The following is a 118,827-nucleotide window of genomic DNA, read 5'->3' as shown; positions in this document are numbered from 1 at the left end:
AGATCTGCGCAAGTGCGGTAGCCAGAACAACCTTTTTGTGTGTTATTTGAGCCAAACACTACAAACTACTTATGAGATTTCAGATTGTTAGATTTTACCAGTGATTTGAATATGTTATTGAAATGGTAATTTGGCCTTTAGTTTAATTTTTTTTGTTATCCATTAAAAGAGATAGGAGTCTGGTCTTGGTATGACTGTAAATAACTGGTGGTGTTCTCAAGATGGCCACCGACTGGACAGATTTTCCTGTAAGGACTTTGACTGCGTTCATTATAATCTCAGAAATGCAATTTAGGAAAGGTAACATCCCAAATAATACTATTTCAAGAACGTTGCAGAAAGTGGATTATATAAAGGAGAGAACGCAGTGATCAACACTCATGTTTGTGCAATGTTTGTAGATATAAGAGAACTTGATGTAATTGTTTTTTCCTCTGGTTTTATATCAAGCTTATATTATTTTATAACCTATTCAGGATCACTTTCCTTGGTATGAAGTAGTGCCTTGTGCTCTGATTGGTCAGCTTCCCCACTCTGTTCTGATTGGTCAATTGCCAGAGCAGTTGGAAGCGGTAGTGGCATCCTGCTACAAGTTCTACAGATGGCCGATAAGGATTGTGTTACAAGATTGCATTTGTAAGAAATGAAAAGGGCTGGAATTCCAATGAGGTGTTTCCGGCAGCTGAGAAAAGTGGTTTCTGTGGGAGAGAGTTACTCCCTCTGGTGTGTACTTCGACCTTTGTAACTTTTCAGACCAATGTACAAAAAGCTCCACAACACACTAAAGGAAAGGGTAAAACCAGACTAGCATAATAGGTCTCCTTTAATATTTTCACACAAGACAAAAGTATCGAGTAACGAGCCCATTTAAAGTTTAGTAATTGTAACTGAGTTATTCAATTTGGGATGATAATTAAATACATTACTCGTTACCACCAAAAGTAGTGGAATTACAGAAACTCTTTACTTTGTAACTCGTTACTCCCAACACCATTGCTTGTTTTGTCAGTCAGGTGCAGACTGAATTCTGCTATTGCTGCTCCAGACAGCTAACCAGCAGGTTCACAGTTATTACAAGTTCTCTGGTGGTATCCGCTTTTTGGTTTAGATCTAGAGGTTTAAGGGGGCACTTCCATTATCACATGGGTGATATAGGTTTTGAATACATCTTTATCTTCAATAAATGGAATAATCATTTAAAGGTTGCATTTTGCATTTAGTTGTCTTGTCTTTATCTTATATTAAAATTAGTTGGTTTAAATGTGACAAATTAGCAAAGATAGAAGAAATTGGATGAAAACTTTTTCACAGCACTGTATCTCTGCGCTCTAGAAAGCCCAGTGATGTTCTTTTTTCAGTTCAGTAGTCTATCTCTGAAAAATCTATCTCCTGAGAGTTCCCTTCTGCTTCAGTCCCAATCAAGTATAGTTTCAAACAACACTGCTGTTTAATTAAGAATTTTCCGATTCATCTCATATTTCTGTTGAGTGTTGTGTCTTTCTGACCAATGATAGTCTCTTAACTCAATGTGACTGTAGAAATGTAATAAACACTTTTAATTGATTATATTTTAATTGTATGATTTTAGCCATAATAGTGTGATTCTGGCTGATGTCTTTGATACACTCTCAAACTGAACTGATGTGTTCATTAAAAAAATGACTGTGGCATGTTGTGTTTAGTGTTGTGAAATGTTTAGTCCTGAACTGGATGCACAGTGAGCATCAACACAGATTGTATTAAATGTAGCTCAAAATGTGTCAAAACTACATATTGTTATACACATAAATCCCACATAAAAATGATGAAAATTGTTGATCTTCAATGTCTCAGGAGGTGATATAATGATTCTTACTATGTTTCTTTTATGTAATTAAGTTTTTATTACAGATTTTATTCCTATAGTTCTATGAGACACTTCTGGCCCAGATAAAGATTATAATAGTTTTATTATATAATTTATATACAGATATAAATTATAATAGTTTTGTCTGTAGTTCAGTTGCAAATGAACAGTGTTATTATCTTGGCAAATCTGACTTTGTTGAGCTCTCGACCGAAACTCAAGAATAGACACGTGAGATCACTGAGGTTTTTTTTTCTTAGTAGAAATATCTGAGCAGTAGAACAGAAACAAAAGTCTCATTTGTCTTTCCATCTGTTCCCATTGCTGTCTATGAGAAACTGCAGAGATATTAAGGAGACATCTTTTTTGATGTTTCTCTGTGGGCTGATTTGAGGCTGTACAGGTTATGGATGTTGCCTCTTCATTTCACCAGCGTGTCACCATTACATCACAGTCTGAAAAAAAGAAACCAAGAAAAACAGAAATGAAAATCTTCAGCATCAATACTGACAATACTGACTAGTGGTCAGCTGTGACCAAGGGACAGTGGTCAGCTATGATTAGTGACATCTGAGAATCTCTATCTCTGAATGCCAGGTGAATAGACTTCTGCATGTTTGCACTGATTGCATGTCTCCTGCATGGAAGCATGAATGAGGAAAGGTCTCTATTGATGAGTATTGATTAGACATGCTCTGTTCGCACATCCTGCTGGAAAGGCCGCCTGCCTATTATCCTTCATGAAAAGCAAAAGCCTCTGCTGGCTGACGTTTCAGACATTTCTGGAAGTAACGTACTATACACTCAAAAGCGACCATATGTTTCCATGGTCACACAAAATTAAGGTATTTGAACTCACTCCTTTGTGTGTGCTTGCAATTGTCAGGCTGACTTTGTATCCCACACCATCCTAGCTCACCTGTAGATATCTGTAATTCTGATATGCCTGTCTGCAAAGATGATCAATGAAAGCGTTATGACAGTAGCCTGGAAAAAGCTTAATTTCATCCCTCTTATGTCTACAACACCAAGAAACCTGGATTTTACATCCTATTGTATCCTTTTTTACATGAGAAGAAATACTCATAGTTGGAAATAGATGTTATTATGCAGTCTTTTAGATTATTGTCTCATAATCTTCATTCTCCCTCTGTCTATGCAGGTTTTGCTTTAACTGCAGTGCCATTACAATAGATTTAAAAAGCCTATTTAAAATAATTGATCTGCTCTCAGACAAGGCACCACAATAGATGCAACACAATAGATTCTAGGGCAGGGGTCAGCAACATGCAGCTCCAGAGCCACATGCAGCTCTTTTACTGCCTTGTTGTGGCTTAACAGTAGGATTAGATTTTTAAGATAAAAAAAAAATAATCCTCTTTTGCGGTGAAATAAAGCTCTGGTGATCATTCTAACACAGTTTTAACAATAAATGGTCTGTTAATGTATAACTGCTAAACCCACCCTGAAGATCTCCGCATAGACTGCTGGTCACCATAGCATCGCAGACAATAGTCTTGCCTAGCTAGTAGCTAATGAAACAGCAAAGAAAGAGTCTTAAGATGAACAAAATTTGGAGATGAACTGACTTACTTGCATTTATAAGCACTCCAGCTGGTTTCCTGATATGTTTATAATCTGCAGCGCTAAAATATAACACTAAAATGTTGCGAGGCTGAAGTCAGCTTCTTGTTTGAATTTTCCTGTTCCACCTTAAATGGTGCAGCAGCTACATTTTGGCACCTCAGGTGGAGCGTGAAAATACAAACAAGAAGCTGGGGAATGAGGAGCTAACTTCAGCCTTCTAAAAATGCTGAGAGATATTTCACAAGAAAATATTCTATTTTTGAGGAAAAGTTTCCTGCTGGAGATGTGAGAAAAAGCAGCCATAGCAAAGCTTAAGCTTAAAGCAGAGCAAAGTAAGTTTGGGTTTTCATTTATATTATATTTTTAGCCTATACTAGGGCATTAGCACAAACTGAGACAAATGTACAGCCAAAATGGTAAAACATTACTTCAATAAAATGTGCATAAAATGTTGTGGCTCCCAAGATGGTTTGAAAATGGCTCTAGGGGAACAAACAAAATAAGTAAAATGGGTTATTTCCCCTCATTATGTAGATCTAAAGCTTTAACATGCTGATATCCGCTCTCCCGATCTACAGGACTAGAGGTAGTTGACAGAAATGTCTCAAATCATGTAATTGTTGCTTTATTCCTTATGGTAATAACTAGGAGCTCAAGAACATATAAACTGAATGCAGCTGAAAACAATGGAGATTTACTTGTACATAACAAAAACAGCTGAACTTAGACCACAGTTTAATTTATATGATTATTCTCATTAAAGGTCAGTTACGTCCCAACCATATTGTTATAGTTACAATTTGGTTAGGACTTCATGGCAAGATGGACACACTGTGGCAGATGTAAAGGCCCTGTTCTGGGGTTTGTCATGATACTTAGATTGTACTGTTTCAAACTGTTGTCATGACGCAAGCTCTTTTGTTTCCATTGATTAGCTGGCTTACTGATTCCTGCTACACCCCAGGCATTAAGCCTCTAACTTGAAGTGACTAATTGAAGTGCTGGCATCAACCCTACAGAACGCATCAAAAGAATGAAAAATGGATGTGATGTATCTATAAGGGCAGTTGCACTTCCACTGGCAACCTTCATTTCATGGTGCTCCTATAGAGGGGTCGACATGCATCGCTCCTAGAATCCATTTCTGAAGAGTTCTTCCAACCACAGCAACTCATTCAGAGAGTTCATGGATAGATGTGGCATCTTCTGGAGAAGAGACCAGTCTTCTACACTATTGAGCCATCTAGGTGACTAATCAGCAACTCTCAACGCGCTTGGCTCAGTCATTGCACTAGAGGAGAGGCAATGAATACAGCAGTGGGAGACTAGCGAAGCGAAGTGCAGATCTCTCAGGTGAAGTTCACATTTGTTTTCCATCTTGCTCTTCTAGACTATCAGCATGCTGAGTCCAACATACCAGCAGTGTGGGAGTTAGAGCTACGGCCCTGGACACCAGAGACATTAACCCAGCTCTGGGATACTCATGCGGTCGGTGTACCCTGAAAAAGGTACTTGGTGAGAAGATGCCCTTTAGCTCACATCAGTCACTGGGTATGGTGACTTTAACCTTGACCTTAACCAACTGCTCTAGAGCGTGCCATTCTATTGGCAATGCTGTTCTATGTAGATTATACAAGCACAGCTGTATGTGCAACTGAACATCTGTGTCATCAATGAGTACAAAGTAGCTAAACAAATTAGATTGGGGTGTCCAGATCCTTTGAACACATGGGGCCAGTTTTCTGGGAAATTAAGCCTAGTCCTGGAGATAAAGCCTAGTCCTGAGGATTAAGCATAGTCCTGGACTACAATTTTCTTTCAATGGAGAATCACACTTCGGAATGCTGTGGCCCAAAGTGTATATTACTGGAAGACTAAGGACGTTCTAAGGCTGTTTATCTGCAAGTATGTGGTTATTTTGTCCTGGCTGTTCTCTCTGTCTGTGTGGTCAGCGGCCATCTTTCAGTGCTGGACTGACACAGTGGTGAGGAGTCTGGAGTTGGACTACAAAAGGGTCCTGTGAAAAGCAAACAGTGCGCTTTGACTGCGAGATGCCATCCAATAACCTGAGGAGGAGCACAGAGTAAGAGAGGAATACTACTGTACATCTTTACTAGTTACTGTTGCAGTAGACCTTGATAACCTATTTGATCAACATCTCACTCACCAACATCTGCTAACCACCTTCAGGTATCTTTTTTTTTCCTAAAGACTTAGTTCTGATAACTTCTTTTCTTTCTTTCGTTCTTTCTTTCTTTCTTTTAAATATTTTTCTTGTTTTTCCATATATCCCATTTTTTGTATAGATTGTATTTGCAATTATTAAAGCATTACATTGTATTACATTATAAATGCATTATATTTTGCAGAGAATGTGGAACAGTTGCTGTTATACATGTTAGTTCATTTTAATTTCTATTTGAAATCTTGACTTTGTTACTTTCCAGTAATCTCAGAAATGTTCCCTCTTTATGCAGGCAGAGTTGCAGTATGTCTCGGCAACATGTTTCAGTGTTACTCTGCACCTTGATTTTGGGTTCCCTCTCCAGAACAGGTATCCTTACAATGATTTAGCCACTCATATTTCCTTAACAAAAAAGAAAACATTATTGTTCACCAAAATAATATAAAATAATGCTAATAAGTCACAGTCATTTTACATTTGATACACAGGAATGCATGTTCTTTTGCACTTTAACTATGGACCGAATACATTCACTCAAGTGATATTTTACCAAGACTATTTCTACTTTCAGTCAAATACAGAAGTTTTGAACTTGGTCTGCCTCTGAAGGCTAATCTGTTTCAGCTCTAGCATGACCTGCAATCTCAGTGAAGTCATTCAGTGCTTGCAGCTGATCCAATATTTTGACTTGGTGGAGAAAGAGACTGGTGTCTTTTTGTCTTTATCACAACCACAGTTTAGAATTTATTGGAACTGATGTTTTTTTCATGCATTCTGTTCAAATTTGCATGTATACTGCCTATGTCTGTTTGTCAATAACAGTTAATTCTTCTGTGTTCTCCCTCTTCCTCTCCCTTTCACTCTCTATCTTTCTTTCTATCTCTCAGGAGCTGAGAGTGAAGAAAGGTCTTTTGGTTTGGATGAAGGTACATGCTTTCTAAGAGTATAACTGTATTATAGTATCAGTAATAAAATCATGTAACGTGTTGTTTTTTTACATCGTCCCTGTCAGAAGAAAACCTTCTCCATTTTTAACATTTTCAATTGTTCCATGATTTGAAAATAACAGCTGCACATTACATTGTTTGGAAAATTTCATTATGAATGGATCAGTATAAATGCATCTCAACAGGAACCACTGTACAGATAGCTTTCTGTTTGTTCTATTACTGATCTTGCAGATGAAAAGGGGAATGAGGAGAAGCGCATCATGCCGTACTGGAACATGTGGTCTTCAGATTTCTATGGCTGGATGGAGGAGTTAAGAGCTCAGGCAGCATATGACACCTTACTGGACTTGGCAAGAACCTATTGGGCTCACTTTCCCATCGGCAGCTTTTTAGGTTATGACTCCATCCCTGATCAGGTGGACCAAACGGAAAAGGAGACAAACAACTGACAATGCCTGGCAATGTGTTCTCTAACAGGACTCCCTTGATGTTATCATACCTCAAAGCGTCTTGACATTGGTCAGTTTGGACCATTTCTATTTGTTCATTGCTTCATGATTAAAATTGGCAAACTCAATGAATAGGCAATGGTTAGTTTGAATTTTGAATCATAATCACGGTGTTCACAGGTCATTATACAGATATGTTTAGCAGGCTAAAGATTCTCCATAAAGGGGGGAATTACTGTCTTTCATATGCAACATTGAAAGGGTGGGAACCCACACCAGCAGGATCTAATGAATTTATGTATGTCTGTAGCAAATTGCTCTGAATTAATATTCAGAGTTAAAATTCAGAGCTTTATCGAAAGATTTACTGGAAAACTGTCTCAAAAGACATATGTTGTCATATAAGAAACCACTGTATCCCTAAAACAATAACTTTATAGGACAGGGGTGTCCTGTCTTATCTACAAAGGGCTGGTGTGGCTGCAGGTTTTTCTTACAAACAAGCGTAAGCACATCAGATTCCATTTATTTAATCAATTGGTCTCAAGCTTCAAATCATTGCTTTTGTGTGCTCCTGCATTGTTGGAGTGAAAGCTTGCAACCACATCAGCCCTTTATGGATAAGATTGGACACCCCTCTTAAATGAGAAGAAAAAATGCTTTTAACTAACATGTCATTTTGAACCATTTGTATAGTCTATCTGCCATGAAATGTCCAATGAATGAAAAGGGCATCTGGCATTTTCAAATGGTTTGAAACAAACAAAAGAAAAATGACAGGCAGGACGTTTTCTCCTGACATGAAAATTAAGCTCCTCCATGCACTCAATTACTGTTAGTGTGGTCTCTGGTTCTTATGGTCTGTCTTTGATTGTTCCTGCTAGCTTCTCTTTATCCAGACATTTAAGCTTTCTCAATTGTAGTGACAGTTCAACACAAACAATAAAATAATCTTGGAGTGAATAATAATAAGTAAATAATCTTGGAGTGTATGATAAAACCATATGTTGTGTTTCTTATTTGAATTGAATCAAAAAGTGCTTATAGGTATTATTTTACTATTCTGATTCCACATGCCTCTGTTTGTGAGTATGTCTTGTGCAAAACTATGAAAAAGTCCAATAATATTATCGAACAAAATAGTGAGCAAACAAATGTACAGGCATATTCGTGGGATTACATCATTCAAATCGCTCAATCTTGGTCGGATTGTTTATAAGATCTTTAATGTCTAAATGTCAAGGTTTAAGATATGACCTTTCCAATACCTGCCCTATTTACTTTCTTCTCAGTTTCATCAAACGCTCAACATCTGCCATGCTATTACCCCTTTATTGACTCCTCTTTGAGCCGAAGTTCACATGCCTCTTACAGAAGCCCCAGCTAAATCAAACCTGAAATCCCACTTACTATTCCCAGAAGTGTTGACCCAAGAGATTGCAGAGATCTATTTCTGCACCACCACTGATAAAAAAAAAAATCTAATTTCATGCTGTTGGAAAATCACAAAGAATGTTTCAAATTTGTGCTCTTGCCTGAAATCTTTGAGGATCTGCTGTACTTGCAAAGTAGCTGTGGCTGGATGTGGACCAAGGCAAACTAGCAGTGATATTCTGAGACACAGTAATATGTGTTGCAGGTGAAAATGAAAGATCATACAGTTGAAAATTTCATTGATTCTCACCAAATAACTTAAGTGTTCTAATGATGAGTGATTTTTTCATCAAATACTGTTTCAGTTGTTTGAAAGTTTGGGTAGCAACTCCAATATTTCTTACCTTCATCCTCCTCTCTGCTTTATGGTCTTAAGTGCACTGCATCTGCCACTGCAGTTTAGCTATTACAGCAGAGTAGGCCTGTTTGGAGTGGTCTGCGTGAGCTGTTTTCTCTGGCCTTGACCAACCAGTGAGTGCACAGAGGGTCACTATGTACGGCACAGTGGGAAAAAAAATGTCCTTTCGCAGGTAAACACTACAGAGACTGCATATCACCTATTCTGTCACAGCCAAACTGGTGGCAAACTCAAGTGGTTTCTCAGTACCACTGAGAATTCCTACAATGCTGCAGATTTGCAGTCCTACTGTCAGTGTAAAAAAAGATGAAGTAACTCAGGAACAGCCCCCTTTCCTGCCCCCTTATGTTCTCTCCTGAGGCAAATGATGGAGATTTTAAACAAGTGTGTAATATCAAGAACACATACAATCTCCATAGACAAGCACTGGTTGTAGAATGGGACGTACTGAAGAGCTCAGTGACTTTTAAAGTGGCATTTTCATACACTGTAGGTGATTTTTGTTGTTACTACAGCATTATTACTGTATCCTCAACAGTATTTTACCATAGAATCTTTCTACAGTATGTTACTGTAGATTTTAAATGCACTCTGGGAATTTTTCACAAATTACACTAATATTACTTGTAGATCTAAAGACAGTATTAATACCTTACTGTACATCTGAATGTAGTAATATTAACTGACTGTTATAATATTAACTGGCTAGCTGTCTCGACTTTTACCTTTTTATCAGGTCTTCCACAGGAAAACTAAGCTAAAGGTAATTAGTCAGCCACTCAGAGGTTTTCAGCAGGATAACAGTAACGCAGATATACTTTATTGTTTTTTTAGTTTTATGGATATGTGAGGACAGTGCTACTGTTAAGCACATCGTCTTGTAATGTTAAATGTCGAGCACATTGCATCGCCTACTCAAGCACTTTAGTGCAGGGGTGTCCAAAGCTGCAGGTTTTCACTCCAACAAAGCAGGAGGTCACCTGATGAAATGTTTGAAGACTAAGACTGACTGATTTAACAAGTAGAATCAGATGTACTTCACCTTGTTTGGAGTGAAAACCTGCAGTCACACCGGCCCTTTGCGGATAAGATTGGACACCCCTGCTTTAGTGAGTGACCATCCTCAGTGTTTTGTACTGGATGAGTCCAAAATCTTTATTTTGTAAACTGGTGAAACAGAACACTTTAATAACAATGTCTTGCTAACATTATTTCTACACTGAAGTGAGAACTGCATGGTCCATGTATACTTATTAGTTAAAATGTGTGTTGACATATAGCAAAGTCCTTACAGGAAAGTCTGTTCACTCTATGGCCATCTGTGCAACACCACCGGGCATGTATTTCCAGCCATACAAGACCAGGCTCCTCTCTATTTGAATGTGGAGAGACTAAAATACTTGGTCAAATTACCCTTTAAAAACATATTAGAAATCGCTCGTAAAATTTGACAAAAATCTCATAAATAGTTTGTAGCGTTTGGCTCAATGAAGCGCAAAAAACGTTTTTTCAGGTTGAGAGGGAGTTTCCCCACTCACAGTGCATCCAGCAAACTAACTGGCTCTTTTTCTTGAAGTGCGGGACTTTCCCCGTAAATAGACACCATGTTAAGCATTACAAGCTTTCCCATTCATATTTCAACCAGTGACCAGTCTCCTCCTTTATAACAACTCTGCATGTAGCTAACATAAGCTAAGTATGTGTAAATGTAAGCTGGCTAACAGTAGCTGCTGTATTAGGTCTCTTTGTGGACGCACTTAGCTAGCCAGCTAACCATGGCTGCCGTATTTAAGTAATTTTGTGGAAAATACTGTAGAAATAAGTTCAGTAATTTTTTACTGTGAGATTAATTAGATTACACTTCCAAGTACTGTAGAACTAATTACATAAATTTATTGATGCTGTATATTACAATATGCTTAAAAGTCACGTAGAACTAACAACAATAGGTATAGAGTATATTGAAATGCAATAATTTCATTTTTACACACTAACTCCTGTGGGAGTGGAGAAAAAACATATCAAAGAACTCTGTTATTTTAATGATAAACGTATTATAGTGTGGGATGACACCTTTGACAAGTTTGTTTGTAAAATTTCTTCTAGATCTTTCTTGATCAACTGCAAGTACTCCTATTGTGAAATGGATGCTTCTAAGTGCAGCAGCTCAGTAACTAAGAAGTAGACCACATAAACTCACAGAGTGAGGCCATTGAGTGTGTAAAAATTGCCTATCTTCTGTTGTGTTACTCACTACAGAGTTCCAAACTGCCTCTGGAAGCAACATCAGCAAAAGAACCGTGAGTTGGGAGCTCCATGAAATGGGTTTCCGGGCCAAGCAGCTGCAGACAAGCCTAAGATGCACAATGCTAGGACTGGTGTAAAGCACACTGATATTATCAAACAAAACGCAACGACGTGGTGCTGCTAACACAGCAGACAATTCTATATGAGTTTAATAACTTAGCTGGCTACTGTTTTCGCAATTTTCATAAGTGAATTATGTGAAGATTGACATTAGCGGCAAGAACTACAGAGAACCAAGTTATGAAAAAGCTAGTTAAGGAGGACAGGGAGATTTCTGAGCAGGTGGGCGGTGAGAAATGTTGACAGGATGTTAATTTAAGTTACTTAGCTAACGTTAGCATCGTTTGTAGCTTATTGACTGTCATGATTGTGTCACATTTAAAAGAAAACTTTCATCAGTTGTATTTTAGCACTATCTAGCCAGCTTGTTTATCTCAGTATAGCAGTATAGCATTTAAACTTGATGTAGTTGAACTACATCAAAGCTACCCTGGGGAGAAATCTAGTATGGTTAACTAAAACTACTTAAAGTAGTTTAAACTACTTAGTGAAAAAAATCAAATTGACAATGTAATGTGGTACAAAATCACAACAAAATACAATGCAAAAAAGTCACATGCCAGCAAAAGCTCCCACACTATTGAGTTTATTGCAAAAAGTGCCCACTTGATCACAGATCATACATAAACCAAAAGAAATTAAATACCCCACATGGGAAAAAAACTGTTTATAGTTTCAGTAGTTGACTTTACAAAAAGGCAAAAAAAGTAGTTTTACTACTTGAATCACTATGCAAATATAAATATGGTTAAACTACCAGCACTACTGAAAAACTGAAAAACATCTAGTTAAATTACATGTAGTTCACTACTTCCCAACACTGATAGATACACTGTGATTATTTTTACTATAAAACTGAAAGTTCATCATATTTAAGGTTCATAAAATGTAAACAGTAACTGTTAAACTGTTTTTTTTTTTCACAGCCCAAATAAAATTCTTTAATGATAATCAGACATAATCCTGCATTTGATTGGTTTTGTATTTTTGAACAGTAGGAATATGTGTTTTCTTGTCATAATATGGGCCCCCCACCCCAGGGTATTTAATGTTATATCTTTAGATACAGTATGAATGTCTGCTACTGAAGTGTAATGCAGGTGTAAGACCTGTTAAATTTGTTATAGGTCCACAGTAGTTGGAGCTCCTCAGTCCAACAACCTTATTTTTATTTCAATTTCTGGAACTTGGCAACACTACCTCCCTGACAACTGACAACTCTAACAACTGTTGACGTTAAGACAGATCCACTATTTTACGTAAATCTTTGAAGTAGTAAAAAATTATTTGTGTTGTAGTTTTGTTTCATGTTGTAATAAATGTATCATTCTCTGGCTGATCATGTAAACAACACTGTAAAAGTGGAAAAGCTAGGGGCAGAAGTTCACTTGAAGTGTTTTGGACATTTGAATTGATGTAAAATATTGATATTGTTCAACTAAACAAAAATTTAAGATCTTACTTTGCATTGTTAAATTTAAAGTATTTATCTGAGTTGAATAAAAGCAGTTAAATTGCTTGTTAGTATTTTTTTTAGGTTAAACTAACAAACTGTTTTTACAGTAAATAAAAAAAATCATTACATCAGAAAAACATTACAAAACAGTATATGTATATGTACAATAACAAATGAAGTAAGAGAAATTAAACAATCCAGTACTTCACATTTAAATATACACATACACATACAAATAAGCACTTGCTTATTATGTTCTGGACCCATAATGGACCGTCCATTGTGAACAAAAAACCTCCAGAAGTGACCCTTTTTGTAGGTGGTAAGTACCCGGGTCTAAGTTCAGTTCAGATGGGAATGATTTGTGATTGGTCTATTCACATATTCAGTCAGCAGTGTGTCTCTACTACTGTCAACTCTCCCTCAATGAAGTGGTGGTGTTTGTTCTTTATCCAGGATTGGGCAAATCAAATAGTTGGACTATGACTGTTGTCTAATATAGTATTTGTGACTTAGTGAGTTGATACATGGTTTATTTTTGTACTCGGTTCTGGAGAGAGTGTAATGGTTTATACTAGTGAATACAGTTTCTGCTACAGAAATACACAGTGTTGTTAAAGGCTGAGACTGAGTGAGAAGTGAAAGAATTTTGAAAGAGTTTTGTTTTTGCCACTAAATACATTCTGTGAAGCTAGAAAAACTGTTCATGGTTTGATCTAAACAGGGTGCTGTCTGTTTCAAAAAAGAGAACTCAGTGCTGAAAACGCTTGTTAGCAATCATAAAAACTGTAAAGACAATCAATTCTGTTTAGGTAAAATCAGCTGTAAGGACTAATGTGCCAACACTTTTGAAATGTGTTTGAAGCTGGAAATAAACATTGGAGATGATCTCAGAGGGTGGATTAATTTTACTCAATTTGATGCTGACTAGCTATATTTCAGAGTGGTCATGTGAGTATAAATAGCTTTTTTGGTCTGACCCGTTTTTTCCTGCTGATTTTTTTTCTTCTCAGCTCTGTGCTGTTTTTACTTATTTTGTGAAGGTGTGATAATGTAGGCTAGCTGCTCGTCAGCTAGAACTACTGCACATCTCTGTTTATTTTGCATATCATTTATAATGAGCATGCTTTAAACCAGGGGTGCACAACTCCAGTCCTGGAGGGCAGTTTGATGGTTTTCATGGTCAAACACTCCTGATTCAACTTGTCTGTTAATTGCCAGATTTAATAGGTGTGTTTAAGTAGGGTAACTTAAAAACACTGCTGGCTGTGGGGCAGAGAAGGGGGCGAGGAAAGTCTGAAGGATCTGTTGACATCTGAACAGATGTGGCTGTGCTGTGCTCTAGTTTAATTCATCTTTGCATCTGGCCTAACTATTCAGTCCAACTGACAGTCTAGGCTATCAGGAAATCTCTTGGTACTTCGGACGTCTATTGACGTTCATAACATGTCCCCGACTGACAGACTATTTTTAAACACATTTTGGACGTCCACAGACGTTCTTTGTTTACTGGGTCTTCCATTTGTAGTTTAAGACTAACTTGCTTGAACTGGCAAAATTACATGATTAAATTTAGTATACACACATACATACATACATATACACACACACACATAAGAAACAGAATATGCTGTCAAACTGCATGTTAACATTGTCTTTATGGATCAAACTGACAAAAGAATCCATATAATAAACTGTGTACACAGAAGCTAGAATAACGGCAATTAGTTGTTTTTGTTCAAATCACAGAAGTGATGACGTCATAAGTGTGCTTAGCAAATTTAGAACGTTCTGTTGGAAGTGAGTTCAGTTGTGATGCTGATAAACACAAGACTGCTTACAAGCGATATCAGAGATTTACACTCACTGATTTGGCTAATTTTACTTTTCAATGTGGTAAATAAAGGAAGAATTCCACCACTTCTTCGAGGGAGAGTCGACCTCGACTCCCAGACCTTATATAGTCGAAGACTCCTTCATTAGCTGGGAGACGTTACTGAAGCTCAGGAGACGGCAGCATAAACACTAGTAAGAGAGCGTTGCTGCAGTTTGAAAAGTTTGAAAAAATTAAGTTAAGCCGTGGGTTTTTAAGCTTTTGTGGTATTTTGCAAGTCGACAACATCTCAGACAAGTTAACAGTAGAGAGTAACAGAGATTAAATTAGAGGGTTAGCTCGTTACGGCGCAGCAGTAACGGCAGACAGGCTCATTTTCGCATCAGGTGGGGTTAGGCTAACTAGCTAATGTTAACGTTTGTTCATGGAAGAAAAGCCGTTAATTATTAATAATTTCACCCATAACGACATCACACACAAACGTTAATGCACCGTTGTAACATGAGCTGATTAGGTTAACTTAACTGTTGGTGCTAAGATAGTGTACATACTAGCAATTTAGCTATATTAGCTAGCTAGCTTGTTTTGTCGGGGCTGCGTTGGCTCGTGCAGGTGCCTGAATATAACCGCTGTACCATTTTAGGTGGAACAGAAAATTTAGCTGAGAAGCTCTTCAGTTTTATTCTATTTTGGCATCAGTACGCCAGACTGTTCAAGTGTCATTCTACTGCTGTATACGTTTCCTTCAAAGGTCCAAAGAAAGAAAGAGCACAGCAGGAGAAACAGCAGCACGAAAAGTCGAATATGAAACTCCATGTTGGCGCACAAAGGGATCATTAGTTCTTTCCAGTGTGCTGTTTATTTTAAGAACTAAACTAATACAGGATAATAGATGGACATTTGAGTTCTGATGAGATACCAGATACCAGTTAATACAGATATATTTATTTATATCGTGGTAGTTATACAAACAGTTCATTTTTGGAGAACAGAATTCCAATTTTAAAGTAATTTATTAAATGTTGCAGCAACAGAGGGTAGAAGAGCTGGAGAGGAGCTTAACACCAAAGCAGCTGAGAGAGAGGACAGGAACTGACTATACAAGCATCGGAAACAGCAGAGGAGGTGAGATAGAACAGAGGAAAACTGCAGAGGAGGTGAGAAGGAACAGAAGGAAACAAAATAAAGCAATATGCATTTAAGTGTTCAGATTATATAGGCATACCAGCAGACAGATTATGGAATATATTAGGAACTCTGGGTCTAAGCTCGATTTCTCTATAGCCAGAATGAATTGGGTTTTTGAAAAATCGCCTCTGTCGCACCTTGTGGTAAATAAAATTGCTCAGAAACTGATATGTTTTGTCTTGTGTACGTTTTTTCACGAATCCTTTAAATTACGAGGTGGTTAAAGAATCTTAGTACTAATATTGCTACTTGCAAGCTAAATCTACAGCGCATTAATTTAATGTTACCAGAGTAGTTTAAACTACGAGGCTGAATTCAGCTTCTTTTTCACAAGGTTCTTGTGTGAAATGTTTTGTTCCACCTTAAATGTTGCAGCAGATGTGGTTAGCTATCATAAACATGAGCAAATGGGACAAAACAATATTGACCTGTTGGTTCTGTGAAACAGCATAAATAAGTTAATGTTACTCAGCTGTCAAGACGTAATAGAGCAGCCTGCTCATATCATGCTTTTCAGTGAGCATCACATGAAGGGACATCTGCTTTTTTTGTTCTGACTTCTTTTCATCTGCTCTCAGTCTGTACATAGAAATACCACACTGGCAAAGTGTTTGCATGGTTTTTAAGGAGGCTGCCAGTCTAGTGACATTAATTCAGTGCCCAGTAGCATTAGCTAACATGTAGGAATATTCAGTATTCAAATATGCAATATTTAATCACCTTGTAATTCAGAGGATTCAGTGATATTCGAGAGAGTAATGTTCACGGGACCAATCATATCAGCTTTGGAACGTTTTTGATTACCACAGGATGTGCAAGAGGCAGTTTTCGAAAACTCCATTCATTTTTCTCATAGAGAAATTCCTTTTAGACCCGGAGTTCCTTATATGGGCATGAGCATGGTACCGACTCCAGAATGACGACACGACTTCAGTGGTCTATGTAGAGGACAGGCTGTGTAACCATATGACCATGTAAAAATGGCCAGTATAAATATTCATTGAAATGTTGTAAATTTTTGATATGTTCTTACTTCCATTGTATTACGTCATGTGACTTCCAAAGACTTTTAAAAGCTTTGAGAGAAAGGAGTAACCTTTAATGGGATTTTATGGTATCTGTTTTTATACAATAATGACTGTGAATTTAACATGTAATGGATGTATTGTGTGAAAAGTTGACATTTTCAAATAAATCTCATATGTTGCTGTGGAAACTATAAATCAAAAAGACATGTTTCTAGTAGAGATGCACCGATCCGATATTAGGATCGGATATTGGTTCTGATAGTAACAAAATTCGCTGGATTTGGCATCGGATAATTAGGCCGACCCAGGGGACCGATCTCTTCACTTTAATTTGTTTGCGACGCGTGCTGCATCATACGTCAGTGCCGATAGACTTGCCTTACAAACAGGAACAACAACATGGAGCGAGCCAAAGAGTCAGCTGTGTGGAGGTATTTCACACTTACTACGGCAACAAGTTTGACGGCAACGTGCAATATCTGCAAAACAAATGTTGCAAGTGGTGGTGGTAACACTGCGAAATACAATACAATAAATTTTAATAAGCACTTCCAAAAGTACCATGCTTGCACGCTGAGTACACGGTACAGTTGAACAAACAAAAAGAAGCAGAGACAATACAGGTTCAACGTTAAAAGAAAAGAACGTTAAAAGAAACATACAGCAGAGAGAGCAGAAATGGCTTGTTTTCATGAGAAAGATCATGCCATTGCTGCTTAAGTGAGCCTTCAGGGCAACCAAAGGCTGTGAATGGTGTGAGACTGCACTAATGTTTACATGCTTACATGTAATGTTGATTACTGCTTGTATGTTTGACCAAGTTACTTGTTTATTCTCAGGTTCAGCTGCTAGATTTTAATTTGAACTACTTTACACTAAATATTTTGTTTACACTAAATATTTAAAAATAAGATTGATTAAGTTTCCTTTTTTAATTTGTAGTTGGTTTAGTCTCTTTTCTTTTTTATATGTAGGTAGTTAAGTTTCCATTCTTTTTTAGTCTTTTCCTATGTAGTTGGTTAAGTTCCCTTTCTTTTTTAGTTTTTAGTTCCCTTTCTTATATGTAGTTTTGGTTACGTTTCCTTTTTTACTTATGTAGTTGCTAAAGCTTCCTTTCTCTTTCTGTAGTTGGTTAAGTTTCTTTTTATATGCAGTTGATTAAGTTTCCTTTCTTTTTATGTTGTTTCTTAAGTTACCTTTCTTTTTCATATGTAGTTGGTTAAATTCCTTATTTTTGTATGTAGTTTAAGTTTCTTTCTAAGTCTTTTCATATGTAGTTGGTTAAGTTTCCTTTCTTTTTTATATGTAGTTGGTTAAGTTTCCTTTCTTTTTATTTAGTTGGTTAAGTTTCCTTTCTCTTTCTGTAGTTGGTTAAGTTTCTTTTTATATGTAGTTGATTAAGTGTCCTTTCTTTTTATGTAATTGGTTAAGTTTCCTTTCTTTTTTAGTCTTTTTATATGTAGTTACTTAAGTTTCTTTTCTTTTTTATATGTAGTTGGTTAAATTTCCTTTCTTTTTTGTGTAGTTGCTTAAGTTTCTTTTTTATGTAGTTGGTAATGTTTCCTTGGTTTTCTCATGTGTAGTTGGTTAAGTTTCTTTTTCTGTATTTTTATTTGTAGTTGGTCATATTTCCATTTTTTCATGTGTAAGTGGTTAAGTTTCTTTTTTATGTAGTTGGTTAAGTTTCCTTTCTTTTTTTATATGTATTTGGTTTGGTTTTTATATGTAACTGATTAAGTTTCTTTTCTTTTTTTAGTCTTTTGATATGTAATAAATTAAGTTTCCTTTCTTTTTTATATGTAGTTAGTTAAGTTTCCTGCCCTTTTCAGTCTTTTATGTAGTTGGTTAAGTTTCTTTTCTTTTTATGTAGTTGATTTTCTTTTCTTTTTTCTTTTCTTTTTATATGTAGTTGTTTAAGTTTCCTTTCTTTTTTCATATGTAGTTGGTTAAATTCCTTTCTTTTTATGTAGTTGATTATTTTTCCTATCTTTTTAGTCGTTTTATATGTAGTTGGTTAAGTTTCCTTTCTTTTTTATATGTAGTTGGTTAAGTTTCCTTTCTTTTTATTTAGTTAGTTAAGTTTCCTTTCTCTTTCTGTAGTTGGTTAAGTTTCTTTTTTGTATGTAGTTGATTAAGTTTCCTTTCTTTTTATGTAATTGGTTAAGTTTCCTTTCTTTTTTAGTCTTTTTATATGTAGTTACTTAAGTTTCTTTTCTTTTTCATATGTAGTTGGTTTAATTCCTTTCTTTTTTATGTAGTTGATTATTTTTCCTATCTTTTTAGTCTTTTTATATGTAGTTGTTTAAGTTTCCTTCCTTTTTTATATGTAGTTGGTTAAGTTTCCTTTCTTTTTATTTAGTTGGTTAAGTTTCCTTTCTCTTTCTGTAGTTGGTTAAGTTTCTTTTTATATGTAGTTGATAAAGTGTCCTTTCTTTTTATGTAATTGGTTAAGTTTCCTTTCTTTTTTAGTCTTTTGATATGTAGTTACTTAAGTTTCTTCTCTTTTTTATATGTAGTTGGTTAAATTTCCTTTCTTTTTTGTGTAGTTGCTTAAGTTTCCTTTCTTTTTTATGTAGTTGGTAATGTTTCCTTGGTTTTCTTATGTGTAGTTGGTTATGTTTCTTTTTCTGTATTTTTATTTGTAGTTGGTCATATTTCCATTTTTTCATGTGTAAGTGGTTAAGTTTCTTTTTTATGTAGTTGGTTAAGTTTCCTTTCTTTTTTAGTCTTTTTGTATGTAGTTACTTAAGTTTCTTTTCTTTTTTCATATGTAGTTGGTTAAATTCCTTTCTTTTTATGTAGTTGATTATTTTTCCTATCTTTTTAGTCTTTTTACATGTAGTTACTTAAGTTTCTTTTCTTTTTTCATATATATTTGGTTAAATTCCTTTCTTTTTATGTAGTTGATTATTTTTCCTATCTTTTTAGTCTTTTTATATGTAGTTGGTTAAGGTTCCTTTCTTTTTTATATGTAGTTGGTTAAGTTTCCTTTCTTTTTATTTAGTTGGTTAAGTTTCCTTTCTCTTTCTGTAGTTGGTTAAGTTTCTTTTTATATGTAGTTGATTAAGTGTCCTTTCTTTTTATGTAATTGGTTAAGTTTCCTTTCTTTTTATGTTGTTTCTTAAGTTACCTTTCTTTTTTATTTGTAGGTGGTTAAGGTCCCTTATTTTTGTATGTAGTTGAAGTTTCCTTTCTTTCTAAGTCTTTTCATATGTAGTTGGTTAAGTTTCCTTTTTTTAATAAAGTTTTCCTTTTTTCTTTTTTGTGTAGGTGTTTAAGTTTACTTTCTTTTTATATGTAGTTGTTTGAGTTTCCTTTCTTTTTATGTAGTTGGTTAAGTTTCTTTTCTTTTTTCATATGTATTTGGTTAAATTCCTTTCTTTTTATGTAGTTGATTATTTTTCCTATCTTTTTAGTCTTTTTACATGTAGTTACTTAAGTTTCTTTTCTTTTTTCATATATATTTGGTTAAATTCCTTTCTTTTTATGTAGTTGATTATTTTTCCTATCTTTTTAGTCTTTTTATATGTAGTTACTTAAGTTTCTTTTCTTTTGTCATATGTATTTGGTTAAATTCCTTTCTTTTTATGTAGTTGCTTATTTTTCCTATCTTTTTAGTCTTTTTATATGTAGTTGGTTAAGTTTCCTTTCTTTTTTATATGTAGTTGGTTAAGTTTCCTTTCTTTTTATTTAGTTGGTTAAGTTTCCTTTCTCTTTCTGTAGTTGGTTAAGTTTCTTTTTATATGTAGTTGATTAGGTGTTGTTTCTTTTTTATTTGTAGGTGGTTAAGTTTCCTTTCTTTTTTAGTCTTTTTATATGTAGTTACTTAAGTTTCTTTTCTTTTTTCATATGTAGTTGGTTTAATTCCTTTCTTTTTTATGTAGTTGCTTATTTTTCCTATCTTTTTAGTCTTTTTATATGTAGTTGGTTAAGTTTCTTTTCTTTTTTCATATGTATTTGGTTAAATTCCTTTCTTTTTATGTAGTTGATTATTTTTCCTATCTTTTTAGTCTTTTTACATGTAGTTACTTAAGTTTCTTTTCTTTTTTCATATGTATTTGGTTAAATTCCTTTCTTTTTATGTAGTTGCTTATTTTTCCTATCTTTTTAGTCTTTTTATATGTAGTTGGTTAAGTTTCCTTTCTTTTTTATATGTAGTTGGTTAAGTTTCCTTTCTTTTTATTTAGTTGGTTAAGTTTCCTTTCTCTTTCTGTAGTTGGTTAAGTTTCTTTTTATATGTAGTTGATTAAGTGTCCTTTCTTTTTATGTAATTGGTTAAGTTTCCTTTCTTTTTAGTCTTTTTATATGTAGTTACTTAAGTTTCTTTTCTTTTTTATATGTAGTTGGTTAAATTTCCTTTCTTTTTTGTGTAGTTGCTTAAGTTTCTTTTTTATGTAGTTGGTAATGTTTCCTTGGTTTTCTTATGTGTAGTTGGTTAAGTTTCTTTTTCTGTATTTTTATTTGTAGTTGGTCATATTTCCATTTTTTCATGTGTAAGTGGTTAAGTTTCTTTTTTATGTAGTTGGTTAAGTTTCCTTTCTTTTTTTATATGTATTTGGTTTGGTTTTTATATGTAACTGATTAAGTTTCTTTTCTTTTTTAGTCTTTTGATGTAGTTGGTTAAGTTTCTTTTCTTTTTATGTAGTTGATTTTCTTTTTTTTCTTTTCTTTTTATATATAGTTGGTTAAGTTTCCTTTCTTTTTCATATGTAGTTGGTTAAATTCCTTTCTTTTTATGTAGTTGGTTAAGTTTCCTTTCTTTTTCATATGTAGTTGGTTAAGTTTTCTTTCTTTTTGTTTAGTTTGTTAAGTTTCCTTTCTTTTTTGTATGTAGTTGATTAAGTTTCTTTTTATATGTAGTTGATTAAGTGTCGTTCCTTTTTATGTAATTGGTTAAGTTTCCTTTCTTTTTTAGTCTTTTTATATGTAGTTACTTAAGTTTCTTTTCTTTTTTCATATGTAGTTGGTTAAATTCCTTTCTTTTTATGTAGTTGATTATTTTTCCTATCTTTTTAGTCTTTTTATATGTAGTTGGTTAAGTTTCCTTTCTTTTTTATATGTAGTTGGTTAAGTTTCCTTTCTCTTTCTGTAGTTGGTTAAGTTTCTTTTTATATGTAGTTGGTTAAGTTTCCTTTCTTTGTTAGTCTTTTTATATGTAGTTGGTTAAGTTTCCTTTCTTTTTTATATGTAGTTGGTTAAGTTTCCTTTCTCTTTCTGTAGTTGGTTAAGTTTCTTTTTATATGTAGTTACTTAAGTTTCCTTTTTTATATGTAACTGATTAAGTTTCTTTTCTTTTTGTAGTCTTTTGATATGTAATAAATTAAGTTTCCTTTCTTTTTTATATGTAGTTAGATAAGTTTCCTGCCCTTCTTATTCTTTTTATGTAGTTGGTTAAGTTTCTTTTCTTTTTATGTAGTTGATTTTCTTTTCTTTTTTCTTTTCTTTTTATATATAGTTAAGTTTCCTTTCTTTTTATATGTAGTTGGTTAAGTTTCCGTTCTTTTTATGTAGTTGGTTAAGCTTCCTTTCTCTTTCTGTAGTTGGTTAAGTTTCTTTTTATATGTAGTTGATTATTTTTCCTTTCTTTTTATGTAATTGGTTAAGTTTCCTTTCTTTTTTAGTCTTTTTATATGTAGTTGGTTAAGTTTCTTTTCTTTTTTCATATGTAGTTGGTTAAATTCCTTTCTTTTTATGTAGTTGATTATTTTTCCTATTTTTTTAGTCTTTTTATATGTAGTTGGTTAAGTTTCTTTTCTTTTTTTATATGTATTTGGTTAAGTTTCCAAATTTTTCGAATGTGGTTGGTTAAGTTTCTTTTCTTTTTTTTGAAGTTGGTTAAGTTTCTTTTTTGTATGTAGTTGGTTAACTTTCCTTTTTTTTATATGTAGTTGGTGGACTTTCCTTTCTTTTTTAGTCTTTTCATATGTATTTTGCTAAGTTTCCTTTCTTTTTTAATATGTAGTTGGTTAAGTTTCCTTTTTTATATGTACCTGATTAAGTTTCTTTTCTTTTTGTAGTCTTTTGATATGTAATAAATTAAGTTTCCTTTCTTTTTTATATGTAGTTAGTTAAGTTTCCTGCCCTTTTTAGTCTTTTTATGTAGTTGGTTAAGTTTCTTTTCTTTTTATGTAGTTGATTTTCTTTTCTTTTTTCTTTTCTTTTTATATATAGTTGGTTAAGTTTCCTTTCTTTTTTATATGTAGTTGGTTAAGTTTCCTTTCTTTTTTCATATGTAGTTGGTTAAATTCCTTTCTTTTTATGTAGTTGATTATTTTTCCTCTTTTTAGTCTTTTTATATGTAGTTGGTTAAGTTTCCTTTCTCTTTTATATGTAGATGGTTACGTTTCCTTTCTTTTTATTTAGTTAGTTAAATTTCCTTTCTCTTTCTGTAGTTGGTTAAGTTTCTTTTTATATGTAGTTGATTAAGTTTCCTTTCTTTTTATGTTGTTTCTTAAGTTACCTTTCTTTTTTATTTGTAGGTGGTTAAGGTCCCTTATTTTTGTATGTAGTTGAAGTTTCCTTTCTTTCTAAGTCTTTTCATATGTAGTTGGTTAAGTTTCCTTTTTTTAATAAAGTTTTCCTTTTTTCTTTTTTGTGTAGGTGTTTAAGTTTACTTTCTTTTTATATGTAGTTGTTTGAGTTTCCTTTCTTTTTATGAAGTTGGTTAAGTTTCCTTTTTTATATGGAGTTGTTTTTTTCTTTTCTTTTTTATATGTAGGTGTTTTAAATTTACTTTTTTTATGTAGATGATTAAGTTTCCTTTTTTAATTTGTAATTGGTTTCGTTTTTTGTCTTTTTTATATGTAGGTAGTTAAGTTTCCTTTCTTTTTTAGTCTTTTCATATGTAGTTGGTTAAGTTTTCTTTCTTTTTTTAAATGTATTTGGTTAAGTTTCCAATTTTTTCTCATGTAGTTGGTTAAGTTTCCTTTCTTTTTATTTAGTAAAGTTTCCTTTCTCTTTCTATAGTTGGTTAAGTTTCTTTTTATATGTAGTTGATTAAGTTTCTTTTTATGTTGTTTCTTAAGTCACCTTTCTTTTTTATTTGTACTTGGTTAAATTTCCTTTATTTTTGTATGTATTTGAAGTTTCCTTTCTTTCTAAGTCTTTTCATATGTAGTTGGTTAAGTTTCCTTTTTTTTATAAAGTTTTCCTTTTTTCTTTTTTGTGTAGGTTTTTAAGTTTACTTTCTTTTTATATGTAGTTGTTTGAGTTTCCTTTCTTTTTATGTAGTTTGTTAAGTTTCCTTTTTTATATGGAGTTGTTTTTTTCTTTTCTTTTTTATATGTAGGTGTTTTCAGTTTACTTTTTCATATGTAGGTGATTAAGTGTCCTTTTTAAATTTGTAATTGGTTTCGTTTCTTGTCTTATTTATATGTAGGTAGTTGAGTTTCCTTTCTTTTTTATTCTTTTTATATGTAGTTACTTAAGTTTCTTTTTTTAAATGTAGTTGGTTAAGTTTCCTTTATTTTTTGTATGTAGTTAGTTAAGTTTCCTTTCTTTTTTATATGTAGTTGGTTGACTTTCTTTTTTTTATATGTAGTTAGTTAAGTTTCCTTTCTTTTTATGTGGTTTGTTAAATTTCCTTTTTTATGTAGTTGGTTAGGTTTCCTTTCTTTTTTAGTCTTTTAATATGTATTTCCTTTCTTTTTATATTTAGTTGTTTGTTTCCTTTTTTACATGTAGTTTGTTAAGGTTTCTTTTCTTTTTTAGTCTTTTAATATGTATTTCCTTTCTTTTTATATTTAGTTGTTTGTTTCCTTTTTTATATGTAGTTTCCTTTCTTTTTTATATGTAGGTGGTTAAGTTTCATATCTTTTTATATGTAGTTGGTTAAGTTTTCTTTCTTTATATGTAGTTGGTTAAATTTCCTTTTTTTTTTGTAGTCTTTTTATATGTAGGTGGTTAAGTTTCCTTTCTTTTTATATGTAGGTGATTAAGTTTCCTGCTTTTTTTAGTCTTTTATGTAGTTGTTTAAGTGTCCTTTCTTTTTATTAGTTTGTTAGGTTTCCTTTCCTTTTCATGTAGTTTGTTAAGGTTCCTTTTTAATTTTTAATTATAGGTGGCATTTTCATCTTTTTGTGTAGTAGGTTAAGTTTCTTTTCTTTTTCATAAGTAGTTGGTTAAGTTTCCTTTCTTTTTATGTAGTTTGTGAAGTTTCCTTTTTTTTAATGTAGTTTCATAAGTTCTTGAGTTCCATAAGTTTTTTTTTTCTTTTTTAGTCCTTTTATGTAGTTGGTTAAGTTTCCTTTCTTTTTATGTATTTGGTTAAGTTTCCTTTCTTTTTATGTAATTGGTCAAGTTTCTTTTCTTTTTTAGTCTTTTTATATGTAGTTACTTAAGTTTCTTTTCTTTTTTGATATGTAGTTGGTTAAATTTCCTTTCTTTTTTGTGTAGTTGCTTAAGTTTCCTTTCTTTTTTATGTAGTTGGTAATGTTTCCTTGGTTTTCTTATGTGTAGTTGGTTATGTTTCTTTTCTTTTTATGTAGTTGATTTTCTTTTCTTTTTTCTTTTCTTTTTATATATAGTTGGTTAAGTTTCCTTTCTTTTTTATGTAGTTTTTAAGTTTCTTTTTTTTCTTTTTTTTATTTATAGTTGGTTAAGTTTCTTTTTTTTTTTTACATGTAGTCGGTTAAGTTTCCTTCCTTTTTTATGTAGTTGTTTAGGTTTCCTTTCTGTTTTGGTCTTTTTATATGTAGTTGGTTAAGTTTCCTTTAAATGAAAACACAAAGACCCCAACTTTGGAATAATCTTCCTGTTAATGTTCGGGACTCAGACACAGCCTCAGTCTTTAAGTCTAGGCTAAAAACTTACTTGTATAGTCAAGCCTTTGGTAATTAGTTTTCCCTGTCAGATCTAGACCTGATGGAGTCTCTGCTGCTCTGTAAATACTGTAATTGGTGATCAGTCACTCATTACAGAGCTAACTCTCTGTGTGCTTTCCTTTCTTTGCTGAGTTGAACAGCTGCCCATCCTGCGCGTCTGATGCTGTTGCCTGTTCTGCCTTGATCGGGTGCCCACTGCTCACCAGCCTTCTGGACTAGCTTGACCACCATCGAGCTTCATGCTGTACAACGCTGTGTAATCCTCACCCTCATGAACTGACAATGCTGCTGCTGCCGCTGAATAATCTAAAACTAAACAAATTAACCATTGCTCCACCTGTTTTCCCCGCTTTGTTCTGTAATACTTTATGCTAACAATGTTTGCTATCCAATGTCGACCAGAGGAGGATGGGTTCCCCTTCTGAGTCTTGGTTCCTCTCAAGGGTTCTTCCTCCTGCTCTTAGGGAGTTTTTCCTTGCCACTGTTGCCACTGGCTTGCTCATAGGAGGTTGGACCCGGATTTTTCTTTTTCTGTAACGCTGATTTTCTTTTCTTTTTCTGCAATGCTGATTTTCTTTTCTTTTTCTGTAATGCTGATTTTTCTGTAAAGCTGTTTTGTGACTTAAAAAATCGCTATATAAATAAACTTTGCTTGCTTGCTTGCTAGTTCTTTAAGTTTACTTTCTTTTTTTGTATGTGGTTGATTAAGTTTCTTTTTTATATGTAGTTGGTTAAGTTTCCTTTCTTTGTTAGTCTTTTTATATGTAGTTGGTTAATTGTCCTTTCTATGTTTATTTGTAGGTGGTTAGGTTTCCTTTCTTTTGTAGTCATTTTATATGTAGTTGGTTCACTTTCCTTTCCGTTTTAGTCCTTTTATATGTAGCTGTTTAGGTTTCCTTAATAGATTTATTTATTTTTTTGGTTATCTTAATTCTTTTTGCTGCTTTATTTTTCTTTCTCAAAAGAAGTCAATAAATATAAAGTTGTACCATGGTAAATACATAAATACATGAATAGATCATGTTTTAGATAGATAGATAGACAGATATGTGTAAAACAATAGGTAAAGAGAGTTGCAAAGTTATAAGTAGAGGTCTAGATAGATAGCTAATTGTAGAAGGATAGATACAGTGTTTAGATATATAGTTAAATAGTTAGATAGCGACTTGTTGAGTGATAAGAGTTGTAGATAGAGAGTTGTTGTAGAATAGAAAGATAAAGTAGAATAGAAGAAGGATAGCTAGATGCTTGTAGAGGGCTATATATTTACATTTATAGATCTCTACTTATAGATAGAGAGTCATAGATTGATAATTGCAGAATGATTCAGAGTTGTAGAAGCATACATCGATTGATCGATAAAGAGTTGTTGGTAGAAAGGTAGATAGAGTTGTAGAATGATAGATTGATACATAAAAAGTTGTAGATAGAGACTTGTCTGAAGGATGGATAGTTATAGATAGATAAATAGAAAGTTGTAGAAAGATAGATAGTTATAGACAAATAGTTGTAGACTGATAGAAAGAGAGTTGAGAAGGTTAAATAAAAAGCTATAGATAGAGTCGTAAGATAGATTGTTGTAGAATGATAGATTGACAGTTGTAGATGGATAGATTGATTGATGGATAAATAGGTAATAAATTTAAAATATAAATAAATTATTTATTTATAAATACAAATTATTAGATAGTTGCACAAGGATAGATGGTTATAAATAGAGAGTTGTAGAAGGATAGATGGATAGATTGATAAAGTGACAGATAGATAAGGAGTTGTAGAAGGATAGATGGATAGGGTTATAGAAGGAAAGAGAATTCTATAAATCCATGTCTTTATGGACCTTGCTTTGTGCACTGGGGCTCAGTCATGCTGGAACAGAAAAGGGCCTATCTCAAACTGTTCCCACAAAGTTGAAAGCATATAATTGTCCAAAATGTCTTGGTATGCTGAAGCATAAACCCAGGCTCATCCATCAGACTGCCAGACGGATAAGCGTGATTCATCACTGTTTCCACTGTTTCAGAGTCCAGTGGCGGCGTGTTTACACCACTCCCCCCACGACACTTGGCATTGTGCATTTTGATCTTAGGCTTGTGTGTAGCCGTTCAGCCATAGGAAACATGCTGTGAAGCTCCTGATGCACAGTTCTTCTGCTGATGTTGCTTTAAGAGGCAATTTGGAACTCTTTAGTGAGTGATTCAGTGTGGCTAAGCCTTTGTTGGTCCTGAACACTTCAGTTTCACAAGAATAGCACTTAAAATTGACGGGCAGATCTAGCGGGACAGACATTTTACAAACTGACTTGTGGCAGAGTTGGCATCTTATGACAGTGCCACATTGAATGTCACTGAGCTCATCATACGACCCATACTACTGCCAGTGTTGTCTATCAAGATTGCAAGGCTGCATGCTTAATTTGATCTCTCTGTTAGCAATGGGTGTGGCTGAAACACCTCAACTCAATAATTAGGAGAGTGCCCCAATACTTTTGTCCATATAGATAGACAGATAGGAAGGCATGTGTAGGCTAGTTGTTATAGAATTGTAAATAGAGAGTTGCAAACAGAGTTGTAGAGGTATAGATAGATCGATAGAGAGTTGTAAAAAGATAGACGCATAGAGAATTATAGGTAAATTGATTGATAGAGCTATAGGCACAGTTGTAGAGGGATAAATAGATAGATAGATAGATAGAGTGAAAGAGGATCTGAAGACTTCTTGTAATACAGTTATATTGAGAGGGACAGAGAGAAAGGGAGATTTCAGTTTGGCACAGTGACAGTAAAGAACCGGTTCAAGCCAGTTTATACCTGGTTATGATGTCACAGTGGCTCACTGTAAGTCTATGGGAAAAATCTTAGTATTTTAAAAACTATAAAGTGTAGAAAAGTGTTTGTACTTACCACAGTGTTACTCCAAATAATTATTATATTTTACTAGACTTTATCAGTCATTTCAGTCTAATTTAGTTAAACTTTCTTGGCATTTACTGCCATTGTATTGAAAAATAATTACAGAGCACTTTGGAGATTATACCTCATACTTACTTTGTGAAGAACTTGTTTGGCAGTTTAGTTGATTTTGTATTTACCTGGTTAACACCTAGAACATAAAGGACCTTTTTGATTCTGCAGAACAGTGAAATAACGTTTTTATATGTATGCGTGTACAAGGATCAAAAAAACAGCTGCAGCTCAGCTGAACGTGGAAAAATACTTCAAACCACAAACACACAACTCGCACACAATGCCTTTCTGTTGGCTGGCTTGGTTTTACAGTAATTCACCACCAGCGGCCAGGCATGTTTCTGCAGGGAATGTTTCCATGGTTGTCCTTTTGCTCTCCTTCTCCCCCTCTCTGCTCTCCTCTCAACTGCATCTGGACCCTCAGCAGCCCCTGTGAACGAATGCAGTCAGACAGAGGAGAAAAGGAGAAGAGCTGAGAGATCATGGTGTCCCCTAACTTTTACCTACGCCTGTTTACCTTTCTTACCTTGCTGACTCTACTGGCTCTCTCAGGTAATATTCTCTTTTTCTTCCTCTATGTGTGAGATCTTTGCTCAGAGGCATCTGCATAGGCTTTCCTCTCCACCATGGGCTGTTTCTGTATCCTCCAAATGTCTCAGACAAACGTATACAGAAATATGCTGTTCTTAACAAATGTTAGATAAACTTGAACAAGTTCTTGATTGTATATGTGCTTATTTGTGAGTGTTTTCTTTTTAGTTTTGCAACATGCATATTTGTGTCTAACTTCGTGTTCATGTTCCCCTTGGGAAATCCTGGAAGTGTGCCTTTTTGAGAAAGCTTCTTTTTTGTGGAAATAGGGGTTGAACAGTTATAGAAGTAAAAGCAAACAGGAGAAAAAAAACAGATACTGATGTCAACAATGATCAAATCTCAGAGACTTAATAAAGAAGTCACAGTAACGTCAATAGAGCTCCTAAACTTCTGCCATTAAACTCAAGATTGTCACTGCAGTTTAGCTTCTCTGCCCTACTGTTAGCTTTTTGTCTCTTTCCACTTTAATGATAACATGCCAGACAGAATGAGTCAGACTTTCTGTGAACACAGCAACTGCAACAAAGACCCCACTGATCTGCACATTGCGCAACGTAGACAGGCCTTTAGGATTTTTTTTTTCCATAAATATATTTACTGATCAGACACGTCTGAAGCACCTGTAAACAACATCTGTCACATTTCTCCATGTGCCAGTCTCCACTGGCTCTGTATGCAGTTTTGAGTATGCGGTTGAGGAATGTGCACTGTGTGGGTTTTATGGGAAACTGCACTAGTTAACAGTGGAAAAATACAGTGGGGGCTGTAAGGTAATGTGCTCAAATTACAGCTTCATAGTGTGTCTGTGATTTCTCTCAAACTACTGTTGCTGAGTATGTAAAACTAATTCCATTCCATTCATAAATATCTTCCAGATGTGTCCAGTGAGAGCGCTTTGCACAAGATTCTGAAGAAGAGAGAAGGTGACTGAGTATTCTACTTCATTACATTTTTCATAGCCTTTTGTGTATGATCACAACTTTGCATCCTCTCTTTGTTCTTTGTTCTCCCTGTTCTGCTCTTGTAAGACCCTCCCGTAATTAGTACCTTAAACCCTAGACTTATCATTCAGTTATTAATAATAATACTCATTATTCAGAAACTACTGTGGAACTAAAATCATATGCATAATCTCTAGTGTACCACAGACAATAGTTTAGATAGCTTTTGGCTGTACTTACTAAAAGAGCAGAACATTTGTTAACTCACTATGTTTTACTTTTTTTTTAAAACTAAAAAGGAAAAGTGTGTACATTTTTGTCTGTGGTAAGTGACTGTGCTACAGATGTGGCAGATAGAAATTAGGTTCTAAATTGACCAAGTGGTCTTTTAAAGGACCATTCATTGAACTAAAGGTGGGTCTTTAATAGCATTGCTCCAAAGAACATCTTTTTCTGTGTGTAGTCATTCATATAACATCTTAAAAAATTAAGGTTCCTAAATGGTCTAGGGTAAAGTCTCTGCTCTCTGTCTCCCACTAGTGGAGGATGAGGTGAAGCCAGCAGCGACTGTGGCAGTGCCAGCCTCCAAGGCCAAGCAGTTCCTGGCTTCTCTACGGAGGCCTAAGAGGAACCTGTGGGATCGCAGTCGTCCTGATGTGCAGCAGTGGATCCAGCAGTTCATGTACATGGGATTTGATGAGGCGGTGAGTCCACTGTAGGGTTAAGGGCTTAGTGACTCTTTTTTCTGTCATTGGTTCCCATTAGTTCTAATCACAGGTCAGACCCATTCCAGTGAAGATAAAGCAAGTGTTATCTTCAACTAGCCTATCGTCATTTCCAAGAAAAAACAACAATAAATAAATCCTTTCCTTTACATTGTGTAAAAATTTCACGATAAATGAACCAGTAGAAATGCTCCAAAATCACTTGCAATAAAATCTCTTTACATTAACTTGTATTTGCATTAAAAGTTAAAAAAAAAAAAAAATCTGTAGAGTTACTATTTTGGAAATAATTGATATTTGGACAGCGGTTATACATTATACTGAACTGCCAGTTTATCACTGCTGCACTACACTCACTGGCCATTTTATCAGAAATGCCTACTGCGTGCTTACAGTTAGACTTAACTTACAGACTGTAGCCCATCTGTTGACGCACATCAGCCTTTCTCAACCTGTTCATCAATAGAAAGAGAGTACCGTGAGACCACCACTACTCACCAGGGACACTGACATGGTAGTGCAGTGGTAGTGTGTGTTGTGCTGGTATGAGTATATTAGGCACAGCAGCATTGCTGGGGCTTTTACACACCACTGCTCTTTTAAGAACAGACCACCAAACAAAAATATCTCAGCAGCAGTTGTGATCAGAAACACCACTGATCAAAGACGCAAAAGGATTAACACAAATTGCATGAAATGAAAATAATAAAAAATAAATCACTAGTAAAATTAGACAAAAACAACATAAACAATATCTGGTCACCTATAGTGGTCCCTTTCCACTGACAGATGGTTAGAGGGTGACTGATAAGGTGTGCAGCAACAGATGGGCTACGTTTAATAAAGTGCACCTACGTGGTATGTTTACCTGATGAAATGGCCAGTGAGGTACAAAATAGGATGAACGGCCAAAGTTAATAACCTCTAGAGATCTGTGGCAGTATTGCAACAAAACTTTTCCAGTGCCAGCTTATAGATAAAAATAGGAGCTCAGAAGAACGGCTCTTAAACTACTGTTAGAAAGTGGGGCTATGACAGCATCATTTGTCTGGTCGGCACTTTTCTTCACAGTTTCAGTCCTTCAGATTTTCTCTGTGCACTCCAGGTTGAGTGACAAATCTGCTATCAGTTAGTTCCACTCTGAGTGACTCAGGCTTGTCTACCCTCTGTCCTCCACATTTAGTCTCTCTCCATTCAGCCATTTTTTCAGTGCTGGTTCTTTTGAGCAGACTTTGACGGTTGTGATGGGAGCACTCTCCATAGAGCAGTGTACACTGTAGACAAACAGTTCAGCTACTTTCCAAAGGTCTCCTGTCAGTGCAGTTCAAATCAAGAAGACAAAAAAGCTCCTCTGTGAGGTACAGTGCAATTTTCTAACTTGTCAGTTTGCCTCACCGTCTACACGTGCCTCCAACCGACAGCCCTTTTCAGATGAGCCCTGAAATGCACAGGTAACTGACAGTGTTCATTCGATCTTTAGGATTTTCATAGACTTTTTATCCAAGAAGTACCATCTCAGAGAGTCGGACGCTTCTAACCTGCAGCTGTGAAACCAAAAAATCACATCCTGGCTAAAATGAAAAATAACCATCGCTCTTCTTAGTTGTAAACTTGCCGCTTATTGTGGTGCCGCAGAAGCCTCTAAAGCAAAATTTGTGTTTGTATTTTTTTGTAAAGGTAGAAGTAAATTTTGAAAAACTACAAGTGCTTTAGGGTGGGCCAGGGTCTTTAACATCATTTCTTTTTTGCTGGCTGGCTAAATTATTGCTTTTATTTTGATGACCTATTGAGGTTTGTGTCGTATCCCAGCTAGCATTGCAGATGTATTTACTAGCTTCTACATCCGTGGCTAGTTGTCAGGATTTCTTGAGTGCCGTAGGCATTTCCAGTAGCTGTGTTATGTATTTTTATAGTGCAACACTAATAATAATTACAAAATCAGACAAAACTTTGAATGAACTGATGAGGCTGAGAGATACAGTGCACTACAGATGCTGTGTAACATGTTGTCGCTGAAAAACCCCAAAAAACAACATACATTAACTTACATTAAAGTAAACAGTGTTTTTGCCTTCTACTGTACAGTTACCATTTTGGAGAGATTTTTTTTTTTTACGGTGGCAATACTAAATGCTAGCTATAGGCCAGAATCTCCCTTTAAAGTAGTAAAACTCACTAATTTGAAAGAGTGTCTGGATACTTTTATCTAAAGAATGTTTTCCTTTCAGAGACTGGAAGCTGATCTGTCTTACTGGAAGGACCAAGCCCGCTCTAGTGACCCAGCACGGCAGCATCACTATGACGAGAATTCCCCCATGGGCCCCAGATTCCCCAGTCATAACAGACATGGGGCAGACGTCAACTACGACTACTATTAACTTCCTTTCCTCTTCAAAAACAACCTGGTTCCAGGAACTGAATGTGATGGTGTGGGCGAGAGTTGTCCCTTATGTAAAAGCAGTATCACACACTGTTCCTATTCCTTCACCTCTTCAGACGGCAGCCTTGCAAGTTTCTGATCTTTCTTACTTTTTTTCTTGCATGCTCTTCCCAGGCTGAGAATTAGCTGCAGCACATTTGTTCCGATTGCAGAAATACAACCCACCACTCTGTCTACATTAAACATAATCATAAGCTCTATACCCTCACTCTGAAAGTGTAGATCCTTACTACCAGCAGAAGCGTAAGTGTTCTGTGCTATGAATAACCTTGAATGCAGCCGCAAACTGATGCCATATGTGTGGGGGTCAGTGTTCCCAACAGTCTTTACTTTAACTGTCTGTTGCAGCTCTGCTTCATCATGGTGCCCCCACAGCAACGGAGATGACCTTAGGGCTAACACTTTATGTAAAGGCTGCCTACATAAGGACTTTATAATGTATGAAGAAGCATTGAAAGTAATACTTGAAACAGCTTATGCCAGTAATTGCAAGATGACACAAAATGTGTCATGACATTGCTTTGGCATTAGGGGCCTTACACTGAAGTGATTTGTTTTATTCGGTTATTTGTTCCATTCATAACACTGTTACGAAGAATCATTCCGAAGTAATGACTCTTTACTTTAGCAAACAATATCACTGTTTCTTACATTAAAAGTAAAGAACGTTTTGCATCTTCTGCAAAGTTACCATTTTGGAGATTGTTTTTTCTTTGAACAGTGACAATGTGAAAATACATATAAATATGCAAACAGTCCTAAACTACATTCCTTTAAAAGTAGAAATACCCTTGGTAAAATATTACTTCAGTAAGAGTAGAAGTTCCTTTGAGTTACTCTAGATACTGTGTAATATTATTTTGAGGAACCTGTTCTTTTAAGTAGGACTGTGTGGCTGCAGACATGATAAACAGTTAGTTGTTCATGTTTGCAGCCACACAGCTCTCCTTCATAGAAACTGTTTGTTTGTACTTTAATTCATGTAGAAACATGGAGAACTGATATTGTACTGTTTTATTTAGGCCTCTGCCTTACAAGTTCCATTACTTGGAGATGACGTTTCATACCAGTGTTACAAATGAAACAACTGTCGCTCATGTCTATTATAAGAATCTTTATATCAGTACAGATTTACTGATATAAAGTAATTTTACTTCATACATCTTGTGTCATAAATTAATGGTAAAAGCCAAAGAGAAATTCAGAAATATGCAGGTGTTTCTTTGACAATGCATTCTTCAGTGCGTATGCATGTTTGATGAAGTCTCTATCTAGACAGCCTTCAAATAAAACATACCACATTGGTCTGTGGATGGTTTAGGAGCACTGGAAACCATGAGTGTGTTTACACACACTCAATAATCCGATCATAATGAGATTTCTGCAGTTATCCGATTATTTAAATGGTCATGTAAACACCATACTCCGATCTAGAAATCCAATTAAGAAATCCAATAAGGAGAGCTGGATTTTAGCTCAGTAATCAGATTTCTCATTGCATGTATACTCTTAATCGGATTTCTCAGTCTGCGCACGTGCAGAACAGACTGCTGTACCGGAAATAAGTAAGCAGTGTTGTCGCAAGATGGCAGCAAAACTTTTGGAGTGATGCTGAAACCAACTACATGCTTGTCAAAATAAAGGATTTAAATATTTCTCCTCTTCTAGATGATGAATGTTCATATTTTCAGGTAAAGTGGCGCTATGGTTTTTTTTTTAAAAAGCTGCAGCATTAGGTCACATCGTCTTCTGTGAGTTTATTGGCTGGTTGCAAAGCAGAAATCTGATTACTGCCTGACTCACGTAAACCTGGAGTTTCACATTATCTGATTACGCAAGTGCATGTAAACATGTTGCATCTGATTTTCTACAGTTATCGGATTGTAAACGCACTCATTGATGTTACTGACTCCAATGATCACCTATCATTGGTGCTGTTAATGAAGAATCATCTGCTGATGAATATCTGGTCTCTGTGAACCACACAAAAGAATCAGAATGTGTAAGAGCAAAAGGAATATAGAAAAATTGTATTTCAGAGTGCATATAAAGCCCTTTAGCTTCAAAATCAGTAAAACTGTATGTAAAGTAAAAGAAATAAAACTGCTGTCATATCTAATAAAGTCATCTGCATTATTTGTAATTTCTCATGGCATCTTTCTCTGTGCACATTTTGCAACATCCAGGCACCACCATCAATAACACAACCTGAAAGGGCTGCTGAAGCTTCATACAAGCAGCTGTAACTGTCAGCATAGAAACCAAGTTTAATTACTGACGCTGTTGCCATCTGTATGTGTACATGTGCCAAACATGTTAAACTTCCCTCAGGGAAGGGAAAGTATGATAGGCAGGGGTGATGGTGTATAAGAAAAAAATGTGGAATTAGCAGTCAATGTAAATATTTTATTAAAATATTTTTTTCCACCTGAAATTCATTAAAGGATCTGAGATCTGTGTGAAGTGTGATGGTGGCAATACTACACATTGCTCAAAATCACAACAAAATAAAGCAGAAAAGCATCTCCCATAGTTTCTTCTTTTCTTCTGCGTCGTCCAGAACAAGGCCCGATCATGTGTCCTATCCTGGGCAGCACATTCAAGATAAATTAACAGAAAATCACTAGCCTCCATAGTAAATCTCAACATTGAAAAGAGGTGTCTGTTCAAAAAGACACTCACAGCATAAACACCAATAAAAATGATTACAACAATCAAAACTGCACAGCATGAATGCAAAAAAATAACGTGGAGTCTTCACTTTTTCTTAAATAACAGATGATTGACGAATCCAAAGTGCAAGGCAAGGACTCTGAGTGTCTGAACTTCATAGTTTTTTTTTTTTTTTTTTTCTTTTTTTCTGAGGCACATGTCTGAAAAGCAAGTGTGGCACAGACAGTTCTACAACTGCTTTTCCAAAAATAAGCACAAAAAAAAAAAGTAAGAAAAACACACAGGAAATGTTTTTGTTTTTTTCCAAACACTCTTTTTAAGGGGAAACCCCCTTGTGTAAAATGGCTGCTAGAGGCTCCAGAATCTCCAGGATCCCAGCATCCCTGAGAAAAAGCGTGTTCCTCAGTTGTGTCTTGGTCTACCTTTCTTCATGCGGGCGGCCTTGGGCTTGGGGATATACTGATTGTTGGCTTGATGCTCCAGCTCCTTATTGAAGTACTGGATAGTTTTGTTCAGCCCTTCCTCCAATGGTACCTTCAGTTTAAAACAGTTATAGAAACATCATTAGAAACTATCAGAGCGTTTTGACGTCAAAGGGATCAGTAACAGGGAACAAAGGACCTTTTTACAGCGCGTGATCAGCTCTTGTGTACCCTGAAGTGCTGTAGCATTAACATCACGGTAATACGGCAGAGTAAATATACAGATTATTTTGTAAATATAATCAGAATGTTATGATGCTTTTAAGTTGGCTGAGCAAACCTACGAGTCAAAACCCCACAGTCATGAGGAGCGATCTTCAAATTCCCATTTCTTTATAAACGTGCAAAAATAATTCATATGAAAAAGGAGCTTTTTATCATCAGCAGTCACTATGACCACACACACACACACACAAACACATTTTTTTAAACCGCTTATCCTTCTGGGTAGAACCATTTATGGTTCTAATTACTTATACATCTAAAAGCCTTTACTCCATGCCCCTCGAGGGCCGCTCCACCTATGTGTTGAGCTCAGTAAATTTGGGAGGGAGGTCATCCCATCAGCCCAGAGAGAGTGAAGCCAACTGTGCTCTCTTGGACCACGAATGGCTGCAGCATCACCGGGGATCAAACTCGCAATCTGATGGTAGGACCAGCACTCACCACAGGCTCCCAGCCCAGCAGCATTTTTGCCTTCCGGATGTCTGGCCGCCGTCTCTGAGGGTCATCCTGCGCCTCTGGGAGAAACTGAATGTGACTGCGGCTCCCTGAACACAGAGAGGGGTTTGAATGTGTAATCTGAGCTTTATTCAATCAGTCAGCGAGAAACAGACAATGAGAAAGAGACAGACAGAGAGAGCCTAGTTTAAAAAAATAAAATAAAAAATGCTATTTATCTGCATTGATTTGTTACTCACCAACTAGGCTTTTAATCAGCTGAGCAAATTCCAGTATGGTGTGCTCTTCAGGGTTTCCCTGACACAAATAAATGCAATCAATAAGACAGCAAGACAGCAGCGCAATTTACCCTCAGGACAATGTGTTCAATAATAAGCATCTTCACAGTTATTTGGACAAGTTAAGATTGCTTCGACTCAGAAAAAAATGGTTGTGATTAATGGACAAATATAAACTGTAGAATGTTTTGCACACAACAGCCATTAACCATAGATAATCAATGTCTTTTGGGCTAAATAAAAAAAACTAACAATAAAACCACAAAGCAAAAAAACACAGAGTTTACTGACAACATGATGGTGGTCTTTCATCAAACGCAAAATACATGGTCAGAAAACTCACCAGGTTTACAGGACTGCTGACATTACTGTTCATCAGGGACACAAGGCCATTCACAAGATCACTGAAACAGAGGAACAGTAAACATGTTAAAATGATGTTACTAAGCATTACAGCAAATGAAAAATAAGTGAAGGAAAGAAAGAAGTAAACAAGAATTCATTAAATTTGCCTCTATTCAGACAGTAACAGCATTATTATAGTCGGTTTTCTAAAAATGACATTTATTATTACACATTATAGTGTGAGCTCTGCTACAGCAGTAACACAGACCACAATTCACCCATTTACACTAATTCAGGTTCCTGCTCTTGCATGGATATTTTTGACTTACTCTTCAGTAATGGTAACACAAAAGGAGGCAGTGTTAATGCAGAGATGATATAAATATTCTGAAACACACATCTCTCCCAGAACTGCACAAGCCCATTCCTGCGAGGTCTGTTTCTGGTAGCATCATGTCAACATACTGACTTGGCATCTTAAATGCATACATAAATTAATTTGTATGTTGTATGTAAAAGTTTTGCCTCCCCTGTCAAATGACGTTTTGTTGATTTTTTTAAGTAATAAAAACACATCCTGTACAGAGAACACACTTCTGTACACTGTAATGCATCCTTACTGTTTATTTGCTGAATTTAACAAATTGGGGTAATTTAACATACACAAAGCAAAACAAAATTACATTAATGATATTGATTTTGTATTGTTTTATTTTTTTCCTTTATGTTAAATGATCAAATAAAATAGAAACTGTGCACTAACAATAGCAGAAAAAAGTCACATTTAAAAAGGAATTCAAATGATTTTTCAAAACATCTGTAAAATTAACCCCATGAGATGTACACAAAGTCATTAGGAGTTTGTTTAGTGTGAAATGCTCTGTTCTAGAGAACCTCAACAAGTCAGAATTATTCACAGTGGTGGTGACAGGAATCATCTGGCCTCCACTGAAAGCTTCCACTGAAAGTTAATACACAAAATGGTTATGAATATAGTTTTCTGATTGTATTGAGATAAGAAACACAATTTTAAAATCCATTTGTGTAAATAGTACCTAGCACCTTTTTTGTTATTTTACCATTATCAACATATAAAACTTGGAAAAAAAGGAAAAAAAAAAACTCAGAAGACACGAGTTGGTTTGTTTTGTATCGTAAATTAAAGTAGGCACATTTGCATTGTAGACATCACAAGCCCTGGTTTCTATCACCACCAATGTAAAGATATCAGTAAGTTTCTCTTCAGTGAACAATTTCACAACAAACCACTCTAAACAGCTGTTTACGTCTGAAACGTAAAATACTGACTTGTCTTGATATAATGACATATTCTTGAAATACTTGCTTAATATCTCAAAATAATGAAGACTTATTCCAAAATGCTATGAAGCTTTTGAAAAGAATAACAGCTGACGTATAATTAGAAAATGAGATTTTGAGATTTTAATTTGAAATAATGAATTATTCAATTTCAAGAAAGTAATTCTCAGGATAATAATTGGGATAATAAATCATTATTATGAGATACTAAGTCAATATTTATAGAAAATAAGTTATTATTTTATTGTAGCAAGTCAATGTTTTGGGAACGCAAGTCATTATTTAAATACACTAGGTCAATATTTTCGTATACTACTGCCAGAAAAAGAAAACAAACACTTGATTATTGTTCTCTAATTGGAGGGAATGGGCTTCCATACAGTGCACACCCTTCAATAAGTAAACAAAGACCATGCATGAATATTTGAACATAAAGTGCTGTCATCCTAACATTACTTAACAAAGATAGTCCTTCAATTTGATTCAGTTAAAACAAGCTAACGTGAGCTAACATCACTCACACACACTGAAAATGAGTGAATGTGTGAAAGCTCCAGTTGCTCTTCTGGCAGCTTAAATGAGCTTCGAGCAGAAGTAGGTGTGTGCAGAATTCTGATGCTCTTAAATGGATGTTGTGCAGGATTAGTGGATTGCTGTGAATGTGAATTTGAAAGTAATTCTGCTTGTTCCAGTGAGTTAAACCACAACAGGAAACAAAACATACGTACAAATAATTTTTTTACCTCCACAAGCAGAAATGAACACAGCGTTCCTTACAGACTTCAACACTGACAATATGTAAAAACTACTAAATAGGATTAAGCACAAGAAAGGAGAACGTTGTATACATACATACATACATACATACATACGCATGGTTCATAGTAACCAGTGTAAACATGGTAAACATGGTCAATTAAGTGACTGTGCTTATTCAGATGGAATTGTATATGGAAGTGTATGATAGAACAGTACAGCACACTAGAAATTACAGTTGTATTTAAAGTGAGCCTAGAGCCTATTGCAGTTTTGAAAAAGCTTACGCAAATTAAAGTAAGTGACAATGCATGTTAAGCCATCTGATGGTTTGGAGTTAGAAACTGCTTCTGAATATTGTGGTGCAGGATGAATTTCCTTCAGCATGCGGGCTGCCTTACTGAGACGCGTGCGCAGTAAATGTCCTGCGTTGTAGGGAGGTGTGTGCCGGTGATTCTCTGATCCATCTTTACCACCTTTTGCAATGCTTTACATCTTGTGCTGAATAGCTGCCACAAAAGGATGTGATGCAGCCTGTATGGATGGACTCCGTGGTACACCTGTACAAGTATGTGAGCAGTGTTTAAGACATCCCCTTGCTTATTCGGTTGTCAGAGGAAGGCATTGGTGAGCCTTCTTAACTGCGGCTGTGGTGTTCAGTATGCACTTGAGGTCGTTGGTAATGATGACCCCTAGGAATTTGCAACTGCTGACCCTCTCCACAGCATCCCCTCTGATGTAGGTGGGGGAGTCATCTGCCTCATGTCTCCTGAAGTCAACCAACTCGTTAGTCTTGCTGACATTGAGGGACAGGTTATTGTCCCGGAACCAGTCTGCCTGGAAGCCAACCTCCTCCCTGAAGGCCGTCTCATAGTTATTACAGATCAGATGGAATTTGAGCTTTGTCTGCATACACAGTCATGAGTGAACAAGGAGTAGAGCAAAACGCCTAAAACACAGGCTTGTGGGATGTCAGTGTTGAGAATCAGTTTGGATGAGAAGTTTGTACCAATCCTTACATGCTGGGGTTCGCCAGTGAAAAAGTCCAGTATCCAGTTGCAGAGGGCTGTACTCAATTCTAGACCCTTGAGTTTAGTGATAAGCTTGGAGAGTACAACAGTCTTGAATGTTGAGCTATAATCCAGAAATAATAGCCTGGCATAAAAACCTTTAATATCCAGGTATGCCAGAGTGTTGTGAAGCACCTTCTGTTCAATTGTTATGGCAGTAGGCAAACTGTATTTGGGATGATAATGTAACCCAGCACAAGCCTTTCAAAGCACCCCTCTGCAACGGGGGGAGTGCAACTGGTCAACAGTCATTAAGGCAGAAGGATAATAGTGTTTTTGAACAGGTGGGTACTTTGGAGTTTTGTTTTCTTTTTTAAGAGAGATTAAAAATATCTGTAAAAACACAAGCTAACTGGTCACTGAAAGTTTTAACACATGCTCTGAGATCTGTAGCTTTCTGTGTTAATATGTTTAAACGTCCTTCTCACCTCTTCAACAGAGATGGTAAAACTGGAATTGTGTGAAGTCATAAGAGCTGGATCTGGGTGCTCGTTGTTGGTGAGCTCAAAACAGGCATAAAAAAGCATTCAGCTCCTCTAGCAGGGAAGGACTAGATGCTGTGACCATGCCTGTACGGGTTCATAGCCTGCAGGTGTCTGGATGCCCTGCCACATCCATCTAGCATCTATAGTATTACAGTAATGTGATTCCAGTTTTTTTCCTGTATTCTTGATTTGAATGTTTGACAGCCATCCTGATATCATACTTGCATTCCTTATACAAGTCTGTTTCCAGACTGAAATGCTGTGGTGTGGGTCTTTATCTTGCTGTGGGGTTTCTGGTTTGGAAATGAACAGACTGTTTTAATAGCTCACAGTCCTAATAAAGTCTCTAAAAACTGCTGTATATTCATTCAGATCATATGTCTTTAAAAATTGCCCAGTCTACACAATCAAAACAGTCCTGAAGTTTTTTTCTCAGCCTCTCGAGTCCAGTGCTGAACCACTTTCCTTACTGGCTCCACTGGTCTTTGTAAACAGAGCAAAAGCACAGAGCAGTGGATAGAGCATCTGAGTTGGCAGTGAGACAGAGAGCTGTATGCGCCTTTGTTTGGAGTGTAGCAGTGATCAAGGATGTCTGTCCACCTGGTGGGGCAGAAGATGTGCTGATGATGATGTATTATTGATAAATTTTTTTGGAGATTCAACTTGTTAAAGTCTGGAGAGATGATAAACAGAGCATCAGGATATATATTTTCAAGTTTAGAAACAATGTTTTACAGCTGGTTCAATGCAGTTTTTGAATTTATTATTAGTATTATAATTTCCATATGATAGGAATATATAGCAGCTATAAAACAGCTGTGTATTCTCCAGGCCGGTGAAATGGTCTACATGTGATTACTAATAAGTCCAGTGAGCAGAACTGTGAGACCCTGTATACATCTGTGCACCAAGCACTGTTTATGTAAAAACATACACCTCCTCTTTTCTTCTCCAATTCCTCTGTCCGATCCGCGTGGTGTGTGGAGAAGCCTCACAGCCAAACTGCAAAAATTAGTGTGTTGGATATTACCCGAGTTTCTGTAAAGCACAAAGCAGAGCGGTTCCTAAAATCCCTCTGAAATGTTAGTCTTCCTCTGAAATCAAACAGTTTATTGCCCAGTGATTGTATGTTACCCAGAAAAATACTGGGCAGAAGATGTCTGAGGCTGCGGTGTTTGACCTTCATTTATACGCCTACTCTTTTACCAAGTGTTTTACATAATCCCTTGTCTTCTTATTCAGAGCCCCTCTCACTACCTCATATGAGTAGGACTCACTTATAATCTTGCACCCCATGTACTGGTATGCATCTCAATAAGATCAGCCTCTATGTGCCAGGGAATGTTCTGATGGGAACAGCAAAGCGAAGCTAAAGCTAGTTTCTGCTAAAATTAAAAACGGTCTTTAAGAAACAGACACAAAGAGCCATGCCGGCTAAACGTGATGGTTTGTGAGAACAGGCTAGTAAAAATAATTATTATATTATTATTAAAAAATAATGAGCCTGTCCCTGGCTATATGACACACTACACAAATGAAAACGCATATACAATATAACACAGCCACTTGGCAAGATTAGACCCAAGATGTGATTCCTAACCCAATTAATCACTGAGAAGAGCATGTTCCTGGTGTTTCAGATGACACAGGAAACAGACATGTCCTTGCCTAATGGAGATACATTGGCAATAGTAGAACCACATGGGGGAGCAGTTAGAAGCATGCTTTAAGAGAGTCACTCATTTATTTCCATATTTCCTTCGGCCAATTTTTTTTTTTTTAAATGTACAAATAACGTTTTTTAATCTTTTGTCAGGTTACTAATTAAATACATTCATTACTGTTTAATCATCTTTCAGCAATGTCAATTTAAGGTTTAGTTCACATTGAAAAATAATAGCCTCAATGAATAAACACCAAAGTACTGCTGTAGTATATTGTCTGTACTGTACTATTTGTATTGGGGTTACACACAATATTGATTTTTAGTTGTAGCATAGGATGGCTTTGAATGAACAGTTCAAAAATCATAATTTGTATTTATTCTAACGTTAAAAGAAAATAATAATACTAATGAATGATATAAAGGTTCTCAGACAGCTTAAAACATTTGTATAGTACTTTTAGTAATAGTTATATACAGATAATCTTTAAAAACAGACAAAGCCCTGCATCAGAATGGGCGGTTTGGCAACTATGTCCTTGAACAAACACTACCCATACTGAATGAGTGAATAATAAAATGCTTTCTCTATTAGTGGAATGTATTTCTGATAAGGTGGTGGAGGTGGGATAAGGCCACCTGCTCCAGTATTCCATACTGCTCCCATTATACATGCTCAAGGAGGTCTCAAAACATATATTTGCAATGATCTCAAGACCCATGATCTCAAGACATATTTGCTGAGCTACAGTTCATCAGCATCAGGAGTTGAATGATCTTGATTTAATGGCTTCCCCAGAGATTTTTCAGGAGTAGAAACCAACCTGAGAAAAGCCCAGCTGATTGAATATGAGGGGGAGGGTGATAATGTCATGATGCAAACCAGATTCTCTTCCCCATCTCTGCAGGAGTAAACAGAAGCCCTATGACAAACTGCATGCTCCTGTTCTCAGTTCTGATTTCTCATGAAGTACAGAGATCAGCATGCAGAAAATGAGCATACATACTGCATCTGGCAACAGCATTACAACTATACAGAGGCAATTTCACAGGCATTAAACAAAGATATTCCTAATATCACATCCTAACTTTTCTGCATCCTCAGAGTAGAGCCCTTACGATTTATTGGTTGGATGAGAATATCTATTATTTTGCCAAGCACTGTCATCCACATCAGCACAGGCTCCATCATTTCTGTTCACCAAAACAGCAAATGGGAGAGAATGGGAATAATTGCGCTTGCGTCTAACCAAGTAATATTCTGGCAATAACCTGTTGGACTGCACTTGTGCCAGCACAAAAATAGGGCCTTAGTATTGTTCATCGGCTACTTAGGTCTTAAGAAGATTGCACAAATTTTGGAAAATTCACATTTCATAATTAGACACTAACCTCTGAAAAACACAGCAGATAAAGTTCAGTCAAACTGAGTACATCATCAATGTGCCAATTTGCACTGTTTTCCATGCAAATAATGTGTTTCATTCTAGCACAAAAAAAGTAAGAACAGAGACTGAAAAACTGTTTTGGATATGAATGAAAAGTAAAAACCTTGAGTTCCAATCAAAAACTTGGTTTGAGGAGTGTGTTCAGCAAGGTATCGCGTCCATCACTGAGGTATCTGAGTGAGAAGACGAAGTCAAGGTCCCTGGTAGTCTCTCTTTATGCAACTTTAATTACGCAAACACTACACTGCCAGGTAAAGGTTTGCTCTGCTTAGACAGCGAGGCTTCAAACACCCTGTGATGGCTCTGATCTCTCATCACCAATGAGGAGTTTAAGTTTGCCAAGGAAATGCTTCTGCCTTGCACAGCTCAGTGGATGAAAGGTGCTTGATTAAATTACACTCAAAAGAGCCTCTGCACATGCAGCGTTCACACTAGATTTCTCTGAAGACCCTGTCCACCTACACAGATTCAGTCTAGAGAGGGAGTGGGGTGACAAAAGTCACCTGTGTAGCAAAACAAAGATTTTGCAATAACAAAAATATTTTAGAAAATTCTTTGGAAATTAAGATGCTAAAGGTTTGATGAGATCCCTACTCTTTGTTCCCATAGCCAGACAGCCTTCAGCATACATTTGGAGAGAGGTTCACACACCACAAATAAACAACAAAGTTCCTTTACACCAAAGCAAGCCTTTATCAGTCTGTAAGCAAATACAAATATTTTTTCAATCAAAACAGCCATTCTGCCTTTGAAATGTCTTTCTCTCATTACAGCTCTAAGAATGTGTCCTGAAATATCCCTCAGAACAATCCATCACCAGTGATTCATTTCAGTCCAAAAAGACAGATCCTAAATGTGCACATCTGCACAAGAAACACCTGAGCGTCACATGCTGTGCATTAGTGCTGGTGATTATATTGTCTCTACCAGTACTGGTGTTAAAAACATAGAGCAGTTCAAAACACATTAAAGCTAAAAGAAATGCAGTTTCTGTATTTGTGTAAGGTTCCATTATGTACAATTTTAAGACACAGTAAATAGAACAACCCAGTCAAAATAAGCTGTGTCAGGATAGTGAGATATTCTTTCAGAACAGATTACCAGTCAACAACACTGCAAGCTCTCCTCAGCCAGTAGCAATGTTCTCTCAAATAGTGGACTTCAAAAACAGTTTAAAAAGTTAAAAAACGTACGGTCCTTCTGAGAAATGAGTCCTTGGGCTTTTTTTTGTAGACTTGTTTTGTTTCTTAGGTACTTTTTCATTGTAATGATCAGCTGGGTACTCATGTTTACTGAAAGCAAAGGAACACAACAGCAGTAACAAAAGGATGGAATAACAGACAGAAAGAATGGAACAGAAGGACACTGTGTTTTTCTGAACACAGCTGATAACAGTGTGCCATTTCCTGCCTAAACCAGCCTTAGAAACAGTGACAGCATGCTCAAACACATATTAAACATAAATCTACTCAGAGTGCACACTCTGTGACTGTACCTCAATTAAAAAAACATCTGTATCAGCAGATATTCAGTATTAGACTCAGATCAGATCTGGGGACAAAAAATTAGACCTGGGCATTCCTATGATTTATACCTAGTACTCTGTTAAAAGATTAATAAAATAACAATAACAATAATAATATGCTAATAATGACAAATAATACAAATTCAGCAAATTCCATTGCACATTCACATATTACAATATTTAAAAATGATTACCTATCATTGTCTCTACAATGATTTCTATATGTGCAATTACTTTTGTCATTAATATTCTACTTTTAGTGTTATTAGTAATTTTATAAAGATTATAGTGATTTAAAGCACAAAACAAGCATTTTTTAGGCTAATAAAATATTATTAGTCTGACCAGATGCAAGTATGGTTATACAGAAACCCCAAGACGGAACGTTGGTGAACTGTCTGCCCAACATTTTTTGTACGATCAGATTTTTCTGTAAGTAACTTTGATGAATAGAGGCCACCAAATCAGGGTATGAGTCAAACTTCACTGAATTCAAAATGACATACTGAAGTGTGGCCAGGCTTACCTGACATACTGGAAGGCTCTGGTCTGAGATCCTGAACCATAAACCTGAAGAAAACAGGAAAGAGCAATATGCATCAAAATGAGAGAGCAGGGATGGACAATATGACAATATGATCTTTCCTGAACATATCGTGGACACTGTCAGTACTTAAACAGCTGCATGCTTCATTAGAACCATAAATAGTCATGTTTAAATGGACTTGAAATGTTAAATAAAAAAGCCATTGAAAAAATCGGCATTTTTGAAGTGAAGCATTGTTTTTTTAGTTGGAATTATTCATTCCAACTAAAAAACAAAATATCATGATGCACATCAAACAGAGAAAGAGAGAGAGAGAGAGAGAGAAAGAGAGAGAGAGAGAGAGAGAGAGAAACAATAATACATAATAATAGTTGACTATTAATTACCATATAAATGTATCTGATATATTTAAGGCAGTGTCTACTCACACCAAGTGGAAATAGCATTAACCACGCAGTCTGGTTATACTAACTTTGCTTGGTAAATCATGTGATTAAAGCACACCAAAATGTCTGTTTTGCTGAGGTTTCCATACTTTCCATGACTTGGGAGAAGCTTTGTTCAAGAGAAAACTGGAGAGCTACTGAGTTATTTAGTATTAACAAGAAGTGCAAGTAAGGGTACCCCCCCCCATTCACTTTACATAAGTATTCAATAAATCATTAATTAAAATATCAATCTACCAGTCACAATTTTTAAAGGTAAAACATTATCTAGGAGAATGTAGTATGATGCTGGTTGGAACAGTGTAGTGGATAACACCTCTGTCCTTCATGTTAAAGACTGGGGTTTGACTCCCCATCTGGGCAAAAAGTTGGATTTGCACACTATTTTCAATAGTTCTTGTTTAAAAAAAAAAAAAGCAATAAATACTTTTTTGAAAATGAAAAAAGAGAGAAAGATTTTTTTGGCTGAAACAGGCCTATTATATTATTGAATCAATATTACTGAATCAATATCAAGAAAGAGTATAAAACAGTATATAATTAGATAAGTGTAAATTGCATGATGTTAGTGTGAAAAGTGTAAATAGTAAAATCTTGGAATTTCCACTAAGTGTACATAGCAACATCATTCTATTTGCATCTGTCTATAATCAAATAATCCATTTACATTTGACTTTAGCAAACTGAACTGTCAAATAGTAAATTGGGTGGCATCTCAAGAGCTTTTTTAATCTGGATAACCTTTTCATACTGTGCCGTTCTCATGCTGTATGGTACCGATATAGCGAGATGTTAGCCTTCACCTGTTTAATCCTAAAACTTCACAAAGAACAGGTTACATGTAACATACTAAACATAGAAAAATATTTAAGGCAAAACAAATTTAACATTCTTTTGCTGCACAAAACTGATTTCCTGAATTGATTCACTGTTTTTGTGCCGTTTGCTCATGCATGTGGGTCGCCTTTAGTTAACAGTTCCTGATTGGTCAACCAATATGGATAAGCTCCTGGACAAATGGTGCTGCTATTGGTATTTATGTATCGTTAGTTCATTACATGTAGCTTAGCCTATTTTTAATAGTTAGAATGAAAGCACTGGCATGGCTGTGACCATCTTAACCATTTCGAATGCCGAGTGTCGTTCTGTGCTCTCCAGTCATGGCGGAAAGGGTTTGAAAGTGTGGGCTTGCTTTTCTAAATTAATGATAATGCAACTAAATGCAAAATATGTAAAGCAGTAGTTGCTTGTAAAGCAGGTAACAACAGCAACCTCATGAAACACTTAGAAATACAACACTATAAATCTGAAGCAGTGCAGCATGTATGCACCTATGTCTTCAGTGCAGACTCCCAGTGTTACGATGAACTGTGCTAACCTTGTCGAAATGTCCTACCCTAGCGCATACGTACAGGTAGTTCCCTACATAAAACTCTATGTAGGATATTTTGATATCCTAAATCAGCATTAAAACTACAAAGCTGAAGTCAGCTTCCTATCTGCCAGCTTCTTGTTCGAATTTTCCCATTCCAACTCAAAAGGTGCAGCAGTCACATGCCGCCACCTCAGGCATTGTAATAATAACTGCTGCACCATTTAAGGTAAAATGAGGAAATTCAAACAAGAAGCTGGCAGATGGGAAGCCAACTTCAGCCTAGTGTTAAAACTACAAGTATAGTAGTTTTGACAGTCTGAATGTCCTTTTTTTCTAAAATCAGTTAAAAGTGGGAGATAGGCTCTAAGAACCAAAATGTGAAATCTGAGCCTGGCCTGACATGAGAAATGATGTTCAAAGCTAGTTTAGACAAGAATTTTAAGTGCTACTGCACAGCAGTGTGAGCCTCACCGTCAGCGGCTCCCCCTGTAGAGCCTGTAGAATGAAATTGCTGACCACTCGACCATCGTTCATGTGCATACGAGAACCAAAAGTGTTGAAGATCCGTGCCACTCGTACCTCCACCCCCTCCTGAAGGACAGAAGAAGAATAGAATTGGAATGCTAGTTTATAAGATACGCACACTACTGAAAATGGAAAAGCCATTTGCATTAGTAGAGACTAAACAAATCATAAAATCGCATACACTGACAGCAACATATGCACATGCACAAAGGAAGGTCCACAGGGTGCTCCATTCTGAGATTTAAAAGAAGTATTTTGTGCCTACCTTTGTACATGAATAAAAACATTAAAGCTGTCATGAATCATTCATATTACCAACAAGAGCTGTTGTATCACCAAAGGTTCATCCAAAGCCATGCAGGAACCCAGTCATCAAGCATACAAACGTGGTCCACTTAAGTGAAGCAATTTCCAGTAAAGGTGATTACAGGTCAATACACACTTTCATCACATAATCAATCATGAGCAGTGTGAAATGGAAAGCCCTTAAATTAGTGATGGGGGAACACAGCACTTAGATGGATATTAGTGCAGGCTAATTGTACCACCTGCCCAACTGAGAAACAGGATTGAAACTAACAATTTGCTCTCCATTTAAGCAGACGGACAAAGAGAGAGTACTTATTTTTCGTGCAGGCTAATAAGTCTTCCAATCCATATACTTGACCTTATGATGGACTGTCAAGTATATAGCAAATCCAGAATACAGCCTAATGACAACAAGTACTAAGTGACAACACTGGGATGTTTCCTTGCTCTGCTGAAGTGGGGTGCATAGATGCTGAAAGAACCATATTCAAAACAAAAGAGCCTAGCAGCAGCAACAGTTAACTATCATCAAAAATATTATACATCTTGTTTTGCATGTTTTGTACTAAGATCTACTGAAAGGATGGGAATGTATTTGTTATTCATTAGCATTTAATATACACTAAACACACCTATTTTATTGGCTTCCTGTTGTGGAACTGGTGTGGCCAACAGGTAGTGTCTGTTGCCCTTTAAATCATAAACAGCTTGATGCTGCCTTTCTGATTGTAGTTATAGGTTTTGAACAAATGCATGAATTAATCAGACAACTTTTTTTTACAGACTGATATTTCACTGCTACGGTGATTTTGAAAGCTGATGGGGAACAACTGACAAGTCAATAGTTAGTGACCCCCTTTGGATTCAGTGGGCAAGATTGGACTGAGGTGTCCTTAAAAAAAGAGCATTTAAGAACTGTACAAATTGGCAACAATCAGTTCAGTAGAGGCCAGCAAGTGAGAGTGACCAAAGCTGTTAGGAAAAAACAAATCACTCAGATAAACAACAATCCAACAATGCAAACATATTGTATGCCTAAAAAAAGGGTCATTGGAAAAACTGATTTCCGAGATGGAATGCTTGTCTGTGGTTACATGGACTACCTGTCAGACATTCATCTCCAAGCTGCCTCCATCTTAGGCCTCACAATGGCAAAAAACAAGGAAATCAATAGTGATAAACGGCTAGCTTAGCTTAATTAAAAACTAAAAACTGTGTTCTTCAGAAAACTTTATGATAAGGAAAAAACACAAAAGAACTCAAGAGAACTCTAAGAGCCATTTGAAGCAATGCCTGTTGATGAACTATCTTCATGGATGTATTTCATGTTAGATAACTAAACTCCAACAGATAACAGACCAGATTAATAACGCATGGTAGTAACAGTGATACACCATGCTAAATGTCTGGTACAGTTTAATAAGCATTGTTCATAAACCCTCTGTGGTGGTGGTGTCTTTTGTGGCAAGAGCCAATCAAAATTCACATGTAATTGATGCAATACATGTAAAAGACTCACACCAAGTGAAGCCGCAGTTGGCTGCCAAAATAATGTGAAAGAAATCAAAATTATGAAATCTATATTCTCAGAAACAGAGCTACACATTTTAAAGAAAAGTGCTGACAAATAACAGAGCAGAAATTACACAATGAAAAAAGATATAGGAGACAATTGGGGAACTTCTAAACGCAGTAGCAAATGTAACACAAATTGCTTCTGGCTGTCAGAAGTGATGGCAAGAAAAAAAGGAAACATTAAAGATAAGGCATTTAGATAGTAACAGGGGTCCCAGCAAACCATATAGCTTTAAACACAAAGTTTCTTTATCAAAAAATGGTGACACTATAAAAAAACACTATAAAAAAAGTATGCTTAGAAACCTTAGGAATTACATTTTATCACATAAGATTGTTTTTCTCATTGATACAATTGAAGATTTTTTCATTTTAATTATAATTTTATAATAAGTGTTCATTATAATTGCAGAAACCATTTTTATGAACATGAATTAAGGTTTAACATGTCATTTTCAGAAATCTCAGGAATACAAACGTGAAAGGTTAAACTCACCTAGTTAATATTAAATATCAAGTAGTGAAAGTTCCATTTTGACAAAATTGAATTCCTTTGTAAAATCCACTGTAAACTGAAAAATATGCAAAAAATTAATTTCATCTGAACCAGGCTTGGCCAAAATAAACTGTAGCCAATTTAATTAAATGTCAGAATACAACCTGGTTCATTTACACAGATTTGTGACTTGGCTAATCAGATAAATCAATCATCAGCACCTGCATGTATTACTTTAGAGAATAATTATAATTAATTATTATTAGTAGTAATTATTATTAATTGTTTTAACTGTATTATTGTTATGATTATAAACATTTGGATTAATCTTCTTCATAAAGTGTAAGTAATGTTAGATAATTGCAGCTAAAATTGCTTGCAAACTCCTGTTGGCTAAAATAAGCTGTAGCTGATGAGACTAAACATCAAAAACAGCATCACAGATCCAGTTTGGCTCATAAATGTTCTGGAGAATTTGTGGGATGGGGTTTAAATGCAAGTTGCTATGAATGTTGATCCATGTTCTAAGTCCAGGCGCAGCAGAGTAGAGCTGTAAGATCAAACTATTTACGAAGGTGGAGTAAAGTCATAACATTAGGAAATGATGGTTCCTATTTCACATTTCAGTGATGGGGTCACAGGTTCAAGCACTGCCTGGTTGGAGTGCCATCACAACATGAGTTGTGAACAATGTAGGTTGTGAGGAAATTGATGTGAGTCACTTCTCAACCTTCATGTAGATGGAAGGGGATGGGAGGTGAGTTCAAGGTGTAAAAAAAAAAAAGGTAATTTAAATGTTGTTCTGCTTCACTTTCTATGAACTAGAGCTCCAATTTTACCTATTGCACTTTTAAGATTGAGTGTCGTTTGACATGGATTCTGATTTGTATTTTCACAGGCAGCACAGCCACACAGTGCATATCTCAAGGACACTGAAGGTAATAAACAACCCAACTTAGGTTGATATCTCTGCTGTCGGAACAAAACCTTATATCTCCATTTTTGTCATTTTTCAGCTTTTGACAATTTGAATATGCCTGTTGCCCTTTACATTGTGTGTAAATTTCATGATGAATGGAACAAACCAAATGGATTAAAAAATCCTTGGAAAAAAGTCTGTTTCTGTTTTTCCCTTCTCCTGTAAAGTTAGCATTTTGGAGATAGGACGTTTTGTTCTGACAACTGCGATATGCAAGGTTGTCCATTACAGCTACAGTAAAATGTGCATAAATGTGACAGAGTCTTTAGACCACTTACGTGAAAGTACCATTTGGTAGTGTTGTGAATGCACTATGATTTAGTGTGTGCAGCACCTCTCGTTCTGTCCAGTGAAGTCTAAGGCTTGCATCTTGCATTACCATGCTAATGAAATGTACTTCTTGTGTTCAGTGAGTTCTTGTCAGTACAAAAAAATGCTCATAGAAGCATGCAGTATACGCATTATAATACAAATATGTGAAAAATATATTTATATGCTCATTGTGCACTTCTTTTGTATCTATGGCCGGTCAGGTCAGGCTAAGAGACCTTGCGTGTGACTCTTGAGGTAAAAGGCAGGAGACTGAATTCTAAGTGCAATGCTGACCCTGAGGCTAGATTTGTATGCTAATGTGGTAGTGTTGCATCAGATCCACGGCAAGAATAGAAGCTGCAGCCCAGAAAAGCCCTTTCTGTACTGAATACATCCCACTGCATTCATACTGTCTGACTACAGAGAGAAGAGAGAAATATAGATGGGGAGATGAATGCATGGAAAAGAATACAAATGGACCATAAAAGAGAAACACAGCAAGAAACCTTGGGGATGAAAAACAGATATATTGTCATAACCTCAGGTGATGTACAGATATCCAAATATTTATAGGGTGGGTGTGTGCATGCATTTAGACTTGCTAGAGCTGAGACAATCCAAGTGATGTGAGATGCTAATATGAGGAGACAAGGAGATGGCAGGAGAGCTTGAAGTATGTGACCACATTCTGCTAATTAGTGGCTAGCAGACCTGAGGGATTAAAAGGTGACAGATCTGCACTTTTATTGGCCTGCTGCTCTAACACATTCAGCAATGTGATGGACATAGATAGGATGTGAGAAACAGGATGTGAGGAGAGAGCGAGAGCGAGAGAGAGAGAGAGAGAGAGAGCGAGAGAGAGAGAGAGAGAGAGAGAGAGAGAGAGAGAGAGAGAGAGAGAGAGAGAGAGAGAGAGAGAGAGAGAGAGGATATCAAAAGGCCTGTGCCATTAACTGAATCCTCTTCATTGGGTAACTGTGTGGAAAATGACTGCAGTTAATAGTTAAACTAGGACTTTGGACTTTAACCTCTACAAACCATTAACATACACGCAAACATGTTATAAAGAAGAAAGACTGGTCACTGGTTAAAATATGAATGGGAGCGCTTGTAACGCTCAACATGGCATCTGTTCGCGGAGAAAATCCCACCCTTGAAGAAAAAGAGCCAATCAGCTTGCTGGTTAGGCTGCAAGCAGAGGAAGGTCTACAATATTGTGGAGCTAGTGGGAAAAGCCGCTCTTCGCTGTGGAGATCTGCATAAGCGCAGCAGACAGAACAAGCTGAAAAATAACGTTTTTTTTCTGTTTTCCTGTTGTGAGCCGAACATTACAAACTATTTATGAGGTTTAGACAGGTTTTACCGGTAATTTCTAATATGTTTTAAATGGTAATTTGACCTTCAGTTTCAAGTCTCTCCCCATTCAAAGAGATAGGAGCCTGGTCTTGTATGACTGGAAATAACTGTCTGGCGGTGGAAATCACAGCGCAGTTCAAAAGTTGCGGTTGTGATTTATTCTTGTCTTTAATTTGATCACAATTGTACTAATAAACAACAGAATTGTGAATGTCACACAAACTTTAAACATCTAAGGCTGTAATGTCTGAAACTGCTTAGCCTGTATGAGAGCTGAGACAGGACCACCACAGAGCAGGTATTATTTGGGTGATGGACCATTTTCAGCACTGCAGTGCGACTGACACGGAGGTGGCGTGTTAGTGTGTGTTGTGCTGGTACAAGTGGGTCAAACAGCAGTCCTGGAAACAGCAAGCAGCGTTTAAATGCAACACCCGCATAATGGCAACAACACACTTTTGGAGTGACGCTGAAACCAACGTACTTGGAAAAATGAAGAATGTGAATATTCTTTATCTTGCAGATGATGTATATTCATATTTACTGCTAAAGCTCCTGAACAATGTTTGAGTTTTATGTTAGGTTTATGTCACGTCTTATTCTGTGAGTTTACTGGTGGATTGCAAAGCAGAAATAAAATTATTGCCTTATCCATGTAGACTTGGAGTTTTCCCATTATTTGATTTCCTAAGATGTACATGCACTGTACATTACTGACAACATCTGATTTTCTGCAGTTATCAGATTATTGCATTCATGTAAACATTCGACATCTGATCTGCCAAATTACTAATCAGAGTCAGCAATATGTATAGGACACATATACACATAAACAAGTACAAGTACAGGTTTGTGCACTAAATATAGAACTGTTTTCAAGTAGCCAGCAAACAATATGTAACTCTGGATTAAGAATTTCCCCTCTAGTAAAGTGCCACTGCATTCAACTAATTGGTATGGATGCATATACAAAGAGACAGCAAAATAATCATCTCAGCTTTAATGTGATTTGACAAGCTGTCCAATTATCATCAACTAATTGAATATCGTCGTCACACAGTCAGACTTCAAACATGCGTTTTTCAACATTTATATTTTGTTAAACTTGCTTACAAAATACCCTTGACTTAACTGTCTATAACCAGATTTACAAAACACACCAGCAGATTTTTCCTGACATTAAGAATAAACAGTGTAGCAGTAACATGTTTATAAATTCTATCTGCTTGTTTTACTGCTTGCGTGATATGACGCTTTCTGTGATTTACAAGCACCAGAAGTGATTCATAACACAACTTAACACTGCAAGAAATAACTCCTAAATCACTCTGGCAGTAATTTTCCAAGTGAGAATCGAAGTAAGAATCCAATGCAGTTTAACCCTTGTGTGGTGTTTCAATGTTTACCAAAAGAAAAAATGTTGCAATTTATTATTATTTCAAAGACTCCTTGGCCTTTGCTCATTTTCTGTGAAGAACACATAAAATAAGACATTTTCAATTACTTCACACTGTTCACCCCCTACACATTTATATTATGTGGTGTATGGGTTAACCCACGGAGAATAAAAGTGTGGAGGTGCTGTGTTCCTTCACTCTGTTCTCCTCCTACATGGTCTGCTATTAGTGTGTGTGTCTGTGTTTGTGTTTGTGTGTGTGTGTGTGTGTGTGTGTGTGTGTGTGTGTGTGTGTGTAAGGGGGGACAACATGGACAGGCTGCTGACTGGCTACAGCTGCTAAAGGAGAACTCTACGCTGGCCACTTGTGATATTTTAAACATCTGGTATTTTTATAAAAATTGTTAAGGCTGTGTCCACACATTCAAGTAATCAACACATTTGCATTTGTTAAACTTTAATCCATGTTAGTAAAATTGTTACTGTAATTGTAATGAACAAGGATCGCATTATGTTAATAAGAAATAAAATATTACATGCTAGAATATAATTCCTACAATTAAAAGTTTAAATCAGGATGTTGTAATTAAATCTTTTACATATGTATACTTATATATTATTCTGATATTCCATATATTTTCTGAAAAAAGTGTAGTTTGCCATACCTGTGCCAGTAATACCTGAATTCTTTTCCTTTCTTTTCTTTTTCAGTCTTGCCATCACTACTGCATTTATAACTTATGTTCCACACATGTCTGACATATCTTTTTCTGTGGTGTAATTTTTGGTGCATATTCACCAAACAATTGACTACTGTTAGCACTTCTTCCTTTGAAATTTACAGCACTGTGTCTGAGAATTTAGTCTTTCTTTGGCGCATTTTGACCAGCCACAATGACTTTAAGAAAAGCTCTTATTTATCGTGACACACTTTGCATGGTATAGCGCTGTTACCGCCAGATTTCATGATTCTAGATGAGTCTAAAAGGGCCATTAAGTATTTAAATAAGATCCGTTGCACCTGCTATATTAAAGATTGTGAGTGTTGATTAATTTTTGGTAAACAGAAAAGAAAGTGATGTAGATAATAACTTCCTGTGCTTGTTTCTTAGTAAAGACATAGAGTGAGTAAGCAGAGACAGAGAAGAAGAGTTTTGTGCCTGATGTCAGACGTCTCTGTGTTGGGATATAGATGTCTGCCCGAGTAAACAATTTCACCCTTTCAGCCAAAGCTCTGCTCCTCATTTTTAACAGAAGTCTGCCTCCTCTCTGTTATCCATCGGTCAGCCAAAATAATTTTCCTCCAAAGCAAGCCCAAGTTTCATCAAAGAGGTTCTTGCCTAATTTTTTTTCATTCCCAACAAAGAAATTAACACATTTTGGCTTCACAGTAAAAAAAAAAACCCTGTCTGTCTATTATTTCAGTAATCCAGTAATTTTTTTTATTATTTTGAGGATGAATTAAGTAAATCTGAACTGATTCAACTGAAGCATTTTACTAAGGGTAAGGGGGCGTTCCTAGGGCGGTGCTCAAGAATGCCTTATCCATGATAAAATCACTATAATGCACAGCCTGCATGTCTATCATGGAGATTATAATATGGAAGTGCTTCATGCAGAAACTTTTCTCCAGATTATCACTACAATGATAATTCTAATTTTTGCTAATGTCTCTATGTGATTTCCTGTGTTGTTAGCATCAAGCACACAGTTTAGTTCTCCCATACAGTGTTGAATACTATTTAAGGCAGATTTAACAAAAACATGGACATTTGAAGCACGTAAAACATTCCAGTAACATATTTTACTACTTTTTATTTAGCAATTTTACAGTCTACCATTAAGTAAATATTTCAAGTCAAAGCGTTAGGCTGAATATTTATAGAGTAGCAACTTAGCTTGTTTAGCCTGCTGCATTTTAGAAATTGTCAGCTCTTCAGTTTAAACAAAACCAGTTTTTGTGTTTGTGACTTTTTAGTGAATTTATACAAATATATGAATACTACTAAATTTGTAATGACAATTTTTACAATACTATCAAAATAACATTTAAAAACTAATCAATATTCATTGAGAAAGTACATTTTTATTTATTTTTTTTAATAAAGTAATTAGGTTTAATCACGTAAATGTAACAGCCCTAAAGGCAATATATTGTTGTACAAATGTAAAGCCACCTGTGGATTCTATAACTAACCTCTCAAGAGGAGGTTTACTGAGATCACGTGACCTTCGACAGGTATGGCCGCTTAACTCTGTGGCTCCCGATCGGCTTCAGACAATTCATCCTTTAATACAAAACCCGGTCCTACTGAGAAGCCATACCAAGTTGGTAAAATCTTACTTAAACTTGGGTATGGCCAAACGTCAACTGGCGATGTGGTCTCCAGAGAAGAAACGTCCAAAAGAGCCAGCGGTCGATGAAACGAAACTACGCGCGGTTGTAGAGGATGAGCTACGGCTACAACTCAACAATGTTCGAGAAATGTTTAAGGAAGAATTCAGTCCTGTCTCCGAGAGGTTTGGTATGTTGGAAAAAGAGATCAAAACAATAAGTAATAACTTTGAAAACATGCAGCTGGCGATTCGAAACGTTAAGAAGGAATCCGTCGAAGTTAGTGAAAATGGCGTCGATGGAAGACAAAAGCCGTCAGTCGAATATCTGCATAGTCGGTCTCAAAGAGAGTGAAGAGGGAGATGACCCGGTGAGATTTATAGAAAAACAACTGCCCAAGTGGATACCTTCTTTTGAGGTAGAGAGAGCACATCGCATCTACAGCGCGGACCGGTCCATCTCGAGCCCACGGACTTTCATTTTCAAACTGCTTCGATACCGGGACCGAAACGCCATCCTCTAAGGAGCTCGCGCCGAGGGTCCGATACAACATAAAGGCAGACAGCTGCACTTCTTCCCTGACTACAGCACTTTCACCGCGAACAAGAGGAGAGCGATGGCCCAAGCTAGGAAAAAGCTCACACATCGTTCGCGCTTTACCCTGCTGTGGTCAAAGTCACCCACAAAGGGAATGTTTCTCTTCGAAGTTGAGCAGCTCGCAGCTGAAATTGCTTCATCTTTTCCTCCAAGCAACGTTGTGATGAGTGGCGACAGGATCGATATGTAGATGGATATTTTGAATGGTTATCCGTAACAGGGGTTTGCTTCGTGAAGATGGAGGCCGGATGGGATGATTGACAGAGGCGACCCAATGCCGTTTTGGCCACGTATCCTAACGAATTTACTTTAATATCAGAATGGAGGGCATCTTTTAGCTCTCTGCATACTGCCTCCATGTTCATGTTTATGTTTGTTTTTCTCGTTTTGATTTCTATGCCCAGGATTGCCAGAGTAAATTATAGGAGGCTATCTTCTCATATTTTAGCTGCAATGTATGGTCAGTGGAATAGGCTTCATGTTTTTCTTCTGGATGTATTGAGGTTACATTATGTCTATGAAGATAATATCTTGGAATGTTAATGGGCTAAATGGGGCTGTTAAACGGACCAAATGTTTAGATTACTTACGATATAATGGGGCATCAATTGCTTTGATACAAGAATCTCATTTAAAGTCCATAGATGTGCACAGATTTCAAAACAGATATTTTAGGGTGGTAGCCTCATCTTCTGCTATAAATAAAACTAAAGGAGTACTAATACTTTCTGCAAGAAAAATACACTTTTCTGTTGATTCTACTGGTGGGGATAATGAAGGTCATATCGCCTATGTTCTTGGTACTTGGAATAATACAAAATATGCTCTAATATCTGTATATGCTCCAAATGAAAATGACTCTATATTTTTTCTAAATTAATGCATGTTATCCTAGGTTTTGGGGATCGCCAGCTTATTATAGGCGGTGATTTTAACATAGTTTATAATCCTTCATGGGATAAATCACAAATGTCTCCAGCTTTACCCTCAGAATCTTTAAATCATTTTCTGACAGAGACTAATATTTGTGATGTTTGGCGTTTAAATAATACTGGAGTGAGGAATTACACTTTTTTTTCAAACCGTCATAAAAGCTATTCTCGTATAGATTATTTTTTTATCTCACCTACTCTTATTCCGTTCTTCGAAAATGTTACCATCTTACCCATTCTATTATCCGATCATTCTCCATTATCTGCACTGCTTTTGCCCACCCCAACATTACATAAGTCTAATCGCTGGAGGTTTAATACCTCCTTATTACAGGACCCAGAATTTCTACCCCCACTACATAGTTCCCTCATAGAATTCATACAACTTAATAGTAAATCGGCATGTGACCCCCAGTCTTTGTGGGAAGTCACTAAATGTCAAATTAGGGGAAAATGTATAGCTTTTTCCTCTTATCAAAGTAAGATTAGATGTAGATGCATAGTGGAATTGGAGAACTTAATTAATATGCTGGAGCAGGAACTGAAGGGCCAATATTGTTTAGAGAAAGCCAAAGAGCTGAATGCTCTTAAATCAGAGCTAAAGGGTATATTTTTAAGAAGAGCAGAATTTATCATGCATCGTACTAAACAGTCCTACTACTTCAATGGTGAACAACCTAGTAAACTACTAGCTTTACGGTTAAAATTTAATGAACAGAGAGCTAATATACATGCAATTAGAGATGAGGGTATATTGTATACTCATCCGAATGAGGTGAATAGAGCCTTTGAGGAATTTTATCAGCGGTTATACACTTCAGAATTTCAGACAAGCCATAATGAGTACCAAAGTTTCTTAGACAAATTACAACTCCCCAAACTAACAAATGATCAGCGTGATTTTTTGGATAGCGCTCTGTCAATGGAAGAACTAAAATTGGCATTAGACTCCATGACTTCTAACAAAGCTCTAGGCCTAGATGGTATTCCCCCTGAATTACTGCATGCCCTCTGGGATATACTTGGTCCCCTCATTTTAAATTCCTTTAATTTTGCCTTAGAGCACGGCTCTCTCCATAGGGACCAGAATACTGCATTGATAACTCTTTTATTAAAGAAAAGAAAGGACCCCTTAGATTGCTCCAGTTACAGACTCCATTACACCCAAATTCCAATAACCAAGAACTTCACCTACTTGGGTATTTTTTTCAACATTATTACAAACAACTAAATATAACAATTTTTCGCTCTTAGATAAGATTAAGAATGATCTCGACAGATGGTCCCCACTATGTCTAGCTCTGCACGGTAGAATAGCAACTGTTAAAATGAATGTTCTACCTAGATTAAATTTCCTTTTCTCAATGCTTCCAGCAGCACCACCTAATGGGTATTTTAAGGAACTTAATTCTGTGGTAAGTAAATTTATATGGAACAACAAGAGACCCAGAATTCGACTCAAAAATATACAACGCCTAAAATGTGATGGAGGATTATCTCTTCCAGATTTTAAATTATACTATTTGGTGTTTCAAATTAGACCTCTGAAGACCTGGAATAATGCTGATTCCTTTGTACCTTGGCGCAGTCTAAAAGCTAATATTGTTCACCCCGTTAGACTTCAGGACTTGCCCTTTACAGGGATCCCTAAAAAACTTTTAAAAACGTTTGGCTCTATAGTTGCCCACTCTTTTAGAATTTGGAAGGAGGTGGAAGCAATTATGGGAGGCCCCTTTCCATATACTAGTAAAACACCTCTCTGGCATAATAGTAACCGCAATACAGGCAGTAAGCCATTTGTATATAAAGTTTGGTCTAAACAAGGCATACATACCCTAAAAGATATTTTTAATTATGAGGGTTTGAAGTCATTTCAAGATCTCAGAGAAGAGTTTGTCTTGCCTGGTTTTTCTTTTTTTTTTTATATCTAAGACTGAGATCTGCCCTAAAGGCTTATGGTGTCCCCTGGTCCAACCAAATTACCTCACACCCTCTACAGAAATGGATAGATTCTACTACTATATCAAGAGGCATGGTATCTGTGGTGTATATGTCACTCCTTAAACAATCATATTCTAATCCCTCAGTGTCTTTGTTTTGGGAGAAAGAACTTAATGTTAAACCTAATTGGGTTACGGTGTGGAAGAATTGCTTTATTACTTCAAAAAACCCAGCACACCATATAATTCATTTTAAGTTCAAACACAAAGTATATGTCACTCCTAATCTGCTGTATAAATTTAAAGTTAGACAAGATCCTTATTGTCATTTGTGTAACTCAGCAATAGTCGGTACATATATGCATATGTTTTGGGCATGTCCTATCGTGTATGTCTTTTGGTCATATGTTCAAAATACTCTCTCTAATATTTTGGGAAAATCTGTACACAAAGATCCCTGGACTTTCCTCCTACTTGAAGACTCTGCAGAATTGTTTTCTACTCATCAAAAAAGGATTTTTTTGGCCGGCCTCACAGCAGCCAAAAAGACAATACTGAAAATATGGTTTGAACCCTCCGTTCCTATGCATCTTGTTTGGCTTACTTATTTTTGGGACATCACTCTTCTGGAATGTACAACAGCCAGGATAAATAAGGCCAAAATAAGAACAAATGTGTCCTGGTCAAATACTGAGAAAGAGCTGTTAAAAGCAATGAGAGCATAGCAACCTTTTCTAATTGATATGAGGGTGTAAACTTCAGTATACTGAGTTTATTCATTGTCTCCGTACTATGTTTGTTGTGGGAAGCTCTGTGGGCATGTCCTGGGCTTTTTGAACATAGTTCTCTTAACTTGTTAATAAAATATTGATCACAAAAAAGAGGAGGTTTTCTACACATCCACCTCTTACACTACTTATTATCCACTAAAACACAAAACCTTAAAAATGCACAGCAATCATCAAAAGGAGAAATCTTCTGTGCTATTAGCATTAAGTTCTGCATCTGAAAACAGTAGGGAATGTTACTCAAAGGAGAGACAGACAGATGATATCTTTTCCTGTCTGATTTGGACGCTCACTTATCTTTTTGCAAATGTCACTAAATTTCAATTAAAAGGAAAAATGCTGGGCACAATTCTATGTGAATACGAAGGGGTGGGGGAAGAATTCTCATGATGACATTACACGGTAAGCGAAAGCATGGCTTGGGCTGTGGTGAACGAGATAAAAGATGAGATCAGAGATGCACTGAGGGTCGACAAACACGGATTTAATCTTACACACTAAAGGCTGGTGCCAATCACTCAGGCTGGGTATTCAAAAAAGGACTTATTTTAGATAAAGACTGGAAATGAAGCAGTCACAAAAAGGAAGGTTATTTCACAAATGAATGAGCTCATCCCTCACAGATGACAAACTGGATCTAAATGTAATTGTGGAAGTCCACTGAATTTACTCTTCATGCTGTGAGCCATATTCATCAACTCCTTCAGTAGATGTAAAATGGGTACATATGTTCTCCAAAATTATTCTTGATTATAAGCATTATGCATAAAGCTGTATTCCTTAATAATCTATATTCAATGAAATGACATAAAAACTGAAAGCACTCACTCAGAGCAATCTAAGTATCTATACTCTAATTTCTTCACACATACCAAATGCGGGTAATATAATAATATATTTGAAACAACAAGAAAAAAAAAACACCACCACATAGTTATGAAATTCTGTTCTGCTACTTCGTAGTTGATATTCTGAGACTGTAGTCAGTTTTGCTGCAAAGTTGTTTTTTAGGCAAACATCTCTCCACCTGAATGCTTCTCAGATGAGACTGAATTGCAGGTAATATCAGGACTGATGTTTTCTGAATCAGTGCACCCCGATAAAAGGCTGTGACAATAGAGTTTTTGCAACTAGTCGAAAAGAATGGTGAAGAAAACATAATTCAAACTGAGCAAAAGAGCAAGAACAAAATTATATGTGTAGACCCTGAAACTTAATCCTTGGGAGGCCAGCTCCTTGGCATTCTTTGAAAGTGTTATTGTAACAGTTTAGTCATACTCAGCCTCCTTGGTGGTACAACCCTGTGGAATCAATGTTTTCAACAATTTAAAAGCAATCTGGGTGCATCCAAGCAGGGATGCACTGATACTATTTTTTTCAGACTGAGGATGAGAGATGGTACTTGCTGATATTAAGTCCGATATCTTAAACCTACAAACTCAGAATTAAGTAGCTGTTAGTGTAAATGAGTGCAATGTACCTTAACAGTTAAATAGTTAAAATCTAGCTGATATTAAATGACATGCATTAGCTAGCTTTGCTACATTTGTAGAGCTGCAGTGGAGAAGAGCGGGTTTTGTACCACGTGAGATAAGCACTTATGAACAGCTATAAGTACATTTACAGTTTTAATCGCCCCTCTTCATCTGTCTCTATAGCACAGTGACAGCAGGAATCAAACCTCGGGCTAATCAGGGGAGCTCATGTTTCATGTTATTGAAGTCTTTTTGGTTGGTTGAGCTGTGGTTGACTGTCCTCTGAAGCCAGACAAACACCATTTTAGAAATATTGTTCTTTGCTGACTTACACTGTTTGAACACACCATGCTGTGTGAAACACAGCCTCTACAGACAACTTCAAATAAAGCTGCTTCATTCAAAATAACATGCTGCACAGCGAGTACTGAGAAAACACACTGAGAAACTGAGCAGCTCGGCTACCCATACTGTGCAGCAGAATATACACGGTAGGACAATATGGTCTCTCTAAAGCCTTTCATTATAAACACAGCTTAAAAAAGACAGAAAGGACAGACAGTAACATCTGTAGATTTTTCAGATCTGAATCAAGAGCTCCACTTGATTTTCTCCTTTTAAGTACTGTTTATTTGATGGTGACAGTTTTGGTAATCTACTAGGTCTTCCTTCAGTTGTTAGAAGTCCCTTTTTCTCTGTATACTTTTTACATTTTTTTGGAAGCTCCTGTCCACCCCCCCCCACCCCACACTCATTTTCCTTTGACTTTCTTCCCCTTTCTTACACAAGTAGACTATTTTATATCTAATCTCCTCAGAAATATCTCCAGAAACTAGTGCTTAATGGCTGTTTAAACCGGAAATTAAATAAATAAGGATGGTCTCTTTTGTACAGTACTGTATGCAAGTACTAAACCCCCAGTATGTAAATATACAATACCAGTATGTTACATCATGGTGGTAGACTCCTAAGAGACAAATCAGTCACACTTTCTGTACTCCCATGGGACACACCATCATATCTCTCAGCTAATTTTCGGTGCCATGTGGAAGCAGTCATCCAGCCCAGTGTGGGTGGAAGTGGGACGACAACACGTAGAGAAATCCAGCAAATCAATGAATAGCCTAAACAAATTGATATTTACTTAATAATTAACATAAATAAGTAAGATCTACCAGCAAAATACCAAACATCAATAAACTCATTTTAAACAGTAACCCATCACGCGAACAAAAAGCAAACTGCATTCTTGTAGGCTACAGAAACAACAGTCTTCAGAAGGCCTCAGCTGTGGAAAGTGCTCTTAAGAAAAGTGAATACTTGAAAAATAAAGGTAAGTCAGGCATGTGGCACTCATTTCAATTTTTGACTAATGCAAATGGAAACCAGCTATTAAGACCTTTACATTCAGGCTTACCTGCTTCATGTAGGCATAACACATGGTCTCAGCAACACGCTTCCCTTCATCATAACAAGCCCTCGGCCCAATCGGGTTCACATGACCCCAGTAATCTTCATTCTGAGGATGCACCTCCGGGTCTGTATGCATAGACAAAAACAAAACAAATCATCTCAACATCAATCTGATGTGACAAGCTGTCCAATTATGATGTTTTACTAACACATGTGGCCACAATCAAGCACACATGCACATACATGCATACACATGTAAATGCAGCTTATAGCCCTCACAGCTGGGAAACACACTTTAACACATCCAGCTTGGCACTGACAGCAGGGTGATGCACTGTAACTCTGACCCAAAAAGACAGCAAGCAGGTTGAGGCAGTGAAATTGAAGCACTGTGCGTGATAAGTGTTTGTGTCTCATTACAAGGTGTCAAACAGAGCAGTGCAACAGTACCTGAGAGAGATCATCATTAGACCTGTGTTGAGCCCCAGGGGGTCTTTTTGATTTACATCACAGGCTGCTAAACCTCACAAAACTGCTGCTAAGCCTTACACAACAGGCTGCTAATCCTCAAAGATATAAAAGAGTGTTCAGGCATAAGAGGCCGTAGGCTGTTTTCACTCCTAATTAGTTTGGTACTCCAAACCAGAGTTTAGGTTTTTGTGATGTAATATCTTTTTCATTTGGTTCGGTTGGTTTCACATCGCAATGGCTAAAGTGCACCAAATTATATATGACAACTGTAGGAATGCGAGAAGCTGGATTATCCTTCCAGGCTTGATTTAAACGGAATGCAACCTAAATGAAGACAGTGTGGTGTCAGTGGGTAGAGGAGGGTCAGACTCACCAAAATGAGGGGTCTAGACTGCCACACAGAATACACAGAGAAATAGGAGGACAACAAATTGTCCGCATGGTTGTGATGGACTGAAAAGCCACATCACAGACCTTGGCCCAGCAGCTGAAATGTATCCCACGTCAATGGGTGTCAGCCTGCACTGTTCAACGATGACGGCTATCTTTGACCCTCGACCACAGACTGCAGTGGTGCCAAAAACTTAACAAATGGCAGGATGACTGGCATAGCATGCGTTTTCAGACAAGTCCGGCTTCAGTTTACTGCACCAAGTCAAAGTCAAGTCAAACTTAGTATACAATATTAAAATACAGAACAAGGGGAAAAGCAGGTAAAGCAATGGCTATGATTAAATAGCTCGAGTTCATGCAGGTGAGGTTTGCACAGCGTTGTACAGCAGGAAGCTCGATGGTAGTCGAACTGGTCCAGGAGACGGGCAAGCAGTGGGCACCCGATCAAGGCAAATGAAGCAACAGCATGAAACCGCACAGGAAGGGCAGGTGTTCAGCTCAAGAGTTAGTTCAGTCATCCATGATGGATGAGCCTGCGTACGGAGGCACTGCAGCAAAATGTTCATGAAGGCATGCATTTTTTCAGCCCCATGTGGGTTGCACTCCCGTTTTTGCCTTATATGCATTGCTGGTAACTTGACCAGCCAGTGATACACTGGAGCCTGAGGAGGCACCATATCTAAAAAGGGGTGCCCTGCTGCAATATTCTACCAAGACAGTGCTGGATCACATGCGTCACAAAACATCCTGGATAATTGTCCCATGCCACTTTTTCCCTGGCCTGCACAGTCACCCGACTGCACACCGACTGATGTGCCAGAGACTGCCAGCAGCTACAATAGACAAACTATGGGCACATACAGACGCTGCATGGCATGACATTCCACAAACATGCATCCAATATCTCTTCCTCTCTATGCCAGAACACCTAGAAACCTGTGGTGGATACGTCAGTATTGTGTATTCTGTAAGACTGACCGAGCTGTATATTTTTTATCATGCATGCCATGTATCATAAGCAACCGGCCAAATAAATATCGCTTTAATATCTCATGTCTTTCTTGGAGTTGCAATTTCAATGGCCAGCAGTGTAAATAATTTTTTTAAAAATAACTGTTCTATACACAGGCTTCTACTGATTAAATGTATTTTAGACTACAATTTTTGAGGCTCAAAAAGAACATAGTTTCTAAATATTAAATACAGAACCAGGTACCAGCGTAAAAAATGATTTGAGCCACTGCTAGGAAATACCAACAAATATTCTCTAAGTCTCTACAGGGCCAACATTAAATATTTCCATAGTATTGACCAATGGCAGTTTTCAAGGAAGGTTACATACTAACCAACACATGCAATGTATTCAAGTGAGTACCAGAAGACCATACAAAACTTGAACTATAAATAAGTAATATCTATAACTATAAATTCAAATGTTAATCTTAAATGTGCTAAATTGCCAGTAGCCTGTTGATTTACAATGCACTTTCCAAAAAAGTTGGGAAGCTGTGCTTACGCCTTGCTTATCTCAGCGAGACAATGTCAAAACAGAGTCTCCATGTATTACAACAGCATGACTCTGTAGTAAAAGAGTCCGAGTGCTAAACTGGCCTGCAGTCCAAACCTGTCACCACTGAGAACATTTGGCACATTCTGAAAATAAAAGAAATCAAATAAAACGAACTGAAAAATACGAAAAAGGAGACCCTGAACTGTTGAGCAGCTGAAATTCTATATCAAGCAAGAACAGGAAAACATTTCACTTTCAAAACTACAGCAATTGGTTTAATCAGTTCCCAAACGTTTGCAGAATTTAAAAGAAGAGTTGATGCAACACGGTGGTAAACACTCCCCCGTCCCAACTCTTCCGAAATGTGTTGCTGGCATCAAATTCAAAATGGGCATATATTTTTCAAAGAACTATAAAAGTTCTCGGTTTCAAAATCTAAAATGTTGTCTTTGTACTACTTTCAGTGAAATACAGGGTTTAAATGATTTGCACATCATTGCACTGTTTTTGTTTTTTGCACAGCTGCCCAATTTCATTTTTGGAAATGGCGTTGTATGTTATTTAATCATGCTAATTTTTTCTTTATGATTTCGAAATGTCATTTTGGCATTTAAAATTGTGAGCAGAGCAAATAAAAGCAACCAAAAAATTGGCCACTGGACTACTTAACTATAAAGAAATCAGAATCGAATAAAAATTCATTAGCACTTCTAATCAATGTAATCAACGTATGTTTCAAACTCACAGTATTTGACTGATCACAAGACAAAACAGATTAGTGGGATATCAGAAAAAGACATATACATAAAAGTATAGTACTCTTCTATAATCTCTCTGATGACTGGTGCTGAGAGATATATATTCTATACTGGTATCCTGGTATCACAAAGCTCATCATGGTTCAGTACACGCTGGCTGGCTACACACGCTTCCAACCAACAAAAATATATGTATTAACCTGCTATAACTCAACGGGAGCACAGATAATGTCAAAGACATTCAGCCATGTGGTATTTCTTTTACTATTGCTTTTGTATTTGTTAAGTTTCGGATCGAAAAGAATGAGGAATCCAGACATCAACTTTTTGTCCATGTCGTCCAGACAGAACTTGTATAAAGTTGAAGCCAGTTCAACCAAAGCCAGTTAAAGTTAGCACTTACTATCGAGCACAGAACTATAATTTGCTCTATAGTTTGTGAGGTTTGGACAAACTATAGAGCAAATAAAAAAAAGAAGTTTCTCAAATCTGCATATTACAAACCTAAAAGCCAAAATGGTAAAACCGGCTCTAAATGGACTTACGTGATGCTCGTTGTCATGGCAAGGTCTACACTTAGTGCTACTCTACGCATGCATGTAATTTTGGATCTGATTACTTGTCGTGGGCATGTAAACAGAGATTTTCATCAAGATTGCTGAATAAAGTGAGGATATAAACACCTCAGTCTTAATCTATAATCGGGACAAATTCAAATGGATTGGCGAAAATCTCTGCATGTAAACACAGCCAACTACAACATTTCACAAACACCCCTGGCATTAATTTATTTTCCATAAGAGCAGAAAAGATTGGCCCAGAACACTTCTGACAAATGACAAAAATAGCACAAGAAGAGGGCTGAAGTAACGATCCAAACAGATCAATTTCACTGACATTAAAACGACCAGTCTTTTCAAGTACTTATCACTCTCTAGTGTCATTCTTAAGTGTCATGTGTTTTTTTGCACTCAACTCTTTAGGCAAATTAATGACTAAACAGATGAATAGATGGCTTCAAACATCCAGTGAACCCTGCGCAAAACCTGCCGGATAACAATGGTAAAGCTCCTGTTCCAGTTTAGCCCTATCTGCACTCTTTTGCCTGCAAGCTCTGGCAGTCACAAACAGAGCCTTGCAAGGATGTCTAGCAGCAGTGGTTAGTGAACAGACAAAAATCAAAACATCAATCTCTCCTGCCTCTCAGCCAGCCAGTGAAATATGCAGATTCCCCAGAGGACTGAAGATTGACAAGGAGGACAAAAAGTGAGAATGACACTGTGTAGCACCCTAGAATGCAAAACTACAACACTTGCATGACTCAAAAAGGTCACAGTTACAGGCCAACTTACCATGACCTTTTGGTCATTAGCATTAGAGACAGACATTATAATAACAAATGTTAATTGACCACTATGTTAGAAACTGAAAAACGTGTGTATCTGCTCTTATTTGATTATGTTGTGAATCGCTCTAACAGTCAAATCTCAAGACAACACTTATTATAATGATGGCACCCAGTGTAAATGCCCATACCTCCATAAACTTCTGATGTGGAAGCAAGTAGCAGTCGAGCACCCACTCGCTTAGCCAGACCTAAGAAATGAAGAGAAACAAGAAAATCAGTCCTGTATTCAAGGCTCAAGATAAAACATGATCAGCAAATAATAAGTAAATAAAAAAGAGATATCAAGCAGACAAAAGCAATCAGTGATCAGTCTGTCGTAATCAAGGCTGAGTGACAGTCTAAAAGGCACCAGACTCAGGCCAAAAGCAGGCCAAAGTAATGTTGCTTTAGCTTTTGGTCAAATTGATTAGCATCTTCACATTCCTCCTCATCCTCCTCTTCCACCAGGATTACACTGAATTTTATCTGCAGCATTGATATGTAGTCCTGAATGACAAAGAAAGACATTAAGGTCGCAAGACAGATACTGTTTTTCTACAAATGCAGCACACTGCCTCTTCCAAATTCGCCAGCTGCCCATTGTCGTCTGTCTCAAAGCCAAAATGTGCCCAAACTGGTGACACAACCTTTGGCTTAGGTACTGAATTCATGTCCATTGTTGAGTCAAATAATGTCAACCAGCCTGCACCAACTGTAGGCATTCCCACATAATGGTGCTCACTATATGCTCATAAACACTTGAAGTTAAAATCCTACTGCTTAAATTCCAACTGTTTACATTATGCTTCTGTCTTTTATGTCTCTGTATGTTTATGTATACATATAATTGAACATTATCTGCAGATATTACAAGCATTCGAGCCTAGAAAAAATTATTAATAATCAGACACACACAAAAGACATCCCCCACGTTTAATGAACTTGTCCCTCCACTTCAAGGTTAAGTGACAGGCAAATGAAACTAATTGTTTCTCCAGAATCTCATGAACACAGGATGGAAGACAGTCAATCATAACTAAACAGTGATTATTGTGTTTATATTTCATGTAAAACGACATACGCGCTTCTACAACTGTCACCAGCAAAATAAATTAAATAAAAAAACAAAAAAAAAGAAAAGAAAGTTGCGGTGATGATGGTAATGACCTCAACCCTGCAGCAGTCATCACATGACCGCAGTATGGTGGTTATCATCACAGCCCTAGATACAAACATATAAAAATGCACTATATAACAGTAAAGAGATGAAAGTAAGCCACTATAAGGCGTAACCTCTTGGTTCTCTCTCTCTCTCTCTCTCTCGACTTGAACTTTAAAAGCAGCCCGGCAAAGCTCGTGAAGATTTGGCTGCTGTTACCCCTGTGCTCCAATCTGTTTTGTGTGCTCCTAGTTGTAGTTGCTGTCGCAGACACATAAGCTTTGTGTTCTTTCTACTCATGCAGTTTTGTGTGTGTCTGCGATAGTTTTGTCTGTGTCTTGATGGAGTTTTTTCCAGTTCATGTAAGCTTATATGCTAGCCTTGTTGTTTTAACGGCTGTCTATGCTCTCTTTCTGCCTTTCTCTCTCTCATACGCTGCTGTGCTTTTTTGGGGTTCTGGACAGGTTAGATGGGCGCGCTCATACATTATTACATCACGTAGCTGCCCAATGTATAGACACCATAGGTAAGGGGTGGGCGCCAATCCATGTATTTATGTTATGCCATAGGGAAGACTAGTGTAGATAGTTTTTTTTTTGTTTTTGCTACTAGGTGAGGATTTCAATTAAAGAGCTAGGGTAGGTTTTTTTTTTGTTTGTTTGTTTTGATTATTTCTTTCCTTTAGTGCCGTCCGGGTCCAGAATCCCGTTCTTATTTTTGTAAATATTGTACATAGTATTGTTTTGGAGGTCTCACTCAAGTAATAAAATGAGTGTACTTTATCCTTTATCCCTAGCGTATAATAAATGAGAAAAAGAAGCTACCCTATTTGTGTTGTATTCCTTCCTGGTTTGTGCTGCAAACCTCACATCTAAACCATATGTTACTGACCCCATTATCCCCTAGACTTTCCTGTGGGGTCGTAACAGTCCAAAACGAGTTTAACATTTTGTCTAATGTATATGACAATTTTTTTATAATGAACCAGGTGCTCCACTAGTACAAGTAGTATGAAGGCTACTATGAGGCTACATTTAGTACCTCGAGTAACTCTCTCTACAACAGCACTATGCGTATTTGCTGCTGTGTGTGCGTAAAATTCAAATAAACTTATTTGACCTTTTGCATAACAGATTAGTGTTCCAATTACAGAGCATAACAGCTGGAGTGGATGAATGCCAACATCTGTGAACATACTGTCAATTCAACATATCATTTCTATTTGCTCAGCAGCTGTGTTACAGAGCAACCACTGACCACAGCACATGCTTTTAAATGGTACTGATGCTCTCGCTGAAATACAACATCTAAAACATGTTCAAGTATTGACATAAAAACACTACAGTTTATTCAAAAGCCAGAAGACTGTGTAGAATAATCATCCCTGACGCTGGAGAGAGAAACTGTCCCTTAAAGCCTCATCCAAAACTGACCACTGCCATGACTGGCAAAGACAAGCTGAGTTTGGTGTATTGGGGGATGTGGACTGTAAAATACAAACAAACTTAGTCATATCATGTTTGTCACTTGCAATCTTATGGAAATAGCAAATGTCACCAAAGTCAAACTCAAATTGCTGTGAGGATGTGGGATTACTGCAAGTGAAAGCATAATATCAGTTTACAAATCCCTCTGTCTAAACCCTCGAGAGAAATATACTACCACAGCATATCAGTGAGCATACTGTGATTCTAGAAAAAAGCCAGAAGCAATACAGACTGTTCTGTTCCTATGTTTCATCATACGATGTTAATATACAATAGACTGGCCACTTCATTAAGTACACCTCCATATTTCTACACTCACTGCCCATTTTATTAGCTCCACTCATCACACAGAAACACAATTACAGACTGTAGTCCATCTGTTTCTCTGCATACTTTGTTAGCCCCCTTTTACCCTGTACTTCAATGGTCAGGACCCCCACAGGACCACCACTTTTTGAGTGGTGGATCGTTCTCAGCACTGCGGGGACACTGACGTGGTGGTCTGTTAGTGTGTGTTGTGCTGGTACAAGTGGATCAGACACAGCAGTGCTGCTGGAGTTTTTAAACACCTCAGTGTCACTGCTGGACTGAGAATAGTCCACCAACCAAAAATATCCCGCCAACAGCATCCTGTGGGCAGCATCCTGTGACCACTGATGAAGGACTAGGGGACAACTAACATAAACCATGCAGCAACAGATGACTCTGACTTTACATCTACAAGGCAGATCAACAAGGTAGGAGTGTCTAATAGAGTGGACAGTGAGTTATATCAGCACGACACACAAACACCATGTCAGTGTCACAGCTGTGCTGACAAAGGTCCACCACCTAAATAATACCCAATGTTAATGTTTCGGCTGATCGTGTATACACACACACACACACACATACTTACCAAGCATATTGAGAGTGCCAATAGTGTTGGTTTTCAGGGTCTTGATAGGATTATACATGTAATTCGGTGGGGACGCAGGGGAAGCCAAGTGATAGATCTGATCCACTGAAGAGAAAAAAACAACACAGAAAAAAAAATAATCAAGTTTTTGTTAAAAAAAAATTAAATAAAAATTACAACACTGGAAGTGACAGTGCATCATCTCTGTAGAGGATCTGTTGGTAAAACTGATCAAGTTCACAAGTTCATAAACATGCAATGTCACAATCACTAAAACAAGAAATCCCGTTCAGAATCCCGTTCTTTTTGACAGCAAGCATATTTGCCATTTTTTGCCATCTGGTATTATATTAAATAATCTGGTAAAGAACGGTCAACAAAGCCAAAAATAAACATTGACTGCATGTTATTCGACCAACTGGACTGGTTGATTCCACTACAGTACCCAAAGACTGTAAGATCTCGGTCTGTATCTGTCAACCAGACTAATAAAGAGACAAAGCTAAATCTAATACAAACATGAAATATCTCTAAGTTTTACTGACATATATTTGGGAGAAAATGAGATAAGGATAAAATGAATTGTAACTGCAATTCTTAATAAAAACTTCACACAAAGTCATGGAAAACTTTTCATAGTATAATTATTATTTCTTTCATTACTGGGCACTGTTTTTTCCCAAAAAAACAAGCATCATCCTGATGTGAGGGGGTTCCCACTATGTTTACTAATTGCTGCTTCTGGCTGTGCTTCTTCCTGTAGCGTCATTATTGTTGCCATTACAACAATAGCCTCATTACTGTAAGAGCAGTGTTTTTAGCATTGAGTTAAATTTGATATGTACAGACTGAAGACTCTGGCACTAGCTATTTTGGAAAGTGATCTACTACTGACATAAGTGTGATGCTGCTAGCAAAAAAACAAAAACACAAATACTTGACCAAAACGTTTTTCAACTCAGGGCGCCTGAAGAGCACCGCAAAAAGCAGAAAAAAGTGTCACCATCTGCAAAAATGTGTACAAGGTGATCCCTCTCTTAAGATGGAAGGCCTTACAAAGCAGTAATTTTCGAATCATCCCACTGAACTCACAACTAGAATCTACTTTTAAATGCAGATATGGATTAGGAAAAAAATGAAGACTACTCAAAGAAGGATGGAAACATATGGATTTGACAGACAAACACAGTATGGTTAATACCACACACATTCAGCACAGTATGGGAATTGAAGAGAGCCTAGGGCAAAGTCACACAGCCTCTCTCTCACAGCATGCCTTGTTTAGACAAATTCACCAAGACAACAGACCGGTGACCAACTGACAAAAAATGAGGGGGTCCATGGACAAAGCAGGCCTGTGGGGGTTTTGGACTGACATAGGTATCTATGCACAGCAGGGACTGTTTTTCTATTTAAGTAAATAAGAATTGATACATAAAATAGAACCAAATTTATTTCATGATCAAACCTCACTGATATCTTTCTCTGTATTTGACAGGATTAAATGTCAAATTTCCTCCTATGCTCTTCACATATTTAGCCCTCTCATAGTGCCTCACGAGCTGTCATGCACACGTGTCTCTAAAAGCACCCCGCTCCCCTGTGTTTACGCCTACAGAGCGCCAACACACAGAGTTTGTCACCAGATGTTCTGACTGAACAGGAGCTGTTCTGTCAGAAAAAGAAGTGAAACACTGCCCTGCACAGTTAGCAAAATATAGCACTGATCCAGGCAATATCAATAATATGGGTAACGTTTGCACCAGCAAACTAACAAAAGCTAGTATAATTATGGCTGTACCCAACGGAAATTATGGCTGTACCCAACAGAAAGCAACTCTTGCTGATGTCATTACGATGTACATGAGAGACACTATCAATGTTGACTGAATCTCATCAATGACACTGTGTTTAGTTTTGTTTCTGAATTAATTCAAAGTCATAACTGCTTGGATCAAGTCCGTGTTAGATAGGAAAGACACCACTCTCTCTCGAGTTTTAGCCCGCTGATTTTCATTTAAGATTTTGACTTTGTTAAGCTTTTGCGTGAGGTTGTGTGTGTTTGTGTGAACATGATAACCTGCTGACACTGTTTTTTCCTACTCTTTTAATTAAGTTTCCTTTTTTTCATGTTCCTGTAACTTTAAATTGTATACTCTAATTTATGCATTTTATACTCTATTTGACCTCTGAAATTCAGTGTGTGGTCTTCTCTTCTTAGTTTTTGGGGTATAATGAATCACAAAAATGATTATGCTTTTCATTCATTTCTGAATTTTAATCTTAGTTAAGCTGTAAATTACCCAACAGCTCAGTTTAAGGATCCTGGCTGAGGCAATCTGAATTTGATTTGATGGAGTCAAATTATTCCATGTATTCCAGCCCCACATCATCACAGAGCCACCACCATACTACTCAGTGGAGATGAAGTACTTTTCTGCATGGCTATTTTTTGTGTCTCTGACAAATCATCATCATCATCATTATCATCATCATCATCGTTAACCGCTTAGTCCAGATAGGGTCGCGGTAGCAGTTGGGAGAGCAGAGAATCCCAGGTGACCCTGTCCCCCGCAACTTCCTCCAGCTCATTCCCGGGGACCCCAAGCCGCTCCCAGGCCAACTTGGAGATATAATCCCTCCAGTGGGTCCTAGGACGACCCCGGGGTCTTATTGCAGTAGGCCGTGCCTGGTACACCCCCACCGGGAGGCGTCCCGGGGGCATCCGGATCAGATGCCCGAACCACCTCAGCTGGCTCCTCTCAATGCGGAGGAGTAGCGGCTCTACTCCGAGCTCCTCCCGGATGGCCGAGCTCCTCACCCTATCAAATAGAGTGTAGCCCGCCACCCTGCGAAGAAAGCTCATTTCTGCCGCTTGTATTCGCGATCTCATTCTTTCGGTCATTACCCACAGCTCATGACCATAGGTGAGGGTCGGGATGTAGACCGATCGGTAAACAGCGAAAAAAAATCACCACTACAGTCCAGTACAGCGACCGCATTACTGCTGCCGCTTGTCCCAGCCTGCGGTCGATCTCACGATCCTTCTTCCCATCACTCGTGAACAAGACCCCGAAATACTTAAACTCCTCCACCTGGGGCAAGTCCTTTCCCCCTACCTGGAGTGGGCATACCATCCTTTTCCGGGCTAAGACCATGGACTCAGACTTGGAGGTGCTGATCCGCATACCAACAGCTTCACACTCAGCTGCAAACCGCTCCAGTGTGCGCTGGAGGCATCCATGTGATCCAGCCAAAAGAACAACATCATCTGCAAATAGCAGAGACGCCACCCTCCGGCCTCCACACATAATGCCCTCCTGACCCCGGCTACGCCTTGACACCCTGTCCATGAATATCACAAACAGGAGTGGAGACAGGGCACAACCCTGGCGGAGTCCAACGCTAACACTGAAAGAGTCCGACTTAATGCCGAGTATACGAACACAGCTCTCACTCCGGGCGTACAGAGATTGAATGGCCCGGAGTAGTAACCCCGGCACCCCATACTCCCGGAGGACCTCCCACAAGATATCTCGGGGAACACGGTCGTAAGCCTTCTCCAAATCCACAAAACACATGTAGACTGGGTTAGCAAACTCCCATGCCCCCTCAACAATCCGTGAGAGGGTGAAAAGCTGGTCCATTGTTCCACGGCCAGGACGGAATCCGCATTGTTCCTCCTCAATCTGAGGTTCAACTATCGGTCGAAGTCTCCTTTCCAGCACCTTGGCATAGACTTTCCCAGGAAGGCTGAGCAGTGTGATACCCCGGTAGTTGGCACACACCCTCCGGTCCCCTTTCTTGAAAATAGGGACCACCACCCCGGTCTGCCAGTCCAAGGGTACTGTTCCCGAGGTCCATGCACTATTGCAGAGGCGTGTCAGCCACGACAGCCCCACAATATCCAGAGCCTTAAGCATCTCCGGACGAATCTCATCCACCCCCGGTGCCTTGCCACTGAAGAGCTTGCCAACTGCCTCTGGCCCTGACTCCCGTGAGGGAGGCATGTCACCCGGATTAAGGAGTTCCTCAAAGTGCTCTTTCCACCGACCGACAATATCCTCATTTGAAGTCAGAGTTTCTCCACCCCTGCTGAATACAGCCTGGGCGCAGTCACCCCGACCACTCCTGAGTCGCCGGACAGTTGTCCAGAACCTCCTTGAGGCAGACCGAAAGTCTTTTTCCATGGCCTCACCAAACTCCTCCCACGCCCTGGATTTTGCTTCTGCCACCGTTGCAGCTGCCACCTTTTTTGCATGTCGGTACCTATCTGCTGAATCGGGAGTCCTTCGGGCCATCCAGTCCCTAAAGGCCTCTTTCTTCAGCTTGACGGCCTCCCTCACCACCGGTGTCCACCAGGGGGTTCTTGGGTTACCGCCATGACAGGCACCAACAAGCTTTTGGCCACAGCTGCGCCTGGCAGCTTCCACAATGGAGGTTTTGAACAGGGTCCATTCAGACTCTATGTCCCCTACCTCCTCCGGGACATGAGAAAAGCTCTCCCGGAGGTGGGAGTTAAAATCATTCCGAACAGGGGCCTCCGACAGTCGTTCCCAGCACACCCTCACTATTCGCTTGGGCCTACCGGGTCTAACCCTCAGTCTTCCCTGCCATCTGATCCAACTCACCACCAGATGGTGATCAGTTGACAGCTCAGCACCTCTCTTCACCCGATTGTCCAGAACATATGGTCCCAAGTCAGATGAAACGACAACAAAGTCGATCATTGACCTTTGACCCAAGGAGCTCTGTTACCATGTACACTTATGAACATCCTTGTGTTCGAACTTGGTGTTCGTTATGGACAATCCATGCCTGGCACAGAAGTCCAATAACAATTCACCATTCGGGTTTAGATCGGGCAGGCCGTTCTTCCCAATCACGCCTCTCCAGGTCTCCCAGTCATTGCCAACATGAGCATTAAAGTCTCCCAGTAAGACTATGGAGTCTGTAGTCAGGACCCTTTCCAGAACCCCGCCCACTTGCTCCAAGAAGGCCGAATACTCCGACCTGTTGTTTGGTGCATAAGCACACACAACAGTCAGAGTTTTCCTCTCTGCGATTTTAATACGCATTGAGGCGACCCTCTCGTCCACCGGGACAAACTCCAACTGTACTGCCGCCAGCCGGGGACTCGTGAGTATCCCCACACCCGCCCGGCGCCTCTCACCTTGTGCAACCCTGGAGTAGGAGAGGGACCAACCCCTATCCAGGAGTTTGGTTCCAGAGCCGATACTGTGGGTGGAGGTGAGCCCAACTATATCTAGTTGGTACCTCTCAACCTCCCGCACAAGCTCCGGCTCCTTCCCCCCCAGTGAGGTTACATTCCACGTACCAAGAGCCAGTTTCTGCTGCAGGGGCCTAGGCCACCAAGGGCCCCCCTGCAATCTCCCACTGCCTGTACGGCACTGCACCACTCCCCCATGCTGGACCTTGCGGGTGGTGGGCCCACATGGTCCCCCCACGTTGCCTCTTCGGGCTGAGCCCGGCCGGGTTACGTGGGCTGCCCGGCCACCAGGCGCTCGCCGAGGGACGCTACCCCCAGGCCTGGCTCCAGGGGTAGGTCCAGGTGACCCTCTCCCGGGCAGGGTACACGATGTTCTATGCCCGTTTTTCACCTGTTCGCCCTGGGAGACCCTACCAGGAGCATGTTGCTCCCGACGACTTAGCTCTGAAGATCCCTAGACCACACAAGCCCTTCCGCCACGACAAGGCCCCGATCCAGGAAGGGACAAATCCACCTTAAAAAAAGCTTTATTTTGGTCTCAGCTGACCATAGAACACGGTCCTACTGGAAGCTCCAGTAATGTCTGGCCAACTATAGGCGCTTGAGTTTGTATGCCCCTGACAATAGAAGCTTTCTTTTGGAAACGATCTCAAAAAAAAAAAAACCTGTGGTTATGTACATTCTGACCCTTAAACTAATGTTTAGATGTGATTATCAAATGATGATGTTTTCTTTTCAGCATTATCGTTTTCATCATTCATCTGTTTTGGTAACCAGCTTGCTTGGCATCAAAACCGCAAACAACAAATGTATATCAGACCTGTGTCTCTCACTGCATGTTTATTCATTACTATTAACAGCCATGTCAATGTAGACTCAGGCTTTTGTTAAAAGTCCATCTCCTGCGCAGAGGATTCTCAACAAGAACACCACGCTGTGCACTGATGCTGCATAGTTACTGCATTAGGTAGTCCATCGCCCACATCTCACACTGTCACGTCTCATTTGATTTTCTCACTGAGCCAGAGGGCTTTTTAAAGTAATACACTTCGATGTCAAACACTTTGTAACACACTTTGATGTCAAAGTTCTGAAATAAGCAGAAGTTCTTCTGCATTCTGCATCATTTTCATGTGGTTAGGTGCTCAAGTACAGGTACCCATGCCTGGAAAAGCTAAATAAGTAAGCAAGTAAATTAATAAATAAATAGAGATGTTTAGCAGTGAAAAATGTGAGAAACGGTTTGACAATGCGAGTATACGGAAAGGTCAGAGAGCATTTTAAACTTTTATGGATAAGAAGCATGAAGAGAGAATGTCTGTCTTGTTGACAGCGCTTTGTTACCTACACAGTTGGGCTCCATTACTAGCATCCATGGTGCAATAACAGACATGTTAACTGTTCTAAACTGTTTTGAAAGTTTAAAAAAACCTATCCATTCTTGAGTAGAACTTATATATGCAATTTCCATTAGAACAGCTTATTCTATTGGTTTGATCAATCATTTACTCCGCTAAACAACATAGTATGTTCTTTAAACAAACTGACTTTACGTGGGAATAAACTGCTGCATCTACATGGAGAAAATGTTCGAATACTAATTATCTCTGGTTTAATATCATAAATATTTCTGACAGTCTTCGAAAGTCACTTGTTTGAATGTCTGTTTTCATCCAAATTAAGCCTAAACTGGATGTGTTTCAAGTTTACACACCTGTCCATAAATATGCTAAATAAAGTATTATTGCTGGTTTAAAAAAAATGTGTGACAAACAAATAAGAAAGAAAAACAAATATAGCAGCATAAGAATATAAACAGTAAAACTTTTTCAGTCAACTGACCAAATGAACTGAGGTAAAATGTAAAAGAAAAAAAGAGGTTGAAAACTTGCATAAGCCATAATAAGAACACACCTCCCCATGCAATAATAATAATAATAATAATAATAATAATAATAATGAAAATAATACTTCAACAATCAAACATTTTCATTCTGTTATCAAGGAAAATAACAAACTGTTCAAGACTATGATACTCATTCAGATTTTCACTGTATGCGCACTCACCTTCAATATAGAGTGGTTCCACCACATCATGGTTGATGAGCTCAAAGTTCTCATGGCCGATCCAGTGCTCTACGTTACGCTTGCGGCCAGTAAAGAAATTATCAACCACAGTCACCTCGTGACCGTCCATCATCAGTTTATCAGTCAGGTGTGAACCCACAAAGCCTGCACCACCAGTGATCTACCGACAGAGAGAGGACAGCCTTTCAGTTCCCATTTAAAAATATTATATTAATCTACTCAACAACACAATTCACCTAATTTAACAAGATTAGCTTAGATCTTAGCACACAACATGAAATATGCTCAAATTTCTGATACAGTTTAGGATGTCAGGAAAGGATTTTTTAATGATGACGTTTCGGTTTGACATCTCACCATCAATTAATCTGCTCTAGCATAACCAGAACACTGAGCAAATCAGAGGAAATTATTTTTATTTTTACTAATTAATGGTATGCTATGTTATACTGACTGCCTGACCATGTGTGACTGTGGTCAAAGGGTTCAGGCTCCTTCCTGACTGCAGCCCTTCTAGCATATCTTCACTTGATTCATTTCATTACTGTACTACTACTGCAAAAAGACTAAAAAAGTGACAGCACTTACGTTAAAAGAACACTTCTTCCCTCATAACTGTTTTCTTTATTTTTCAGGGCAATAAGAGATTTTAAAGAAATCTGACAACCAACAGTCAAAACAGGCACTGACAAAGCAATGATTAATGATGAGCATAAGCACTTATAAGCATCTGCTGTGGTATCAGAGGGTATACACTTAAAACCTCAACTTTGCAATGAAAGAGACAAATGTAACTGCATTAAAATCACTGTCTGTTCTGCAATTTTCATATACCACAGAGGGCCAAGCACAGAGTTTTAATGATTTTGGTCACAAGTTTATTTCTATCACTGCAAGCAAACTTCTACATTAAATATTATGTCTAGCACACGATTACATCTAGCAGACGCCTTTCTCTGAAGCATGCAAAGCCAGCCATCTTTTTTTTAACTTCCACACATAGAGGATAATCTGGGAAGATAATCATATAAGACCTTCCTGAAATCAAGACTGGCCTCAAAATCAGCCTGATAATAATGTACTGTGAACCAGGCTTTAGCTGGCCGAGAGGCTAAGGAACACTTCTACACATTTACTTTTGTATTCAGAGCTCACCCACCACTTTCTTTCAGTATTTCAGAAAAGGCAGTGCTGGAACTGCCACTTAAGGTTGATCCAATCCTCTGTGCACAAAATTGTTCCTAAATTGCTGACTGCTGTTTTAACAATATTATATCTCTGTAGCTTGGATCTGGACTTTGCAGAAGACTTTAAGGAAACTTTAGGAGAAAGTGTTACACACTCACCAATATCCTCTTTCGATCTTTCTCAGACAGGAACTTCACAGGTGGATATCTTTGGGTAAAACTGAAACAAAGAGTGAAAAAACATGAGAAATTAGTGAATTAACTCATCAAGGAATGCAGCAGATAACTTCTCAAACTGCTTTTCTTTCAAAGTTCTCTTGCTTAGGGGTTTAAGTACTGTTTGTATTCACTGGTCTTGTGAAAGTATAGAAGTACACATTGTGAATTTGCATCCTATCATTGAATATGTATTTTTTAACACAAATTATAGAGATCGTTCACTATTTAGTTGAGTGAAGTGGTTGAAGAAGTGGTTACATGAGCAAAAAAAAAAAAAGATTTATCAGATCTTCCTATAGCCTTAATAATCCAATCTGCTCTGATGCATAAAACTGCAACTGCAGTCCACTTGTTTTAGAAGCAGATTTCACAAAGCAGGATTTTTCAGGTTAGCTGGATAACCCCTTTTGACTGAAGCTATACAACAGAAATGCCCCTTACCTCCTTACCATAGAGATGCACCAATCCAACTTTCACCATAATCCAGTTCTGACAGCTGAACTCATCAGCTGATACACAATATATCCTTAAAAAGGGAATCCTTCAGGTGTTCATTTGTAAAGTCAGTGGTTGCGTACAGAACCATTACAACCAAAATAACCATTTGAATGCTTAAATGGCTCATTGTATGGTTAACTGGTTCTTGTCCATGTCCTGCTACATCTGATTTCTTACCTATTACATTACATTTACATTACAGTACATTTTGTATTTGAAAAATGTCATTTATATAATTTTCCACTTATCTCAACCAAGACATATACATTTTGCTTCTTTTAGTTTAGTGCTGGAGCTAAAAGGCTAATTTCGCCAATAAACACCATGAATCAGTATTTACCCAAATCTTTTCTGCAAATACTGCATCCAGGTCTTAATTAAGGTCACACAGACTTGGTGATGTGGTTTAGGACATTGTATGACTTACTATGAACTGTAAAAACAAACAAAACTATAGTGCAGCTGAACACTGTGGCCACTTTAGACAACAGGTACACCTTTCGGATTCAGAATATGATTATGATTTTAATATTAATATAATATGATTACAATTTTTTTGTTGCTTTTTTACAAATCAATGTTAATCTTGTATTCTTGAATTGAAGATACGTTTTTAAATAAGAACAGAAATCACATGTAAATTAGCCTCCACATACCTGCATGACGTGCGCATGTGAAGGGGAGTCAGATTCTACAGTAAATCAGAATTTGCACACCAACTGCTGTCTAAAACGAGAGCCTTTTAGCTAAGTGAGGTAGGTCCCAATACTGGTCCAGCACATCAGACCAGTACATCACTGCTTGCCCCTTCTTCTATTTGACAGTTTTGACTTTAAGCTTGAGCTATCCGGCTAAACTGTGAAATCTTGCTTTGTGAAACATCCCCAGGCCCTATAATACCTGTATAGTTTGTGGACTGATACTGTGGAAAAATTTAACCAGCTACAGACGCAGCTTCTTGTGTGCCTGCAGAGATATGAGCTCAGGGCTTTGGAATCATTGGGGCATGTGTGAGAATAAGAGGAGGGGAAGTTATAGACTGAGTTTTAATTCCCTTGCTTAACTGCGACAGCCACGCAAAAGGCCTGCGCCACACACTAAATGCTCAGTTAGACGCAAGAACCACTCTGCTCTCTAGATCAGAAAATTAGTATGCACTCAAGGAGCAGCACTAAATAAAAAAGCACCCATGAAAGTTTAGAAAACAAAATGGCTGTATGACTGGTATTTGTGCTCACCTTTTGTCAACCTGTATGTATGAATAAGTACCAGCGCTATGTTTGTTTTTTAAAGAAGAAACCCACTCAAGGAGCTAATGTTTTTTTTCCAGTACATTCGTTATCTTACTGCGTTTCCTTTTCTGAGGAACGATTTGACTTTTTCATCCTGATGGCCAGGCGCTGGAGTCCACTCAATCAGTCCTCTCAAACATGCAGGAAGAGTGTGTATGTATGTGTGTGCGTAATCATGCCTCAGGCCCAGTTAACAGTGCGTCAGGCAATCTCTCCTAAGCCTGCTGGGGTCTTGGTAGGGAAATAAGAGAGAGCGAACTGCACTGTGTGAGATTTCACAGCTAATCAAAAAGTAATTGGCGAGTACAGAAAGACAGCACTGCAACAAAGACCTTCCTGAGCCACACATGGCTCACAGCACAGCAGCACTCAGCTTTCCAACTCATTCTACCCTTGCTTTGCCTACTGCACAGTCATTTACCATGCCTAAAGTCATCCAAGTGGAGAAATCCTCAGTACAAACAAACTCATTGCACTTCTCCTTTGCTGATTTTATTTATTTATTTGTTTGTTTGTTTAATTTATTTATTTGTGGACAGGTGTCTTATGTTGCAAGCTCCCTGTAAAACTGGAGAATTACCATCCAATTCCTAGACATCTAAGCACATTTCACACTAATGTAACTTTGTATCAGCAGTACTCTCCTAGATCAGAATGGGCTGCTCAACACGTCAGACTACAAGGTACTGGAATATCATATGGATGCACATGACAAAGCTAGGACACTATAAAAGAAGATTGCCGGAGACTGCCTGACTTAATGGAAAATCATACTTTTTTTTTTAAACAAGTGTGATGTAGTATGTAAACACTGTTAAAAGTCCATATCCTGTATATTTAATGTATTTTATTTCTTCATTTGAAGTCCACTTATAGCATTTTTTTGTGGTATATACACAAAAAATAGTCATAATTCATTTTTACAAAATCATTTTTCAACCTCTTTTTATTCCTTTAGAATCAAACAGGCTGCTTTATTACTGTGCCTTAAAGACTGGCCCAAAATAAATGATCTCTGTTCTGACTGGCTGCCCTGTATCGTGCCACATTTAAAATCACTGGTAGCTGAAACACACCTTAAACTGCCACAGGCTGATGTAAATGAATGAGTTGATGCTCATGACATTAAAGAAAAAAACATTTAAAGTGAGCTTTTTTGAAGCATAGTTTCTATAGAAGGACTGCATGGAATAGATAGTGCATAGTATAGTGCCGTGAAAAAGAATTTGCCTGTCATCCTCTATTTTACTCTATTTTTGCTAATTTGTCACATTCAGTTGTGTCAGATCATCCAACTAATCTACCAGACAGGTAGACAGGTTCTATTTAAGTGATGTTTAGACTCAGATTTAGATGTCTGGGTGTGGCAGTGAAATTAAACCCAAAAGTTAATTTGGTTAACTGGTTGATTTAGTAGCTAAGGAAGCAATTACTTCACACAGAGGGCCAGGTAATGCTGAAGAGCATTTTCCTTCAATAAATGAAATCATCATTTAAAAACAGAATTTTGAGTTTACTTGTGTTATCTTTGTCTAATATTAAAAGTAGTTTGATGATCTGAACATTCAAGTGTGACAAAATAATTTAAAAAATTGGGAAGGGGCAAATTCTTTTTCACAGCACTGCAGGTTTTGAAACTGTAACAACGTTTACATATTATTTCAAACTCCTTTATTTAAAAAAGGCAAAGGGAATTCAGTTTTCCAATTCCAGATTCAAAATGTACCATTTCTTCCCCAGTCCACACAGTCTATGTATGGAAACTACCTTGCTGGCCCAATTTCATGGATTTTGATGTCATGTTGCAAAAACCAGCACATTCACATACATGCACCTATTCAGCCAACAACAATAACCATTCAGGAGTATGTCAGCACCATTGTTTCTTGAATGAGGCAAGATACAGGCCAGTCCATCAGAACAGAGCTCATTTACATACTTTTTCCAGATAATGAAACATAATGACTGGAAATCATGTGACTGGAAATTATATAGATGAACTGTGGTCTCTGACTTTTGCACAGTACTGTGCTTCAGTCTTAAAGGTACAGTAGTAAAAATAGCCTGTTTAATTCTGAGGGATAAACAGCATCGAAGCATATCATAATCAATATGAAAATGAAATATGTAAAATGGCAATGTATTTGTATCAAGGCAATTAAATTTCTTACTCATGTATGTGATAATGAGGTCAAAATGAAAATTCAAACGTAATACTGCAATTTTAAATTGCCATTTGGTATATTACTATTGATATTTCTTTTACATAAAGATTTAGCTGCTTTATTAGTAGTTTTATTTAAATTAAAATGTATTTTCAGAACTGCATTTTTGTGCTTAATGTGATTATGCAACATGTCAAAATGATTGTTAAAATGTAATTTATCTTATATGCATTCTTACTCTTTAGTAATGCATTTACATTGCCTTATCAAAGAGAACAAGCTAGAAAGATGGCAAAATTCAAATGTAAATGGGAAACAGCACCTCTCCTCTTTGCAATTACATATTCTCACCTACTGCACTCATCCTGTGTCAAAACGCCTTTGAAAATACATCCGACCAGATTGCCCAAGAGCACACTGAGTGAAAAAGGCTTAATCTAAAAACACGGTGGCCGAAGAGTTTATAGCTACTCTTATGTTAGCAGATGAGGTGAAGAAGAAAAATATAGCTCCTTGTGATGCTTAATGTCTTTATACATGACCCCATGAGAGAGTGTTTAATCAAAGTCTACTGGTTTATCAATCTGGTGGATAAAAATGAGGCTTTTGTAATATTTATTTGAAAAAAAGAAAAACAGAACATTAGACACCCCCTAGCTGATTTCGGTTGAAATATGACACAGTACTGACATGGTACAACGGCTGTTGTCAACTCAACTCTATGTGCACCAGTACAATTACAGAGTACATTTTTGGTAGCAGATAAAGTGGAACACAGCAATGTATCCACATCTGATTATCACAACATAAGTTAGAAAATAGCCCTTGATGCTGGATTAATCTCTATTTGTTGCTTCAGTAGCCCACAGTAGGCTCTGCTGTTGAGGAGATGACTGACAGGTTGGGAAGTCTGTGAAAATGAAAATGCAATCTGGTCGAATGCATTTTTAAAGGCATTTTGACACAGAATGAGTGCAGTAGGCAACAATACGTAATTGCAAAGCATTTGCAATGCAAAGCATTATTGCATAATTACATTAGGCATAAAAATGTTGTTCAGAAATACATTTTAATTTAAATAAAGCTACTCATAAAGCATCTTTTAGTACAACAAATGGCAAATTAAAATAAAAAGTTCATTTTGTGCTCAACATTGCACGTATGAGTGAGAAATTAAAATGCAAACATACAAATACATTGCCATTTTAAATTTTCATATTAATTTTGATACTGACATGCTTCCATAGTAGAGAGACCGGAAAATCATCATGTAAATGTATGTGAAATGTTTGTGAAAATGTATGGGCATGTATTTTGACTGTTTTACACATGCATCAATCACCTACCTTAGCTCAAGGTCCCGAATCTTTTCTCTTAATGGCGCCACAGCCTGTAATGAGATTAAAAAAAGGAATAAACAAAAGGTTGGAGATGACAAAAGAATGTAAAGTGGGGGGTTAGGGAGGTAAAAAGGAGGAAGAAAAAGCAAGACAAACTCGATGGCAATAAAATATATTATCAGAGTAGTAGAATTGGTTCAATTACCAGTGAGAGACAAGGCCTCATTAACTTGTGAGAGAAACAGATAGAGAGTGAGATATTCTGGAAATGTGTCTTTGTCTGCCATTAAATGGAAAACTACAGAATGAGGCAACTAAGGAAGACCAGAAAAAAGAAAGCAGTTATATCATTTTATCAATATGCATCTCTTCATTTATTGTTCTATAAATAGACTCGACTTCATTAGCATTCTGATTGGAGACTCAGGACATTTTCTGTTGTAGGTCAGCTTTAATGAAATATCAAGCATCAGCAGCTGTGGACACAAATGTCATTCTTTTTACAAAAACTAGTTCAGACACCAACAGATCAGCCTCCACATGCATGTGAAACACTTTGAACCTTAAGGTCAGTAAGATATGGAGAAGGCAGTTATCTAATGAGGCTCTGCCACTAATGAGCAGGCGTTGGGGATCAGAAAAGATAGGATAGTGATCACTTGCTTTAATGTATGTGTGAAGCTCATTTCTATTTACACTATTATTTCACAGGCACCAACCCCTACACCATGAGACACCTCTCCAAACAGCCTGAAAACTACCCCAAAGGAATCTAAAGAAAAATATTCAATGGAAACATTAGATTTAGCAGACCAACAGAAAACTTCTCAGCAAACTCCATCTACCCCTCTCTGTCTGTATGTAACAGACACCAGCTCTCAAAACATATAATTGCGAGTGTTAACCACACAATCAAAGGTTATGAACAGGTGCAAACAAAACACAGCTCATTACAGTGGGGTAAAAAAAGGCTCAGCCAAACCATCCCTTCAACAAAATCCATGGTTCAATGTGTTGCCTGGATTTCTTCATTACAGTGGTGATAGGAACACTAATTTTATTTACTATCCAAAACAAAGGACTTAAACATGTCTTCTTAGTTTTTGTCGGAAGAAAACCTTGTATCTCCATTTTTGACGTTTTTCAGTTTTTTACACAATTTGACCTGTTACCCTTTACATTGTATGCAAATTTCATGATGAATGGACTAAAAGAAATGACCCAAAATGACTTGGAAAAAAGTCTGGTTCCATTGACTTACATTAAAAGTAAAGCAGGTTTTTTCCTTCTCCTCTAAAGTTACCATTTTGGAGATAACAGCGATATGTTATGATGATAATGAGACTTTTTAAACAGTGGAATGCCATGACTTTGCCATGACTTTTCCATGACATAAAATGAAATTTTCATGGCAAACATTTAGCATAGTGCTGGGCGATATATCATTTATACCAGTATTTTGTGATACCGACATACCAACTCCTGTTTTAGTGATTTATTTAATAGATAAGGACCATGTGATTTTGTGCACCTATGGTATGCAGTGCTTCATGCTTTACATTTAAATAATTTGCTTACAATCCATAAAAATAAGTAAACTCAGAAAGCATGAGTTCATTAGCTTTATTACTGTAAAACTTTGATATCATCTGATAGCATGATGAATCAGTAACCACCCAGAACTAATTTAACAGCGTTAAATCTGTTCCTACAGAAAAAAAGACTTACATTATCTAAATATTAGATAAGTACCTCAGAGAACAGATCTGTCAAATTGCTCAATACATTAATGCTCCATAATTTCAAAGCCTATATGTTTTGTCTTGACTCCTCTGTCATCCCATTTTCTCTTGTGCAAATAAGTCCACCGTTTTCAACTGCAAAGAGTTTTAGCATGTTGTCATAACATACAACACAGATGTGTTGTGCATGTACACACATCATGATCAGGTGGACGTCGTTCTTCATTTCATTACGTTTAGATCGAAATCAAATGAGTTAACAACACTTATTTAGCCAGCAAAATGAGTTATCTAACTGAAGTTCAACAAGAGTCTGGCTGCAGACATGCACTCTCAGCTAGATGCACTCTCAGCCACAATGGCAGAAGTGGCCCAATGGCACATTAACATTTAGCTGCTTCTGCTAAGCGATATCAACACTTAATCCATTTTCCATGCATAACCCAGCTAGAGAATTTCATTTAATGTACTCCTCAAACATAAAAAAAACATAAAACCCTTTAACAGTTTCTGTGGGTTCTTGGTGGTGTCCAGTAGTCAATATTGGTATCTTGTGTTTTCCTAATGAGTTGATATCTCAGCGTAAAGGATTTTAATCATTCCACAGGTGTTCTGTGAGTAATTCCAGATATACTTGATTGTTTTCTAATAGCATCTAAAGTCCTAAAAGGATCTAAAGAAACTAGTAGTTTCTAAAGGCAACCATTAAGCCGATTCCCATTAGGAAGCAAAACCATCAGATTTTATTCCTTATGGTTCTAATCGTCTTCAGTGCGGTTTTCATGAGTTTAGCGGTTGCCTCTTTTATTTTGAAAATTTTCAATATTTACTTCCATTATTATTAGTATGCCATCACTAAAATATATTCAATGTAACTATTGTTGCCTAACAGTATGTGGTTCCCTGTTTGCTCATAAAACCAACAAAACACTGTCATGGCAGAGTGCGCACAGATGTCATTAATAGGCTGGCGGAGCATGTCAGGCTGCAGAAATGCACTCTCAGCCTGACATGAACCGCCAGCCTATTAATAACGTCAGACTGAGAGTGCATGTCTGCAGCCAGACCCTTCCCAAGTTCAATCTGGGAGAGATCCGTACATAGTCTGAGGAAGAAATGTATTTATAAGGCTACATAGGTTTCTCAGTGATTTTAGTCCCATCCAAATCCACAATGTCAGTGAGGTTTGACAGTTTTTTTACAGTATTTAGGAGAGGGATATAACAGGAGTCTGTGAGTACCCAGAGTACAACAAAGACTCTATTAAATCAAGTCAGTGAGAGTAGCTCAGCAGTTAGCTCGTCATTTCTTAATGTAGCCACAGCATGTGATGTTCGCTTAGCCACAGCAGTGCAGACCGAGTGCTGTGAAGGCTGATTATCGCTGCAGTTTTCTCTGTGATAAATGATAAAAGTCTCATACATGCGTCTGTCGAGGTGAACCTGCTCTGCAAGTCTCCCTTTAAATTCATATATTCTGAAAGAAACACTGAGTGCACAGTGAATGCCAAGATACAAAAATCTGGGGGTGCATGACCACGCACAGCGACGTGGTGGTTATAGGCAGTGTGTGTCATTTCACTTACAACGCGTCAACTGTAAACCTAGCTTGACTCACAGCAAGGAAGCTAGTCAGGCAGGTGTTGGTGTGAGAAGCAGCAGTGGTGGGTTTTTCCTCTGATATTTGTCTTTTGCAATGCTCGAATGTCAAAACATCTACCACAGCACACACATCCTGGATGTCACACCTCAGTTAGCTGAAACTAGCCCACGTGCAGATACTTTAGTCTCGGGTCTCTGTGCTTTTTGCAATCTAGACTGCAGTGCTTCAAATATGATGAGAAGATTAACCGCATGGGGGAAAAGTCCAGAAAGCTCCATGATTTTTCCACTACTTATTGTTCTCCATGACTTTTCGAGGCCTGGAAAACCAAATTTCTATGTTCCATGACTTTTCCAGGATTTTCATGACCGTACAAACCCTGTGTGCCTTACAATGCCCTGCATGTACCTCTCCAGCATGTGTATTGATGTTTAAGGCCTGAGTTGGGTGTGTGACAGATGGCCACACACCAAGCTTGAGGCAGCATGAGGACAAAGCCCAAGCCCTGAGCACTGGCGAGAACCACAGCGAAGCCACTGTACTACACCTGACGTTTGACCCTGGTGGCCATTACGTAGAGCAGGAGCGGTGACTGGGTGCTCTCTCTTTCCTCTCTCGGCTCAGGTGCTCATGCTGCCCTTAAGCAGAGCCAGGTAATGGCTTTGGGAGCACGGGCACTTTTAAAAAGAGCAGCAAAGGGAAAAGAGACAAGACAGAGAGAGAGAGAGGGGACCCTGCCATTGTTGTTTTAGCTGGGTGATCCAATAAAGTGTATTTCAAATAAAGTTAAAGTGCAGACTGTCAGATTTAATTTGAAAGAAAGTGCATCCATATCAGGTAAATACTTTTTATACGCAGTCCTCCCATTTTAGGAAAACAAAAAAATTGGACATTTGACTGCTTAGCTGTTTCTTGGCCATCGTCTGGCCCAAGAGAGTTAGGGCCCAGTCTAGGGGTTTAGACTTACAGCACAACAGCCATGACAGACACAACAAATCAAAAATATTTGTAAATACCCTGTGAAACTAAAGCAGTCATTCTACACTTTAACCTAATAGTCAGTGTTTATTCAAAGCTAAAAGCTGGAGCACATTTTCTTGGAGGAAGAAAAAGTTTGCAATTAAGCTTATATATTTCAAATTATTCATGCAACAAGATCCAAACAAGGTTCCTCTTTCTTTTCACTGCACTTTCACGTCCCTGAGGCTCAGTCACAGCCAATTTCTAAATACAAGGAAATAAACTATTAGATGGGACTGAATGCAGCTATGCATGAGATTATGTATGTGATTTATTTCCAAGAAGGCAACATACTTAATCATCAATTAAGTGTAATGTAATGCAACTGCACTAAAAGTGCTTATACTCCAAGTGAAAAACATTTATGTTAAGGTGCTGGGGGGTAAGGTTTTGTAAAACCTGCAATGCAATGCAAATTAAATTAGCTCAATATTTTACTGACACACATTCATCACTGCAACCCTTTTTTCTTATTTCCATTTGTCAAAGGATATATATATATATATATATATATATATATTATATATATAAATATATATATATAAACCAAAAAACACAGCTTCATTTTAATCGTGATACAATGTATAAATGTTTTTAAGGTTGCTAAAGGGTGGTTAACTAAAATTATTTCTTAATAATTACATAATTAAGATGCAAACAAGCTCATTAACAGCTGGTTGAAGTGAAAAGCGCCATTCTTGAGAAACCTAGCAAGTCAGAATTGTACACAGTAGAGGTAATAGGACCAGATGTCCGAAGACTTCAATACTTCTAAAAGCTAAATCAATAAACACTACATGCTACCTGATGTCACAACAATACATATAAAAAAGTCAGAAGACACATGTAGGTTCACTGGTAAAATGAATATTTTTGTGACCCCTGGATCCTAGGGGGTCTATTTCACAAACCACTCAGAATTACTTTGTTTACACCCTAAAACATTAAATTATACAGAATTCTTAACAAAATTGATGGAATTCTCCTTTCAAACCTAAGCAGTAAAATTGGAAAGATTTTAAATTAAACTATCAATACATTTTTTCTCTTATTCTATCTAGTCATCATCATCATCATCATCATTATTATTATGTTTCAGTAAATGAATGTTACTACATAAATAACCCAGGTGAAAAACATCAGCTCAACTAGTTTCTAGCCCCCTTACTAATAAAACTTAGCTAATAAGAGAAGCACAGCTAATTAAAATCTTAATTATATTGTCCTCCCAGGTAGTTCCATAATTTGCTTTCAGTGGTGTCAGGCACCTGTCCAGGATGTTTCCTGCCTTCTGTCCAATGACCGCTGGGATAGGCTCCAGCAACCCCCGTGACCCAGGAGGATAAGAGACATATATATAGTGTGTGTGTTTGTGTGTGGGATAAACAAACAGGCAGAGGTGCTAGAGTGAAAATCATGATGGAAGAAGAAAAAAAAAAACAAACAGAAGCAGTTTGTCTTCACCAACCTCATCTATTCTTTGTTCAATCTTCATTTCTCCATGCTCCTGGATGGACCTGTGAGGAAATGAAAGGAGCAGCTGGTGACTGACGCACACGCACACGCACACGCACACGCACATAAAAACAAATCCCTCCAGGATGCCCAGCCCAGCTTTACCGAAATACAGTGTACTTTACTAAGGCCACACGGTGCATTCAGGTATCTCAGAGTCAACATCGTCACATGCTGCAGGCTGAGAAAGTCTGAAGCTAGCTTTCTACTAATCCCCCACCCAGCTTCCAAACTGCTTCACAGCGAGCAGGTCTAATCCATGTGTTTGATCAGTGGCAAGTAGATCTGTTCTTAAACACACACATCTGACAAGACACATACTCTATGGTACTCTAACATCCTGTTTACACTACATGCCTCAAGTTTACAGCTATGAAAGCATATCAGTACCAACATTAAAATAAATTGTAATATGAAAAAAGGCCAATGTAAAATGCCTATTTATTGTCAAACGTTGCCATTTTAATTTGCTATTTGGTATACAAGTATTGACATTTCAATTAAACACTTTATCAACAGCTTTGTTTAAACTAAAAAGAGATCCACAGACTGGATGGAAATGCTCCATGTGATTATGAACTAATGGTGTCAAAATGTTCAATAAAAGGTCATTTTAATTATCAATATTAATAAAATGTCAGGTAGCAGATGAACATAAAGCAGGAGTAAACAAGGAGAAGGAGGAAAAAGAAGAAGAGGAGGAAGAGGAGGAGAAAACAGAGGCTGCCCTTCGGAAGAGCTAATGAGCAAACAATAGTTAGTTTGTCAAGGTAAGGCTGCGTTCAGACGGTGGCGCAAAAGAAGTTATTATACCCTAAAATAAGACGTGGAACACTTTTTTTGCGCTGCAAGAAATTTTCAGCTTCTGAACACTGTTCATAAAGATCTGCTCCACTCCTGCTCTGCACTTTGCAAAGGTGGTTTCCTTGTGGTTTACACATAGATTTTGTATTTTTTCCTCATCTAAACTCAGCCTAACATTCACTGTTTTTGGTCCTAGCTAATGGTGGCTACAGTACTTAGCCTAATCACAGCCACACTGCCTCTCCCTTTTTCAATGAAAAACTCTGCCTGGGCAACATGTCAAGTGACTTGTGATAGGAAAATGTAATGTTACACACATGCCTAACCACAAATACGAGTAACACTGTCAATCCACACAACACCGCTTCATTGAAATGTTGGTCTGTATATTTTCTCTCTGACTCCCCACGATGCAGCATAACAAATATCAGGATAGTGATTTTAGTGCTCGAACACTGACAGCTGTAGCTTTTAACTGACAAGTCGAATGCCTGCACAAATCCATAATTGAATGATTATATGATTTTGTTCTAACTGATCATTTTAAACATCACATTTTATTTTATTTGTACCTCTTCATCCAGTGTAGTAAGTATTAGACTATCTAGTCTAATCTAAGATTTACGTTTGCTCATTTCTGTGTTTGACATAGGCATGGTCCCCATTACTTTTTAAATGTATACAATAAAAATGCATGAAACTAATGAAGTTGTTGCATTGTATTGTCAATGAAGAATGAAAAAGAGTAGAGGTATTAAAAAAGTACAAATTAAAAGGGAAAATTATCTGCAAAAGGAGAAACACAGCATCTTTACCTCATATTGGTGTAGGTTCCCCAGACAGCTGAAAAACAGAAGAGGGAATAAAACAAGAAAGCTAACATCAATATAAAGTAAACAATGCAGTACAATCACACAAACACATACACATATAGTCAAATTCAGCTGTAAACAACAGGTCTTTTTTTAAGTGAGCAGTAATGGTCAGAATTTAGCAACCAAGCTTATGATGGCCAATTAAAGTTGTAAATATGCAGGTGTTTTATGCAGTCTCCATAAATGACTGTTACATATGAATGATTTAAAAAATAAGCTTGATTACTGACAGCCGAGTACCCACAGGATGAATATGTCTTGGTAACTAAAGCTACGCATATATGCTTAATGCCGTTTCATTGAATTGCTGTGCTCAGAAAGTCAGTCACATTTAATGAATATGGAAAATTAACATGCATACGTTCCAAATACCAGAGGGAACATTATAATGATACAACTAGTGATAAAATTCATGATGAAAATCATGGAGCTAGAAATGGCATATCAGAATAGATGGGTATTGACATCAGCAGAAAATGCTGAATCGGATATTGCAGGGGCAAAAAAGAATGAATCTGATCCAAATCTATAACAAATGTGATGTTAGCTGTGTATTTCTTCGTGTGGGGTGGCACAGTGTTTGAGCAGCCTGAGCATGATAGCCTATTTTAAGATGATCATCTTAAGTAAAGAGCTTAAATTAAAAAAAAGCTAATTTTAAAGGTCATATTGTGCCATCTTTAGATAGTCTTTTCTCTGGGTTTATTAACTGTAATTCAGAATGAAAGCATGAACAAATTAGGAAAAAAGACAAACATAAATTAGCTCTTTCATTCCCCAGCTCTCACGCACCACTCATGACTTCAGGATGCCCTCTTGAATTTTTAAGCTTATTATTTTTAAATCTTCTAAAATATAATGCCCACGAAACTGAGATAAGTAATGAAATATCCAGGTCAAAAGTGAGCACAAGCTTCCCATGTTCTCTTTCTGCAGAGAAGAGAGAGCACAGTGACAATTTTTGCTGTTTTGGCTTTGTACTACGGCTCATTGGATACAACCTCTTTATACAAAGTCATGCCATTGGAGCAAGAGTAATTTAAAATATTTACATAATGGTAAATGTCTGTTTTAAACACTTTGTACATCAACCACCAGATTTCTTTCCTGGGAATGCTCTGCCAGACCTGGAATGCCCATAATTTCATGTTCTTGTTTGATTTAGGATTTTTTTGCTCAGTTTTGCCTTCAATAGGTCAAATGCACATTTAGTCAGGCTCAGATCAGGAGGGTGATCAAGAAAATTCAAATCTTTGACCCTGAAAAACTCAGCAATTGCATTTGCCGGGTGTTTGATGATTTGAATTTGACCAGTTAGAAGCAGTCAGGAAAGACAAGTAACCATGGCTGCATGCACTTTGGTAGGTATGTGGTAGTGTTTGACACACTCATTCACACATTCATATACACACAGACACATACAGACACACAGACACATTCTTCAATTAATCCCTACTACGGTTCTCCTATAGTCTTCTCTATTGTTGCCACTCATGATAGTTTTATTTACTAGCATCATTCCTAAACATTAAAAAAAAAAAAACTCTAGACTTTAGTCAACGCTTTTAAGCATAAGCTAATGAGACAACAACACAGAGCTAGCCAAGAAATAACTAAGAAGCCAACTGTCAAATTCAGAGCTTCCCAACTCGCGACCCACACAACCCACCACAAAGGCTTGTGTCACCCACTAGAAGATTTAACTGGCCTGCTTGTTTTAAATCCAAGCAAATAAAACACAATAATCAATGTGACATATCAAATTTCTCTGTACTGTATAACCATGCAACATGACAACCACCAAAAATAAATAAATAATAAAAAAAAATGTTCTGTTTGCAGTCATTTATCTATGATGGATAAATTCCAAGTGATCAAAAAGAGAATGCTTTATATTGACTTGTACTGAAAACACATGGGTATGTCTGTTATGTTAATAAACATTTTACAAAAAAACATAAGGGAGGAAAAAAGGGCAATCAAATTACAGTATGAAATGTTAAGGCATTTTATTACACTAAATGGAAAACAACAGAACTACACTAAACAGTATTCAGCTTAACGGAAAGTAAAAATTGACAACGTCTAGAACTTGAAAACCTAACTTGCTTTCTTGTTGTGGGATTTACACAGATAAATGACTCCACCAGTGTTCGCTGCATCTCACATAAACAGTTAAGTCTATAAATAGACTGCTCATGTTTCACTCTGTTTGTACAGCTTGCAGTGACACCTTGTTTGCACAGCTTGAACGTAATGTTATTTAGCATGCATTTGAAAATCGAATTTTTCCAAAAATAAATGCCTTTTAAAAACTTTGCAGAATAGACATATATATATCTGAGAACAGTCCAATAGCAATTAAATTGACTGCACAGGTAAGAGTGCATTAATGTTGATCATTGAATAGACTTTTTCTCCAAAACAGTCTGTACAGCCCTGATATGTTACTTACCCTATACAGAAAACAAACTTCTACACATTTTAAGGCGCCATTGTTACTTATTTGCTGAATCAACATACTGGGGAAAAAAATAAAGCATAATGTGGCCTGTGCAAAAGTTATGGTACATTTTATTTTATGTGATTTATTTCTCTCATGTTAAGCTCAGCAAATAAATAAATACTTTGCATTTGCAGACACTGTGCATTTCATTCTAGCCTGAATTCCAAGTATAATGAAATGCAGCCTAAATCTTTCATGGGTAACCCATGATGGATGTATATACCCTGAAATTAAACAGTCTTCACTTCAGTTTTATAATTGTTTCCTTTCAAATCTATTTTTCTAGAATACAGATCTGTAATTATGCAAAGCCTCTGGTCCCCAGCCTGAGCCTTTACACCAAAGCAGCCCTTCATCTGGCCATACACATTTCTGCTAACTGGATGATTTATGGTAAATTCCACTGCAACTCATGACAAACCCCCTCCCACACAGCCAGCACTCCCTTACATCAAGCAAATGTAAATAAATGCATAGTGCAAAGTACGGAATGTTCAGTAGACTGAATTTGAGGCAGCTGGCTAATAAGAAGCATTTTTGACATAAGGATGACAAATAAAAACAGTAGTAAATAGCTAAGCTATGCAACAGAAAGCAAACCATACAGAGATTTTGTCTTAATGAGACTCACAGTCTCAACATTCATCTTGTCCAATGCAAAGAAAGACTGACTTTTAAAGAAATTCACCTCAAACTTCTGGAAACTAAGAACGTATATGATCAACCCCCTAAAATCCCAGTCTTATTATATACTAAGGCTTATTATTCAGTAACTACAAGAACTTCAATGCAAACTGGTTGAGCTCTTCTCAGGTTACAGAAGTGTATAATAAAACTTTGTGCCCTGGTCATTATAACTGAAAACAATTATTTGACCAAAGCCATTGATTAAAAGGGTTTATTAAGTTAATTTCTATGAAAATAAAAACTACGAAGCTAAAAACATTGCAATGTGGGACCACTTTGAAGATAATAAACTTGGAAGTTCAGCAGTAGCACAACTACAATGATGTGCCACATAGCTTTTGAGAACTACTGAGGTACCCTGAGCCAAACTTTAAGTGTGCATTCTGAATGGAAAGCTAGTATAGCTAGCATTCATGTTTGTTTTAACCTGGGCTAGTAATGAGGGTGAAACATAATAAGACTACATTTACCTTTTTCTATTTAATAAAGCCTAGAAATGTTGACAGAAAACAGTGCGCTACATCAAGGAGTTTTTATAAAACTATGAAAAATTACATAAGTGTTTTATAAATGTTTTATAAAGATGTATTTATTATCTGCTAAGAAACGTAGTTTACGAACAGTATGGTTGTCAAGTAACCATGGCCTGCAGTAAAGTGATGCATTTTTTTGTGGACCTCTGAACTTTCAGTAGCCCATCAATGTATATTACAGTCTAGTTTTGCTCTCATATAATCATGAAGATATCATAGTTAATTTCCCTTTGGTTTAAACCAAGCGAGGGGAACTGTAGGCCTGGAAGACCAGATTCCTGCTCACTTTGTCTATTTTGCAGTTAGGTAGTTACAGGTTAACCCGTGTATTTGAGCAGGGAAATCATCAAACTGCACTACACACCGGCCCTGATCCCTGGTTTAAACAAATAATGTGAAAGCTGTTTAGTTTCCTATACACACTGATGTCTAGCACCACCTATCAAAAGTACATTCAATGCAAGCAATATTTTGTAATATTTCAGTGCTACATACAGAATTCAGTTCACATGTGCTGTTATAAATGCGCATACACTGAGTATTTTACAAATGCTTTGAATGTGGCTCAGTCAGTCAGAATCAAAACTATCAGTTTTATAACTAATATTTTCATGGGTCACACCTTTCATTGAAGGCATTTAGGCTAGGATTTTAACGATTAATCATCAACAAACAACAGCCTGTTATTGGTCAAAATGAACTGCCAAAATCTGGATCCTGACTGGAAACATAAGTACTTTGGGTTAGGTAGATTCCCACACTGGTATTCTTGTTTTTAGAGCTTTCCTCATACGAGTGGGAGTTGGAGTGGAGAGGGAGTAACATGTGCTTCCGGAAAGGTAGGTGAGAACAGCACAATGTCTGGACAAGGTCACTTGAAAAACATCGTACAATGTGAGATAGCCATGCTTCAGGGGCCTGAAAGCAACTGGGGCAGTCATTCATCATAACTTCCATTCCTGACCCAAATATGATCCAGTCTAATAGGGCTTTTTTTAGGGCTGAGTTACAACACTGAACTCTTTGTCATGTTCATGTTATCATTGTCCTAGAATTATCCATTAGAAGATGGGTAAATTGCGGCCATGCCTTTATTGCAACATTCTGAGTAAATTCTAGAGACAGCTGTGAGTGAAAATCCCAGGATCCCAGGCAATCAGCAGTTATAGAAATACTCAAACCTCTATGTATATACATACATACACACACACTTAAACCTTTTTTTGTCAATAGCGAGTCTGATATCATAAAGAATGACCTACTTAGAATTTGGAAATTGTTAGGGTAAACGAGTGTGAAGTACCCCAACAGTTCAATCACTGAAATTTATGTGATTTTAAATGACCTGCATTAGCTAGCTATGCTACATAAGTTATCTTTCATCAAGTGCCGTTGCAGTGGAGCAGAGTGGGTTATGTTCCACATCAGACAAGCACTTCTGTGTAGCCATAAGTAAACGCAGTAGGCAACAATATGTAACTGCAAAGAGGAGAGGCGCTGTTTCCCATTTACATTTAAATTTTGCACTTTTTCTAGCTTGGTGTTTTCTTTGATAAAGCAATTTAAATTCATTATTAAAGATTAAAAATGCATATAAGATAAATTAAATTTTCATAATCATTTTTGACACAATTATTGCATAATCATGTTAAGCACAAATATGCAGATTCAACAAGCTGGCTGAAGAATGGAATATAGTTTTACCATTATATTAAATATTAAATACTGGTCATGTTCTGAAATCCCATAACCCAATGTATTTTTCTGTTTCATTAATTAATAAAAATTCCATCTATAATCAGCATGTTACTGGCTAAGATAACTATGTAAGTTAGACTGTGATGTGCTTGGAATAAAGGAATTGTGCCTGACTTTTCCTCAGGTTTTTTTTTACCTAAATACTGACCTTGTATTTTTGATGTTTTAATAGTTACAGATAGCTGGAAAGAAATCTAGTAAACATTCATTCGGAAATTCTGTGTTTCATGTATTACCATTATTATTATTAGTAGTAGTATCATTATTATTATTACTACTAAATTGGTGTATTTTATCAGATAAAAAAATAAAATATATATTCTTTTTAATTTATCGAGCATCGACCATCCGGCTATCTAAATATGAGCATCGGCTTTTGAAAAAATCCCTATCGGTTGACCACAAGTCAAAATCCTCCACTGCGATGCAAGGTACCTCAGTCACTGGCCCAGTCAAACTCCCCCACCGCAACATAGAGTCTCCTAACCCAAAGCCTAGACAAACTCTGCTGGGCCGACTCACGGCCCAGTCTTTTAGCTGGTTCTTGTTCAATGAAAAAGCTCCCTGGCCGGCTGAAAAAATTCACAACAGGTCACAAACACAACACAAACAATACAAAACAAATAAACAAAAACCCATTGTAAAGCTGCAGTTAAAATGGGCACAGCAACACAACAACACTACATTATAAAGGTCAGTCTGCAGCTCCTAATCTACAGAAACCAGCACTTAAAATACACCCTGTACTACACTGGTACTACTTTAAGTACTAGTTGAGTCTACTATGGACAAACTTAAATTTCAAGGCATATATGCAGCTCATCTATCCATTCAGATGGATTTGTAGTTTTGTGAACTTTGCCAGGAAATACAAGATGCTTCTAGCAACAAAGAATATATGTAAAAAGTATTTATCAATTATGCAGTCTTCTTAACTCCTAGATATTTGGAGCACATGAACACAATACTGCTTTCTTAAGGAAACAGCATTTATTTACTTTAAAAACAGTGTAACACTGGACAATTTTTATACACTTTAGAATAATAAGACCTAGAGACTAAGGCTGTCCAATACTCAAAATGAGACCTCACTACAGAATCACTGTATGCTAACTCTAGTTTGAGGGGAAATGGCACGCCACAGGCACAGAACATCAAGTAGCCAAAATAAGATAGAAAGATGACGCACGTAGCACTGAATCAGCTGATTTTTCTTTTTTTATTATTATTATGTTTCAAGGCACCCAAGGTGAGGAAATTAGATTGGAATTAATATAATCTATGCTTATCAGAATTCCAGAGGTCAGCTCTAGTAGTCAATATCACATTTTGCTTTGAACAGTCATAGAAACACAGTGTCATGGACACTCAGATACACATACACAAAAAACTGCAGCACAACATGTGACCCTATGCTGCTGGAGGCCAACTAATTGTGCAAACTGCACTATGACTGCGAGGCAGAGTTTAAAAGGTGAAGTTAGATGGACAATAATAAAATTTCCCACAACGTTCCACATAAATGAAAAGTCATGCATGTGGGTTTGGCAGATCATTTTTTGGCATTTCCAAGTATGGTGGTGCAAGCATGAAAGGGAAAGTGAATCTTTCATATTTTATGCATAATTAAATGGTCACAAAATTTGTCTGTACACAGTCTTGGTGAAAGAGACCAGACGTCTGAAGAGTTTAATGCTTATAAGTCACAGCCAATATTTGGTTCAAAGGTTATGAATACACTGCCTCATGACGGAGACTGTTTTATGATCGTTCTGCAATAAATTGTTGACCTATCGCATATTTTTTTAAGATGCCCTCATGGTGAAAAGGTACATGTGGGGCACTGTAAGGCAAAGAAGTCCTCACAGAAAACATATTTTTTCCAGATTCATCACCATTTTACTATGATCAATATTACATATAACAACTCAGAAGACACATGTAGGTTCACTTGTGGCGTCAGATAGTAAATAAAATGGTTAAATTTGTGTTGTAGACATCACAACCTCTTGTTCCTATCACCACCACTTTAAAAAATTCAGTCTGCAGGTTTCTCTACTATCAACCATTTCACATCAAACCACTCTGAATGACTTTGTTCACATCTCAACCATTTAATTACACAAAAATTCGGAAAAACTGGTGGAATTAACCTGGTGCAGAGCAGTACAGCTGTACACTGTGTGCACAATTATTAGGCAAGTTGTATTTTTGAGGATTAATTTTATTATTGAACAACTACAGTGCCCTCGGTCAATCCAAAATATTAATAAACCTCAAACCTGAATATTTCAGAAAGTAAACTTGAGGTTTTGGCTTTCTTAGGAGAATATCTATGTGGGAATGGATAGTACAGTGGTTAACACCACTGCCCTGCACAAAGGAGACCAGCATATTAATCTCCACTCTGGTGAGAATGGAGAGTGGAAAAGACTCCTAATGGGCAAATTGACCATATTTACACCCTCTGGACCTCCTCAAACAGCATCCCTTGCAGAACAAAATATTCACCCATGTGTAAGTCAACGTCATTTCAAAGTGGAATTCACATGCCTATTCTTTCTACAGCTCCCTCTTCTGTACCAGTTAAGTTCCAACAGCCACTACCTGGATTAATTTTAATCCTTGAACAACATCTTCAGGGTTATGGACATAAACCATCCCTTCCTATGTGAAATCTCAGCCAGGCCGCTCATCAGCCTGTCATTATCTTAAATGAGAGCACATAAACAGAGGCAATATAGTGCTAAAGAGAGAGGACACACATTAGCCGACTGCTCCAAGTGCATAAGAGACTATTACATAGTAAATGTTCTTGTAGTCATTCCTGGAGCCTGACCAAATTTGAGAAAACTGCTGCGATCCAAAAATGACATTCAGCACCATGGAGAGCAACTGCCTGTCAGTACAGTGAACGCTTGACATTTGACAAAAACCACTACGCATGTAAAAAGCTGAAAGAGCTCCGGGGTAAGGTGCACCTGAAGGCATTTTCCAATCAAAAACTCAACTCCTCAAACACCTCCTACAGATGTGTGCCAACGTACATGTGAGCAGGTTGTTTTATCAAAAGCCACCAGGATCTCTCAGAGCACACACAGAATACAGACATCTCAAAACTAACAACACATGCTCTACTTTTTATTCCAGACAATCACATCTATGAAGTTTGACATTCAGAGACAAATGATATTTCTCTCATGATTTCTTGGATTAAACATTCTTGCAAGCTGGTAATTTCACTGTCAGACAAAGTGAGAGTTAACAAGTTGTTAAACTAATCACAAACTAATTGTTCTCTAAAAGTTGAAACTTTTTTTTTCTTAGTTTAAGAAGGTCTGTGTTTTTGTTCTATACCATGTCTTGCTATTTTTTTTTGACAACACAAGATTTTACAACGTTCAAAAGTAAAAATAATTTCTCTCTGGATCTCTGGCCCACATCAAGAAATTAAGAACCAATCCAAGATACAGTGGTATTCACTATTTTAAATCAGTGGTCACCAACCCTGGTCCTGGATACCTTCCTGCAGACTTTAGCTCCAACCCTAATTACCCCACTGTTTTAAATAGCACATAAGCATTACATTTAACACAATAGAAAATGCAAAAAAAATATATATTAGTCTACTAGATTAAAGCAACATTATGTAACAATTTACCTTAGAATAACTGCTTCAAAATCATTTTGATGGTACACTGACTTATAATAGGGAGAATGGCATCTCGGTCATTGCCAATCCAGGCCCAGAACACATGCTACAGAGCTATGTAACTTAGTAGGAGCGGACCTGAAAAGCGTGAACTGTGTAATGCTTTTCGGCACCATGTCACACATTAACAACTATGGCTCATTTGCTAGCTAAAAGAAACTAGCTCAGTACTTCCAGTATGGACATAATAGCAAAGGCTGTGAAGAGACCGATGACAACACTGTCAAAGAAGAGACTAAACAAGAGTAAATACTGGACTGGCTTTTACTCGTTGGTGAGAGCTAAAAGAGATACACAGTGTGTATCCCAGCCAATGTTGCTTAACAAAGATTGCGACATATGCTGTAACCTTATCTGTGTCATCCCTATCTCAGTGAGTTTTTTTGAGTTTTTCCAGATGCCAAAAATCATCTAACCTCAGTCTGGTTCAAGCTAGCATGCAAAGAAATACACTTCCCTCAGGCCAAAAAGTTTGGTCAGTTTTTGTCAATCTCATGCCAAATTAACATTGAAAGATTGCAGCCTGCTGCAATTAAATCCTGTAATACTACTCTATCTAAGCATAAGCTGACATGGTCTTCCTCTGCCGATGTTGTCTTCGCAGGTATTGTGCCAAATTCCGTCTTGCCCACAATCCGAATCCCCTTCATGTGCACACATCACACAGGCATATGGACGCTACAGATTACACTTGTGATTTTGGTTGTTCACACATAGAAACATAGAAATTGCGAGTGTAATCTGTAATCTGTCCATATGCCTGTGTGACGCGGGTGCACACGAAGGGGAGTCAGATTCTGTATCCTTCAGCTCATCAACTCATGCACATGTACAGCTGTCCATGAGGGGGGCTCACAGCTCAATTTGTATTTATGATGGGGTAAAAGTGAAAAACATTCCGCAAATGTAGGGGGAGCCCAAGAGCAAAAAATACCAATTCTCAAATAATAACACTTTACATGGTGTTAATTTTCTGCAAGCATTGTCACTAAGCGTTGGCCAGTATTGTCTCTTTTTCCTGGCTCCTCTCTCCCTCTTGTTCACACAATATTCTGATGTAAAATAGCAAAAGTGACCAGCTGCAGCGCTGACGCTGCAAGTCGTCAAGTTCAAAACTGTTAGTAGTTAACGCAGCTAATTCCTTCTCTGCCAAATTAGGGAAGATCATGCAAAACATGCCTTGTTCTTCATTGTAATTCACCCATTCAAATTCATCCCTTCAAGCATGATTACATTCTCGTTCCCTCTTAGGCTTGTGTGTATCAGCTTTACCCCTGGAACTGACTCATTTCAGCTTCACCCACACTTGGCCAGGTTGTAGCAGTTTTAAAAACATTCTCACTGATTAGCTTAGCTTAGAGTGAAGCTCTCTGGTCTGATCTAAATGTATTCACTGTTCGTGTTGTGGGAAACCTACAAATTACAGGTATGTATAATTAAATTATCATTGTTAAAGTGTTTACTCCTCTCAGAACACAGTCAATTTTTTGTAAAATAATCTCTTATTTAACCTTGCATATTCACTTGTCTAAACAGGCAAGTAAAGCCATCACCCATTTGCCTGACAGAAACTTACATTTGTCCCAGAAAAGGGGAAAAACTTAAACGCTCCTGACTTGTGAAACAGTGCACGATTTTCAAGGCTTCATTTAATTCACATAAATGTCAAACCACCTGTCTAACAAATGATAAATGTTAAACAAACCAGAAAAGGAGCGCTGGTTAACATTAGCTACAAGCATAACATAACAGTTCTGCTCACCACAGAACAGGTAAAATTCTGGGTAACTAAAGCACCAGAAGGAGTGAAGTAGAGCAGCTGGTGCTGAAAGGACAAAAGGGAAAAATTAAACCTGTTCTGTGGTGTTCTGATTTGTAGCTTGATCAGCTAACTTAACAATAGCTTAGTGAGCAGGCTACAGACACAAACAGTGCCACACAACATAATACAGGTTTGAATCAGACTAACTGTTGCTCTCCTGAAACAAGTTTAGATGATTAAACACTGTGAGAGCAATATAAAATGGTCAATTTCACCCCTATGTAGTTCACTATTGAAGACCCACAATGCATAGCAAATGTTAGTGTACTGATGATGTACACTACAAAATCCAACATATACCATAATGCAATGATGGCTTAATAAAGTAGTAGAAGAAGTGGTTAGAGTTTGGAGTGGTATGCATCCTTAGAACGACAACACGCACACAGACAACAGAGTGCGCTGCATGCCTATTTTCTATTATTAAACGGAAGCCAATGTCATTTTTTACTTTAAAAAAAAATATCATAAATCAGCAAAACATACCATTAAGAAGCTTCATAGACAGATTTAAACTTCTGGAAGCATAATTTATGACAGCTTGTCAGCTAGTTATTGTGTTTTGCTTGCTCACCCTAAAGCTGTACCTCAGTATCTTGATGTTAGAGTTCTTCTAGCTGGCCGTCCTCCAATGGCCAAATCAATGCATTCATGAAGCATAACACCTAATCATTATCCTCTATCTCTGGCATTTACGAAATTTCGGCAGAAAAATAGCCATATCTGGGTGTTTTTTTTTCAAATTTTGAGCTTTTTCCATTCAGGTTTTTTTTTGTCTTTTCAAAACTCGCTACTGTCTGTGGTGATTTATCCTCATTACTTTTAGCTGCTTAACATAAACGCCGTTCGTTTTCACTGCTCTCATTTTCTACTGTCACAAATATCTCTGATGGAATATCTTAGCAATAAAGGTAACTATAAACACGATTCACATGTTAATATAATTGGGAGAAATCATGAGTACAAACAGCTTTCAAGCAAAAACCATCTATGGGGCTGCATGCTTCTACATTCAGATGGTCAAACTTCCCAAAGGAAAAATGTCTTTTGAGATTACATTTTCTTAGTCTTAGAAGAAACAGACCATCTCAGATCTCCAATTGATCAATTATTTCTCATAAACACTCCTCAGGAGAAAAGAGGAGCTTAATATAAGCATTTCATTCTAAGATGTTCTGGAGAAAAATGAGAACATGCCAGATCTCCATCTACACTGATATATGCTGAAAGATTTCTGAGAAGAGCTCGTAACAAAACTCTGAAAATACTTTGACAACTCTTGTACAGGACACAATGTTATTATCATTTCTTTCAGCAAATGCTATATAGTGAATAGAAAGTGGTGCAATTCTCTCTCTCTACATTATATATATATAGGCAACTGCGTTTACATGCATACCAATAATATGATCATTATCAGATTTCGGCAGTTATCTAATTATTCAAGCGATCACGTAATTCACATGCTGTAAATTCCTGAATCAGATCAAGGATGTTATCAGATTTCAAGTAATCCAATATAGAGCTCAGTACCTAGATTTTAGCTCAGTAATTGGGTTTTCAGGGCATGCATACTCCGATTTATTTTGTTTCTCCTACTCTGAACTTATACGCAGAGGGTAGGGCTGTCCCGGAAAATCTTGCTTGCTGTTAACACAGCACCTGCAAGATAGCAACAAAACATTTTTGGACCAATTCTGAACCAACTACATGCTTGACAAAATGAAGAATTTGAATATTCTTCATCTTTATTATGTACTGCATTCTACTATATTCTATACACAGATTTGCTGCTGAACTGATTCAAAGTTTTCCTTAAAAAGCCATGGCAAGTTTGAATTTTACATCACATTCTTCTTCTATGAGCTTACTGGTGGCTGTAAAGCATAAATTTGAATATCGGCTGACACATGTAGAGTTTACCTATTATATGACTACTCAAGTGCATGTGAACAAATTAAACTAGTGTTTCCCAATGCAGTCTTCAGCACCCTCCAGACGGTTGACATTGTTGCTCTAGTTCAACTCACAACGCATAGAGATGAAGAAAAAATGTGGACCATCCAGGGGCCATGAGTAGCGGGTTCAGAAACACTACAATAAACAAATTACTGGCAAAATTTGAATTTCTGCAGTTATCAGACAATTAAGTGCCTGTAAAAACACTCATTGTTTTATGATAGTTGTGCGATAAGCATTTGAATAAATGTATTTTTTAAAACATATTTTTAAAAATATATTCATGGTGGAGAGACCCCTAGTTCATCATCTCTGTAAAGAAATGTGAGTCAGCAAATTTCAATATAATGAACAATTTCACATCAAACCACTCAGAATGACTGTGTTTACATCTGAACTATTTAACTATATAGAAGTTTTGAAAAATCAGTGGAATTCCCCTTTAAAGGCTTTAGTCCTAAACTGAACAAGCAAATACTGTAGTTTCGTATTTTGTAATTGTGTATTCTGTAAGCTGTCAGCACAACAGGACAAGTGAAAGTTAAATGAGAGGAAAAAAAGAGTGGAGGAAAAAAAAAAAAGAGTGGAGGAAAAAAAGCACTATCACTACCCAACATTTTTATGGGGTTTATCGTATAGACAAAAGTCCAATTCCCAACTAACTTGATGTTTCAAGGTGTTTATCAAAGCAAGACAAACTGAGAAAACAGGATTTACCTAGACTAGAGCAGAATTCATCTCCTAGTCAAATTTAAAACGAGTCTAACCAGTTCAAAGAAGCTTTCTAGGAGGGGAAAAAAGTTATATTTTTTTAACTGTAGCTTCAGTGTACTTTTAGTGTATTAGATTATATGTAATCTAAGTTTAATGTCATATTATCAGTGTCTTTCACTTGCAAATGGCCTTTAATGTAAAAATTACATAGTAAAATTTTACACTTAAGCCACTGCCTCAATCAAAATGACACCCCTGCACTGCCTTTTGTCTCTATTCATAAGCATGCATTGAAAATGTGACTAAAGAGATAGATCTGAGTCTTTCATTCACAGAGAGAGAGAGAGAGAGAGAGAGAGAGAGAGAGAGAGAGAGAGAGAGAGAGAGAGAAGTAACTACTTCAATCTACTTCACTGTCATTTAGTCATAAACAGGACAGTTTAGATGGAAGACATTCATCATGGAAAACCAGTTGATGCTCAAAGTCAAGAAGTTTGAAGCTTAACGTTCACATAAGAGAGAGTGACAGAGAGACAGAGCGACAGAGAGAGAGAGAGGTTCAGAATCTTATGCCCAGTAAGCTTAACATGCACAACTTTCCTACATAAATACACCTATAGATATTACAGGGGAATTCCACCAATTTTTCTACATTTCTTCATAGTTAAATCATTAAGATGTAAACGAAGTCATACAGAGTGTTTGATGTGAAATGCTTTGTTCTAAAGAAATTTACTGGACTGTTCATAGTGATAGTGAATGGAAACAGACAACCAAGCATTTAATACCTCTAGAAACTCCCTCATAGAAAGTTATTACAAGAAATGGCTATAAATACGATGGCAGATGTCTGAGACATTGTTTTATGATAGTTTTGCGACAAAACAGTACTAAAACACATTTTTTCTCAGTTTTACTACTATTTTATCATTCATCTATCAATCATTTATCATATCAACATTACATGTAAAAACACTGTAGACTCGTGTACATTCACTGGAGGCTTGGGAAAGTAAACAAAATAGCTATACATGCATTGTAGACCTTGAGACCCTTTGTTTCTATCACTACCACTGTAAAGAAATGAGTCAGTAAGTTTCTCTATAATGAACCATTTAACATCAAACCACTCCAAACTGTTGTGTTTACATCTCAACGACTGAATGACACAAAAGTTTAGAAAAATCAGTGGAATTCCTCTTTAAAGGCTTTAAAGGCTTTAGTCTCACACTGAACAACCAATAGTGTAGTTTTGTATTTTGTAGTGAAATGAGATGAAAGAAATTAGAGAGGTACTACCACTACCCCACACGTACGTGGGGTTTACTGTATAGACAAAAGTCTAACTCCCAACTAACCAGATGTTTCAAGAGGTTTATCAAGGCAGGGCAAACTGATTTTTTTTTATTACGTAGACTACAGCTGAACTCATCTCCTAGTAAAAACTAGTCTAACCAGCTTATTACTATTCATAGCTTTCTAGGGAAAAAGTTACAGTGTTTTTGTTTTTTTCTTTTAACTGCAGCTTTAGTGCACTTTTATCGTATCAGATTATACACAATCAAAGTTCAATGTCACATTATCTGTGTCTTTGGCTTGCTTGCAAAAGTCCTCTCTAATAAACACGACAGTTCAGATGGAAAACATTCATCTCCGCAAAGTTCTTCTGAAGCTGTCGGACAATCGCCTGATGCTCAAAGTCAAGAAGTTTAAAGCTTAATAAACTTTCGAGAGAGAGAGAGAGAGAGAGAGAGAGAGGATGGTTCACAGTCTTGAAGGAATGTGATGGTTTAATTTATGAGCCCTTGTGTGTAGCTAAGCACAATGGTAATAGTGTAAGAGCGGTCTACTCACAGGCGATGTATGCGATGAGGGCGAGGGCGACGAGGAGTTTCATTATTCTTCTGTTTATTACTGTTATCAGCCAGGTCATCCGCATCATCATCCAGCAAATGCAGCATTGACGCGGGAAGCCGCAGCGAGCTCCCTCACAACTATTGCATTATTAAAGTCCGAGTGACAAGCGCTCCAGTTAGGAAGTCACGTTAATTCATAAAATTACGGCATTTATCTTCTTAACCTTTATTAAAACGGACGGTGCAACTCGGCGGCTCCACTACAGGGTGTCAACAAGGTGTCCGAGTGGAGAACAGAACTGAAGTGGCTTTCAGTGTAACTAAAACGCGAAACTCCGCACGGCTGACTTTTCAATCTGGAGTTCAAGGTGGTGTCAGACAGGTTAAGAGCGCTGCTGCTGCTAGTGAAGCCAGCTAGTTAGCTAGCTATCCGCTAACTCTCTCGCTAATTAGCAGTTAAAAAACCGTTACCTTGGTAAAAGAACAGTTCATGTACTCCGAGTCATTTGCGGTTTATAGACGCACTCAGTTCAGCAGCCCTATAAATAGAGTCCCATTCTTCTCGGCGCCAACAAGTTCCCGATAGCCTGCTAGCTAGCCCGACTGCTAGCCAGCTAGATCAGTCAGCATTGGCTTCACTGAATGCATATTGCCCGCTAGCGGAGTAACAGCTCTGTTTCTTCTGATAAACTGTTCGCTCGGCCAACACAGGCACCGTGTCTCGGCAAACCACTTTCTGAACAACCCCGGCACCTATTAACAACTTAAATACGAGTGAAACGATGTGCTGTTTCTCCGAGTGGGCCGTACGCAACACAGCGATGACTCTGCTATCAACTACTTATCCTGCCGCGGTAGCAGAAATGCAGGTTGACGTGTTTGCTTATCAAATTTGCGTAGAACATGAACCCCTTAGAGCAGATACGGGAACAAACACAGAAGGTTGCGGTTTTTTATCTTTCTCCACGCAGAAAAACGAAAACTAAGAAGCTGTTTTAGTATGTAAGCGCAATACTATATTGCCAGGGCGAAGCAATCGAGTGCACATATGTTCACCATGAGAACAGAGCTCCTTTCATAGAGACCAGACAGCGCGGCAATATTCCATAGAGCCTTATAATTCAGACAGTGTTTTTCCACTTCACACTGTTGCTCCTCCCCTTGTTTGTTTTAGTATCTATATATCAGCCAGTGCTCCTTTCTTTATACTCAGTTCAGCTGGGGAAAGGTCACATGAAAGACCTGATTGATGTAGATCTTTTGCGGGACAAATCACATACGACAGTGAATGGTAACTTACTGTTACCCTGTATCTCCTTTTATTCAAAATATTCTGTGGCAGTCAGATACAAATTCTGAATATGAATAACCATAACCATTACCATTCTGAATATGGAAAAGCTGTAAGTGTCTATGACACTGTGCCGTTAGGAAAAGAATAATTGCTTATTCCACTACAGAGCCATAGACTGCTGTAAAAAGTATTTGGCCCTCTTGAGTTCTTCTATTTTTTTGCATATTTGTCACACTTAATTGTTTCAGATCCATAATAATAATAATAATAATAATAATAGAATCTATTGAAATATTTGAATATTTGAAGTCCCTGTTGAATGTAAACATTGCTTAAACAGAACCTTTCCATCATGTGAAGTAGGCTTAACAAGCAGCACGCTATGCTGTGATCAAAAGAAACTGTAGAAGGGATGAGAAAGAAAGTTGAAATCTGTCAGTCTGGAAAAAGTCACAACCATTTCTAAGACTCTGGGCCTCCAGCGAATTACAGTAAGAGCCATTATCTCCAAAATAAAACTTGGAACAGTGGTGAATCTTTGCAGAAATGGGCTGCCTACTGAAATTTCTCCAAAAGCACAGTGGCAAGTCATGTAGGAACTCACAAAAAAACCCAGATGAACATCATATAATCATATATACTTAAGTCTACACCCATGACCGATTCTGGACTTGTTTCGGGGAGGGTCTCATTATTGCTGTTTGCTGTCACACACAAGAATTCCATTCAAACCAAGGAGCGACTGGACAATTCCATAAGCCACTTTCCTGGGTGCAAGTTTGCAAAATATTAGGCACTAGCTTAATCCGTTTGCTGCTTTTCATTATTTTCCTTGGATATAAACATTCAAGCCGCAAAGAGCAGAGCTTTTTGTCCAATACAGTCCTTTCCCTGCTATAATGAAACTTGAAAAGGAAAGTAACGTGATAACTCAAAACAGTCACATTACAAAATGAACCAATCACACAACCCCACACATGATGCCGGGAGCGAATAGCTTCCACACTCGTTGCAGACTGTACCAGAGTTCGCTAGAAGTGAAACCCAGACCACCGATTCGAAAACAGCTTTCACACTTGACCAATCGTACCAAACTGACGGAGCAAGTGGTCCTGGGTCCAGAGAAAAGCTTTAGTGTGAAAACGCGCTAGGAAACTGTAGGCCTTGATTGCCTCAGGTGTGGTCATCATTCATGATTCTACCATTAGAAATAGACTGGGCAAAATGGTATATATGGGAGTATACGTTGCAAGGCGAAAACCATTGATAACCAAAAGAAGCATAAAAGTTAGTCTCATATTTGCCAGAAAACACCTTGATAACCCCCAGGCCTTTCATATAATATTAGGCCTCATTTACCAACCATTCTTAACACCCACTTAACACAGTTTTCACGAAGGTTCTGACAATCAGCAGTGTTTTCTTGTTTGGGATTTGTTCTTAGGTAAGAACAGAATCTATGTAAATCTACATACACTCAAGAGCACAAAGGTGCAAACAATTCTGTGGTTTAAGAAAACATCATGAATCTGATTTATACTTTTCTCAACAAAAACACTTAGTAAGATTTTGGTAAATGAGGCCCATTGTTCTGTGGACTGTTGAGCCAAAAGTGGAGATTTTTGGAAGAAAATGTTTCTGTTACATCTGGTATGAGGAAAACATAGCATTCCACAATAAGAGTATCATATCAGCAGTGAAACATGGTGGTGGTAGTGTGATGGTGTGGGGATGTTTTGCTGCTTCAAGACCTTGGGTTGACTTGCCATAATCGAGAGAAACATTAATTCCGCTCTCTGCCAAAAAATCATGCAGTATAATGTCCAGTCATTAGTCCAGCAACTGAAGCCAGTTGGGTAATGCAGCAAGACAACAATCCAAAGCAGAAGTCCACTTCTGAATGTCGCAGAACAAACAAAATTAAGATTTTACAGTGGTCTAGTTAAAGTCCTGACCTGAACCCCTTTGAGATGCTGTGTCAGGATCATAAATGAGCAGTTCATATCTGAAAGCCCAAAGAAGAGTGGCCCAAAATCAAACCACAGCGACATAAAGGCTAATCTCCAGTTATAGAAAGCATTTGATTGCCGTTGTTGCTGCCAAGGGTGGCACAACAAGTTATTAGGTTTAGAGGGCAGTTACTAGTTTCCTTTAATAAATGAAATGATCATTTAAAAACTGTGGTTTATGTTTCCTTATGCTTTCTTTGTCATATGTTACATTTGGTATGAGGTAGGATTCGATCAATTATTGGTCCGACCAATAATCAGAACTGATATTCAGCATTTTTCCCATTATCAGCATTTGAACTTGCTTTCCTGACGATAAAAACGCATTTTGTTATTTATGCGCCTCTCTGATGCAACCGTGTTCAACAAAACACACTTCTGTAGTCTGGCCCAATGCCACGCCAACAGCATTACTGGATTGCTTGAAATGCTTATGACTCATTGAGAACAACCAACCAGCACTTCTGTAATCTGTCCCTATGTCCCGCCCTGTGTCAAGTAAATCCAATCAAACATGCTTTCTGGTTTTCTTAGAGACGTGGGATGGAATGAAAAAGCACCTGCTTCACTCCCACAGTGCGAAGAAAAGGTAAAAACAGGTTATGGCTGAACAACGTAGTTGAAGCTCAATGAACTCAGTCATATAACTTCACTCAGTCTAGCCAGACAAACAGGACTTGTGCATGCAGCTTGAGCCCTGCCCGAAACATCATATTACGCTTTGGTGAGAGTGAGGTTTCTGTGTGTGGAAGCAGACATGCTGTGCAGACCATACTGCTTCTGTAGGAGTTCAAATGTGTTTAGAGTGTGTGCACCTACAGCAGAGCTTCAATGTGTAAGCTACGCAGACAGGCCTCTAGACTAAGCTCTGCTTAGACTAATCAAGCCATTTCCATTGAATTTCAGTGCAGAATACATCTGACACACTCAACACATCCAACTACTACTTGTTATCACATAAAATACATTTTTGGTTGAACAACAAAATTAAATAAACACATTGACATTCATATTCGCTCATTGTTACTTTTTACACAGTAGTGACCATTTTTACTGCATAATTGCTTGGATGCTAACTAATATTTTTATTTAACAGTTCTATGTATGTGGTTGGTGTAGGGTTTATACAGTTTTAGTCAGTATTAAAGTTTTTTGTCTCTTGTATTCATATACTGAAAAGGCAAGGCAGATTTGTTTTTTATACAAATTGTGTAAATATAGTAATATTTATTAATAATAATAATACTCATGTACATGATAATAATATAATAATATAAAATATACATATTGTTATTATTTTTTAATATACATGTAATAATATGTAATATAAATGTATACACTTTTTAATTTAAAGTTTTGAGCCCCTTTTTTGAGCTCCATTTTTATTAAATGTCCCAGAGCTATTTAACTTCACTTTTAAAGATAACTAAAGTCACTATTTTTGCAGGCTTTACTGTCTAAAGCTCAAAGCACTTTAATTTTTTAATGCTTTAATGTTTATTTAATGTAAATTGTGAGTAAGAATTACATTCTTGTAAATTTTCACACTACAAACATCACATTTATGGTAAAGGAATATCGGCTCCAAATATCGATTATTGGTATACTTAATTACTAATAATCAGCATCGGTATCGGCCCTGAAAAAACATATCGGTCAACTGATACCAGTCTGCAACAAAAATGCTAAGTGAGATCAGAAGGGGGAAAATACTTTTTCACAGCACTGTACCCTTCACTTCAAGTTTTATTCCTCTCGGTCAGTTGCTTGTGTTGCAAGGAAGCATGCATGACTTAATACAGAACCAGTATCAGACGAGTTTTAATATACCTAGTCAGAGTAGGCCCCAGGAACATTCAGTTTCGTGCCTCATTAGGTGTGAACATGTTTGTGTAGAATTAAGAGAATGATGATGATGATGATGATGATGAGAATTAAGAGAATACAACTTAATTCGTTAACACATGGGTAATGAACATGTGGAAAACTGGTATAAATAATTTAGATTATTTTTGCCTGCATTTATTATACATGACAGCTGTAAACCTCTGTCTGCTTGACACTCCACAGCCTCCTCAGGTGGTGGGTTATGATTTATTAAAATGGATGCTTGACTGAGCTCTAAAAATCTTGATTAAATTCCAAAATTCAAAAATTTGTTTTGTTTTCTCAGATATGATACAGGGTAGATTATGATATGCTCTCTGCACTCCATACTGATTATTAATGATGCTTTGTACGCAGAACTCCATCATTGACATTTGAAAATCAATTAATTAGGGTTATTAGCTTTTGTGCCAGATAAATGTATTTTATGTAGCCTTTGATTGATGCTGTCTTCCACGGAATGTCAAGGTAATCGTTTTTCATTGATCTCTGTGAGACATTCCCACTTTCTTTTCCAAAATAAAAGGATATCTAGGAGAAAGCCTTGGAAAAATCTTCAAATATTATTGTTTTCAAGAGTGATTTTGAGAATGAATGTTCGGGTCCTTGTCAAGAAATGTCAACAAGTATTTAAGTTCTGTAAAATGTCATTCGGGCCAGTCCTAACAGCTAAACCAGTGCTTTCCAACTCTGTCCTCAGAGCCCTCCAGATAGTCCACATTTCATCCAAATGTGTTGTGAATTGGGTTGGAGCAAAAACGTGGACCATTCTGTATTTTTATTAGCACACCAAGATATGAGAGGAGCATCAGTGCCTATGAGCAGGTCTGCATAAGTGAAGTCCTGTAATTCAGTCGAGGAGTACAAAGCCTCTGATAGCCCCCTCCTCAGCTCTATATAAAGATAAAACAAAAATCTCTTTCTTTCCACTAGCATAACTCTTATTTTATCAAATATCCCTCATGATTCTTGGAAATTGTTAACAAAACATCAGTTTTGCTAATTATACCCTAAGAGACTACATATTATTTGTCATAGTTTTAGAGGTTAGCACATTTCTGTTGTTTTACATTTGTGATTGTATTCTCATGGCCCCACCAACAATATGGCTTTGGGGTATTTCTCCTGTATAAGTGATTTTAAATTAAAAACTTCTCTGTGCTTGTTTCAACAAAAAGCTCTCAGCTGTTTTTCCATCTGGTTTGCTTGTTATAAAATATACTTTCCCATTACAAAACAAATTACTTTTGTAAGCTGCTCTGGATAAAAGCACCTGCTAAATAATGTAGGTCAACAGTAATGTAAATGGTTATAACATCTGTGGTTTTTGTTGTTTATTGATTGCTCATAAGTTCATATTAAAGTCTTTTTTCATGTTACTTTTAAAGTGGATAAATCGAGAGGGATTTTTTGAAAAAAGAGGCTGATAGTGAACAACCTGGAATAAAAGAAAGCTGAAGAGAATGTGAGTGGTTAAAAGATCAAAGATCAGATCTATGTTGCATGAGCAGACGTGTTTACTGGCTAGCATGAGCTGATGTAGGCTTAGGTTGCCTGGCAGCGGTGCTTACTCTTGAAGCTGCTTTTCTCTCCAGGACACAGTGGTCAGTGACCAGTATCTATTTAATACTTTTATCAAACATACATAACAAGCATAACATATATAACACATAACAGAAAATTACACAGATGAAAGTGAAGGTTTTAAGTACTGTTTATCTGATGGTGACAGTTTTGATGGTCTTGCATGGCTGTTAGGAGTCCCATTTTCTCTATATGTTTTGATCAGTTTTCAGTTGTTGTTTTCTTTGACTTTCCCTTCCTTACGTAAGAGGATCTCATGCCTAGTCTGCCCTGAAATATCTCCTTAAAACTGAATAACTTAATGGCTGTTTTGATTGAGTGTTTGTTTAAAGAATTTTTAGGAATTTGAAGTCCAACAGCAAATCTCATGATTACCATGACCACCTCACTCTGCTCCACCTCACTCTGCTTCCTCTTAATGCGATTAAGCTTTGTCCTCATGTCCTCTGTATTTTTCTTTGTTTGTATCACTAGTAAACATCATGAAGTGCTAAACACTAAAGTCTTTCGTCAAAGTGAAACATTATCCTTGAAAGTTTTCCACTTAATAATTTCTCAAAATGTAATACATTTATTGAAATCACACTTTTTCTAATTTTTGTGAAGATGGCTGCTTTCCTGGACTGAGTAAATAAAAATCTTGTCTGTCAATTTGATTCACAGAAAACAGTTAGAAGATTAGAGAAATGGCGAGCCAGCCAGGAGAATCAGCAGACACCACAGACTTTGGGTTGATTGCAGCATAAACAGCATACACCTCACTGCGCTCGCTGACACAGGCTCATCGTTATCCCTACTTTGTGCTCACACACATCGAGAGAGGCACATCAGACAGCTAGAAAGCAATCAACATCCAGCCCAGGTCAGTCAGCAGCGGAGCCGAGGCAGACAGACAGGGCTCCAGCGCGCATGAGTGGCAACCTCAATAGCGTTGACGGCACAGTGGATGGTGGGGAAAGCAAAAGGTGGCTGACAGAAGCACTACTGCTGCTGTCGTCGTCCCCGGTAATGCCAGACTTCTCACAGTGAACTGTAAGGAGTCCTGCCATGCCCAGGAGGAGCCGCAGTATAGAAGTAATACAGACACCATGAGACGGTCCTATAATCACACAATAACATTATTTACTGTTCAAAATTAAAAACAGTGAATAATGTTACTGTGTGATTATAGGACAATCTTATGGTGTCTATATTCCAAAAACAGTCATAATTCAATTTTACTTGACTTAACAGGCTATTTTTTAATGTGCCTTTAAGACTCTGTATTGAAATGATATGCAAATGACTTATGTCCAGTTTGGCACCTCATTTAAAAACAGTCTGGGATTTAGCATGAATGGATGGCGCTAAATTGCTGTGGGCTAAACGGACAGTTATATCAATGCAATGTTTTCTGTGACATCACAAAAAAACACAAAAAAACAGTTTTTTTAATCATATGGACCACATGGCAGTACAGTTTGGAACTTCAACAGTGTTTACATACTACACCCAACTCTTTCCTTCTTTATGTGGACACTGATTATTAATTAGCATACAATCATTTTAATATGGTAAGCCTCCTGTTAACATCGGCACTTGGATTCGGAGGTTAATTATTACTGAATTAACCCACAGGATGTGGTCTATAAATAGTCTTTCCTGAGTCTAGCTGAGTGGAAGCTCTTGAAAGGCAGGGTGAAGGTCAAACATTCCCTCCACTCAATTTATCATCCTTTGCTGCTACAAAGAGAAACTTAACTATAAGACCTAGGCCTGCATTTACAATGAAGGAAAGTATATTTCAGGAAAATAAAGTATAAACATTTTTAATGAGGTTTTTGTATTTGACCAAAACTTGTTTAGTACATTTTTCACAACCAGGGTTACACATTCTTTGGAAATGTAACATGCATGCCTTATGACAGTGTGTGGTACTGGCAAAACCTCCTCTGTCATGATGATCTTATACATTGACTTTTGCTTTTTTTTCAAAAATCTACCTTTTACTATGCTGCTGGTGCTTTATTATCTTTCTTTACAGACAGCTGGTCTTAAAGAAAACACACCAAAATGCATAATGAAACTCACATATTGCAGCTATAAGTAAAGCATATTTTTGGAGCATTTTATGAAAGCCCTACTCCTCATATTCAGTTTCCTAAATATTAAACTGAGTCAGAGTTCAGTAAGAA

At 37.3% G+C, this 118,827-nt stretch overlaps 3 protein-coding genes across 3 annotated transcripts; 2 read left to right on the top strand and 1 right to left on the bottom strand.

Moving 5' to 3' along the window:
- Window positions 1-5,435: 5,435 nt before the first annotated feature.
- Window positions 5,436-7,481, top strand: LOC118810027 (otospiralin-like). Its single transcript, XM_036573547.1, has 4 exons — window positions 5,436-5,623; window positions 5,911-5,987; window positions 6,506-6,544; window positions 6,800-7,481. Exons 2-4 carry the CDS (start codon window positions 5,924-5,926, stop codon window positions 7,015-7,017), a joined length of 321 nt encoding a protein of 106 aa, XP_036429440.1. The 5' UTR covers window positions 5,436-5,623; window positions 5,911-5,923; the 3' UTR covers window positions 7,018-7,481.
- Window positions 7,482-28,833: 21,352 nt separating this feature from the next.
- ecrg4a (ECRG4 augurin precursor a) lies at window positions 28,834-34,620 on the top strand. Its single transcript, XM_036596834.1, has 4 exons — window positions 28,834-29,022; window positions 29,940-29,987; window positions 30,546-30,709; window positions 32,959-34,620. The coding sequence occupies exons 1-4, from the start codon at window positions 28,953-28,955 to the stop codon at window positions 33,106-33,108; spliced, it is 432 nt and encodes a 143-aa protein (XP_036452727.1). The 5' UTR covers window positions 28,834-28,952; the 3' UTR covers window positions 33,109-34,620.
- A 413-nt stretch (window positions 34,621-35,033) lies between these two features.
- Window positions 35,034-110,185, bottom strand: uxs1 (UDP-glucuronate decarboxylase 1). Its single transcript, XM_036596721.1, has 15 exons — window positions 109,878-110,185; window positions 94,273-94,300; window positions 92,607-92,655; window positions 86,781-86,824; window positions 81,420-81,480; window positions 80,053-80,233; window positions 72,756-72,860; window positions 69,361-69,420; window positions 64,697-64,818; window positions 48,736-48,855; window positions 46,423-46,466; window positions 37,628-37,688; window positions 37,246-37,303; window positions 36,992-37,095; window positions 35,034-36,377 (listed from the first exon to the last, which is right to left on the bottom strand). The coding sequence occupies exons 1-15, from the start codon at window positions 109,966-109,968 to the stop codon at window positions 36,246-36,248; spliced, it is 1,260 nt and encodes a 419-aa protein (XP_036452614.1). The 5' UTR covers window positions 109,969-110,185; the 3' UTR covers window positions 35,034-36,245.
- Window positions 110,186-118,827: the final 8,642 nt, after the last annotated feature.

The sequence above is a fragment of the Colossoma macropomum genome, unplaced genomic scaffold, assembly GCF_904425465.1.
Source record: "Colossoma macropomum unplaced genomic scaffold, Colossoma_macropomum, whole genome shotgun sequence".
In the NCBI taxonomy this organism is placed as follows: domain Eukaryota; kingdom Metazoa; phylum Chordata; class Actinopteri; order Characiformes; family Serrasalmidae; genus Colossoma; species Colossoma macropomum.
The sequence above is the reverse complement of the archived record's forward strand: the minus strand, read 5'-3'. Positions and strand labels throughout refer to the sequence as shown.

What these genes read in the sequence shown, in the direction of transcription:
- uxs1 (XM_036596721.1), bottom strand. Translation starts at nt 109,968, where the DNA reads ATGATGATGCGGATGACCTGGCTGATAACAGTAATAAACAGAAGAATA. An exon ending in AAGATCGAAAGAGGATATTG is followed by an intron (nt 80,234 to 81,419) that starts GTGAGTGTGTAA and finishes CTCTGTCGGTAG; the next exon opens with ATCACTGGTGGTGCAGGCTT. An exon ending in GTTATGCCTACATGAAGCAG is followed by an intron (nt 48,856 to 64,696) that starts GTAAGCCTGAAT and finishes TCTGTCCTTCAG; the next exon opens with GAGGGGGTGGAGGTACGAGT.
- LOC118810027 (XM_036573547.1), top strand. Translation starts at nt 5,924, where the DNA reads ATGTCTCGGCAACATGTTTCAGTGTTACTCTGCACCTTGATTTTGGGT. An exon ending in GGGTTCCCTCTCCAGAACAG is followed by an intron (nt 5,988 to 6,505) that starts GTATCCTTACAA and finishes TCTATCTCTCAG; the next exon opens with GAGCTGAGAGTGAAGAAAGG. An exon ending in GTCTTTTGGTTTGGATGAAG is followed by an intron (nt 6,545 to 6,799) that starts GTACATGCTTTC and finishes CTGATCTTGCAG; the next exon opens with ATGAAAAGGGGAATGAGGAG.
- ecrg4a (XM_036596834.1), top strand. Translation starts at nt 28,953, where the DNA reads ATGGTGTCCCCTAACTTTTACCTACGCCTGTTTACCTTTCTTACCTTG. An exon ending in GATTCTGAAGAAGAGAGAAG is followed by an intron (nt 29,988 to 30,545) that starts GTGACTGAGTAT and finishes GTCTCCCACTAG; the next exon opens with TGGAGGATGAGGTGAAGCCA. An exon ending in ACATGGGATTTGATGAGGCG is followed by an intron (nt 30,710 to 32,958) that starts GTGAGTCCACTG and finishes TTTTCCTTTCAG; the next exon opens with AGACTGGAAGCTGATCTGTC.